Here is a 138,749-nt window from a genome sequence, read left to right on the forward strand (position 1 = left end):
CCGGAGCCTTCCTGGTCACAAGATGAGTTTGTCCCTTCTCCCTGCCCACGTCCTGGCTATCCCAGGTCACCTCTGGCACCTGCCTTTCCCCCAGGTCCCCGAGGAGGCCCCTTGGAGGCCCCCAACCACCCCATCTGCCCCAAGCCCCCTCCTCGCCGCTGCACCGGCCAGCAGCACCCATCACCCGTGCAGCCTCCACCTCCCTGCCTCCCCAGCCTTCTCAGGAGGAGGCAGCTGGATCAATAGCCTCCCTGGGGGTGAAAACAGGCAATTAAAACCTCCTGGAAACAGGGTCACCATCCCACCCACCCCATCCCGGACACAACACTGGGGAGACCAGGTTCCAGCGCTGCAGAGGCAGCCCAGCGCTGGCCTCTGGCTGGCCTCTTAAAGAGTTAACGCCAAGCACCAGCCATTAATATTCTCAGTGATAACCCCAAATACCAGCCCTGCAGGGCTGTCGCTTTCATTAGCGCTGAGAAAATGAGCCCTTCAAAATAGGACAGGCGGCTGGGGGGGGCGTGGGGAGGAGGGCTCTGGGGCCAAACATGCGATTTTCCATGTGATTGATGGATATTAAACCGCCTTCCAGTGACGTCAGGGGTCACTTGGGTGATGGCAAAGGATTCCCCAGCCCCTCTCAGCCCCCAGCCCCCCAGCCCTCCCCGGGTGGGTGCCCCCCACCCCAGTGCTGCCGAAAGCCCTGCTGCCACGGGTGCCCCGGCACTGGGGTGCCCGGCACTGGGGTGCTGCGCTGGCCATCGCCCCGAGCGGCCGTGTTCGGGGAGGTGTGCGGGGCAGCTGTCACATCGCATCAGCATCCCAGCCCCGGCGCGGTGACTCGATTAAGGTCCTTCGCCGCAGAACCGGTTAAAGAGTCAGCGATTCACTCAACCGGCTGGGCAGAGCCAGGGGTGGCACGGGGGACCTCCCAGGGATGGGGCGGAGGAGGGAAGATGAGGTGTGGGGTTTTTTCCTTTTGAAATGTGGAATGGAAAGAGAGATCCCGCTCAGTGTGTGGGAAAGTTCATCTTCCAAATAGCCCCTCGAGGTGGTGCTGAGCCTGCGGCACCTCAGATCTCCTAAATCTTGCTTTACCACGTGTATGCCCTGCAAAGCTGAGCCCTCGGGGCAGGGCTGGGGAAGGATGGCTCAGCCAGGGGCTGGATCCATCCCTCTCTCCATCACAGCCTCTGACAGGATTCGGGGGAAGTCGCCAGAGTCTGGATTATTTTTTCAGTTGTTGCACCTCCCAGTGTTTCAGCTGCGGTCTGCAGGATGCTGCTGAGGCTAGGGAAAGTGAGCTGATGTGATGGGGAAACTGAGGCAGGAGCCAGGTGTTTGTGCACACGTGCCATCCAAAGACATGACGGATGGATTTTAGGACTGTCATGAAGCTGTTGGCATTTTTTGTACCAGAGGAGCCACAGAAGGAGCTGCTATAGCAATGGGGAGACAGGCCGTGGCTGGACACACACTGCTGTGACAGGCTAGAAGGACTATACCAGTTTGTGACACTGTGTCCCCATCCCACTCCCATGGTCCATGGTGAGGAGCAAGTAGTGCAAGATGCAGAGTGTGCGCCATGACCCTTCTCCCACATTGCACCTGGGAGGCTCAGCTGGTGAAGACTGGGGAAAGAGGGACTGTTCTGGTGACAAAGCAGCCTCCTCACAGACATGGTCTGGTGTATCACCCTGTTGAGCCTACCCCCTCCCTGGTCCTTAGGGTGTTCTCCAGAGCTTGTCCCCTACTGCCCATGCAGTAGCTGAGCCCTGGCAGCCCGGGGGCTAACGCGGGACCTCCCTGGCAGCAGTGTGCTGAGGGCGACAGAGATGTTCACACCAGGCTGCAACGCAGCGGCAGGATGGCTAGTGGAGAAGTGGCACCCAGACCAAAGTGAATAGCAAGGTGACATGTGTCCCCCCAGAAGACACTGCCAGGGGAAGAGGGAGTCTGCAGCTCGCTCCCTGCCTCTAATTCTTTCAGGCTGATGTCCCTAGTGCCAGGAATGACCAAACCTGGGGACCAGGAACCCAGATCCCGCTCTCCAGCATGCGTGGGGCTGGGGCAAGCTCTGCCCGTGGATCCAGCACTGTGCTCAGCCCTCGCTGCGGAGCAGCCGGCAGCCTGTGTGACAAGCCAGACCAGCATGGTGGATGGCAGTAATTATCGTGCCGCCCACAGCTGAAGGGAAGCATATGGTAAGGAAAAGGAAACTAACTTGTATTTTTCCGCACCCCCAGGCTCAGCCTTTCTGGGGCTGTCACAGTCGATTTGTGCTGCCTGAGCTGTTTCGCCCCAGCCGCCTCTGCATCCGGCAGCTCCCTCCCAGGCAGCGGCGAGGCTAGGCTGGCACTCGGCACTCGCTGCTCCCACAGCCCCTCGTGCCGGGGAACCGGGGTGTGACCAGCCACAGTCCTGCTCCCTGTCCCTGGTGGGACACGGCCAGCATGGTGCTGGGGCGGTGGGTGGGGAGCTGGGCCACACATGAGGCAGGTGCCTGGGGTGGTGGGATGGATGCGTTTGGAGCCACCTGGTTAAAAGGGCACCTTGGGGTGTAGAGGACCCCTGGCTGGAGCGTGACACCCACCCTGGCAGATGGCTGGGTGGGTGCAGGATCTCTCCTGCAGACCCTGGGGTACCCGTCAGCTCTGAGCTGTCTCTGCCTTCCAGCCACGCCAGACCCTCCAGCAGGTGGGCTGCCCCCCACTGGAGCTCCCCTGCAGCCCCTAAAAGCCACCACCAGCCCCGGGCAGAGCCTTCCCTGCACAGCTGCACCGTGCCATGGGCAGTGATCCGTCAGGGTCCCTCCACTGCACTGACACCCCGCTGTGATGGGGCACCTCAGGTGGCCCCAAGGAGGCCTGGATCTGGCTGAGAGGGAAGGCTGCCGTCTTAATCCAGAGCTCTCCTCAGTCATCTGTCCAAATACTCTTGCCAAAAGCAAGCTAGAAAGCGGTAGATGTAGCAGGCAGCTTTCCTTGTTATAAGCATGGTGTTTTTCATGCCAGCTTGCTACCAGTGGGGACTTTTCAGGTATGGGGAGAAGTGCGGTACCTCTCTGAAGCTTGGGGTGGCTGCCGTGGCTCCTGGCGAGGGCAAGTTCATGGTGAGGTTGGCTATGTCGGGGACCGATGCTGTGGCAGAGTTGCTTCAAGGGTCATGAGCCGTTGCGTGTCGTGGTGCGGGGAGCCACCTGGGCATCCTTGACAGCATAACCAGAGACTGGTTGTGTCTGCCAGCTGGGCACAGATTCATCCCTGGAAAGCAAACTTACATTAGAAAGGGGAATCGGGAGTTCCCAGTTTCTTTCCAGACTTGGTGCTACTGCCAAGGGGCTCCTGGAAGAGGCTGGACCGAGCCACTGTTTCTCTGCAGCATGATATAAAACGGGTTTTCTCGACTATTGCTTTCGGAGCCTGGTGCCTCACCTTTACAGGGCAGCATCTCGGGGGTCCAGTTTGGGAACAGAATGTCTGAAAATGGAGCTGAATCTTGGGGGAAGTCAGGGCCACACAGTCTGGCTGGGTTGAGACCTTTGCAGGATACAACAGCCCAGAACTCTTCAGGGCGCTGCCTGATGCGAAATACCAGACCCGGTCACCCAGGCACCCTGTCTGGCCCCAAAAGGGAGGGTTTTGGGGGTGCCTGATACAGGAGGGTGGGTGCTGGCCACAGGGTGCAACACCAGTGGCTGGGTGGGGTTATGTCTTTAGGTGTAAACCCAATGAGCAGGGAGAGCTCAACCCCCAGTGAAACCCTCAGCAAACGTCAGTAGAAAGAGGGGAAATGTGTGCTGTGGAGTTGCCCTTCCCAAAGTGCTGGTCACCTTCCTGGCTTCATTTCCAGCCCCTGGCAGCCGTTCAGTCAGAAGACCATGGCTGGAAAGAGCAGCCACCAAGCTTCTTCCCGTCCTCCCAGGAGTGTGGTCAGGAGATGCCCATGTTTGTCCGGCTCCGTCATGGGCTAACTCGCTGCAGTCCCCATAGTCCCTGGACATCAGAGGGTGGCACAAGCAGAGGCTGCTGGTTTTTAGCACGCACCCCTCCACCGCCTGAGAGCTGCTGACCTCCTGGGCACGGCGCGAGGTCCATCTGGCGCGTGAGCCTCTAGCCCGGGGACAGATTGCACGACATGGTCCTGAGCATTGCTCAACGCTGGGGCCATGTCTCACGGGCCCTGCCTGCTACAGACGCTCCCTGCTGCTGCCACAATGCCCAGCCGGTGCCTCCAGCCCCCCAGGCAGCGGTGTGCCCCCCCAACCCCTGCAGATTAACATCCCAATTATGCAGATCGAGAAATAAAAGGGGGCCATGGAGCCCCTTGGCTCATCAATAACCTGGGGTGGAGGGACGGTGTGCGCAGATAACGTGAGCATCAATTAGTTTCTCTCTAATGGCAGGGGGAGGATGGGGGCAATTTGGAGCGGGTGTCATCCTGCAAAAGTAGATCTGGAGTCCCAGGAGTGACCTGCCTCGGGAGAGGATGCGGCCATGGTGCGGAGAGCGCTCTCCATGCCCATGTCCCCTCCTTGTGCTGGCCCCCTGCAGCTGTGCACCTCGGGTTTGCCTGCAGGACCCCAAAAGTGTAACCCCCACCCCCAAGTTCCCATTTTCTTACCTAGAACAGGAGCCTTTTTTGGGGAAAAAAATTGATTCAGGGAAAAAAACCCCAAACCCAAGCTAAACTCCTCCAGCCAGGGATGAGCAGGCAGGAGCGGCGGGGTGGGCTAGGACGGAGAAGACCCCCGGGAAGCTGCGGCTCGGTGCCTCCTCCCCCTGCGGGTCCCTGACCTCCCGTTTGCCTGTCAAGAGCGAGCTCCGCCACCGAAACACCCCCTGTCAAATTAGTGAGTCAGAAGACGTAAGAGAGACCACCGCTGCTAATTTGTACATTAACTGGTTCTGACAGAAATATTTCACAAGTGAAAAAACAGAAAATGTGCCTCAAGACAATGTGCAACTTCCGTACCAGCAAACTTCTGCTTAACTGTGCGGTGCCCGAGGAGGGGGGACCCCCGGCCCCGATGCGCCCCGGCGGGAGCACCACGATGGTTTTAGCCTCAGGACCTCCCGGAGCAGCTGGACGAAGCCTTGAACTGGGGGGCTGTGGGCAGGCAGCCGCAGCCCCACCGAAATGGGGGGGTGTGGGGCTGGCAGGTCCCAGCACCGCTCCCCGTCAGCGGGAAAGGGGCTGTCACGGTGGAAGGGGCTTGGTGACAGCCCCCTCCTTGCCGCGGGGGCTGGACCCTTTGCAGCACCCCTCCATCGCCCACCCTGCCTGCGGTGGCTCCCCAGGCTGGGGTCTGCTCCTTCTTGCCCCCCACCCCAGGGTATGACCTGCTGGGGCTGTCACCATTGTCACCACATGGGACAAGCAATGGGCCATGGGCTTCAACCACCCTGTCGGGAAAAGCCACCAGTGCAGGCAGCTCCCATGCCCCACTGTGCCCCAAGGGAGAGCACCAGGGTGCTGAGCCCTCCCCAGGACCCATGGAAACACTGCTGAGCCATCCCATCCTGCTGCGTGGCGCTGCCACTGCCTCGTCACAACAAGCATGTGGCGATCACGACAGTGGCCAAAGCTGGTGGCCAAAGCTGGTGGTCAAATCCCTCTGTGGAGCCCCCCGGGCAGCAGGACCCCATCCAAGATGCACTAAGAGCAAGCAGCTGCCTCTGGGGCTGCCGTGTGCCCCTCACCATGGCCTCTTGCCTGCCCTGCGTGGGTGCTGGCCGGGGCTGGCACCGGTGCGTGTCGGGGCATGGGTGGGAGCAGGCGCGGGGCTGAGCCGGGTCCTCGGGCCAGCAGCATCGAGCACATGATCTGTTGTGGCAGCTTCCCTGCAGCCTGGAGCCAGCCCCGAGCGAGCGCTGATGATGGCTTTAATTGCTTTCAGATTCAATAGCCCAGCCCGTGACAGCCTGGCCGAGGCAGCCCCAGCTGTGCCAGCCGGCCCCGGACCCCGGCGCAGCCCCTCGCCCAGCCGCCTTCACATGGAGAGGGCGGGCAGGAGGAGGAGAGGAGCTGCCCTGGCTTGGGGCTTTCCTTTTCATCCCGGCAAAGTCTTCTCCATTGCAGCCCTGCTGTGAAGCCGCCCGGCCATGTGCCACCATGACCCCCAGGTGAGGACCCCACAGCAGCTCCCTCCCACCCAGGGTGCAGCTGTGCCGTATCCCCTTTCAGGATGGGGGGAGATGTCAGAGGGCTGCGGTCACCCATCAGTGATGGGTACAGGGCAGAGCTGGGGACACAGGCCCAGGCTGGCCCATGCTGGTGGCTGCGTGCGTGTCTTCTGCTGCCTGCATGGTCATGCTGGGGGGCTGGGGGCTGCCCCTGGTGCAGTGTGGGGTGCCCAGGGTTGACCTAGACCTCGGGGGGGTTCTTCCCCATCTGAAGGTCCAACTGTCCCCAACCATCAGGTCCTTATCCTGTTGGGTTGTGGCTGTGTGGGGAGCTGGGGGGCTGTGGGGTGGAGGGGGCAAAGGGCTGCCAGCACCCACAGTGGCACCTGTGGGCTGGCCCTGACCCACTGCTGCCTGCGCCTACATTGTCCTCCTCATCATCCCCCTCATCCTCCTCCTCCCCGCTGCCGCTGGGCTCCCAACTGCCTCCCCCGGCTCCAGCCCAGCTCGAGTCGGTGCAGGCAGCTGCCGGCAATCCCCGTAATGGCTCCCTGCCCGCCAGGCAGTGCGGCACGCTCGAGGGGAGCTGGGCAAGCACCCCGATGCCCAGAGCTCGCCCGTGCAGACACGGCACTGGCGTCCCAGCCCTAGCCACCGTCCTGCCGCGTGGTGCCGGTGCCCGCCAGGCCATGTGCCCTTGCTGAGCGGGACCAGGCAGGAGCCCTGGCCCCAGCAGCACCTGCTCCCCCTGGGGGTGCCGGGGTAGGCATGGGGTCTCCATGCAGACAGCCCCCTGCAACCCCCATCCTGGTGTCTGCAAGGTGGGCAGCAGCAGGCAGCGCCTGCCGCATGCAGAGGTGAAGGCTCCTCCATCGCTCGCCGGGAGCACCAGCCTCAGCCGAGCATGAGGAGGGGGCCGGGGGTGGGTGGGAGGGTGCAGAGCCTCCCGTTGGGCTGGGCAGGGGTGGTTGCTCGCATCCCCGATGCATTATCGTGGGCAGCGCCAGCGGGCAGTCCCGGGCACTGGCTGCATTATTGACGAAGAGGAGCCGGGTGCAGGCAGCGGCGGGCGGGCAGGGCCCCCTCCCGCAGCGTCAGCCCCGGGCAAAGCACTTTGCGGGCTCCACAGAGCCGCAGAGCAGGCAGGCCTGGCCCGGGGCAGCCAGCCCCGCCGCCGCAGCCACCGCGAGCGCTCGGGCAGCGGCCCGATCCTGCGCCTGCTGAGCACCCTGCCTGCCCGAGGTGCTGCTGGGCGCAGGGCACCTGGGGGAGAGTGGCACGGGTGGGCAGCGGTGCAAACCCCGCTCTGGCACCAGCACTGCGGCTCTGCCCCCTTCCAGCCCGGCACAGCGCTGGTGCTGCTCTTTTTTAAGCCTCCTTCTTGTCTCTAGGCGGAGATTTGTGGCGTAAAATGCACAATATGTTCTATCTACCCTGTGGGAGCCATAAAATATTCACCAGCAGCTCCCATTATAGTCAGAGTGAATCATGGAGAGCGCTCGAGCCCTCGCTCCCCAACGTGCCCCCTCCCCATGCAGCCCCGGCGCAGCCCCGGCGGTGCCGGTGCTGTCTGCCAGCGCCTGACGAGCGGCCAGGGCCTGCCTGGATCCCGCAGCAAGGACCCACTTTTCCACCTCCCAGCCCTGGGGGAGACACCCCTGGGCTCGGCGGGCCGAGGGGGGTGACGGCACCGATGGGCTGGCAAAGGCCTTCGGCTGCTCGAGCATCCTCATGCCCACCCAGGGAGCATCAGCACGCACTGTGATGCCTGAGCACCGACCCTGGGTGTGGAGGGGACCAGTGCGATGGGCAGCAGGAGCAGCGGGCAGCGTGGTGGGCTCACGCTCCCACAGCAGCCTGCCCCGCTTGTCTTGTCACACCAAGCATGACCCAGCATTCCTGGGGTGACTTGTGCCAGCACTTGGCTTTTTGTAGCCACAGCCCCTGCCTGCTGCTTTCGTTATCCCACATGCGCTTCAGCCTCTGATGCTCCTGAGGGTCAGTACCACAGCAGTCATCCTCCATCTCCCCCTATGTCCTGCTGTCCATCCCCTGTCTGTCCTTCCCCCAGACCCACCGTGACTGCTGCCTATCCCTCCTCCCACCTCAGACCTCAGGCTTCAGACACGCCAGAGTCAAGGGGTGACAAATTTACTGATGAAGCAACACCACTCTGAAGCTGAGGTGTCAAACACAATTTCATCTTTTGACACACAATTATATGTAATTATAAAGCTGTTAATGCTGGCTCAACCCTGGTGAATCATGCACAATTACGGTTTAATTTCACCTCCAGCCCTGCCACGACCACACGGCTGCTCTCAGCCCAGTCGGCGACCCTGGGGGTGTCCTAAGGGCTCCTCACAGTGTCCCAGGGCCACAGGCAGCATTGCTGCCATCCACTGCCATCCATGCACCTGCTCCCAGAGATGCTGACCCTTCCACACCCCGGCCCAGCTGGTGCATGGTGCCTGAGCCCCCAGCGGGGCAGGATTTGACCCCAGCATGCTGGCTGGCATGGGGCCCACCAGGACATGGCCCCAGGGAACTATGACCCGTGGGGAAAGTGGAGCGGTTGCCCAGCTGGGCTGGCCGTGTGGCCACCATTGCGGCAAGGGCCACTGCCGGGTCACTGGGCTGAGATGTCTGAGCGTGTCCTTGGCTTGGAGCAGCACAGAGCCAGGTGGGGGGACCCCGCTCACGTTTAGTGGTGGTCGGCAGCAGGTTTAGCCACACAGCCCAGCCGGCACCCCGGGAGGGAGCGGGCAGGGGGCAGGGGCGAGGGGCTGCGCGGGTTAAAGCCGGCTCTGCCAGCAGGGCTGGAGGAGGCCGAGGGAAAGGAGGGAGGCTGCGGTGCCCTCCCCGCCAAAATTAACTCTCCATCTGTTTCTCCCCGGCTGAGGCTGATGGCTTGTGACAGGGCCTCCTGAATGCAAAGATGTTTCGCCCGAAAAAATCTATTACAAGTTGCTGTAAGAAAAACCGAAATCCTCTCCTTCTGTCTCCCCGTGCTGGTCTCAAGGTGCCCACCGCGGGCGAGAGCGGGCTGGCAGCCGGCCGCCTCCGCTCAGCCGGAAAGCTCCGCAGCGCCAGCCTGCCTCGCCGCCGGCCCCACGGGGGGGGCAGGACGGGTGCTGCCCTGGGTGATGGGGAGGATGGTGGAGCTGCTCCTTCATCCCCAGCCTGGGCACGGTGCGGGTGATGCGGCGGGCATGGTCCCGGCCCCGTCAGAGCCCGCAGCCCGCAGGTGGGGAAACTGAGGCAGGAGGGGCCCTACGCGCGGCCGATGCTCAGCCCGGGGTGGGAGCCCCACAGCGGCCCCGGTTGCGGCGCGCCCGGGGGCCGGGGCCGCGCAGTGGCCGCGCAGGTGTCGCGCAGTGGCCGCGCTATGGGCGCGCAGCGGCTGCCCTCTCCCGGCTGCAGCGCAGCCCTGCTCGGCCCCGGGACGGGGCGGCTGCCGCCCGGTCTGCGGGACTCGCCGCATTTCGCGTCCTTCTCGCCCCCTGCCGCTCCCCCGCGCCCCGAACCGCGGCTAAAGGCTCGCGAAGCCTCAGCTCACCCTCCTGCCGTTTTCGGGGCGCCGGCGGGTGCCACCGCTCCGCAGAAACACCTTCAGCGCTCTTGGCTTGGACCCCCAAAGCCCAGAGCCCGGCAGCAGCCGCCCCTGCTTCCCCGCTGTCCCGCAGCCCAGCACGGCGAAACCAGGCAGCTTCAGTAAAAAACAAAACTTTATTTGGTCCGTCAGAACCTGAGTTTGAAAACCACCCATGGATAATTCATATCATACAGGGATTACTGATCTGATTTACAATTGATAAAATATCCTATGTTTCTTAAGAGCTGGCCAGTATTTACAGGGTTAAAAATATTCACAGCTCAGAAAGACAGAAAGTGGGGGGGGGGAAGTAAGGAAGAAAAAAGGAGGAAGGAGCAGGGAAGAGAGAAAACAGAACAACAAAAACAAGGACAGAGCTTGGCTCAGCAGCCCCGGCCAGGGGGGCTGGCAAGGTGCCAGGGCAGCCCACCCCCCTGGGACACACAGAGGGCCATGCAGGCCAAAGCCCCCAGCCCACACATCCCCCTGCCCAGCCCCACAGCAGGGATCGGGGCACAGGCTGCCCGCTGGCACAGTCCCAACCAGAACAGGGCCCAGCATGTCCCACTGCTCCCCCAGAGCTGCAGGTCCCACAGCTTAGGAAGGAGAGGGTGACACCGGGGGACCCCTGAAACACCCCCACACACACACCAAGCCAGAGAGCCACAATGCCCTGAAACGGTGGGGGTCAGCCCCCAGCACCTGCCGGGGCCAGCGGCACCCCGGGGCCCTCACAAGCCTTCGCCTCATGCTCACTACCTTCCGCAGGACTCGGCTCATGGAGGATGGGGCTCTGTGGTCCCCCACAACGAAATCATACACCCCCCCACCCCTCCCCGGCACATGGCAACACAGTAAAGCCATGAAAAAACACAGACACTGCTCCCCAAAGCCCACGTCTGTACCTGCTGCCCTTCACCCCTCGCCTCCGCAGGGCACGGGGAGGGGAGCGGCCCCCACAGCGGGGGCTGAGCCCAGCTCAGGACCCATGGCTTCTCTCCAGGCACTGCTTCCACCGCCTGCCTTTGCATAGTAACACTTGTGTGACGAGTTGAGGGGGTTCCCTGCTGCCACAGCCCTCCCGAGCATCACCCCATGGCCTCGCTCCCCAGCCTGCAGTGGCGGCGCTGGGCACCTCTGGTTTCATTCCCAGGTGCGGTGAAAACCCCTCAGCAGCAGCTTTCTAAAACAGCCCAGCACCCCCTCCTCCCCAGCCCCGGCACCAGTGAGGTGGATGGGGGTGGTCCAGGCACCATGCTAGACCCCCACCATGAGCAGCCAGGACAGGTGGCACCACGGCAGGGTGACCCCAGCACCCCCTGGCCCAGCTGTGGGACGTCGGTCCCGGCAGCGGACAAAGGGGGGAACAAGACAGCAGGAAGGGCCCAGGGACAGACGGAGGGTCACACAGACGGACAGACATCAGAGGTATATTCTTTTTTTCGCAGCGCCAGGGCCCTGGCGCTGCGGGAGGGGGCAGAGTCCTGAGCGTGGTGCCGAGGAAGGGCCTTGACAGCAACCTCCAGCCCCCCCCCTCTCCCGCAGCCCCCCCGCTGCATGCCAGGGCAGGGCGAGGGCACCGGGCCCCAGCGCAGGTACAGGGCAGGTGGGATCCTGAGATGGCCCCGTGCCCCCAGCCGCTCCTCATAAAGTGCATGGGGGGACGGCAGTGCCAGGGCGGGGGGCAGCAGGCAGAGCTGGTCCTGGCCCTGAGAGCTCGCCCCGGCCCCACGGCGTGGGGCAAAGTGCTGGGTGTCACGCTCTGGTTCTGCCCCACGGCTCAGCGCTGACAGCTCGGGGGGCGACCCCAGGCCAGAGGCTCGGTGAAAATAAGGGGGGAGAAGAGCGGGGAGGGGGAGGCGCTTCGTCATAGGGGCCGTGGGCCGTGGAGCCCGGCGACCTCAGGCGTGAGCAGCGGGTTATGGGTGCCCTTTGTTGACATCCAGTCATTGAGGAAGGCCTGGGTGGCTTTGCGGTGCGCCAGACGGTGGGTGATGGAGAAGCCGGCGTTACCCTCCAGTTGGGAAAGGATCACCAACACCTGCCTGTGAAGAGAGCGACGGGCTCAGGGCCAGGCAGCTGCCTCTGCCCCTGCGATGCCACCCCTCCCTGTCACCCACCCTCTGCCCACCCCTCCCTGCCAACCCCAGGCCCTGCCTTGCTCCAGGCCTCCTGCCTGCCCTGGCTGGGCAGCCCCCCAGTGACCCACCCCTGCCTACCCCGGACCTGTGCAGGGGGGGGACGCTGTCCTGCGTTTTGAGGCTGCCGCGCGTGGAGACGACGTTGAAGCTGTCGGTGCAGTCGCACTGGACATGCAGGTAGGACTTGGGGTGCCGGTTCTCCACCACCACAATGAGCCCTGCCCAGCCGTGCGTCAAGTAGTAGCATGTCATCCCCTCTCGGCCCTGGAGCAAACAGCAGGGTCAGGGGTGTGAAGCCTCTGGGCACCTCTGCCCCCGAATCTCAGCCCCCGGACCAGCATCCCCCACCTCCAGCCAAGGGCCGCCCATCCGCCGGGGTACCCCACGCTCCCCCAGGGAGCAAAGAGGGTGGGCATCCATGGGGTAGGAGGGGATGAGGTGGCAGCCAGAGCTGGCACAGTCCCGCCCGACTCAGGACACAGCAGAGACAGGGTCCAGGCTCCTGCCGGCAGCATCATCCCCTCCCCATGGCAGCGACCGGGAGGCCAGCCCCTGCCCTGCGCCATCTGCACCCACCTCATGGCGCTCGCCCTTGTTCTCGGTCAGCAGGATGATGGCGTCCGCCAGCGTGGTGGGCTGCGCCTCCACCTGCTCCACCATCACCAGGCGGGAGCTGTAGATGGCCAGGATATAGCTGGAATAGTCAGTGGCTGGTCGGCTGCTGGTGGGACTGGATGCTGCGGAGACACATGAGGAGGACCAGTGAGACTTCCTACCACCCCCACAGTCCCTGGAGCAGGGTGCTGCTGGGCTGCAGCTCATGCAGGCAACCTCCACCCCGAGGAAGGTCCCCACGGTGCAGATCACGGGCTCTGCCACCTCTGCCTCCCCCACGGTCTCCGCCAGCACCGCAGTGGGGAGGGTGGCCCAGCCCCTTACCCTGGGCGGCAGCGGGGCCTGCCAGGGCAGCGCTCCAGTGGTTGAAGGCACAGCACACGACGGCGTACTCGCCCGGCTCCAGCATGACGTCGCAGTTGACGAACTTCTTGACAGCTCGTTTGCTGTGAGCCATCAGCCGGCCCAGGCTCAGCTTGTTCCCGCTGGTGAAGGTGGCCCGGAAAACCATGATGCACAGATCCAGCAAGTGGCTGTCCACCGTGTCTGACCGCCTGTGCCGGGAGGGGGAGAAGGGTCACGCGTCACCCGAGCGCTGCCCCGCAGAGCACATGGAGGCCGCGGCAGATCCAGGGGATGAGTCCTCCCGCTGCCCCAAGCATCCAGCCCCAGGAGCCAGCCTGCGATCAGGGACTGGGTTTGGCTGAAACTTGAGCAGCCCCTGAGAACTGGAGAAATGGTGATGGGGGCCCATCCCTCAGCTCTGCAACCCGTCGGGATGGCACGGGGCAAGAGGGCAATGGGTTTGGGATTTCTCCTGGGTCCAGGTCACAGCTTGCAGCCCAAGCACTGCCCAGCTCACCTGCTGCCCTCCTGGAAGAGCGCAAACTCCAGGGCAGCACGCTCCAACACCGTCAGCGATGTCACCGTCACCGGCCCGTTGGCCTTGTTGGGGAACATGCCCTGCACACGCACCTCGTGCCAGTCTGAATGGAGTTTGCAGATATCCACGGAGTCAAAATACCTGTGGGGAAGCTGGGCTCAGCCCCGGCAGGCTCCTCCGCAGGTACACTGCTCTGCCCCCACACCCCAGCATGCTGCAGCTCACGCAGTCAGGAGCAGCAGGCACCTGCAGGTCACCTGCACCCCCCTGGGGAGGCCCAGTCCTGCCTACCCCATCCTGACCCCCACGTCCCATTTTCTGTCCCCTGTCTGGCTCCCTGCCCCATAGCCTCTGCCTTCTGGGTGCTACCGTACTTAATGAAATCGCTGTACTCCATCCAGAAGACGCCCTCGCTGCTGCCATGGGGCATTAGGTCATGACGCAAGGGAGCCGGCCAGTGCGGCCACTCGTCAGACCAGCTGCCGTTCCAGGAAAAGCGGCCCCAGGGGTTTCGGAGCCGCAGTAACCTGGCACAAGGGGAGAAACAGTGTCAGAATCCCAGGAGGATGGAGAGTGCAAGGAAGATCACCTCGAGATACTCTCCCAGGTCTGCAGACCCAGCCAGCCCCCGGCAGAGAGCATCACGCTACTTCTGCCCCTGCCTTTCAAAGCCCTCAGAGCATCCTCCATGTAACTTGCCATCCCCCCCATGGACCCAGATGCTCTTGTCTGGCAGCTCCGGACCTGCTGCAGCTCCCTTTGCCCTTCCATGCCGAGAGGGCCTCCGGCTAGGTGCTGCGGGGATGAGGCTCAGCCGGGGAGAGGCTGCCGAGCATGACACGGCTGAAAACGGGGCTTTGTACAGCGGGCAGGCTGTCGGAGGCAGCACCCGCTTCTGTGCCCCCACCCTCCAAAAGTGAGAAGGATGCCCTGACTGCCTCATTGAGTGGGAAGAGCTCAACTCAGTCCTCTGCATCTTGTGAGACCAGGTGAACCATTCCGCACCACAGGGCGCTCTGGACAGCTCACATGACAACAGCGTTTATGTGACACCTTGGGACGGAGAAACAGCCCTTGCTGGCCATGATGGGATGCCGAAGAGCCCCTGAGGTTTTGTGTAGCAGGTACCCAATTACCCACCCCCCAGGTTTCTGCTGGGGCTGTTGGCAGGAACATCAGCTGTACCACACCAGCCTCCACCCCGAACTCACCTGAAGCCTTGGACGTCCCGCACATCCAGGATGGAGTAGGCGTGCCGTGGACGGAGACCCATACTCTCGTAGGCCACATCGTCCACCTTCATGTTGCCTCCTCCACAGGACGCACCCATGAGGAACCTGCACAGGGGACAGCAAAACCTTCAGTGTCCTGCCGGGCCTGATACAGGGGGGAAGCTCAACCCTGCTGCTCGAGGCACGGGACAGGCTCCCTCCAGGAGGTTCCTGGATATTCCCTCTCTGCAACCACACTGTAAACCTCCCCAGTGCAGTGCCCCAGCACCACTGGCCAGAGCTCTGGGCAGCAGCGAGCTCCCTCCACCCGCTCACATGCATGCTTGAGCCCCGGCTCCGTGGCAAGCTTCTCTGAGCAGTGCCTTCACCTGCAGGGCTGAAAGCTCCTTCCGCGCACAGCAGAGCTTTACCCAGACCTCACCCGTTCTCCGCCAGGCCCTGGGATCCTGCCTGTCTCTGACGGCTGGCAGGGCTCAGCCACACAGAAAGGTGAGCGGTACCTTCACGGGCAGGTGGCCCGTTCCGTGGGGCTGAGGACAGGCTATTCGGGGTGGGAGGTCTGCACCAGCCAGCCCTGGGGGCACACCATGGGATGGGACCCATCAGCCTCCCATGTGGTCCTGTACTGTAGGCTGGCAGGGGCAACCCTGCCTTCAGCCAACCTAACTGTGCTCCTGCTCCTCCTGCCACAGCGATGAACAAGAGGTCTTTGCTTTCATTTTGTTGCCTATAGACTGCCTATAGTCATGCCCAGCTATGGCCAGCAAAGATGCCACATATGGGTGGGAAAGACGTGCAGGGTCAGGTACTTAATACAAAAAATCAAAAGCAAAGCAAGCAGGCTCAACGCCGGCCACTTCAAAACTCCTGCCAGTCAGCAGTAAACATGCACAGGTAAGTTCACCAGGATTTTAATCTCACGTGAAAACGAAATAAAGGAGAAATAGTTTCTCAGAGCTTAGAGGGGGAGCTCCACCAATGCTCCAGACGAGTACCATGGGTGGTGAACTCCCCGCTAGGTAATGCACTAGCCCCTCTCCTCAGAGCCTCTACAAACAAGAGTGGGCCCCCCTCACCCCCCTCTCCAAGTGTCCATGCTCCTGCCGCGGCACCCTCCTGCCTCGTCTTACCCAGCCTCCTTAGAACTCAGCATTTTGGCCCAGATGAGGTCAGTGTCAATGGGCTCCTCGCGAGGGTTAGTGGAGCTGACCTGCAGCATCAGGCTCTCGCAGGGGGCACCCGTTAGTGTAGCCAGGCCTTCAATAGCACGCCCCGCCTGGAGGGCAAAGTACGAACCATGCAGCTTGGCCAGGGCCTTCTCAATGAGGGCGACCCACAACTGCTTCCTCTGGGCCTGCAGAAAGAGGAAAAAACGCATCATGAGATGGGAAAGCAAAGGCAGCATGTGTGGACAATGCAAAGCCCCTCTCACCCACGCCTGCCAGCCCTTCTGCTGTGATGGGAGACGCAGAGGCAGGAGCAGCAAGGCCAAGTCATCAGGAGCTAGTCCGGATGGGGACAAGGGTGAGCCTGTTCGCCACCTGCTCGGTGTTTTGTTTGCACCGTTTAATTCCCCTTGGAAAAACATCCTGGAGTGAATGTCCAAGAGGCCCTGGTGCTGACAGAGCTGCACCCTGGGGTGCCCCGGCAGTCAGGCTGGCAGGGGTGGGTGTCCACCTTGCAAGCTAACAGTCTCTTACTCCTGCTTCAACCTGGACTTGAAAAGGTTTAACAATGGAAGAGGATATTGAGCACATCTGGAACAGCTGCCTTTCACCCACACACTGTTGCAAACCAAAGCCAACACACCTTTGGCGAAGGAGGCTGCCTAGAGCACACACAGCCAGGGGACTGACTAGATTTCATCCACGGAACAGAAACACAGTTTCAAGGACAAGCTCCACAAACTCCCTGGCAGACTGGCAAAGTCCTCTACTCCAGCACAGGGACAGTGGCAAGACGTAATTCCAAGATGCAAGTTTTGCAGGGGGAAAACTCTCCCTGGAGTCACTTTGCTCTGGTGCCAGACTATTGCTCTTGGCATCACTAAGCTGATTACGGATTCAGAAAGAAATGCAGAAGCTGCACTAATGCACCCCGAGGTTTGCAAAGCCTCCATCAGCCACGGCAACGTGGGCTCAAGGCACAGCCTTTACCACTCTGTCCAAGTCATTGTTGCAGGTCCTGAGCGTGCCACAGGTGCAGTCACCAGCTGTGCTTTACCTCTCGTCCTGGGTATGTTGAGGCTGGGGGGAGATGCCTCCGCTCCAGCCCCTGCCTGCAGCGAGGACGCAAAGAGGAAGATGTATGAGGACTGAAGACAAGGAGACATTTGCTGGCTTCTGTGTCCCCAGCAAGTCGGGTTCGGTACCCAGTGCTTGGAGGGCAGCAAGGGAAAAGCACTGGTACGCTGTGACTGTGTGCGACTCACAGGTGGCAGCCAAGAGCTGGGAGAGGAAAGGAGGGCATGAAGATTTCTTTCTGATGGATAAAGAAAGCTTACAAGTGCTTTCCACCGGTTTTTGAGCCCACAAATCCATTTTGTTTATTTTTGCCTGAGATGCAGCCACAGAGCTCAGATAAGAGCCTGATTTTCCTTCCTTTGGAAAACTCTCTGCTCTCTCCCTCATCTATCTCACACAGCTAAACACTCAGCGGAAAAATGTCATCATGATTCAGATGACCCTGGAAACAAAGGTAAGGCAAGCCCAGCCCACGCGACAGCCTTCAATCTTAAAAAAACCAAACTTGAAATGTGTACGAGAGGAAAGATGGATGGATAAGAAAAAACCAAGACGGGCAAATCTTATACTGAAAATAAATGCACGCATCTGGACCCTCTCTGTCTACTGAAAGGCAAAATGTAGACATAGACTCCTTCTTCTTCCCCTCTCCAAAGTTTCTCCTTAACAGGACCGGCTTCCAGCAGCACTGGCAATCACTGTGCCCCACTCAGTGTCCCTGGTGGGATCACCCGCTCCGCTATGACAGTGGCCAGGCAGCCCAGGCTTGGCAGCGCTGTGCCTGAGCCTGCACGGCGTGAAGACCCTGCCACTCTGCCCAGGGCTGGGGTAAAGGCTCAGGAGCCAGAGCTGCCAGCCGTGCCAGGACCACTGCCTCACAAGGCCCATTAGCTCCAGTGCAATTAGCAGTTGGCCCAGGACTGGGCCATATCCATGCTGCAGAGGGCACGGGCTACCGAGTCTGCTCAAGCTGTGCCAACATTAAGGTTCCCCAAATACAGAATTCTCTTCAGGCCTCATTTCCCCAGCTGAAGCCCTGTCCCGACACCTACACATGATGCCGCCTCGGGCTGTGTGTATTTTAAAACAGGGATTTGCAGAATAAAGTCCAACCCAACAGTCCTGGGTCCCTGCCTCCTCTTGACAGCGGCACTTTGTTTTGTTTGGCAGTTTTTGCCGCCTGAGTTTCAATAAAGACATTCTCAGTCTCCTTCATGGCCATGATCCCAGCAAGCATCCCTGGGCCTGGCAGGCAGGGCAGGACATAATGCGCAGGGATGTCCTGAAGTGGCTGAGGGAGCTCGTTAATCCTACAGATCCCACTGAGTGTGCTCAAAGCAACCGGGCACCGGCTGGAAACAGGCTGATTTGTCGAGCGATCCCCTCCCTCTCCACGGTCCCTCGGTGGCAAAGCCAAGCTGCCAGACCTCCCCGCAGAGGGAAGAAACAGCTTTCCCTCAGCCCCTTACCGTGCAAAACACACGGGTTAAAATATTTTCCTTTTGCTGTGAAGAGTAAGGATGGTTTCCCCCACAAGTGAAGTGGCTGTGCTACAGGGAGGAGCAAGGGAAAAGCAACTGCAACTTCTCCATTGCAGCCTGGAAAATGCCAAAAGGGGCCTAAACAGATTTATATTATGGTCTCAAAGAATTCAGCTGACTTGAGGATGCAGCAAAAAGCAGGGTCGCGAGCTGCAAATTCCCCATGCAGCACCGAGTAGGGGCCTCACTTGAGCCACAGCAGTATTTCTTTTCCACCTCCTCCATCAGTCCTCTCACAAGCCTCCTCCTGCCCCTGGAGCACTGCCCACCCCCTCCCAGCACCCCTTTTCCCCCCAGGGCTGCTCACCTGCGAGAAGAGAAGGTATCCGCACTCATCGCACGGCAGCATGTCATCCACCAGCACCGTGGTCCATGTGCCATCCTTGCACAGCCGCACCTGGTAGGCACCCTCGGGGCACAACGTCCTTGTGATCATCACCCTCTCCACCAGCTCCGGCCGCTCAGCCAGCACGGCCAGGGCGCTCAGGAACCTGCCGGTGGGACGGGACGTGGGACGGTCTCAGCGGTGCACAGGCAGGCAGCATGCAGCTGCCCAGCCACGCAGCGCCGGGGACTGCGGTCTGCAGCCACTTGGTAAGGGGTGAGGCAGAGGATGGGGTACACGCCTGGGGGTTATAAATGGGTGTGAGTAGGGCTGAGGGGTCTGATCTGGAGCTGGATGAAGGGGGGGGCAAGGAGGAAGGGGCAGGAGGGTATCAGCCCGGCTCACTTCCCCTTACCAGCAGTTCCCCAGCAGTCCCTGCAGGATATCCGAGGGCCTGGGTGTCCGAAACACCGACCACTTCACTGATCGGTCCTTGAAGATGCTACAGTTGATTTCATGGGGTCGCAGCCACTGTTTCACCCTCTGCTGCACGCTGTCACCTTCTGGGAATCCCACAGACTTAGGCCCAGGGTGGAAACTGTCATCTACAAAATTGACTTTGTTCTGCGAGAGCAAAAGGCAAGGAGAGCATCAGTGCGCAGCTGTGCGGCGCACAGCTCCCCGGGGCCTCCTGGGACAGGGGGCTGGCCTGGAAAGCTTCCCACTGCACCCCCAGGAGTGAGCACAGCCCCCAGCCCTCCTGCCTGGCCCGGGCAGCCCCTTCGGATGCCGGGCAGGGGAGCATGCCCGGGGCCGGGTGTCTGCTGGCAATGGCATAGACGCATTTTACACATCGAGCCCAGCGTTCAGCCCCACCACGAGTCAGCTCTCCTCTCCGGCCCCCAGGCTCTGGGCTGTGACTCCAATTTGCCTTTCCTTATTTCACAGGAACCTCCCTGGGCAGCGACTGTCTCTCGCTTTGTGCTGGTGCTAAAAGCTGGACCGTGGGGGACCTTGGCTGACTCTAAAAGTGGCAAAGCACACAAACAGCAAGCCTGCGAGGAGCCACTTGGCAAGCAAACCGTTCTCAGCCTGAGCCCTGTGCTAAGGGCTGAGCTGCCCCAGCCCCAGAGGGGAGGTGCTGGGCTTGGCAGTCCTGTGCCACCCCCAAGGTGGATGTTAGGGGCAGCTTTCGCAATTGGATTCAGCCAGACCACAAACAGGCAAGCAATTCCGGAAGGAGGGTGTCCCATGTCCGAACCCACCTGCAATAGCTGTTGCGTATTAAATAAAATAGGATGGACTGAAGGGCAGATAATCCCTCAGGCACTAGCCACAGAGGCAGGACGGAAGCACAGAACTTCACCAAGTGGGGAACAGCGGCTTTTTCAGACAGCTTAACACAGGGTGAAATAAGAACCAGGATTTCTTTATTGTTGTTAATTAAATTATTTCAGCAAAAGCCGGCTCTCATTTAAATTAGCTTTTATGCACACCAAACTAGTAGTTGTCCTTCCTCTTTTGTTGCAATCCTACACGAACGCTTTATACGTGGTGCCTCAATTAGCACTTGCAGCTCCTCTTTTGCAGAAAGGTGTTTTTCAGCTAATAGATTTCACTGTTCAAACACTGATGTGGGCCAAAAAGGACACGTCCCAGGGCTTGCTGGCTTTCTCAAAGGAAGCCTCTACCCTGTGCAGCTGACAAGCAGCCACCCATCTCATCTTGCCACACTCTGGCCTCGCACACTCACCTCTCAGGGTGCAGCCGGGGCTCCTCAGGAGCCCACTGTGCAAGGCAGCAGTCCTGGAGTCACAGCCTGTGGGCATCGCAAGCTTTCTGTCCCCTGTGGAGTCACTGCGGTACTTTTCCAAGCAGCAGAGGTGGAAGAAGCCTTCAGCCTCCCCAGTACCACGGCCAGGGTCTCATCAGGGCCAGGACAGCATGCAACAGGGCTGCAGGAGCCTGGACATGAGCCCACAGAGCTCACCAGCATCGTGACGGAGGCAATGCGAGAGCTGCAGCAGTGCAGTGCCCTAGCAGCATCAGGAAAGCCTGCCTAACAAGCTAATTACCTTTATATCATGATGTCTCCCTTCACATACTTGTAAATGCTTTAGAGAAGTTTTCACTACCAATATCCCTGTGAGACGGAGGGAAAGAGAGGCACAAGAGCTGCAGGAGCAGCATCAGAGCAGAGGGGAGAGGAGCAGGTAACTCCTCTCACGCCCAAGCAGCGACAAGCCTGCTCACAGATGGTACCAGATGAGTAGCCCTGCTCATTTCTCCTGCAAGGTGATCAAACTGGGCATCGGATCTCCTTCACTCCTCCTGCTCTGCCAACAACCCCCTTCACACCGTTCTGGACCAGAAACATGACCTCTGCTGCCACCCCTCTGGGACTTCACAGGCCAAGGAAGGCTGCTGCCTTGCCCCGCACGGCCTTGCTGCCAGTAGCGAGTGGAGAGCAGAGATGGATGGACAAAAACAGAAAACAGAGATGGAGCCTCCCCTGGCACACAGAAAGGCTCCGCAGGCGGAGGTGCCAGAGCATGGCACAGACAGCAAGAGTCCGGGGCTGTCCTTCTAGCTCTGCAGGACACACCGATGTGTGTTGTTACTGGGAAAGGGGGAAGGATGGTTAATCAGAGGAGCAAGTAAGCGTGATACAGTGGGATAAGCAAGAGTGGGGGCAGCACGAGACAGGGAAGCAGATGTGTGGTGCAGAGGCAGCTAGTGGAGAGGTCAGCTCTGCTCTCCTCCCAGACGGAAGAGAAAGGGTAAAGCTAGAAGCAGGGGCCACGTACCAGAGAGTGTTGGAAAAGGCCCCCCTGGAATAGCAGAAGAGGGAGCACCCACAGCAGGAGCAGCGCTGCAAGGCAGGCAGCTCCACGCGACTTGGAGCAGGGGGGACAACAGGCGGAGGGGAACTTGGCCAGCCTGGCACTCTCCTCCAGGGGAAGGCTAAACAGCCTGTGAAACACCACGGACAGAAGGAAAGCTTGGAGGCTGCCTTACGTGCCAGCCCAACCAGGAGCAGGGGTGGGAGGCTGCAGGCACGCTGAGAGCAGAGAGCATGAGTATGGGAGCAGCACTGCCCCACACCGCAACCAGTCCTTCCCTCGGACCTGCAGAGCCCTTGACCTACCACAAACACTATCAGAACATAGCAGTGGTTTAGGTTTAGGGGGATTTTCAGGAGATGGCCCACGCTGATCTAATAGCCCGTTACTGCCAGCTTAGCGAGCTGAATGGGCTCAGCCAAAGCTCTGACCAAGAGCTGTGCTGGATCAGGCAAGGCAGACTCCCCTCCTCAGCAGCAGCAAGCTGCTAATTCAACTTGGCTGTCTCACAATTCATCCTTCAGGCCTGATTCTACTGGATATAAGATACTCCCTGCCTACAAGAAAAGCTACTCACTTGCTTTAAAGAGGGGGATAAGGAGAATCAGGGTGTGTCTGCTATAAAGGCACCCACATCTGTTAGGATGGACATGTAGCAATTGAAAAAAAAACAACCCACAACCCCAAACCAGGATCATTCTCAACAGCTTCTCTTCCAAACCAAACATCTCTGTGGTCCCCAGTCTGTGCAGCGGAGGCCCAGGCATGGATGCACTCCTCAGACCAGGCAGAGAAAGCCTTCTCTGTATGTCAAAATGGGACTGCAACTCCCTTTCCATCTGGTCCCAAAGAGCTGGAGGCTTCCCCCAGAAGGAAAGCAGGGAAAGAGCAGTGTTCACAGGAGCGTCTTATGCCACTCAGGGCAAAAAATGTGGCCATCAGAGCGGTGTTTGAGACTGAAACCCGATAGATTGAGCCAGATACTTCACAGTGGGAATGGAAGGCACTAGCATGCACTCCTGAGACACTCACGTGGAGCCAGGGTACAGCTAAACCTCAGCTGTCTTTCCCAAACCAGGGGTGAGCCATTTGCAGCTGCAGCTGTGCATTCACAAGCACCAAACCCAAAAGCTCGCCTTGAACACTTGCAGTTGCTAGCAGTGGCAGCAGTTCCTCTGCCTGCACCCCTGCCAGTGCTTTGAGCCTCTGCCTGCTGCATCCCCAGACTTCCCGCACCCATGCACGTCGCAGCTGCTGCCCACAGACAGCAGTGCCACCAGCAAACCTGGACACACTCTTTCCCAGCCTTCCCGACCCTTGGACAGGGAAGGAGCTGTATTGACCACCTAAGAACGTCCCCTTCAAGCCAGATTTTCTCTCTTACTGATTTAAATGATCACTCAGTTTCAGAGTTAACACTCGGGCTACCTCACTTCAGACCAGGAGTGAACTGTATGGGTTGCCTTCAGCCCAGAGACTATCTTGCACCAATTTAAAATATTAAATTTCAGTGTTAACAACCAGCATCCCGCTGTTATGTGAAGATCTTCTCTGGGCCCTAAGACACAGAAGGCAGCCTGCCTGTGCCAAGCAACGCCCCAGACCCACGGGGGAGGCAGGAAGGAGTCCCCCTCCAAGTGAAGCCAGGAACAAGCCCAGTTCAGCAAGCACTCACCTCCCGGCAGAAGGTCACGATGTTTTCCCACAGGGCTTTGGCCTCTCCCTCATCTGTCTGCCGCCTCTTCTCCACGTGCATGCTCTCCCGTCTCTTCAGGGGCTTGAGGCCCTTGCGCTGGGCCACGTACTGCTGTGGGGTATGGCAGGCAACGCAGTGCTTGGCCTTGAGCTCGTTGAGTAAGGTGCAAGCAGGACAAGCCCACTGGCCTGGCCTCTCCTGGCTGGTGGGTAGCTGGGATGGGAAGAGGCGGGCGACCTTGCGGGCGGACGGGGCCCTGCCACCACAGGAGGAGCAGCCGCCCTTGTCGCAAGCCCCGCAGTCGGGGCAGCGAGGGGACGGCTCGCCCTGTGTCCCATGCTCCTGGAAGCCGTGCAGCTTGGAGGAGCCGCAGGCTTTGCACTTCTGGGCCAGGGTGGGGTTCTTCAGGGTGCACTTGGAACAGGACCAGGTGGTGAAGTCAGGGCTGGAGGGGCTGCACGGGGTAAATCTCACCGAGTCTCCCACCAGATTGATGGTGTCACTGCCTTTCTGGGCACTGCAAGCCTCGCATTTGCCAGCCCCAGCCGAGTTAAGCAGGGAGCAGGAGCTGCACTTCCAGTGGGATGGACTGACCTCCATCTCCTCCTCCAGCACGCTCAGCCGCTTGTTGGACAGCAGCTCCTGGAAGCGGGCAGCCGGGGCAGCCCTGGCCTGACCCTGCGGAGAGCCCTTCTGCCCTGCTGCACTCTGAGCCGCAGGCTGGGAGGCTTCGGGGCCCGGCATCTGCAGCTGGGGGGGCACCTCCCGGCGGCTTCGGGGCACAGGGTTGTTTTGGAGCCCCGGGGAGAAGGGACTGAAGGCTGGTAGCTTCTGGGCCTCTTGTTCCATAGCCACTGGGCCCTGGGTGGCCACGGTGTCACCATCAGAGATGTCTGCGGAGACTAAAGGCTGTGGGGTAGAGGGGGCCATGTGAAATCCGGCAGGGGTGATGACTTCAGGGACGACCAGCGCCTCTGGTGGGATCTTGGGCAGGGAGAGCTTGCGTGGGCCGCCGCAAGCAGAGCAGGAATTGGCCATCGGCGTGTTGTGCAGTGTGCAGCGCTGGCAAGCCCAGCCACTCTCCAGCTCTGCTTCATCGGGGCTCTTCCCCTCCGAGTCCTCACTGCTGCTTTCTGCCTTGGCAGCCTCCTCCTTGGACGTGCCCTTGGGCTCCGCAAGCACAGTGGGCTTAGGCAAGATGCCGTTGATGACGGGCAAGGGGGAGCTGCTGGGCCCTGGCTCTGGGGTGAAGCCACAAACCTCACAGGTTTCCTTGCCCAGAAAGTTCCTGAAGGTGCAGCGGGCACAAGCCCATTTCTGTTCCTCCACGCTGAGCCGCAGGATGTGGTTGAGGTCGGGCTTCTGGCGGGGGGCTTCGCATATGGAGCACTGCCGCTGGCCGACAGGGTTCAGAAAGGTGCAGCGGGTGCAGGACCACTCGCGGACGGCAGCCATGGAGCCAGGAGAGTGGGAGTGGCTGCAAGAAAAAAAGACAATAGCGTGAGGGCAAGGCCACCTGGTGCACGGGGGTGCCATGTGTTTCCCTGAGCTGGCATGGTCAGGACCTTGCTTCCAGGAAGGGCACAACCATCAATCCAGTCATTTCTCTGCAGACACTTGTTCCTCTGGCACTGACAATTTCTCCAAGAGCATGGCAATGCACTGGCTTCCACCCAAAACACTTTGGAAAGGGCACAAGAAACAGCCCCACAACGCTACCAACCCCGCTCTCACAGTAGGGATGCACGCCGGTGAGCAAGCACACCGCCTCGGTGCCCAACCTTGACAATTCTGTATGTCTGCAACTTGTTTGTACTCTCTGGAGGAGACCTCTGCCTTCCGGCTGCCTCTAGGGTCAATTCTTTCCTCCTTTGTCATCACTTGAGCCCACCTCTATTTCACTTTCTGTTTCTGTCTCTCTCCTCTCCTTTTGGCTCACCACCAGGGCTACACCACAGCTGTGTTATCCCACACCAGACACCAGCCAAGCAAAGAAAAGCAGGTTGTGGTGTGTGGTGGTGCTTTTACCTGGCTATAGGCTTCGGGGCCAGAAGCCTGGCCCAGCCAGCCTGTGAGCAGCAGCTCCGGCAGAAACAGGTCATGATGCAAAGCCATCAGGACAGCTCCCAGCATGTTCTGAGCTCAGGAGAGGGGAACACAGCGTCCCAGCTCCAGCTCCTGTCCCTCTTACCTGGGAAGCAGAGAGGCCACAGAGCCCTGCCGTCAGCACCAGCCCTCGGCTTCAACCTCCAGTGTTGCCCAGGAATGCCTGAAACCCTGATGGGGGAAACAGGTCCAACGCACACCAGAGCCACCTTGTTCAAGGGCAGAAAGTCGTAATGATGTTTTCTAGGCAGGTTCAACTTTCAGAAAGCGAAATGCAGCAGCACCACCAGCTCCACAGGTCACGACAACCTCTGGGCTCGCACAGGGAGCAGCTCTCCCTCACTGCAGCCCTCCTGGTGCTTTCAGGAAGGTGATGCTGTGCTTGCACGCATGCTGACAAACAGCAGAAGGAATCCCAGCCCTGCACGGTGCTCTTTGTCCCCTGCTCGGGGTCATTTCCTGGAGCTTCGAGCGAAGGTGGGGCTGAAACAGAGCTTTCTGCTTCCTTCTCCTTCACACAAGGACAAAACAGTTCTCCTTCAGGTAAACGTGCAGCACGAGCCCAGAGCCCTCCCCCTGCACCCTCCTGTTCCCAGATAATGCGGCCAAGTCTGAAGCCCCAACCTTGAACCCAAGCTCCAGGCCAGCTGCGCTTCTCTCTGCCTGAACTGGTCCCCTTCCAAACCCTTCCACTCTGCCCTGCTTGCCCAAGACCAGGCAGGGCCAACTCTGCAGGTGAAGCCTCTGCGCCCGTCCCATGCCCTCAGCACTTCTTGGGAACAGCAAATTCCGGACGCTGCAGACCAAGGAACATGGCAGGCTAAATCATGGGAGTTGCACCTCAGTGGGCTCACCACTGGCTCCCTCTCTAGAGTCTCCTCAACAACCAGGTTCAACCACAACACCAGCTGGGACAGAGAAGGGAAGGAAGACATTTTATGCCACAGAGGGCAGGTGCAGAAAGCTATGAGACAGTGGTGCAGTCCACAGAGGGAACCGCGTCCTGGCTGGTCTCCAGAATCCCAAGCAGCAGCACCTGCACAACCAGCTTCCCAAGGCAGCCGAGCAGACTGCATTGCAGCAGCAGGGTCTTGAGGAGACAGAAGATGCAGCAAGAACCACCCTGGGGAGGAGAAGAGTGACCCTCCGTTTGGCTGGGTACGTGAGAAACTCTCCTGGGAATACTCCAGCAGCAGCAGCAATCCAACATTTCCAGACCATGCTCCACAGCCACTGGAAGCAGCAGCTCACCCCCACAAAGGGATCAGATACAACCTTCAACTCCCTTCTTCAATCAAATGTTTCTCTAAATAAAGCCTGAACTCAAGAAATCCATTTTATTGCAAGAGAGAGCTTGAAAATTCATTCTGGTTCATATACCATGCCTTCATGGTTTGAACTTTACAAGGTATTTATTTACTGGAGTTATTTAAGGAATCTTTCTCAGCTAAGAGAAATATAAACATTGATTTTTCTGCCTGAAGTCCTACAGCTGTGAGCCACTGTACAGTCCTCTCCCCTGCGGCAGCACCAGGTCCACAGCCGTCTGAAAGGGAGATCATTCCTCAAACAGAGAAAGGCAAGGAGCTGCGTGCCCGGCTCCATTAGAGGCAGGGAAGCAAATGGGGCCATGAAGGGCACCGTGATCCTGTCACATCCATTTGTCTTACTGGATGAGGTTCATCAAACCACAGGCATCAGCAGAAGGGAAGCAAAGGCTGTCAGCAACCTGTGCCATCCACATCCGTCCTGCAGCGTCCCATGCTGTTACCCACCGTACACTGTGCTGGAGAGCACTGGCTCCAAAAAAATCCACCCCCAAATGCAGATGCCACACTGCTTACTGCAGATTCAGGACCCTCCAGCCACCAGTCTTCCTGCTGCACACATCACTCTCACACCCATGGTCCCATCCAGCAGGCAAAGGCTTCTAGCCATGCAACCACACAAAAAGAAATCACCTTGCCCTTTCCCAAACCGAACAGACAGAAGTACCACATGAGGGGATAGTGGGGTGAGCCCCATCACCAGACCTGCTTGATGCTGCATCAGTGATGAGCTGTGGGCTCAGGGAAGGCAGCACCATTTCACTGGGCCAGGCAGGAGATCCAGGCTCCAGGAAGCAAGAGAGGAGAAGGAAGGCAGGACACCGCAGTGCTCTACTCCAAGCTCTGATACCGACCCTGGGGAGGTGATGCTCCCTGGTGGCAATGTCCCCCTCCTGGTCCCTGCGTCTCCCCCATGCCAGAGTCGGCTCCCAACACCATCTGTTTGAGGGACACCATCCTGCCTGCTGCTGGGATTTTCACCTACTTAACTTTCTCCACTGACAGGCTCTCAGGAGAACCAAAAAGCCTCCCAGAACGGTCATCAGCTCTTCCCTCACAGGTCTGTGGCTCCCCTTGCTGTAGCAGGGCCACCAGCATGGCAAGCTCTGGCAGGAGACTTCCCTGCCTGGTTCTCCCCGGGACAGCCGTCGTACCATGTCGTGGTGCCCAGCAGCCACACAACTTCCCCTGCAAGTTAGTGGGAGACACGGAAATGGGAGAGGACACGGGACACACATCTTTGGCTGTCCCACACACGCCACTGGCTCCCCAGCCTTGACAACTGGCAGCGCAGCAGACTGCTCCCACCAGACTCCTGCTGAGGACTGATGGACAATTCACGTCCCTGCCCGGAGCACCAGACTTAATTTAAGGGTCCAAAGATCACCGAGGGCACAAGGCTGGAACCTGTCTCTGCATGGTTCAAACGCTACCAGCACATGGTGGATCATAGCAGCAGCCTCTGCCCCACAGCAACACGTACCTCTCAAAAATGAACCGGCTGAAGGAAAAGCCCAACCGCAGCCTGTCCAAGCTTTATACTTCTCCCTACAAAGCCTCACTGGCTCCTTTCCCGGCAGGCAACAAGCCTGTGTAAGGAAATACAGTTGTCTCCACCACCTATTCACCAGGCCATCTGCTGTATGATAACACACATGCTCTCCAGCCCCAAAAAACGCAACTGAGATAAACATCGCCTGCCGCCTTCCCAGACGCCTGCGCAGGAGAGGAGCTCCTCTCAAAACCAGCTGCTCCACAGTGACCTGGCAAAGTCACCCACCCACAGAAGGGCTTTTCTTGGGAAAGGGACACTTTACAGGGATCATGATGACGCAAGCTCTCAGCAGCCCAGCAGGCTGGCAGCAGGGTTCTGCTGCAGGCTCTCTTTGGGTACACAGAGCAAGGGACGGGCAACAGCCGTACAGCCCCTGCCTCCAGCAGCACAGCCCGGGCTGGCCATGCTTCCCCCTGCAGCAGCTCTAGCCAACCAAGACAGGGTGCACATCAGCTGGCAGGAGACACCACGTTGGCAGGACTGCCAAGTCCCTTGGCAATCACAACGGTGTAATTAGAATACTTTAAAAAGAATATAGAAGGTACTGAACCAAGTAGGCAGCTTTCAGCATGCTGATCAGGTCCCAGGGAAGCTCACTGCTCGCCCTGCCTTGCAAAGTGAGGAGTGCCAAAGGCAGCCCGCTGCCGAGGTGACAGCCTCTGGAGAGGGATGCTAGCTGGTATGCCCAGGCAGCCTTCGCAGGCAAGATCCAGCAGCAGAGCTGCCTGAAAGGCCGTCGCTGTTTCCCTCTGGACACCGTTTCAGAGTGCCTGGAGGTGGCAGGAGAAGGCTGTCACTAGAAAGGAAAGGGGAGTCACTGAAGGGATATCACTGGCCCTTTGCTTCCTTCCGGTGTGCAGGAACTTTTAACCAAAGCAGGGCAGAATTGTTAGGACAAGATGGGGAAGGGATGAAGGTGGCACCAGCTGGTCACCTTCCAAACCCACTGCAGGACAGTGATATCCCCCTCCTCGGGCTCTGCTGAGCATGCTTGTCCCGTTGCTACAGAGCCCTAGCTCCTACACAGCTGTCAAAAAAACCTGGGGTCTCCACCACCTTTGGGTGTCATCTGGGACCAAAGGCTTTTCTGGAGCCTCACCAGAGCTGGGCAAGACAAGAAGGAACAGGGCAGGATGAGAGACTGGGAAGTGCCCAAAACCCGGCAGTTTGTGTCTTTCCTCCTGGCAGGAGCTGGTCGTGTGCCAAGCCTGTGTGATGTGCCGCCGAGCTCCAGGGCAAAAGATGGCAACCAGCCCTGGACAGAAGCATCTTGGACTGCCAGAGCGAACGGCTTGAGGTGACCTGGGCACCGGAGCGAGAGATCCCAGGGCTCCTCTGCAGAGCCCACACTGGCACCAGCATTACATGAGCTTTTGTCAATTGCACACAGCAACAGAATCAGGCTGTTTCTCTAAATCAAACTGCTCCAGAACAGCTAAAGCCTGAAAACTTATTGCTTCAGTTCTCTCCTGCAGTAAATAAATAAATAAAAATCAATTGTTCTAGTCAGCAACGTACAAATCCCCAAGTCCTCCGAAAATAAACACATTGTAGCAAAATCCTCATTTGATAAATACAAGAACAAGCAATAGAACTTTGTGAAAGAAAAACAAAAAACACAAAAAACCCGAACAAAATCCTGCCTCAACTGTCTGTAAGCTGCAAATCACTTCCCCTCCTCCCCATCCAGCTGTTTCCTATTTAACTCCTTCTTTCCATGGCACTGAGTGCTCTGACCTAAGAGGAGTGCTGAGCCATCTCCCGTGTGGACCTACCACATCTCCAGAGCCAGCCAGAGCAGAAGATATCTGTGCCTGTGCAAGAAGCAGGTGCAGGAGGTCAGGAACCACGCAGCATCGCTCTAGCAGCTGAACTCTTAGAAGGGCACGTGGGCTGGGATCATGGCCTGCACATTATGAAGCCGGGGCGAGGAGATGCTGTTGGCTGAGCTGACTCACTCTTGCAGAGCCAGGCAAGGGCTGGGAGGCTGGACCAGGGGAAGGTTGCAGCAGATATACTGGCAGAGCAACACAGGAACGTTACAAATGGGACTTTCCACTTTCTACAAATTTCTATAGGAGCATCAGTGGAGAAAAACAGTCTCTGATTCACACTTCTCAACCCCCAAGGCTACAGAAGTAAGTGTCACCAGCTGTGTGCTAGCATCATACAAGCAGGGCAAGTTGCATAAGTATTTCCAAATCCTGCCTCTCCCACTCCTCCAGAGGGAGACAAGAAAATAAAACAGGCTTCAATACCAGTGACCTTCACCCAGTCTCAGAGGGGCTCGGGCAAAAACAAAGCACCAGAAGGGTTCTGTCCCTTTGCCCTCTTCTCCCACTTTGCACCAGTACAGATCTGCTGAGCCTGGGCAGACAGAGCAAAGAACCGCCCCCCCGATGTCCACCCATGGTCTCTTGGAGGATCATAACAAAGCAAGTCAGTCAGGCAGTCCCAGGCAGGCCTGCTGCAATGGCATACACGTGCCCACGAAACAGGCCCCCCACTGGACCCCTCTGTGAGCAAAAGCAGCACCCCACTTCCACAAGAGCAAGCAGGGAGGATCCCAGGGTAACTCTGTGGGAAGGGACCTCGGGGGTCTCCAGACCAAACTCCTGCTCCAAGCTGCATCTCTTAGGTCACAGCAGGTTGTTCAGGTTTATAGTCTGGTCTTGAAAACCTCCAAGCACAGAGACTACATAACCTCTCTGGGCAGTGAACTCTGCTGACTGTCCGTCCTTGGGGCAAAAATGTCTGATCTTCTCCTTGTCTCACCCGACACTTCTTGTTTTCTGTCCTCCCACCACACGCTGCCTGGCTCCATCTTCTGGATGATGCCCCTGTGGGTATTGGCAGACCTACTCGAGAGCCTTCTCCAGCCTGAACGAGCTCAGCTCCCTCACCCTCTCCTTGCAGGACACATGCTCCAGCACCATGACCATCTTTCTGCCCCTCCAGTGGAGACTATTGCTACTAGTAGTCTCACAACTACACCTTTCTGGGTTGTGCTCCCGCTCCCCTTGCACAGCACTGGGGAAACGTTTGGTACCGTAGGGGTCTGAGCAACCCTGCCGAACAGGGCTGGTGGCTCACACCCTCCCCAGGGGAGCTGCGAAAGCGCTATGGGAGCCCTGGTTGAAAAGCTGCTACAAAACACAGCTTCACCCTAGCAGGAACCTGCTAACTTCAAAAGCACCAACAGTTCAGCCTTCTGAAGACTACAAAGAGACCAAACTGATTTAAGAAACTCTCGCTAGAATAGCTTGGCTTTATCACCACATCTGCCACCTCATGCTGTACCAGGCACCACCAGTGCAAGTGGCTGTCCAGCCCAGGACAGAGATCGGCATCCCAGCAGACCTGGTCTATAACATGCAGGACCTGCAGCCCCCTGTATGACACAGCACTGGGATCTAATCACCTCGAGATCAGAGGAGGAAAGAAAAAACAACTCCAAAAAGGACACCACCTTCTTCATGCAACCTCTGTTTCACACCAGGCAATTCCTTCAGCCAGGACTGGAGCTGGGGTCTGGCACTGAGCCCCCTGCTGCATGGCACTTTTTGGTCCTTCAGGATGGTGGAAGGGAACCACAATGGCTACGAACTACACAAATTCCTCCTTTTATTGAAGCAGGTAATAAAATAAAGACGTCTTGATCATGAAATATTAATTTTTGAGTGCTCCAGAGCTGTATCACATATTTATATCAGCTCTTACTCTTTAGAGTCAGTCCAGGACAAACTGTCAACTGGTTCTGAGAAACACAGCTTAGGGGAAGAAAAAACAGCCGAGGGACCAGCCCGCTCCATGTCTGCTTCCATGCCAAACTCACTTCTGGCCAGGACAACCCTTCTTTCTGGAGGTTACCTCCTCCCAGCACAGCGTGCGTGCTCCAGACCATTCATTCACTGGGGCAGGACAATTACATTTATGCAGAAAATAACATTTTCCACTGGTAATAACTTGTAATGAATTGAAGCACGACAACTGCATTTGTTCTGTTTAATAAAGCAATGGAGGCAGAGGAAAATCACTCATCCAGGGGAGGGGGGGGAAGTCTAATTCTGCAGCAGGAGACTACGTAAGGGTGATGGTGAACGGGACCATTAAAGACCCATCGACACCCGATAACCCTCCCCCAGAAGCTGCCAAAAGGCTCAGATAGACACTACAAGCCTTCCAAGCTGAAGACGCACTCCAGTTCCTGGGAATTTCTTGATCCCATTGCACCACAACTCAAGAGGGTTCTTGCACAGTTTCCACTTTTCCCAAACTGGACACAGCATACCAGCCAGGGAGAGAAGAGGCTGTGAGTTCTAATGAGAAGATCCTAGGGGAAAACTGAACTCTGCTAATGAGAAATCTGAGAGAAAACACACTGGCCCCAGAAGTATGGGGTTCATTTTGCAGTATGTTTTTCCCCAGAGCCAACAAAACCACAGAACATGCTGGAAAACTGCAGCTTTCCCTACAATTTACTTTGTTGTCACCTCCCCAAAAAGAGGGCTTGCCTGTCTTAAGACAGACAGATGTTAAGGGTGGGAGGAGACATTTTGACGTAGGATAGGGAAGAAAAGACTTCCAAGGCAATGCTCTGTAACTACAACAGCCTGCAAAGTATGCAAATGGGACAAAAAGCATGCTCCTCTACCCTTTGCCAGCCATGAACAGGCCCAGAGGAGCTTGTCAAGAGTGAGGTGGGAAACGGGAGGAAGGCAGTGGCACAGCTGGGACAGGAGCAGATGAAAGCTCCTGTAACATGCACCAAAGTCTGGCTCTGATGAAGGAAGTAAGCAGAGGAGACTGTCACCACTTGGAGAATTCTCTTCACGGCTGAAATCCCTGGCTGGCTTTAGCCCAGGAAAAAGCAGAGAAGGTGCAGAGTCTTTTTGAAGGGATATGCCCATCTGAAGATGTGGTCACCGGACTTGCAAGCCCAATGCTGCTGCAAGAATGCAAAGTGACACACGTCTGGAAGGAGCATTCTTCACACTGGCTTTTCTCCAAGGCTAAGGATATACAGGCAGCATTATTCTAAACTGATGGACTGGAGACAAGACTTTTATCATTCCTCATGCAAAATCCTCAAAGCATATTCAGAATTTGGAAGGCTTGCCTTGTGAGAAAAACAGGACGTGCATCATTAGCCTTTAATATACTTTAATAATATACCTTAATTGCTTCAGTGTTGTAAGATACTAGCTTTCAGAAGAAAACCAGTTTGGCTAGCAGAGCACTGTGCAGTACAGGCACGCCGAGACAAGACCATTCTCAAAGGCTCTTTTGCTAATGAACAGGTTACCCAAACCTCTGCCAGGGCAACAAGAAGAATCCCTGGGGATATGAAAGGAAGAGGCAGACCCAGTATTTCAAGGAGGCCAGTGAAGTCCTAGTTCTAGCATTACTCAAATATTGTGCGGTTTCACAAGCTCTGGATGCACAAAGTTTTGATGAGGGACCAGAGGTATCACCCTATAGAACCACCTCCTGCACCTGTCCAGGGTTATTGGGATGCAGGGCCCAGACAAGATGGCCAACAGTAACGTGACCTCTTCAAAACTCAGGCTAGAAGTACAGGAAATGTGCTACACCGGCACTGGGTCACCCAGGATCCTCATGGGACAGGCTTTGCCTCAGCAAGGCTGGCAGGAGAACAGACCACAAAGGTCTCACTGGAGCCCCAGCCCTGGGGACAGCTACCAGCACAGCCTCAGCTTCTCTCAAGCTATGCTGTTTCTCATTAAGATAAATTCCAGCCTGTTGTTATAATTAATAACCTCATCTTGCCTCCCTGCATGCAAGCATGGGATATTTCTGCAGTTGCAATCACAGTTCAAAGAAACCAATTTAGCACAGCGCTACTGCTGCCATCATTCCTGCGCTCAACTACTTTATTTACCTTCCCTGTTCCTAGTTTCCCTGGTCTTTTGGGTATCTGGGGAAATTAAGAGCAAACAATACCAATGTCCAATTACACCCAAGTATTATACTGGGTGAGGAAAATTTGTGTCATTAACTCAGGCCAGCACCATACTATGTATATGCTTAAACAGGTTCGATAATGTCTTAATACTTTGATTTGGCTCAAGGTGGTAATGAACTGAGTGGCCTCAATCCATATCTCGCCTTACTTTGACTACATAACACTGACTTTGACTAAAATACAGTGGATATTTGAACCCATTTAAGAGCAAATACACAAAGGAGGTACACCAGTTTTGCAAGTTTCTGTCACAGTTGCGTGAAATTGGTGTAATCTGGGTGTAAAAAGCACCAAGGATCTCTGCAGGTACCCTGGTTCTGCTGAAACATTTGGGAGCGCCTCAGCATGCCTGCAGCTCCCTCAAAAGCTGCTGTTTCAGGGGAAAAATCCCACCATCCTCCAACAAATACAACATAAGCATTCAAGAATTTAATTTTTTTTGTTAAAAGCCAACAGACCAGAAAAGGCTTGAACCCTGAAAGACTGACAGACCCAAGTTACATTGGATACTTGTAGCTTCAGCGTCTGACACACTTGGAGCAAGAAAGCACTTACAGAACAGTAGTTCTGTTCTTCAGAGCGCCTGGCAAAAATTGGTTTAACTACCTTGTATGGTTTTTTGATAATTACACTCCATCTGAATAGCGTTTCCCACTTTCCCAGAAAGTTTCCCAATAAAGTTGTCCAGCAAAATTAATGAGTACCTAAAACTGAGGAAGATTCAGACTCCATTGAAATCAATGCCACAGACCAGGATGACAGATCTCACAGATCTCCTGCTGAATAAAACCTGTTTGCAAGATGGCTCGTACAGGAATGCTCAAAACCCCCCAAGACTTTCACACCCAGCCATCAGAGGCCTCTGCACTGAAAAACTCAAAGACAATGAGATCCGCAACCCAAACAGGGTAAGAGTCTTGCCAACGTTACGTGGAAACACAAGGATTATGAGAGGTGCCGGAACTCAGCTTTTGGCCCTTCAGACTCACACTTTAAGCAATGCCAGGGGAAAGTTTTTCTGGAAGCAGTAAAAGGGAATTTGGGAATTATATTTTCTTGAGAGGTTTTCATGAGAATGACCTGCTGCCAACCCAAGCCCCACAGCGATCTCCAGCCAGCATCCAGTGGGTGGCAATGCCCACAAACACCAAACAAACCTCCTGGACGTTTCACTCTCCATGCTGAGATGACAGGACAAAACCCCAACCTCAACCACCAAGGAAAAGGGCTGATCCCACACCCCGGCAGTCAGGGACAAGCGCCAGGGTTGCTCCTCACTGCGCGAGGCACTCGCTGCATACACACGCCAGTGGGTGCCCCGGAGCCCCGCTCGCCTGCGGATGCTGAGAACAGGTTTAGTACAAACGTCCACTGCGGTTTCACTTCAACGGCCCCAGCAGGAGGGAGCTGGCAATTATTCAGACATTGAGAAGCCTGAATGCTTCTGTGGAAAAGAATGAAACATTTCAAACTCTGAAAACATCCCCATGGTTAGGGAAAACGACTTGGAAGGAAGGGCAGGGGCTCCAAAACTTAGGCAATCATTCCCTGCCAGGCCCATAAACCTTCCCTGCCTTGAGGCAGCTCAGAAAACTCCTCAAAAGCCTATAAAGGGTCAGTCTTGGCAGACACCTTCCCTCGTCAGTATTACAGGTGAAGTGAGAAAAGGTGAATCAGGGTGCGGGACGAGAGGTTCAGCTGCCAGGCAGCGAGGCAGGCTATAGTCAACAGCCAAACAGCTTCAGATCTGGCAGAAGTGATGCCTTCTGACCTGGCTGCAGCGTTCAGCCTCCAGTCTCAGCACAAAAAACTCTGGCCCTTTGGACACAGCAGGAGAAGAGATTATTACAGAGCGAACACAGCCCTGGCAACATCAGCACATCAAGGACTGATGGGGTACCATCGATCCGACCACATACCCAGCACCAAATCCTCTGGGGTGAGCTGTAGCACAACCCCTCCATGAAGCAAAGTCCTTTAAACCTCAAGGTGTGCCAGGAAGAGGATGGGAGATATCAGGAGCACCTTATGGCCTCCTGTGCCTGCAGGAGCCCAGGGAAAAACACACCTGGAGCAATACGAAACCAAATCAGACCCCAGAGGCAGCCTCTCCTCTTGTAGTCAGGAGCCTCCCTGCTGATGTGGACAAACTGGTGAGCAGTTTAACCCTGAGTGTGTGAGCGCAACACATCACGCGGTGCCACTCCCATCAGGGGTGCAGACTTCCAAGCCTCCACTGAAGTTTGCCTAGCACAAGATGTATAGAAAATCAGGGCACATCAAGAACAACAGGGAGAGGATTTATGACCAATATGCCAGATCCAGGAGGACTGGCAAGATGCTGGGGAGAAACAGCTGGGAAGATTATATTCTTTACTACTACTATTACACCAATTCATTTCAAATCATGGCAGGTTTTAATTTAAAACGCCAACAGAAATCGTGCTCTTTGAAAAGGGCACAGAAGTCGGTAATAGCAACGAACCAGAAGATCGCAGGGAAGAGCAGCACAGGGTTAATGCCTCCCTCCGAGCATTAACGGTAGCCAATAAACACAGCCAGGGAGGCCACGAACAGCCCCTTGACTGCCCCTTCACCGAGTCTTTTGCCGAGAGCAGAAGCAGCCCAAGATTTTGCTGTCTTCAATGCATTACTAAGACCTAAATGAGGCTGACATACCAAGGACAGATGTCCTTTTTTGCTCCACCAAGAAGGTGGGCCACTCCCTCAGATCCAGCGTCAAGGGGGTCTTCTTCCAAGTGACCTCCCCTGTTACTGCCTCTTAATCGTCCCCATTGCAGAACTGCTGGGCTGGCTCTACCACCGACCCTCCTCACCAGGTCCGGGGGGCATGTCTGCTACCCACACCTGGAGAGTGGCCACAGGACCATCTGCCTACCCACATGGTGCCTGCCTAGAGACAATGGGATGGGGACAGCTTCATATCAATGATCATCTGTGATGCCTGTGTCAGGAAAAGTGGGAGGGATATCCAAGAAGAGCTCAAAGTGGAAGGATTTCAGATGAAATGTGGGAGGGAATGGATTAGAGCACATCTCTTAAGATGTCTGATATCTAGAAAGCATGGCATGGGACAGGATTGAGGATCTGCGGGTGATGCTATGTGAGCAACTCCACACCCCCACCTCACTCACACAGCCAGCGCCACCTGCTCAGCTCCAAAACACCACCCTGTACTTTCAGAGAATAAATTAAATCCCTTCTTCCCAGGATGAAAAGGAAATTCAAAGCTATTTGCTGCCTTTGAGGCCTGAAAGGCAAAATAATGCTGTTGGAGAACACCATGCAAGTGTGGAGAGGGCTGGCTGCCCACTCGCATGGCCCTGCAGGGGTTGTGGGGCACTGAGAGCTATCACAACGCAGGCACAACCGGGGGGAAGGAGGTGGGAGGACCCTGCCGAGCCCCTCTCTACTTTTGTCTCACCAGTTCTCAACCCTGCACATAATCAGCTGCGTGGGGCAGACTGCTATTTACTTGAGAAACAGCCATCTTTTTCCCTAAATTCCCCCTGAAAAAATAAATCAAGACATAGCTCCAAGGTGGAATTAAGACAAAAACCAACAGCGATCAAGAGCTCTGTACAATTTGGGGTACAGGGAGTGCGAAAGACTCATGTTTTCTTGAGGACTGAGACTAAGGAGAATGGGGCTGCAGCCTGGCAGGGGTGAGAAGCAGAGCCCCCAGCCTCCTCCTCTCCCGGGGCTTTAACTTGGCCATCATCCCAGCTCCTGGCGGAGCTGCTGCAGAGCACCCTTCCTGCAAATGAGGAAATTTCCTGGGGCCCAAGGCCACGCTGCCACACTGTCCCATGCCAGACCACGCAGCGCCCTTCCCACCGCTGCCAGCCACACTCGGGGCACGGTAAGCGGGACCGCACAGCTCCTGGCGAGACGGAAGGCAGCAGGGCACTGTGGTCCATCGCCAGCGGCTGTCAGGCTCTCTTCAGGATGATTAACAGGCCTTAATGAAAAGCTAAGCCAGTCCTGTGCCTCAGGAAAGCAGCTCACGCTTAATAACCAAGCCAACAAGCTTTGCACTGATCTGAAGAAAGAAAGGAAGATTGCCAAGGGACAGAGGAAGAGAGAGGAACTCTGGCAACTCCCGGCATCCCTGGAGTTCAGCCTGTGGTCAGATCAGGGCATGGTAATCAAGCCACCACAGCTACACTATTAATGTCACCTGGCAGCAAGGGGAAAGGCAAGGATGGAGGTTCCTCCCAGAGCCAATGCCACCAACTAGCTAGCCCTGCTATCTCTCTGCATGCTTGAGCAGCTCCTTTGGCAACAGGAGATCAGAAGACAGAGGGCAAACCTTAATGTCCTCTCTTCTGCCTCAGGTACCACATCTGCAACCCCTCCAACGAACACTGATCCCAGAGGAGGATCTCAATGCACAGAGCAGAAGCCCAGGGCAATGTCTCAGATGAACCGGGCATTCGAATTTGCACACACATGCACACACTCTTTCCACTGAGTCCATGGCTCCACAGGCAACTTTCAAGCACACTCACATTCATTGTCAGGTGCTGGAAAAAAACATGCACAAAGGCTTAGTGCAGCCTGCTGCACTGCAGCCACGTCCCTCCATGCTTTACTGACCTGGGGTGAAGCAGGGCCAAGGGCTTGCTTGGTCAGCTTGGCCAGTCCATGGTCCAGCATGGAGAGCAGAGGCTTCGGACAGCAAACTCCACCAATCTCACAGATGGCTCCAGCCTTCCCTGCTCCTAGATCATCCGCACCTTCTCCAGCTCTGTTCCCCTTCCTAGGTTATGCCAGGTCAAGCACATGAATGCAACACTGCACAAAATTTGCTGCTGCATCAGCTGTGGTTTTGGAAGCCTGTTGCCATGCTGCAGCCAGCAGGCTCTGCTCTCCTTGCAGGCTCAGGGGGAGGAAGAACAAGCAGGGAGAAGCCGCCTCAGGTGCTGTTCAGACTCAGGGCAAATGAACCAGCATCTCCTCCACGCCACAGGAGGAAGCAATTTATTCTGACAAACAGTGAAAGCCTGCAGCGGGGTTGGCCCTTTCTGTCAAAGCTGGTGTACCATACAGAGGCTTACGTGCTGGAGCAGGGAGGGGAGGGTACTGGCAGTCAAGTGATATACGCATCACTCACGGAGAGAGATGATCAGCAACTCAGAAGAACCAGGCTGCAAAAGATAACTGCCTACCCACCAGGGATCCCAGTGCAGGCAAGCACTGTGCCTGCTAGCCAGCCATCACTGCTTGTCCTCCACACCTGGGGCTGCCAGCAAGCAGCAGGAGCTCAGCACAGCCCTTGGACACACACCACAGCACCTCTCAGTGCACCCCTCTCTAGAGGGTTCATGTCGCAAGTCTTCAGCCTTGAAAGGGGTTGAACGCTTGGGCACAAGTACCTCTGGGATCAGACACAGTGTTAAGGAGCACCCAGCAATGTGGCACAGGTGGGATGTTCATATTTGCATCTTGAGCTTGTAAGTGAAGTTCAAGTTGGCCGTGGAGAGCTCACAGGCAGGGAGGCCAGGAAATATAAGCTCTTAACTTGTAGAGAACCTGTAACACGAAGGATCTGAGATGCCAGGTATCTGCATAAGCCAAGAGAGAACAGGCAGCAGCACAGAAACTCCCTCTTGAAGCAAAGTAATTCCAGTGTCCATTTGGTCTCCAGCAAATGCACAGATATGGCTGTATCCTCTTTAACTTGCAACACCTGCCTGGCTGCCAGATCCCCTCCTTCCACAAAGCAACTGGAGAGGTTCTGGACAGAACTGGGAATGACTTCCCCACTGCAGCCTCAGAAACACCATCAGTGCCTGAAAAAACTAAGAGTTCACACCTGTACACACTTCTCTGTATGTATCTGTGCAGCCCTGTGCCTGCAGTAGGCAGCAGTATCTCAGAGAGCCTTGGATTCTCCTTCCATGGGGCCTGTTGCCTAGATATCTAGACACCTGTTAGCTAGACATCTAGACAGCAACCAAGGCACTGACAGACCACTAAGTCTAAGATAAGTCCAGAAACCAAATGTGAATTTCTCAAGTCCTGGCAACGCTCCTTTACCATACTCTGTACTTGATAGCATAATGATTTCCAAACATTTGGGTCAACCCAGACCTCCTCTTGGCGAGCAGCGATAACCACGTGTGGGAGCACACACTTGCTTGCATCCCACAATAGGAAGCAGCTGGAGTCACGTCTGAGCACTGCCAATGGCAAGATGAAAGACTTTCAGACACTTCTCTTTTTCTGCTGACAACATCTTCATGGGCTCTTCTCCCCACTCTCCACTACAGATATGGCTCCTTTAACTGCTGATTTCCCACAGGTGAAGTTCCAGATGTCCCTGGGAGGCTTTTCCAACTTTATTTATTCTATTTAAATAACGAGGGCATATGGTTTATTACAGCTATTCAGGGGTTTGTCTATGTATATGGGGGTAAACTTAAGAGAACAAAACATGAATCTGAGCCTGGAATTTGCAGAGCTACCAGGACCTCTGAGCACCTAGACACCAGCACCTGGCCACAGAAGAGCAGAGAACCACCTCTGTCTGCAAACAACAGACCAAGGGCTGTGAATGAGTTTCTAGCTCCTCACCTACATCACACCAGGTCCTTCAGTGCTAGCAAGGAGATTTATACCAGCCCAGGAGACCATCAGGACTCCTGTTCCCCTTCTAGAACAGCTGCCACCCCCTGAGCAGGATGAAGGTCCAATCTCCGGGACAAGGCCAGAGCCAGAGGATCTAACGAGGAGCAGAGGCAGCTATACAAAGCCCTTGGAAGCAGGGAATTCATGCTGAATCAAGCTGTGCCTGCTCGCTCTACAACCAGGGGAGCTCTGGCTAAGACAGACTCAGCACGCCCAGCACTGCCAGCATGCAAGCACAGAGGCAGGCGGGCAGCGAGCTCCGTGCCCCAGGATACCTAGGAAGCCCCTCAGGGGTTTGTGCAACAGCGTTTATAGAAAGGGGCTCTGTTACCCCCCACACTAACACGTCATGGCAGGCTCTGGGCATGAGCTGGGCTAGCCCAACTGAAAAAAGATATCCTGCAACACATCAGCCCAGCTTCTCTTGGGGGAGGAAAGGATCCCAACAGGGAAAGCTGTCCCAGAAGCCTGCTGGCATGTCCTTCACCCCAGCTACAGAAGCAGCAGCTGTGGTACCGCTGGAGGACCTCAGAGACCTGGGAGATCCTTCAGTAAGTCTTGGTCACCTCTCTCCAGGTCCCATTTGAAACAGGCCCTGGAGAAGGGGAGCACGGGCTGCTCTTTGAAGGAGGATCTAAGCATGGAGACACAGCAAGATAAGGAGCCTTTCAGCACTACGAACCTGAGACAGCGGGAAGGAAAGAAAGCACTGATGGGGCTGATTTCTACAGTTACATTTGACAATAAAGACTTACCTGCTCTCAGCAGGGAGGGGAGGAGGCCAGGCAAGGAACAAGAAACAGAACTCATTAAGCTGCTCTCTCATCTGAGAAGCAGGGACAGCTTCAGCAAGGAGGGTGGACTCTTGGGAGCAAAGGACACTTGATTCCCCTCCATTTAGCTACCCACGCCTGAGGTATGCTTGAACAATCACTTCAAAAGCAACGCTTGCAGAGGAAAGCAAGCTGGATGAAGAGGAAGCTCTACTTGGTTTTGTTTCTCTGTCTTTAAGCCAATTAAGGAATTTGTTTTTAAGTGAGGGTCTGTAGTCTGCCTCAAAAGAGCCTGCGCTCCCTGGAGAACACAGCAGGGCAAGGGCGAGGCGGCCATCTGGAGTCAGAGCCCTGCATTCCCTAGACGCCACAGGCACCGCTGGCCTCGCTCTTCTCCTCTGCAAAAATCCCAGCTACTCCAACCCCCCAGAACCTCCCTGCTTCTAACACACCTCTGCAGCAGATGCCTTTCCCCTTTGCACCTTGGTTTTCTCACTAGTACGTCACACACAAAGCCAGTCTTGTTGACATCAGGCAGCCCTATCCTTGCATCTCTCAACACTTGTCCAGTGTTTCAGGAGCCCAGCACGGAAAATGCCTTTGAAGCTCTACAGCCGGCCAAGAAGAGGCTAAGACAAAGACATGGTCTGTACTTTTAGTCTGGTCTCATAGTACCTGGCCTCGGCGCAGGGTGGTCAAGCTCCAGCATGGTGGGGAGGGGGCTACAAACACAGGTGGAGCACACATCCAAGGGGACAGTACAGGCAGCTGGGAGACATGTTTGCCGGGACAAACGGCTCCTGGTGTGGGACTGTGTAGATAGATCCCTTGCACGAACTACATGGCAAAGGTTTTGCCCTGTACATACCAAAGGCTATTTTCTGCCATTCTTCCCAGCACAGCCAGTACAGGATACATGCATCCTGCATCAGAAAACAAAAGCACCTCGTGTGCAGGGTAGTTTGGAAGTACAGGTACATTTGCCTGGATGAAGACCACCCTCCACTACCTTTAAGAACAGGGAACAACTTTAGATGTCACACACCCAAACGATGGCAGTTGCAATTTATGCTAGCATCGCCCCTATCCCATGCGTGAGGCTGTCTCACACCACTTTCCAACGCACCGGGTGTTAGTACTGGAGGCTGGGGTGAGAGAAATCCTGTTTCCCAGGACCAGAGAGATGTGGGACTAAGGCCTAACATGCTATGGGCTGGAAAGAGCCAGGAAAACCCAATGGGACTATATACCAGGCACACTTTGGATTCACCCATAGCCCCTTACTCCCAGTGCAACTCCCCTCTCACGTGGGGAGGCTGGAAGAGGAGACTTACTGGTGGCTGCCAACCCGAATTGCTGCTCAGCTAAGTTTTATGTTGCAATTTGTAGTGCTGTTAAAATAAAATTGGTAGAGTAGTGGGGGAGGAGAAAGAGAGAACAAAAAAGAGGGGAAGGAGGGAGAATGGATCAGGAGCAACAGCACAGCTCCAAAGTGGTCTGCTCCCATCTCTCACATCTCCACTGAACAAATCACCCTGCATTTCCAGCTGCTGTGCTCCAGCCTTCAGCTCTTGCAATGCTAATGCCTGGGCTCAGTTCACTGGGGGGCACACGCAGGATACAGTTAATAGCAATCTGTCCATCTCCACAGCAGCTGAAGTGTCAGACTCAAATACAGCAGGCAGAGAATACCAAGAGAGGTCCAGGGCATCTACAGGCTGGTGGCTGCTTGTAGCACTTCCACACTGCAGCCACCAAGGCTCCAGAGGCCAGAAGGGATACCCCCACCCCAAATTCACCCCCTGCCTTCTATCTTCTCATTCCAGCACTGGTTAAATACCATTCGTACCCACTGAGGTCACAGGTGAGCTAAATTACCCCCTGTACCTCCAGAGGCTTGCCAGCTCTGCACACTAGATCTGCAGGACAAAGGCTGAAGTCATGGATCGATATCCCTGCATGTGCCAAGAGCCACAGGATTCCCCCACTGAGACCCACGCTGACGCCTCCTCTGAGGAGAAGGCGAGGAAAGGTCAGAGCGCCTTACAGCTCTCAAGGAATCCTGGCTCTGCTCTGCAAGGCTGGATACTGACACATGACCTTCAAAAAATCAAAAGCAAAATCTCTTCAGTGAACTTTAACAGAACAGTTTCCTCTTGACATCACGGAAACTCACCCCACCCTAAGCCAGTCCCGTACTGCTGAAACCATGGAGGAAACTCAGAATTACATCCAAGGAGACTTTGGCCTTTCACCACGTCAGCATTCCTGCTCTTCACAGAAAGAGCCAGGCCAGTCTCGAGAATTCACACCTCATTGCAGAAACCACCACAAGCCAATTTAACAAGAGGCCAAAATATCAATCCTACACTGACCAGACAGGCATCGGTGAGCTCTTGAGCCCCGTTACTGAAGTACCTTTTTGTGGTGCTCCAGCCAGCAACTGAGTGCAGGTCCTTCTTGCAAGGGAGATGGGAGTAGATGGGATCCTGTGCACAGGCTGAGGCCCACCAACAACGATGGACATGTCTGCACATGTGCAGCTCACCTATAAAGGCCACTTGCTTCTCTTTCTCATGTGCCTGAACTTTAGAGTAGGCAATTATCAGCAGTTACCAAGAAGCTCAGTGGGATAAAACACGCTGATCTTACTGTGGCTTGGCTGTGAATGCTTCCTCTTGCACAGCCTACTTGTCATTTTCATTTCCTTGCGTTGATGGCTTCTAGGACAGTCCCGGGCCAACCTTCAGTACCAGCGCGCACAAACAAAATACCCCTGGATGGGCAGCACAGACCCGCACCTGTGCCCTCTGTGGCACAGCACCCAGTGCAGACGGTAAGATGGGCTCCTTCAGCACGTTGTGACCCCCACCAGCCCACAGCCCTCCCCTGCACCTTCCTGCCCACCGGCACAGAGGGAAATGTGGCAGCCAACAGTGCCTTCAGGTCACCTAGGGCAGTTGCCATGTCACAGGAGATCACCCACCAGGATACCATCAACAAACCAAGGAGCTCCAGAAGGACCCAAGAGCATTGCACCACATCAGAAGCCCACCACCCCATCAAAAAATGGATCAACGCAGGAACCCACACTTGGCCTCAGATTCATTTTGGCATCGCTGTGCACTTTGAAAACAGTGGCCGTTTGGTTTCTCTGGCTTCTCAGAGACAGCAAGGAGGGTTGGGTGGGTTATGTGGAGCTGGAAGGGCCAGGAGTAGAGCAGAATGCTGTGCTGGGGCAGGCTGAGCCACACGACCACCCAGCACCCCAACCTGCTCCTTCTGTTCATGCCCCATGCTCTAGAGCTACTGCCACCTTAAGTGAGCCAGCAACACATCTGGCCAACTCCTCAAGCAGTCAGGCAAGCAGTAATTACCAGGGAAGCCCTTAGAAGTTATACTGTACCCTGGAGGCCTCAGGACTCGGTAATTCAGACTGTGGTACTGTTTACTGCCTTGTAAAAATGACACATACTTAAGTTAGTGCTTTGACAGCTGGAATCTAGAAGATGCTCCTGAGTGGAGCACGTGCAATTAACTGTCGCGTGTCCATGCCACAGAGAAGCACAGTGCCATCACAGCAGTCCAGCAGAGACCATGCTGAGGCTCCTGTAACAGCTCAGCATCCCTTCCCTGCAGCAGCACACAGCGCTTCCTACCACGGAGGCAACTCCCGCTCTCATTTAAAGCTCCTGACCATCTTCAAGTCACACACACACTCACAAACAGCTCTTGGGTAACCTCAGCACACACGTTCCTCAAGGACAACCTGAAGGACATCACTGTCATCCTACAGACATGGGACAGAAAGGAGAGAAAGAGCGCGCGTGCCCTGCCTGCGGCAGACAAATGCTGCACAAGACAGATGGGCCTTGTCAGCTGCTGTGCCCTCCCCACCACGTCACCACCAACAGCAGTCCCTCCAACAGCCATCACACACACACACACCGATCCAGCCAGGGGCTGCAGTGCCCACACCAGCATGCCCAGAAGACACAAAGCATATAAACATTTGCTGTAGGAAAACATAACCCAAGGAAAATAGGCCATTGTGCCAAGCTTTGCTGGGAGATTCTCTAGAGGATCTGTAAAGCAATGATGTGCCTGACACACGTCACTGTGCGTGCCGTGGAGGCTGCTGGGCAGGACAGCAGCAGCATCAGTGATCAGTCCATTCTGTGCCACAGCCTGCAACCAGGCAGCTCCTGCAAAAATTTTTTTCCCACATTTCAGAAGCACCAAGTTCCCATTTGTCCCTCCCCACAGACAGACACAACTGCTGTGGGGTAAGGCGGCAGAAGCCTCAGCTCCTCAGCAGGGAAGGTTAAAGAGGAACCATTTGCTGCAGTTGGTGGCACAGGTCTGCTGGGATGTCCCAGTGCTGCATGGGGCACATGCCAGCCAGCACCAGGGCTCCAAACAAAAGGAGGAGACCCTTCCTGGTGTAGCCAAGGAATCAGGGGGAAAAATACACATACATAGTTAAAATCAGGTTTTCAAGAAGACAAAAGATCCTGCTTGTGCCAACCTTCTCTCCAAGTCACAGCTGGGAACGCTACTGAAAAAGCCAGGGGTACGGACACCCTGTCCTCTCCCTGCCAAAAGGTGGCAAGAGCCAGCGTCCCAGCACCTCCTTCTGCTCTAGAGAATCTGCCACGCTCCAAATGCAGGAGCCCAGTTCCATGTAACTACAAGCCCCAGCATGCAATACCACCCTGAGCACTGGGAGCGGCAGGGCTTGAACCCAGGTGTCTGGAGACAAAGCTGAGCTCTGTACTGCTCTGGGCAAGGGCAGGCGAGGCCCCTCCAGCTCCCAGCAAGCTGCCAACTTGGCAGCCTTCAAGCACCTGCAGCCCAAACTCTCATCCTCACCCCATGCACCGCCCTGACTCTCCTGCTGATTGTCCCACTGCCATCCAGAAGGGCTGCGGGCTGCCTTCACACTTCACTTCAAGTTTCCTTCTGGTTTGAATGTCCTGCTGCAGCCTCATAAATGCCATCTGTAACACAGAAGCAGCTTCTTTCTCTTCAGATCAGTTCTTCACACCTCCTCACAGTGACCTTCAGCTCCTACCCCTCGCAGGGATTCAGTGATGCTTGTGGGCATGGATGCTGTGAGATGCTCTGGCTGGCACAGGCTGTCGGCTGCAATACTGGTGCCTTGCCAGCACCAGGCAGAGCGAGACGCATGGGAAGGGACCCAATCCAAATAAAAGCCCAGGGCACTTCGTTAAGGAGTGCAGCTGATAAGGCACAGCTACCTGGGCGGGTTGTGGATCCCTGGGCAGGAACAGGCAGATGCAGCCCCAGCTTGCCAAAAGCAAACAGCATCCAACCACAGCTTATCTTTCCTCTCCGTGTGCCCTGAACAACTGCCCTTGTTTGCTGTAGCCCCACACCGGGGAGGGGGGGGCCTGTTTCATCCGAGGGAACAAAGGCCTGCAGAGGGTTTGCTCTGTACACACTCCCCTCCATCTCCTCCACGCACAAGCATCAGTCTCCAGCCAAGATGGGATCAACGCAGCCTTTCAGTGCCAGGGCCAGCCTGAGGCCAGACGCTTGTGCTGGGGGGTGGAGGTGGGTGAAGGGAGGCTACAGCTCTGTGTGTCTTTCCATTTCTGAATCACATTAGCCAAGAGACCTGAGCCCAGAGCCACCGGTGTCAAAACTGATTAAGTTACTAGTTTGAGAAATCTAGCATGTGCCTTTTGCAGCAACAAGTACCTGCTTTTTGGATAATTTTGGAGGAAAGCAATGAGCTCTGGAATGAACCCAGGGAAGAGCTGGCCGCTTGGCAGCACTAAACAGCTCAGAGGGGAAGGGAGCTCCCTGTCCACCCCACAGGCAGGAAGCAGGAGGCTGCTCTTCCCTTCACGCCCCCTCTCACAAGCCCAAGACAGCAGGAACATGAAGTTAATGCAGGCCCATCTCCCACCAGGACAGATGCCACAGCATTAGGTGGATGTGGTTTCCACCCTAGCTCTTTTGCATGACTTTGGGAGAAGAAGAAATAACCTTCCCACATACCCTTTCCTACATTTTCTCCTTCCTCGCAGCAGCTCAGCCAAGCTCCTGAGCTTCCTGCTGTCATTGCATCCATCCATCAGCTCCTTCTGGAAGACTGAGACTGCTTCACGGCTCTGGGCTACATGCGTGACACCTCTCAGGGGGGCAAACAATTTGCCATGAAACACTAGACCAAGCTCCTGCCTCTGCAGCCAAAAAAAGCCAAGTGAGCAATGCAGCAAGGTTATTCTGGAAAAAAAAAATAATCCCTGCTCTGGCTCCTTTTACTATTCCCTATTCTTAAAAAATAAGACACCTCAAAAAAGTCACCACCTACCAATCCCTCTCCCACCCTAACCCCAACATACCTGCATATGGAAACACACCTGCTCCAAACAGATTACCAAAGGGCTCTTCCAGGCCCTCTGACCACACACTGCCGCAGCACAGAGTACAAGAAGCCACTTCCTTCACAGCACAATCGACAACCGCACCTCCAGGATCTCTTCCCAAAAGAGATGAAGAGGGCAGGACAGTACATCTACGCACAACCAAAGCTGGCTGCTAACCTCCTTCCTGCAGTGCAGGATCCTGACTGTGCCAAGGCAAAATTACTCCAACACCTGCACTTGGAAAAGGACCTGAACCTACTTCCCTGGAGCATGAGTGCTCAGCTACCACAGTCTGGAGCGCCCCAAAACCAGATAAAGGTGCTGCTTCCCCTTCTTAAGGTTGGCACTATCAAAGGGACAGGTCCACTGTGCTCATCATGCTGTGACAGCAACACTCAGGCAAGGGGTTCAGGCATTCCTGCTCAGATTTTAACCAACCCTGCTGCCTAAGATGAGGACATGTGCCCCAAATGACCCTCTGCCCCAGCTTTTGCCCTCTCTGCAGAGAGGGTAAGCGGGCAGGATAGCTCTCATACCTGCACTTGTGGGAAATGGAGATGGGGAAGGTTGGGAGGCAGATGGGGAGCAAAGGGAGAGTTTGTTTTTTTATTAAGAACTTCAGTCTCCGCAATTCTGCGCCATCCTCCAAGTTCTTTATGGCTCCAGAGCTATAAATAACCTCATTTTAAACAACTAAGAGGCGCTGTGAGTGAGCAGACTGCTGGAGCAGCCAGCATGGAAAGCGGATCGGCAGGACTGGAAGCCTCAGGCAGATGAAACAGCATATCACAAAGCCAACTCCTTGGCACTGCACACTTTCTTGAGCAAGACACTATTCCAGCTGCCACGTGGTGCTTTGGTGAGAACTGGCAAGCAAACAGTTACAAGCCCAATGTTCCCAACAAGCAGGTACCCACAACAACCTGCAGCATCATTACTCTACCAAATCCCAGCTAAGCTTCGATGCCACAACTTCCAGAGGGAGCACAGCAGCACAGGGATGCACCCACCTCACTGCAACACCTGGGGAACACAAGCTCCACTCAAGTGTGATGAACAGGCATCTCCTGAATATCAAAGCTGATGTTAGTACCCTTGCGGTTTGGAAGAGTCTCTTTTTCCCTCCTCATCCCTCCTCTGTGGCTATAGTCAGAGCAGATTTTGGTTATCCCCAGCTACACATGTCTCTTGTCCTTTGCACAGAGGCTTGGCAGGGGAGTTGGACCAGGTGGACCCCAGAGGTACCTTCCAGTCTCAACCAGTCTGTGATTCTTGCAAGGTGCAAAACTAACTCTCCAAGCACACCTGAATCCAAAAAGGTTGCTGATAAATATCAGGGACTTGTGCCTGCCCCAGCCCTGTTGGGGTAACTGTACTCCAAAGAGCACGGACGCTGGCCTGCTGAAGCTGACAGACCTCCTGAGGCTGCTGCCTGACCTGAAGTCCAATGACAGAGAACAAAATCAGGGAAAACCTGCAGAGTCACCTTTATCAGTAGCTTTACCAGTACTTTTCTTCCCAGACATCTCACCTCTCCTCTGGGCCTTGGTTTCCTCAACAAGAAACACATCCTCCAGACGCTGGTTCTGTTTATGCTGCACTGGGAGGTGAGGTGCCACCACACAGGAGGGTGGGAAGGAGCTGCACACAACCGCATTCCCCCGCCATAAGGCTCCCTGCCACTTGTCAGTATGCCAGTGACCCTTTATTCATCTCCAGCAGCCTCAAGATGGCTCAGAGCCTCTGAAACAGGACTGTGTGATGCTATCCCAGCAGTTCTGACTTGCTGATTTTCATGTATTTAAGCCACGGGGTTCACAAACACCAAGGTCACAGATGCCTTGCTCTGGGTTCCTCTCCAGAAGTAAGTAGTGCTTCTGGGGAGCAGGGAGGGTGGTACAGGGAGAGTGGTACAGCAAGTGCCCTCCCACTAGCTGCCAACAACATAAGCAGGTCTTCTCACTTCCCTCTAAAAGCAGAGGAATTCATATATTTTTAGCAATTACAAAAAAAATAAATAAAAAAAAAAAAGTCTGTTCCTCCCTCCACAGTCACTGAGGCCCAGAGGTATTCCATTCTGAAGGGGCTTTTATAGACAAATACAAAGCCTTTGCAGAATGCTGGGGGAACCCCCAGAAAATGCATATGGTCTGGAAAATGAAGGAGCTCAGAGAGCTTCAGCCAAAGCAAGTGGTGGGCAGAGACACTTAGATTCAACTGCACAGATCCTGCAACACTTTTCCCAAATGCCCCTCCTGGGCAGAGCAAACTTGAGCAGTTCTCAGTTCTCAACAGGACACTGTTGTCCCTCTTTACGAATCCTGGGGAACAATGACTAGGTGAACAGAAACACTCTTTTAAATCTCATCTGGGAGACAGTTCATGCCCTAATTCCCTCTCAATACCTTACAGATGTGGAAGGATGCACGGTGGCGAGGTGCCACCAGCAGCAGCAGAAGCCACCACAAGCCCGTGGCTCCCAAACCGTTCAACAGTAGGCACAGTAACGGAGCTATGTCCCACTGCCAGCACCCAGCCTTGTGGCACTGCACCACGCTGCTCCCAGCTTCATGAAGGGTTTGGCCATGATGGGTCTGCAGGTTCAGCTGAACGCCCTCGCCCAACAACAGCCCAGGCCAAACACCTTTAAGTATATGAGCAGGGGGAAACCCAAGGGGACTTTTAACTAAGCCAGAATTTGCCTGGCTACACACAGCTACCACGGATGTATTTAAAAACATCATCTTTGCCCTAAGCAGAGATTTCAGCAATAAGACTCCTCTAACTAACACGTATATAACACTTGGCACCTCTAGTCTTTAAGTAATTATGTCCCCCTGGCATGCTGGTGAAGGCAGGGACATGCCCCCTGTTTACAAGGTGGGAAGTTGACACATAGAAAGAGACTGCACAGTCTGGTCCAGAAGAGACCAGGGACTCAAATTTGGATGTCACAAGTCTATTCTTTCTACCATTAAGGCACTTTTTTCCTCCCTCCTGTCTTCAGCAGACAGGGAACTCCCGACCACCAGCCTCATTCAGCCAACAGGAGACAACACAGACTCCTCCCAGCTTCTAAAATCTTGAAAGCCAAACAGCACTGATTTATTCCCTTATTTCCACCCCACCATGACAGAAGCCTCCCCTAACTCCCCCACCAAGTACCGACCAAAGTCACTCATGAAGTACTTGTTTTCCTGCCAAGGAAGGTCTGCGTTCATCCCAGAGACAGACCCGAGCAGGTTTGGCTTGGCTCTGTGCTGCTCTACAGCAGCCAAAGCATTATCAGCTCTGAAGGTGGCCACAGGCCCGGACAGAACATCAGCAGGAAAAGCGAAGTCTATCCCAGAACTCCTGTCCAGCCTCAAATTGACTCCCCAGTACACCACCTCCTTCCTGTGCTAGAGGTCTCCAGGGATGCAGACACTCAGAGGCAGGTCTACCTACCCTGACTGGTTCTATTGACTGACTTATTTCTTTAAAAAATTGTATTTATCTGTTCCTCTCTGGAAAACAATCATCCACTGCTGCTTCACCCTGTTGTCGCACCCGTCTCGCCATGGGAACTGCGGGCACTTTGATGCCTGACAGCCCGGCTGAACTCAGCAGGTCTTTTGAACCCACTTCCATAATCACTGCCTACAGCAAGTTCTTCCCACGCAATTCACTGCTCAGTGGATCACGGCCAGTGATTTTCCTGTCTCCAGGAACCGTGCGGCACTTAACCGGGATGAGTTCTCTTCCCCCTTTAGCAGCGGAAATACATAATTATCAGAAGAACCACTCCTGTCCTAACAGGACACCGGCCTTCTCTGCACCCAGACCGGCAGTTCCTGTTCTTGCCAACATCCGTTCCACCATGAAGGTTGGTTGTTCAGGAAATTTATTTCCACGTGTCAAGATTCCACTTCGTTTCTCGAGCTCCTCCAAGCTACAGGCTTTGAATCATGAGCAGTCTCAGCTGGCACACACAAGGCCACAGCAACACCACCTCTTCAGTGCCCAGTGCCAGCTTTGCAATGAAAGCTCCTCAATCTCGGTGCTGGCTGTGCATGGGCATACTGGCGCAATTCATCTGTGAGCTGTCGACACCTTCCCCAGCGCTTCAAGGCAACAGAGGAAAAAGAAAAAACAGCAGTCCTGAAGGAATAATCCTGCCGGAGGGACCCAGCTCTGTTTGCAGGATTGCTCTAAATTAGAGGGAACAAACCTACACAGCACAGATCGCCGAGCAGAACTGTGGGCCAGCCACAAAGGTTGGTGTGCACAGCAATAGGTGCTGGGAACCACACAAAACAGCCTTTTTAAAGGCCTCTTGGGCATTTCTAGGAACTCAAGTCCATGATTGAGAGCAAAGACAAGAGCTAATTGGTTTCACGCTGTTACCAGCTCAACAAGGAAACCCAAGACAGGGCTACAAAGGAGCAAAGCATGATGTCGCTTGCCTCGGAGCCTCCTGGAGTCACGCACCAGACCCCAGGAAGCACATTCCAGGACTGGCAGCAGAAGAAAGGCAAGAAAACCAGGGCTACACAACAGATACTACATGACCATCACAGCACACGCCTCCAGTGGAAAGCCACAACAGCTTGGGGACACTCAGAAGCAAGCAGCTATTCCTAAAAGACTGGCAGCTCCAGACAGACTCAAGCAAGTACGAACACCCAACCAGGCTGGAGTCTACGCAAAGCAGGCATTAGGCAAAGGCTCAAATGCTATTAGCACAAAACACGGCAGCCTCTGCAGCCAAGCCCCCAGGCAGAGGATTTTTAGATGCTTTTGACATACCTCTCAACCTGTCAAGAGACTGAATGCAGGACACCAGCCTTCCAACGTAAAGAAAAATTCCTCACTGCAAGTGGCTGACAGGGAAGGGGCAGAGGCAAGGACTCTGCTACACATTTGAGGTGCTGATTTCATCGAGGAGGGGCAGAAATTGAGGGTCAGAAACATGAGCTCCTTTTTAGAGTAATCTTGTTCTGGAATGGTTTGTTACCCTGGATCTGGTATTCAAAAGCATTTCACTGCTTTTGCAGGAAAACAGCTTCTCTTGCTCTTTTGAGCTCAAACTCTTGCTCCTTATTGCCACTCAGTCACAATCCTCCCTCTGTGATACCTACAGTGTAGCTGAGAGGTCAAAACAGAAGAGAGGCCACATGAACATGGCAAACTTGTTAAAGGAACTGAGATCCCATTCCCAGGCAGCCACCTTCACAATTTAGGTGAGTGACGGAGAGCTGGGACAAGTCCTGCAGTCTATTCTGCAGGAGACATCAGCAGCTCTGTAGAAAGGACATGGCTTGGCATCGCTCAAATCTGTGGAAATTTGGCTCTTGCTTTCACAAGGAATCAAACTGAGCCTCCGAATGAGAGGACCAGACACCCAACAGGATGCAAAGCAACTTATCTCCCAAATGCACCACCCCAGATTCAAGCTGAGAGGTAAGCAGGTAAGCAGGCTCCTTCCCCTCCTCCTTACCTTCGCACCCGGTGGTGTAAATGCTGGTGCTGCCGCGTTATAAGGGCACTTTCCCAAACAGGGCCATTGTGACTACTCCTATACCAGCTCACGGCTGGGTGCCCCGGGTAGGGTGCACTAGTGAAGCCATGGTCCGACTCCGTCTCTGCAGCCAGCGATGAGGCAGAGCTCCCCATGGTTCCCCCCTACCCAGGCCACGCCGAGATTTATCCTAGGTTAGGTCCAAGCCAGTGGCGTGGGCAGTTCGGGTGGAATAGGCGAGGCGCTGTGGCATGGGCTGCTGCAAAGATCCCAACACACTGGAGAAAGGAAGGTCGCTTCTGATCAAGAGTTGGGAGGAAAAAAAAAAAAAAAAAAAAAAGAGAAAGGAGAAAAAAAGAGGAAAGAAAAAGAGAGAAAGATAAGGTATGATTTGAGCAACAACCCTTCAGTTTTAGAAGCCTTAGAAGCCTATTAATGCATGCCCTGCCCAGGCTCCCCATCCCAGCACTCACTGGGATTGGAAGGGCTGTTTCACTGAATCCCCCTTTTGCTGCCTGGGAGTGGGGAGTACAGGGGCTCTAAAATAGGCTGCCCCCAGTTAAGTGCCAGGAGTTCCCAGGCACAGGGAAGCAGCCCGACTAGCAGAGGAAAGCACACTAGAGCCCTTGCCACCACGGTAAAGCAGCAGAAAAGGGAACAAGCAAGCCTCACTTAGAGCCCTTGGGATTCACAGGCACAAAAAAGGTTATTTGCAAAGCTCTGGGCTCTAGCTGGCACGCAAGGTTTGTAGTTACCTCAGCTACAAGGAGTACAACTTGACAGCTCATACGCAGTGAAGATATTTTATTTTTCTTGCATGTAAAATAAAACATCCTGCTTTTCCTGTTGCCCACTAACACCACAGTAAGGCTGAAAACAGACTTGGGTATCCGCACAAGCATGTCTTCTGTGACTATTTCACACACTGCAATGAAATACTTCCAGCTCAAGCCAATTTTTAGCTGATACTGAGCATGCCCCTACCCACAGAAGCAGACTGGGGGCTTTGACTGGTTTTCCTTTTCTCACCCTCCCTTTCCTACTTTTTCAAATGTGGATGCTCAAAGAATAAAAATAGGGAAACATTTTGTGTCCTCTAGTATTCAAAGAATTTTAAACGTACACATCTCTCCTTAAAGGAAAAAGGCACGGCAATCTGGATGCGTGTCAGGAGCAACAGATCAAGGGAACATTTAACAGAGCAAAATAGAAGAAACGAGGAAGAAGAAAAAATTAGCACAGCTGAGCTTATTCAATTACCCACCAGAATTTATAGAGATGAATGAACTATAGAAAGACCTTTGCGAAGAAACTACTCTGTGACATAAAAAGGCCAAAATGAAGACTCCTAAAATACAGTTTTTCAATCCCAGAATTGATCTAAAGGATCAAGAAAGGCCTTGATACAGACTCTCAAATGTGGCAACTCAAGGAGCAGGTGCAGTTTTGCTACAAGCTTAATACCAGAACGTGCCTGCGTTAGACCATTAGCTGGAGAACGTTAACTGCTCTGCCACGGTCTCTTCTCTGTAACCTGCAAAGTCTGGACTAACAAAATAAAACTGAAATAACCTGCAAGAACCCAGCTTTCCCTATCTCAATTTCCTTGTTTTAATTGGTCTGCCTAACTGTTAAGCATCAGCCAACACATCTCCATGCTTTGCTTCTCGCTACTACCTGCCTAACAGCAAGATTTCACTGATTTTTGCAGATCCAGCCAAAGTGGATCCCTGGCGCTTCCCCTCTCATTTCCTGCTATTCAAGCAGTTAATTTGTAACAAATCTGATTTTCTGGCTAAATGAAAGCCATGTGATGTGAGGGGAAGAGTATTTCCAAGTATCATCAGCTGAAGTGTAGCTGGAGACATCCGTTGTCCCACACCTGCAGCGTCTCCGGCTTTTCTGCCGCAGTCCTCAGCGGCTGCCCCATCCCAAGCACCCTACGTGCTCCGGCAGCAGCACAGGCGCAGGGGATGACACTAAGAGACGTGCTAGAAGAACAAACTGTCACTCACCTCAAGACATGGGTTCTACCACAACAAAGTAAATAAATAAAGGCAGGATGGGTAGAAACACAGCCCTACACAGTTCACCGCAGGCTGAGCAAAACAGAAGGCAGGATGCTCAGTCAATTGATAGCCTTTCCCCCTGCCTCAAACAGAGCTAAACTGCCAAATAAAGCAAATCCACAGGCTAGTTTGAGACCACTTCCTTAGCTGACTCTCAAGCTTGAAAAGCAGAACCCTTTGCTTCTTCCTCCTACACACAGAAACACCAGTTTTGGCTCACCACAACAGGCGAGAGACATGCCTGCTGCCCGCATCGCTGCTGCCTCCCAACGTGTTGCTGGTGTCTTGGCCCATCCTCCTCTGCCAGGTCTGCACCGGGGAGCGGGAGCAGGCAGCTCAACACAAGCGTTCCGCACGGAGAGGAGAGGCTGGGAGTCCTGCTTTAAAGTGGTGTGGTAAAAACCCATGGAGGGTGGAGCTGGGGAGAGGAAGGGATCTATAAATAGGTGGAGGATAACCTAGCTAAGTCGTGGTGATCTCCAAGACTGTCTGGTCTAAGTGGGCTGCTAGGCTGCAAGTGCTGCATGAAATCGGATTTCTCCAGGCAAAGCAGTAAATCCTTTTCTTCAGGGTCACCCCTCAGGCCAGGTAAGAGCAGCCAATGAAGAACATTTAGGGGGGAACATCAGCCCAAGGAGGGGAGAGGGCAAACCTGTTCAAAACCAGGAGTGGCAGCATTACAGCGCAATGCAAAGCATGTACGTGCTCGCCACACTGAGCCAGAAAACGCCTTTGGCCAACACTAAGCAAATGAAGAGCCTGCAAGAAGTACAGGTGAGAATGAAAACTACACTCTAGCAAGGGAAAGGGTCAATTAAAGAAGCCTACAAAGAAGAAAGCCTCTCTGGAAGCACTCACATTATTTTTGAGGAACTTCTCCCACTGGGCAGGGAGATGCCCCAAGAGATGCTCTGCAGGCACACTGAACAGGGAGTCTTCAGCCGTGGAAGGGAAGCAAACTGCCAAGAGCTCCTCTGCCTTGGCAGGAGGGAGTAGGATTTTCCTTCTAATTAATAAAGCACTGCTTCCACCTATCTAATCAGGAGAGGAAGCAACAATGTGAACAGATTGAAGTGTCCTGGGAAGAGTGGGTCTCACCCATGAAAATTAACAGTTAAGCACCTTAACAAGATGCTGAGTTTGGATTTTGGGGTTTTGTCCCTTGCAGCTGCAATAATTGCCAGGTTTCAACTGATGCTGTTTAACTACTCCCAAAATACTGCTTCCAAAATAAAACTAGATTTGATCTTCCCACCCTCAAGCCACTCGCTCCTACTTACCCTGATCTGTTGCACGTGGTGCAGACCCTTTATCAAATTGCCCCACCAGCACCCAGAAGCAGCAGGCACTTACAGTGAATTCAGGACAGCAAAGCTTTCCCATGGAGGTTCCTCCTGCTGCTGGGACAGCAGAGCAGTCGCCTGGATGCTTCCAGATAAATCCTATTCCTCAACACCAGTCAGCGGTGCTGACCCTTTGGGCCCCAGCTCTTCTGTCACACCACCCAAAGCAAAGCAGGCAGGAAGGGTGGGGATCTGGGTCTGCCCAACCCCCTTTCCTTCCCTCCAGCTTCAAAGTAGGTTTTGGCTCTGAAGAGAGCAAAAAAAAAAAAAAAAAAAAAAAAAAATAGAAAAAGGGAACTAGCTCACGTGTTTTAACGTATCTGGGAAGTTGCAGGATCAGCTTTTCCTAGGATCTTCCTAGGATCAGCCCCAGGCTCTTCCCTTTGGCACGCAGCAGGAAGAAGAGACAGAGGCCCCCGGAGCTGCTGCAGCCCACTGGGGAACAAGTGAGGCAGACACATCCCGGTTGGTCCCATGTGCAGAAGCCCCCTAATTGTGACAGGATACCCCACACACTCCTTTTCTTATTTATTCACCCACAGAGCACAAGCCAGCTCAGCTCCTGCCTGAATTCCCCAACCTCTCTTGGTTCTCAGCCTCCCAGCCTCACGGATAAGACTTTGTCACTTCATTAATTCCTCTGCTCCCCCACTCTGTAAGTAAAGTCACCTCTCAGCTACTCCCTTGCTCCAGAGAAGATCCAGCAGTGAAAACACAGCCACCCTGCACACCAGACAGCTTGTTCGAGGCGGTGGGCCAGCAGCTGGCCCAGGAGAAGGCAGACTATGTACCTGGAGGAAAAACATCCCTCAGAGCTGTGCCCAGAGGAAGCAGCAGAGCAGGAAGCTTTCTTCTAGGACTGAAGCTGTGTGAACCTTCTCCTTCTGCTGCATGAACTCTCCTGTCTAGGGGCTGACTAAGACGGTCTGGGACCTGGTACCACCCTCAAAAGCAAAGGAGGAGCTCTCTGCTGTCACATGCAACCTGCTGCTTGCAAGGAGAAATAAGGGTTCCTGAAGAGATTTGAATGCCAGTCCCCACACACAGCCCTGGCAGAAGCAGCCTTTTCGCTGGGGTCTGCAGGATCTGACTCACACATCCTTAAACACAAAGTAGTTCAGGGGCAGATGAGTGCCGCTGGAGGAGCTGTGGCTGACTTGGGCATCAAGCTGGAGGAGACTACTTCATATACATCATGAAGACATGGCCAACCCTTGGCCCTCTACCAATCTTTGCCACCATGCACAGCAGATCTCCCCACCAACCACCAAAGGAGGTACATGCTTATGGGGTCTGGGGTAAGCAGGGAACAGTGTGTAGGGATGGGTAAGGTGCACAGCAGAAGATATGTCAGTGTAAGGAGGTTATAAAGTCATACAGGAGGTCAGGCATGGGATAACTGAAGAAGGATGCAGAGTGGAGATCTGATGGCATGTCATGCCAACCAAGCAAGGAAAAGAAGCCCAAGCATTTGTGCGCATAGCAAGTGATGCACAGCTGGGCTCCCAGCCCCACAAGGCGGGGTGGCAGAACATGAGGACATGCAAAATGAGGTACCAGCACCAAGCAGAGTATGGCTTGTATTCACCAAGCTGAGACGACCCTGATAAAAGAAGTGAACCCAGGGGAGGAAGGGTGAACAGTCTCTTCTTCCACAAGGCTGGGGGGGAATGAGCAGGCAAGCAACTAGACACCCACCTCAGACAGATGCAGTATGGACTGAAATCCAAGATGCTAAACATGAACCCAATGAGAACTATACAGCTCAAGTCCAACAAGAGCTCCCGTGATCACCTACAGGACCCCTGTTGCAAAGCAGCCAAGCAAGCTGGAATGCTCCAAGCTGAACAGGTGTCTTGCTGACGAGAAACAAAGTTTTGGTGCTCTTTCTTCCGGCTCCCACCTGCCAAACCAGCACTACAATGCAAACCTGAGTGCTGCAGTCTTGGCAGGAAATTAAGGTGTCAGCCAGTTCCAGTTCCTTGCAAATCTTCTGGCAGGGAGGGGTGGGAAGGTACCTCCAAGGACAGACTGAAGCATAGGTATAACAGGAAGGACAGGCCAGCAGTTGGCATGCTTGACTAGGACGTGGGAGGCTTTTTCAGCCCTCATGCTCTACCACAGAGCCTCCTGTGTGACTCGGGGCATAGTCCTGTGACTCAGAGAGCACTGCCTTACCTCCCAGGGCCAAGAAGTCTTCAGGTTCGCAGGCACTACGATGACAGGCAGTACACAAGCACTGCAAATGGGAGGCGGGGGAAACTGGAGAGAGGGTGAAACTTACCCACCCAAATGTTTGTTACAGGGCAGCAGGGCTGAGAGAAGAGAGGAGAGTCAGATGTTCTGACCTTAGAGGAAGTCTAGGGGACTGGAAACTGCAAATAAGCTATTTTCCAGATCATGGTGAGAAACAAGACTGGTATGCTACTTGCGGAGATATCATTAGATGAAATTAGCTGCCTGCAAACAGATTTCCAGATGGACCATTCATGTCTAGTTAAGATAATTTAACCTGGAGTCCTAGATCAGAACAGGATCTCACACTTCATGCTACGCTTTAGCAAAGTCCAGAACAGCAGCATATCTTTCTGGCCACAGACATCAACATGCAAAGGCAAGCTCGAGGATCTTTACCTTCTTTCAGCTGCCTTGAAACTGGTTCTGGCCCAGCTTTAACACAGAAGAAACTCATGCACAGCAGCCGAGTTGGGCTGAGCTGCATTTAACACCCAGCACTGACTCTTCACAAGCATGCAGGCAGAGGAAGAGGTGTCCAAAGCCTGAAGTGAGAGATTGATAGGAAAAGCAGATTTATTGTAGAGCCAGCTTAGCCACAAAGCAACTAGCATCAAAGTCTGAAAAATGTTTCCTCTTTTCCCTTGCATGGGACACTGTAAACCAGTGACAGATCATCCAGTGAGCTACTGGAAATCTATCACGGTCACTCTGAGAGAGGGGATTATACAGATTTGAAAGGGCTATCAACATCTTAATTACAAGTTATAGGGAGAAAAAGAGGGAGAAGCATTGGGTAGGAAGGTTTCTTCAAAGTAAGGGTTAACTTCAAAACCCATTTCCATTGACAACTGAAGAGCAGGAAGGTCCTTTTCTGAATAAGTATGAAAATGGCAACAAAGGCACTGCTGAAGAGTCTGAATGTACATACATGTTAAAAAAAACCCAAACAAACAACCCACAACCAAATCTCTAAAACCCTAGTACTCCATTAAGTCAATTAACATTGCTTCAATGAAGTGGAACTAGACGCTTGTATCCTCCGGTTTACTCGCCAATTGTGGCTGACTTTTGAGTGCAGTGTTAACAAAAGCATGTGTGGGCTGGCATGGTTTGTCTCATTAGCAACATCGTGGTAATGCCACAGAAAGAAAGACAAGGGGAAGAAACAACAACAAGACAAGCCACAGCATCTAATCTTGGGAAGCTTTACCAGCAGATCTGATTTCCAGATCTTTTCCTCCCCGTATTTATAATCCTTGTAGCAGAGTTCTGTCATCTTACTCAGCCCACAGCCTGCCCCAACTACAAAACACACCAGGCTGAAAAATCACCTCGACAGACTGCCTGCTGAGACCAGTTGCATTATAAAAACAGGAAGCTTTTACTTGCCTGCTACCAATATGCTATAGATTTAATGGGAAGTAGCATAAGCAGGGATGCTTTGCAGGAAGAACACACACGGGACTCTTGCCAGCAAAAATGCATCTTGAGTAACACATGTGCTTTTAGTTTCCTCTTTTTTTCAGAAAGGTTTAACTACACTCTGGGTTACCCAGCAGCAATAAAACATTTTTCTTCCCCCTTTCTCACTTACAGCAGAGTGTTGATTGGTAAACAGCAGATCTTCCTGTCTGAGGCTGTGCCAGCCTGTGCAGAACAGAACTGTTGTTATTGCACATTCACAGCTAGAGATAAACATGAATAAGAGCCACAAGTAAGAGCCAGGCACTGGCTTTTCAATATATTGCTTTATCAGATTCACCTTGATTCAACTGTTTCTGACAACATCTCTCCCTCCTGAAGGGGCAAGACGGCACAAGTAGCAAGGACAAACATTAAAAAAAGAAGACAGAAGTGACAGTAGCGCAAAAAGTGCTCTTCTGTACTAACATTCACCAACTGTGCAGCTCTGAACTCCACCTGCACTTAGAATGCTCAAAAGCACAACGTGGAAATAAATGTGCTCAGCAAAACCAACCTCTCAAAAAGAAGCAATGGAAAAACAAAGTAGCTTTCAACACATTTCTCAGGACAAATCTGCATCAAGAGCCATGAATGCTGCAGGACATAAAGGTTACAGCAAACCAGGGAAGGAAAAAAATTTGCAAGTCATCTCTCATCTGCAAGATGACACTCTGCAATGGCACAAGTACCAGCCCAGGAAAACTGGATACTGGAAGTCAGAGGAGGGTTTCTAACCTTTCAAAGAGCAGAATCTCTGGACCAGCTGCTCCAGAAGCACTGGGGAAAAAAGCACAGAGTGAGTTCCAACAATTAGTTCCTGGACAAGTTCATAACCTGTACAAGATGACTGTCTTCACCAGTATGGAACTGGAGTCTACGACCCATGAAGTTCCTCCCAGTCACTCAGCAAGCTGAATCCATAGATGGCCATAGGTGCCCAGCCACAGGACAAACATGAGGTCACACTCAAAAGGACATCAGGGATTGTATCTTCAGATCATGCTAAGCTGACAGATAAGCAGGTGAAGAGCTGGCCACTGCAGAAGGGAGGGGAAGAGAGTTGCACAAGAAGTGGAGTCTCACAGCCAGTGAAAACCCAGGGCAGGGACTTGGAAAGCACAGTCCCAGAGACAGGAGGTAGAGGAGATGTCCCCTGAGCACACTGTCCCCAGACACTCCATCCACAGTTTTAATTCTAACACAGATTAGACAGACAGCAAATATGTAATTTGTCCAGTCCACATCCAGCTGCATCCCTTGCTACAGACAGCTCCCAGTCTTCACTGCACTGCACTGTCTGGAGCCGCCCAGGCTCTTCACTCAAGGGCAGCGGTACCTGAGTGTCTCATTCTGCCATTTTTATGTAATTTGGCCTTTCCTGGCTTTAATCAAGCACCACGTCCCAGTTTTCAACCAGCTGGCCTAGATTTAAACCACCACATCTCTGGCTGCGCCTCAGGCAAACACAGAGGTAGGATAAGCCTGACAGACAACAGTGGCATTTGGTATTTCCATCACAAACAACCAGGGGATAAAAATCACTGCACAAGAACTGCACAAGAGGCTGCCGCCTTCCCTGTGAGTACAGGGAACCAGGAGAGCACAGGGGAGGTGGGACAGCGAGAGTGAAACCCAGAGAGAGCAAGAAAATAGCTCCTCTTCTGACACAGCTCAGTGTGATAACCTAATGGAGAAGCATCACATTACTGCTTACCCCTCTCCACCTCCAGATTACACCTGCACTTTGTCCTGGGCCATCCTCAGAAACACACAAATCTTTCTGCACACCAATGTCATAGCCATGCCATTATTTCTGTTAGGAGATGATACTGTAACTGAAATTATATGACTGGAATAAATCTATATCACTTCAGTTGTACCAGGTGTTAACAGTGCCTGACACCACTACACTGCTCCCCTTTCCTCACCAGAGTAGCTATACTGGCTTACTGTCTCCGTCACAAATAGCTCCTCTTCAGCTACACCAATACAGCTGAAACTGTAGGATGTATATTCTGTTACACAACGCCTTAAGCAATATTTGCCCATGAGAGCAGTTATTTGAACAAATATAATGATCACATAAGGAAAATGCTGTACTCTCAGATGAGAGGGCTGAAACATAATGCAGATGCTCTGAGTAAGAAGCTGCCTTTGCTACAGCAAAGCCAGCCCTACCAGGCCATCCAGCATACCTCCCAGCACAGTGACGGAGCTGGCCTCTTAACCAAGACCAGCTGGCTGCCTTTGAACCCATGCTAACCCAAACAGGCAGATGGAGAAGAGATCATGTTACAAGAGTCACTATCAAATGCCTTGCAAGACATATCCAGCTGCCTTAGTCTCATGTGGTGCTACAGACCCCCAACCTTCCCTCCACCAAGCTCTGCTTGCTAAAGCACCTTGCATGGCAAGGCCAGGCAATGGGAACGAGGGCTCTGCACACCTGCAGTAGCATTCACAAGACACTCCAAGGTTGCATCAAAACTGATCCAAGAGCAGGACATCCCCCCTCCAGTTAAGAACTAGCCATGTCACAGATCTCGGCCAACACCGGCCTGGTGACAGTCACCACTCAAAGACCAGAGTGCTCATGCACTTCATTGTTTCTCAAACCGTAGGAGATTCCTGCAGACCTTCTGCTGAGGCCGGACACTAAAGTCACATGCAGACTCCAGCTAGCCCATAAGCATCCAGGCAGACCAGACTGGCCAACACACAGCACACTGGTGTCCATTCGATTGATCCAAAGCCTTGGTCTGGATGAGGCCACATCAGCCTGGCTCATCTGAACGCAAAGGCAACACCATCGGACGCTCTCCTGCAGCAGACACTGCAAGTGTATCCTGAAGGTACAAGCTCAGACTGGCTTCCCACCACCCTGTCCTGTCTGCAGAGCAGGCTCTGAACCAGCAGGCTGAAAGCAGCCCAACCATGTAAAGTACAACACAGTCATCTCTCTGTCCCAGTCCTGGGCTGGGAACTGCCAGGGCACTGCACTTACTGCAGGCAAAGCAATGCAGAGTTTCTTAAATTAATTTAATTCCCTGCCTTTGTACTGCCTCAAACACACCCTGCGACAGTCACGCAGTTTCTATGGCTTAAGATTGCAAGGTCCTAGAAGACTCCACAATTTCTCTTCCACTCTTACGGCCTCTCCTTTCCCACGAGAAAACCTGGGGACGCCAGTATCCCCAGCCATAAGAGCACCTGGCCTTCGCACAGACAGGAAGGAGAGGGGAACACTCGAAGAAGGCATCAAAGCAAGGAAGACAGACAAGAACGAGAGGAGCAGGAGACAAGAAGCGGGGTAACCGTGCTTACAAACCAGAGGAGAAAAGGTCTTTTTCCCTTGAGCCCCTCCCAGCCCAGCACAACAGAAAAGCCTCTCACCCAACACGGTTTCTGCTCTGCAGGTCCGATGCCCAGCTGGTGTGAAGTCAGCCTGGTGTCCCTGGAATCAAACGGCTGCTGTTGGCACCAGCTGAGCGGCCCAGTTGGAGGAGCATGCTAGATGGTCTCTGCACAGAGCTGCTGGTACCTCACCAAGCCTGCTAGGAGCAGCTGCTGCACCAAGCTGGCGAACAGAGAGGAAAGGCATGCACGTAAGAATAAATGGCTGCCGAGACTCCAGGCTGATCAGCATCACACCAGCACGTGTAACCAACCTCACATTTTAGGTCACTCGGTCAGCATCCACTCAAACTGTAGCTCTTGGAAGGCTATGTGCTTCCCACACCATTCGGCTGGTGACGGGCTGGAGCTGGGTCCTGCCTGGAGACTGGAACTAGTCTGCTTGTGCGTCGACTCAGATTCTTCACTCGTGGTTTCAAAACTTTTTGTGGTGACTGTATAGTTCTGTGCCCACTGCTGGCCTTACTCTCCCTGACGGTGGCTGCTGCTTAGCATTCTGGTGAGAGCTGTTGTTGTACCAGGTAACACAACACCTCAGGAGCACAGCAGGATCTTAACAATAAGGATTCTGGACAGCTCTTGACAATTAGCAGCAGGGCAGGATCTCCCAAGGGGTCTGGATGTGAACGCAGGGATGTCTGGAGGGCCACACCGCCTGAATGTTCAAACACAGAAACAGATGTTAATTACTCTGCATGGCCAGGACATCGTTAGCAGTTACATCCACTGAAAATTCAAAAGTACAAATTCCTCTGATTATGTCAAACGTGACCATCCCACCCCAGAAGGCATGATGTTTGAATACCTGCCTCAGCAAACCTCCCTCCCCCAAGACATCTCCTTTTCCCCCTTCATATTCTCTGCTCTCGAAACAAACTGTTTTAATGAATTTCATACTTTGTGAAAGTGCTGTCTCCTTTGGGATGGACTTTTATCAGCTGGAGGCAACAAGAACCCTTGTCCATAACTGTTTGGCTCACCAGCACACTCTCAGACTGGGGAAGGAGTGAAAAAGCAAACAAGGATTCAGCCAGAATAATGTGATCACTGAGCCTCTTCGGGGGCACGACAGAAGCACACAAGAGCAACAGACCCAGCTGTGCCCCCACCACCTTGCCCACTCTCCCCACAGCAGCACTGTCAGGTGCAGCATGATGTCCCTGGGGTACGTTAGCGTGAATTCACAAAGAGCTTTTCTCTTCCAGTGCTCTGCACCACTGAGGCCTCCAGGCAGCGAGGAAAAGACAACCTGTGGTGAAACACCTGGACACGCACTGCCAAAGGAATCAAACCAGCAAATGGAGAACGTTACAGAGCGGGCAAGTGACACCACTCAGGGATTACTAAAAAGTAAATAAGGAACTGATTAAGGTTTAAAAGGACCAGCCTGATCCTTTTAGGAGAAGGGTCTGTACGTCACTGGCTACATAAGGAACTCCAGGCCCACAGCATCCCCAAGGCACTCAGACAGCTGAGCCGCTCCTGCTCACTGGAAAGGCTTAAGGCTTATGAGAGCTACAGAGCGAGCAAGACAAACACCAGAGGATGGAGTACCCCACAAATGCCTACATCAGTCTGCGTGACACCATGTCATTTTTCTTGCAGGAGACGTGTTTGCATACGCATGGGCTAGGAAGAGAAACCGCTTAACACCCAGCAGCTTAAAATAAAGCCTTTTGGCTATGCTGAAATTCCAAAGACTGCCCAAGCCCTGCCCGCTGGCCTGAGTCTTGCAGGCAGGTGACAGATACGGACAAGCTGGAGAGCAAGACCTTGACCACACCAGTGCTGCAACCTCTCCAGAGAGCAGAGCTGCCATGGCAGGGAGGACACAGCCCAGCACACAAGGACGCCTGCGCCATGTTCCCACTTCCACAGACCAGCACAAATACAGGGGAGTTAACTTCTTACTTAGCCAAGCTGTCTGAGAGCTAGCTTCTCTGCAAACCTTTTTATTACAGGAGCAGAAGGACCTTTTGCTGCCAGAGGAACACAACACAAGTTGGGAAGCTGCCAGAGATACCCTCAGTCAAGCAAAATCATCTGGGCTGGGGCTGGGAACAAGACGCTGGAGGGGAAACTTTGATGCCACAGGAAGCACCAAGTTAGAAACGCAGCTGGGTGGTATCACCGGAGGGGGGTGACAGCTTTTTGTAAGGTCTCAGTCTCTATTTTACTCAAGTGAATGTGCATTGATAACACTGCAGCTTCCGTAAGGACTGCTAATCCCAGGACTGGGGTGAGACGCCAGCTTAGCCTCCCTGACACGGTGCAATCGCCACCCTCCTCTAATGCTGACGCTGTTCAGGCCCAGAGCATTTAGTTAGCGCCCTGGCTTGCTACAAAAGGGGCTGCATTGCAGGAACAGAAGAGCTATTTCTGGTTTTTAAGAACACACATTAGAGTCTACACCACTGGCAAAGTGCAGAGGCATGCATTTGTAGGGGAACAGAGATATGGTTCCAATACCATTTTTAATGTGCAAGCCTAAAGACTCAGCTTCAGTTTTTAGAAATCAGACTTGATCATCTCAAGCCGGCAAAAATAGCCCCGTGTTCCCTCAAGTTATTTTCTTTTCAACTAGGCAGGGTACAGCACAATAGGAAATATCAGCAGTTATGTACTCAACCTCCAGAAACCCAAAGGGCCAATTCTAGCAACCCACGGCAGCTTTCCAATCCTCCCTGATCTATTTGCCGGAGTTAGCCTGAAAAGCATGCTGCCCCCAAGCCATTCAGCAAACTCCACGTCCCACTAATTACATCAATATAAACGTATTATCTTGGCTGTCAAACATCGGCTGCTTGAACAGGACGTCGCTCTGCAATGTAAATGCAGGAAAACAATTGCTCTTTCTGCTGGTGACACATTTCTTTGGATCTTATTTCCTTTCCAGGCCTCCCCCTTCTCCCTCCTGCCCAGGCACCAAGGCAGCAGCCGATTTTTTCAGAGCAAGAGGAAATGGCACACAAAACCCCTCAGCATCTTTCAAGCAATGGAACACGAGCAAATTTTGGGAACATCGTTGGTATTTCCTATCAGCTAACCTGAGAGCTGCCAACGCACAGGGAAGGGAGCTGTGAAGGCAAGAGTTAAATGAGTTAAATGTTTCTTGGCTGCAGGCAACAGCCCTTCTGCCTCTCTTGCCTTCTTCAGCTGCCATTACTAAATACAAGGCAAGCATCAACACTCCAAAGAGCAATAAGAGCATGACAAAAACTTGGTAGCAGCCTGCTCCTCTCTGCCCAGCTCAGTGACAGCAGCCTGGAAAGGGCTGCATACTCAGGCAGGGTCCAACAGCAACCAGCAAGGTGGAGGCAAATGCAGGCAGGTCCAGGAGGCTCGTGAGGAGACAGCAGACAGCACTTCTCGCTCTGAGGAGTGGGATTATGATGGAAAATGAGGAGGAAGCCACTGACTCACCTGTCCCACCTGCATAAGCGGCTTTCCCAAGGCTGCACTGGATATGACCTTTCTCAGAGCCCCAGGTTCCACAAATCGGTTTCCTCCCAGCATTGCATGCTAGGAGAAAGCCATCATGACAGGACACCGGGCTCCAACACACGTTTTCCAAACCAGCCTCCTCTTTCCCTTCCCCTGGGTCTGACCGCAGGCAGCCACAGCCCTTCACTCCAGCCTCCCCGGCTTTAAAAAGACCCTCACTTGCGGAAATGCCACAGGATCCGTTTCTTTCTAGGCCCTTCTGCTCGCAGAAAGGGCCAGGACAAACCCAGACACAGGGAGGGGAAAAAAAAAGGGAAAAAAAAAAAAAAAAAAAAAGCCTGGCTTTAGACAAAGCGGGAAAGTGGGAGGAAAAAAGCATTTCTCCTACTTGCATCTCACCTGTGAGCAGATGACATCCCCACCAGCGGAGATCAGCACAGCCACGTCCGCACACACCAGCCTGGAAACTGGCTGGGTCTCTCTCTAGGTCTCACGTGCAACCACTGCAAACTTGGCAAGCTCCCACAAAACCTCCAGGACGGATGAAAGCAGCATATTTTCCACAAGATAAAGCCAATCATGCTCAGCTGGCTGAGGGAACATTAGGGCCCAGGTCATTCCCCTCCGCAAAGCCAGCGGTATTTAGAGAAAAGGTAAAGGGTGCCCAGAAGAAAGGTAAAGGTACCCTGCAGGCAGCCCCCGAGAGCGCCGGGGTAATCGGTGCATCTCATGGGGGCATCCAGGGCCCTCCACGGGGCCACCCAGCCCTTCCACTACTATGAGACAGCTCCAAGTCTGGGCAGGACACTTGACCTTTTTCATGTGCAACTTTAGCAGTTTCAGTTTGGTTTTCAGTATTTATTCTGATTCAAAAGACACCCATGCCTCAGGTTCCCTCACGACCAAGTCATCAGGCTCAAGGAAGCCGTTTTCTTTCCTGCCAAAGCAATATGGCTTAGCAAACACAGCAAGTCACATCAAACCTTCAAAGGCCTCTCCAGCCCTCCAACTCCACCCGGGGAAGGGAGCAATGTTGGGTCTTGCCTTCTGCCTTCAACTGTTAAAGCCTTGAACACAAACAGAAGCTGATGCAACTTTAAACTAGTTCATATGCCCACATACATAAAATCACAGTAATTTGAATCATGCCTCTCTGACACATGTTCTGCTACTGCAACTCGTTCCTCAGGCAGAGCTCAGTCCTGCCCTGTTCACTCACGGGCACAAGCCAGTCTGTTCAGCAGTGGGTCTCGAGAAATGGCCAGGGAAAAGCCACCAGCAAACTCGCAGGAGGCCAGTCTGCCATGGGGCCGTTCTACCACTATGGGTCTGCTCCAGTTTAGGAAAGGTGGCACCTCACACAGAGTACTGCCCCGAAGGTCAAGTCCCTACGGACAATGCACAAAGTATGGCAAGAGCTCTGTGTTGAGATCACAAGGGCTACAGTCCGGGACCTGCAGCCTATTTCCGTGAGCCAGCGGCTGGGATCTGCGCTGCCCGTCTCCACCTTGGCTCCCTCTAAACGCATCTCCTGGCTTCCATTACCTCCCAACTGACCCGCAGCTGTGCACCACTGTCCATGCACGATCGCCCCAAGCCATGTACAGTAAGCACTTCTCACATAACCTTCTGTCTGACCATGAAAAACCACCCATCCGCATCCCAGGCCCGAAGGCCTACAGAGTGCTGAGCACCAGCTGAGATTTTGATCTGAAAAAACACTTGGAGGAAACAACATGACATTTCAAACACAACGTACACATTCTTCGATCTCTCCCAACAGTTCACCAGGCGACCACTCTAAAGCATTTGTTCCTCGATGCTTGGGAGGGATGTACCCAGAAAGAAGCACAGGGAAGGGAAAGAAGAGCTGCTCAGAAAATGGAGAGGCTGGCCAGCAGACAGAGCCTTTCCATCCGTTTTAAGAGACTTCTGCATCCAGGGTCTGGAGGCTGACGTGCTTACAACTGCAGCTGAGCCGACACGAGTAAAATCCAGGAGTCTGAATGAGGCATCGCGGCCCGAACAGCCTTAGGATGCTTGAGACCCAAGCAGAAGAGCCAGCCGGCCGATTCTAAAGGCCAAACTCACAAATGCTTTGGGAACTCTGCACAAAACCCTGCTCAGCCCCCCGCAGGCGGGTTTCTAACCTGGAGGGTAGCGTGGCAGACCTGAAGGACAGGGGTCCCCGGCCATCTCGGGGGCTGCGCCGTGGTCCAGCCCAGCAGCCGACGCTCAGCAGCACCGTGCCCGTTACCGGCCGTACACGAGGCTCCCGAGAGGGGAACCGGGCGGGCTGACCCCCCGGCACCCAGCGGAGCGGGGGCGCGGCGCAGGCAGGGAAGGGGGCGCAGCGCGGGGGTGCACGAAGCCCCCCCACCCCCCCAGTCTCCCCACGACTCTCAAGTTCATCAAAACCCCGTCTGGGCGCGCAGCCGGACTGAGGTACGACGCGAGGAACCGCAACCCTCGGGCCACCCCCAACCCCCGGGCGAGGCCCCCTCAGGAGCCGCACAGCCCCCGGGGGGCTCCCGGTTGCCCCCAGCCGCGGGACCCCCTCCGCCCCGGCCTCCAGGCCCGGCTCCCAGCCCGCCGGGCTCGGGCCCACCGGCAACAGGTGGTGCGGGGCGGCCCCGGGCCCAGCCGGGGGCTCCGGCCGGGAGAGCTCCGACCCACCGGCGCTGGCGGGAGCCGCGGCCCGCGGTGCTGCGGCGGGAGGCCCCAGGCGGCCCGTGCCCGCCTCCCCCGCGCTCCCGCCGCCGCTTACCTGGGGATGGAGGCGGCCGCGCTGCTGCTCGCGTCCCCCCCGGCTCCGCACTTTCCCCCGGGCAGAGCAACTTCCACCCCCTCCCGCCCGCCCGCCGCGGCGCCCGGCCGCTCTGCCGGCGCCTTCCTCCCGCTCCGCCGCCGGCCCGGCCTGCCCCGGAGTCCCCGAGCCCGCCCTTACGCCGCCGCCGTGGCGTAGCGCCCCATCCCGGCCCCCGGGCGCTACGGCGCGGAAAGAGCGCAGGGGCCGTCGTGAATCGCGCGGGGGGACTACAAGCCCCGGGGGGCGCGGCGCGGAGGAAGCGGAAGGCGGCGGCCGAGCGGGGCGCACCGGGAGCGGTGGTTCGGGGCCGCCGGCGGCGGGCGCGGCGCGGCCTTCAGGGGCAGGACTACAACTCCCAGCGTGCCTTGCGGCCGCAGCGCACAGCGCCGCCCCAGGCCGGGAGGTCTGTGGCCCCGCGGGCCCCGGCCGCACGGCGCTCTGGGACCCCCATTGCCCGCGGGCCCGGGCAGGGCCCCGGCGTGAGGAGGCGGCGGGCCGGGCCCCGGGCGTGTCCCGGCCTTCCCGCTGCGCGGCCGGCCCAGCCGCCCGGGAGGCGAACGCTGGCTAATTACAGATCTTAATGACCTGGCGGCACATGAAGCGAAGCCGCGAGCGGCACGGAGTTGCCTCAGCCCTCCGGGCGGCGTGCAGCCCTGCTTCAGCCCCGCAGCGCAGGAGCCGTGCCGGGGCCATGCGTGGCCAGGTGGGTGCAGCTGGGGCCAGGGCTGCCACCACCCCCACACCTACACACCCCGCTGCCAGCCCCGGCCACCCCAAGCCAGCCCAGGTTGCCCCGGCCCAGCCCCAGCCCAGCCCGGCCACCCCAAGCCAGCCCCCTGCCCCGCTCGCCCGCTCCAGAAGACCCTGGGAGCCTCCCGCTGCAGGGAGAGGAGCAGGAGCACCTGCCGAGGCCGGGGTGCGGGGGTGCCCCCTCTCAGAGTCACAAGTGCCAACGGGGAGGGGGGTCCCAGACGCGAACTGGCCCAGCCGGCCTGGCACACACAGTGTGCAATAAAGGGCCGTTGTTCCAGCAAAAGCAGTGTCGTGCATGCCACCGCACTCGAAGGGGGGATTAATGGTTGCTCAGTGAAGGACAGCTGCTCAACAGGGGACACGTTATCATCCGGCTGTTGGACCCTCCCCAGCGGGGACCCGAGGTGTTCTGTGCGGGCAGCTGAGGGGAGCCGGTGGCAACGCATCGGGGAGACCTGTCAGCCTTCTGTAAGGCAACACAGAGAGCAAAACCCAAGTCGGTAGCTTCTGCTTCTGCTCACCTCTGTAAGATGTAACTGCTAGTCATATCGATGCGTTTATTTGGAGCCAGATCTTTTCTAGGGGAGGCAGTAGCAGCCCTGCCTTTGTTCTTCAGGGTGGACCCAGGGAAGTGCAGCCCCCACTGCCGTCACCCACAGGCAGGTCTCCCAGACTGGGGAAATGGCAGGACACGGTGGTGCCCGGCCTGTGCCCAAGGAAAGCACAGGGCGGGTATCCCAGCACACAGCCCTGCATGGGCCTGTGTGGTCAGCACCCCAGAATGGCCAGTGGGGTTCCCCTGCCCATCGTAGGGCAAAACCTGTTGGGATCACCTGAGGAAAAGGTGAAGTTGGGCTTAGAAAGAAACTGCTGGCTACACCATGACGGCCATTTCAAGTAAGACCTATCACCATCTACACTACTGAGTGTTAACTCTAATGAGAACTCAGCTCATGGCGACACATTTGGACGCCATTCAGTGCCTGCACATTGGCATCTGGGGCCACATGAGGTACCCTGGGGTGTCTGAGATGTCCACACAAGTCTGTCACATGAGACCTATCGGATGGATGTCTTCATCCTTGCTCTCTTCAGCTTTACAGAATAGCAGCTGGAGACAAGGAAGAATCCTCAAAGCACCTAAAATGTCTGTGCATGCTTATGTGTGGGCAATTAATTAAGCCACTTTTGTTATGCATATGGTTATTAATTGAGACACGAGAACTATAACTGCATAGTACTGAGTGAAGAAAGCAGGGGCAGAATCACTCCATACTCGGTGTGGGTTTCAACATCATACCTACCCAGCACGAAAAAAACAGCTGCTGACACCCAGCTCTTCTGGTGTGATGGGGGAGTTCCTGGCTGAAATTACATTATCTGTTTGGCTCTCTGTACTTGGAGAATAAATGTATAAAACTGACTTTGCCGAGTTACAAAGCAATTTTAGGTAGTGGATGAACATCAGCATGTTCTGTTAGGAAGTCACACGAACTGGGATTTGCATCGCCTAATTTTAGATGTATAAACCAATGCATGTAAATTGTACTGGCCATCACATCTTCATCTATGAGCAACAGAGAAAGACGGAGGGTTCCAATTATTCCAGGTAAGTTCCTATTTCTGTCATTGATTGTAAACAGAATCAAACATCAGCTGACACAGAAAAGGCATCAGTATTTTGGTGAACTGCGTTTCTGGAGGAAAGCGAATGCCTTGGTCACACTGAAAGCCTTGCTGTGGGCAAGGGGAATGTTATCCACTGCTCTGCCCTGATCAAACCTCATCATCTTATCACAGAAAGCAATCACATTTTTCAGGCACTGTAACTGCATGCTAACTGTTCCCCATCTTCTCCTCCACCTGCCATGCCTTCTGAAAGGACTCATTCAGTGTTTTTTCCTGGGGACTGAAGCAAAGCTGGGTGGCCTGCAGCTGCCCAGGTCATCCCGAGCCTTTTTTGACAATGGTGCCAAACTTGCTTTCCTCCAGTTGCAAAGGCTCTTCCCCAGCCACCACGACTTTGCAATGCTGACAGAAAGCATCTCTGCAAAAGCACCAGCCAGCACTCCCAGCGCCCCAGGCTGCAGCCTGTCCAGCCCCACAGACTTCCACAGTAGAGATCCAACAAGCAAATGCTGTACAAATCCTCATGGATTCCACCATTTGTCAGTGCAGACGCAGGTTCTGATGAGATGGCTCCGTATCCTCGGTGCCTCCTCCAGTAGATGAGTTTGCCTGGTGCTGCCCGTGAGCTAGCGCACAATGGGGTGCTCTAGGGGGTGTGAGAAATCGGGAGCTAACCCAGAGCAGACCCAGCTAGGCAGGCACGAAGGATGGCATGCTCGGGGTTGGCAAGGAGCAGAGGCTGCACAGGGAGGCTTCCTGGCCAAGTTCCTGCAGCCAGTGCTGGAACCAGCAGCTCCTATTTGAGGTGCATAAGGTAAGAGGGAGAGCTAATGTGTTCAGCCACACAAGGATCTTCCAGTCCTTGTTTCCCAAGACACCAAGCTTTCACTGAGCGCTTCCCTCCATCCTTGCCTCCTCTCTGCCTCCAGTCTACCCTAGCTCGGGACTGTCCAGGAGCTCTTTTCTGGTACCTGCCCTCAACCCTCTCATTTACAGCCTAAGGAACAAGGAGGTCCTGATGGCTCTCTGAAGGGCTGGATGGAAGGTCATGCTCAGAGCATGTGGTCCATCACCTCTTGGAGAGGAAGTCTTCCTCTGCATGTCCTTGAGTTGTTGTAACAGAAGGCTTTTTGCAACAGGACAGGTGCAAAGAACTGTAACTGTTGACTAAATATATATATTTATTATGTATGTGTATCTGTCACTGATCAGAGTGAGATTTTTTTACCTAGTAGGGATCACAAAAGAAAGTTTTGTAGATGGTACTCCTGCTTGTCCACGTGTGTATGGTGTATGCATGCGTGTAAGAGCAGGACATTTAAGGGAACAATATTGTACAAACCCAGAAGAGTTTTGATTTGTCGAGATAACACATCACCCACGTGTAGCGCAAGGAGGAAATAAGACTCAAAGAACGTGAGAGGTATTGCTGAGGCCCAGAGTCCCCAGGGGAAGAGCCACACTGTATTTGTTGAAAGGCACGGGTCCAACATGCTGTTGGCAGTACGGTGCCTTACAGCGGGTGGGTAGCCCTCCTGCCTGCCAAGTGCCACGTGCTGTGTTCTTCAGTGGACAGATGAGGCGGTGGTGATGAATGCTTCTGCCATAACTGCGCCAGGATGTGTTCCATGCCCTGTATTGTCTTTTTCAGTGGGGTTGTGACACTCAAACCCCTCCCTGTTTGAGAAAAAGGTATTCATTCCCTCTACTCGGGGAGGGTTGTCTGTTCTGAAGTGCCCAGATGATCCCAGGACCCCACATTGGGGCTCTGTAAGCTGACCCACACCAGCCTCTGAGACCTGGGACTGAGTCTGTGGCCTAGAACAGCCACCTGGGCCCCACATCCCAGGGACTTGTGGCACAGGGCGAGGCTCTAGAGCTGTGGGGATGTCCACGGGACTCTGGAGTACTATGAATTCCCTGCAGTCCTTTCTCACTAGAGAAGAAGAGGCATCGGGGCTTCCTCAAGGGAATGTGGGAGCCCTGGGGAAATTGGGCATCCCCGTGGGTGTGGTGTGTCCTCAGGAGACATCACAGTCCCCAGTTCCTCACAAGCATTGCAGAAGCGTGCAGGGGCACCTTGGAGATGTGAGGCATCCCAACCAGGCTCTCATTAGTGAGGTGGGGGTGTCAGGGGACCCCAGGGAGGTGGGGCACCTGCAGCGGTTACTCACCAGTGGGACAGTGGGCTCTGTTATCCTTGGGGCACAGCGTGCGTTGACAGGGGCCAGGGGAAGCCTCCCCATCTGTGGCGTCATCAGGGTCAGCCAGGCTGAGCAGCACCAAGTTGGTGCAGGCATAGGTTCGCTTCAGGCTGCAGCAGTTTGGGGGAGAAGCACTCCTGGGGGGCTCTGTGCTGCGAGGGCAGAGGTAGTGATGGGGACCCCCATGGCCACAGGGCAGCAACCTCTGTGGCCACAGGAAGGAAGCACAGGCCCCAACCCCCCTGCAGCCCCCACAACCCTTCTGTTAACCCCAGTGCCCCCCTATTGCCAGATAACCCTCAATAGCCCCCACCAACTCCCCAGTCTCCCCCTTGACTCTCCACCTGCCCCAGTGCCTGCCAACAACTCCCGCTGATTCTCCAGCTCCGCCAGGGACCCTCGAGCTTCCCCAGCACCGCACCTCCCTCTAGAGCCCCCCAGTGACAACCCGCAGGATCCTACTGCCCTCTCACAACCCATGACTGCCCCTCCACTTGATTCCCTACTTGCTGTCCCACCCTGAGCTGCCTTTTACCGGAGGAAAGAGACCGCTGTGGGCTTTGTGAGGGCCTGGGGGACACCCAGGCCCAGCAGGGGCCTGGGGGCTGCAGGCTGAGCATAGATGCCTGATGTGGAATGCATGGCCTCTCTGATCTCCTTTGACTGCAGGAGAGTTTTCAGCCCTGCGCTGGCCATGTCCCTGTTGGTGCGATGGTTAGGAGGGGTCTGAGGGGTCTGGCTTCCCCCACCCCTGGCACAGCAGGGGGCTCCTGCCTGTCACTCTGACCTCACAAAGACTGGCAATACAGGTCACAGGCTTCTGTCCCAGCCCCTCCCCTTACTACCTCAGTTACCCTTTGGATTGCTGGTTTAACCATTTCTATCCCCAAAGGACTTAGAACCACAGAGTTGGAAGGGATCCATAAGGATCATCAACTCCCTGCACATCATGAAGTTGGTGCTACCCAGTACAAAGTGCCCCGTAAGTGGGGCCAACATGGGCAGGGAGACTCCAACTCAGGAAGGGCTGAAGACAGAGAAGGAAGTGCTAAAGGGTAAAGAATTTTTGGCAGCAGTGCCACTTCTGCTGTCCCCTCTTGGCAGAGAAGCGGGTGACAGGTGGAAGCTTAATTTTCACTGGAAGTCTCTGTCAGAACAGGTTGGTAGAAATGGGCTGGCAAGACTGGAAGTGGATGGCTGCTGTGTGTGCGCGCGTGCGCAGGAGCTCACCATAACACACTTCCCTTCACCAGACTACTCCACATTTCCCTGGGACCTACAGCATCCCTCCTGTTACTGTTAGGCCCACATCCCCCTGCTGCCAGATCTTGTCAGGTGACATAAAAAGTGGAGGAAGGTGGGGGGCAGAGATCACCAGGGCTTAACAATAAAACTCACCGAAGGCAAAAGAAACTGCCGTATGAGTAGCACCTGGAATAATGTGGACTAGGGAGAAAGTAAATGACAGAAAAACTGAGGCAATGCAGAATAAAGACTCTTTTATAGAAGAGATAATGCAGTTGCAGTTCTCATGTTGTTCACTGAAGGAGGAAATCAGCTTTTTGCCATCAGTGGTGCTCACTGGGTTCTTCTTTCAGGGGTGGAATAATTTCTCCCGTCTCTAAAATTCTGTCCCCCTAATGGAGTGAGAGAGCACAGTGAGCATTTCCTCCTGCACCCAGTCTCTCCCTTCACACAGTGCAGCCTTTCAATTAAGCTACAGTCATCCCCACTTCCAGACAAAAAAAAATCTTACCGCAGCTTACTCAGAACACTCTCATTCACTCAACATTTCCCAGGATGCTGAAATATCACCGTAGCCAAACGATATGAAATCTGTACTTCACCCCTTCTTTTCAGCTACAGAACAGCAGCCAAAACATTTTGAGATTACCTTGTTTTAAAAATGAGTATTGGACTTACAGCACTGCATAACCGCCTTCAACACAGCACAGCTTTAAAGGTTCAGTCTCCAAGCCCAAGGCCTGTAGCCCACGAAGAGCTACGTAATCCCTCAAAAATCAATCTGGTGCCCAACTGCTGTTTGTTACAGCTCCAGGTGCTATCTTGGCTGACTGAGCTGACCTAACTCGAGTGGGTAATCAGGCTGAAGTCAGAGGCCCACAGCTTGACCTTCAGTATGTTGCTATGTCGTTGTTAGGGATGGAACTTTTTATAATTTTATTTTAGATAAAGCACAATTAGGAGGCTGTTATGCAAAAAAAATGCAACTGTTAAGAAACATGGACTGTCTGCTCTGAGGACAAGATGAAAACTTTTCAAAAATACAGTAACTGTGCTGCTCCTGCGCAGCCTGCCCACAGCATCAAGCACATCCCTCTAGAAATTCTCCCTGCACAAACCTGCACTTGTCCCCAAGTCACCCCCTTCCTGCTCGGAAAGTTAAAGAAGTATTAACAGACTTACTGGGAATATCCGTGGATTTGACACAACAACACCATGCGGCACTTTCTGAAAGCAGGAGGGAGAGGGAAGGAGTAAAGAAAAAAGGAGCGTTACCCAGAGAGAGTACACAGGATTTCCAAACTAGGGAAAACAACGCTTCTTAAACACAGGCTTTACTGAGTACAAGGCTCATCAAGCCAGGTTCTTTCCGCTAGTCAGAGAAACACCCGAGGCTAATAAAGTTACACCTCCCAAGCAAGACGAGATGGCATTAGTGGAAGGTCTGTCCCATGGTCAGTGTCGGCCACCCCCCTCACCACAGCAGCGCCAGCTATCCCCAGGCTCGCAGATCCTCCAGGAAAGCCACGACTAAGGCACAGCTCCCTGGCTCGCGGGGGGCAGCGCGACCACTGCTGCCCAGGGCCGCAGCAGGCCACAAACCTGCATTCGTACCACCCAGCGCCGAAAGGCAAGCGGCGAAGAGCCGGCGGGGCTGCCGTGAGCTGCAGCAGGCACTCTGCCCGGCCGTCCCGCAGCGCCCCCCGCGGCCACTTCTGCTTCTGCCCCGCCGTGAGGGGGCTCCTCCCAGGGCCTGGCCCCGGCCCCCCCCGCCCCGCTCCCCTCGGGCAGGGACGCACCATGACGTGGTACTTCAAGCAGTAGAGGATGATCCAGGCGGGGACGAGGACCCGCGTCAGGACGAAGGTGCCGCTCTCGAAGGCCTTGAACACCTGCGGGGCAGCGGGAGGCGCGTCAGGCCCGGTCCGGTGGGGCCCGGCCGGGTGGGCCCCGCTCCCCCGCCGCGCTCACCTGGTGCCGCCAGAACCCGCCGGGCTGCAGGAACCGCTCCCAGAAGGCGGCCACCGGCCCCAGCTGCCGCCGCGGCAGGACGGGCTCCCGCTCGCTCAGCTCCTGGTCCCGCAGCCAGCGGCGCCGCAGGGCGCGCAGCTGCTGCAGCCGCAGCTTCTCGTCCTCGGTGTAGCCGCTCATGGCGCCGCCGGCCCCGGTCTCGGCCCCGGTGCGGCAGGCGGGCACCGTGTCCTTCCCCACGACGCGCGGCGATGACGCCCTCCGGCCGCAGTGCAAGACGTCATCAGGGTGCGCGGGGGTGGGGCGGGGCGGCTGGAGGCGAGCTGGCGCGGGCCTGGATAGCTCAGCCGGGAGAGCATCAGACTTTTAATATGAGGGTGTAGGGTTCGAGCCCCTGTTCAGGCGGGAGGCCCCACTCCCTTTCTTAGCGCCGCCTCTGCCGGGGAGGCGCTCGGGCGAGCCTGGGGTCCCAGGGCCCGCAGGCCATGGCTGGGCCGCGTCTGGGCCCCCGCTTCCAGCGGCCTTTCCTGGCGGCCCGGCAGCTCTGCACCTTCCCCTGGCCGGTACGGCGGGCGCGGGCGGCCGGCCCCGGGCGCGGGCGGTCCCAGGCCTCGGCTTTATTTTTTTATCCTGTTCTAGGAACTTGAGCAGAACCTACGGACCTCGGCGGATTCCTCCCTGCTCCGGGACATCCTGCACGCGGTAAGGTGCGGGAGCTGGGCGGCCCCGCCCCCAAAGCGATCGCGGACGCTGCGCTGGTTTTTGCCCGTAATCACAGAAATAAGCGCCCTGGGCCCGGCAGAGGCGCGGGCTCCTACTCCGGCCAGCGACCTGCGCTCGGCACCGCCGCTGCCGCCCGTGTGCCCGGGCACCGGCACCACCCGGCGCCGACCCAGCCCACGGGGGTCCCGTCCCGTCCCGTTCCCCCCCGGCGCCAGCCCCAGCGATCTCCGTTCCCCCAGCCCGCGGGGTCCCCATCCCCCCAGCACCAGCCTCACACCACTCGGCCATGGCGCCCGGGTGGGCAATCACAAACGAGGCAGCAAACCAAAACAGGAGAGAGAAGAGGAAAGCGAAAGATGGAGGAGAGCACGCAGGACTTTCTTTGCACTCAGTTTTGCTATTTATTTTTTGGCAAACACATTTGCTGCCACGCTAACACACCCATCAGAGATCATCAAATCTCGCTTTCTGCCTCAGCATTGCTTCTTCCAGCTACACCCCAAACCGCAGCTCACTTTGTGACACACAGCACCGATTGAGAGCTCCCCGGCCCCTGCCACCGCTCATAAAATCTTCACCTGGTACCCGGTTTCAATGGCTGTTCTCGTTTTAGACCGTTCTCCACCCTTTGTGTGTGAAATATCCTCCTTCAGCTAAGTACAGAAGATGCTTCCTAACTGAACTCATCAAAAAGGTAGGGCTTACTTTTCATGCTGCTTGTAACTTTTTTTTTTTTTTTCCCCCCCCAGTTTTACACTATGTAATAACAAAACATAGCACTCTGTGTAAAGTATTTTGGCCAATGGTATATTAAAATGGGACTGAACCTGTGGACGTTTTCTGATCCATGACAACTTGACACCCAAAACCACCCTGTTCTCTTCCGTGCAGCACGAATCCACGGCAGCTGAGCCCCTGGATGAATTATACGATACACTAGCAGATGTTTTAAATGAGGAAGAATCTACTCACTGTTACAAAAACTACTTACTGGTAAGAACTAATGCTGCATTGTTATCGATCACTTTTAATCACCTGAACTGAACAGTAATTGGCTTTAAAAAGAACCCCCCAAGAAATCCATAGTGCTTCCTACCTTTTTCCAGGCACTAATACTGATTGTAAACTGTAAAACCTGTTATCTGCTGATCCACCTTTGCCTTCTTGTGTGTCCTCCAGCCCACAGGAGATTGCGTTACCCTTTCTGAGAGTGTGGCAATTATCTCTGGAGGGACCACAGGGCTCGTCACGTGGGATGCCGCTCTTTATCTTGCTGAATGGGCAATAGAGAACTCTGCAGTTTTTAGTAACAGGTAACAACAGCAGACTGAAAGATGGGGAAAGATACTCGCATTGTGAGCTATACAGCTGTAATTCAATAATATACAGTATTTACCCCCAAAATAACAGAAATGACTACACCCTTTGGCTACTGGGTAACTGCTGCTCTCATCTGTTCTGCAACAGTCAAACTTTAATCCAGGAGAGTAGTTCTTTTCAGACAGGTTTTAAAAGCAAAACCATCACACCATGCAGTCTGGCCAGCTCTGTAAAGCAGGCTGTTAAACTGCAGCTACCGCACTGCCTAGCCAGGAACTTTAACTAGGGCACTTCACTCCGTGATGGGATTCATCTCATCTAACTTCAGATGGTCGATGTGCAGGCGTGCGCGTCTGATCGCATCGTCTTGACTTTGTTTATAAGCAGTTGAGAGGAACAAGCACTTCTGAGGAAAGAGTCAGATAAGTTAATATAAAGTATTGACCTCACAAGGAAAGGAACAGTGCTACTAAAGCATCTCTTTCTCTCGACTGACTATGAAAAGAACTGGACAACCCATTCATATGAGATGACCATGCTGCAGAAGTCTAAAAACAGGTGGGACTGGATCTCATCCACACGGTGGAAATGTTTTGTAGCATACACAGAAGCGGTATTTCAAGTAACTAATTTCTATGCTTACGACTGCATCTTCAGCGTTTACCAATTCCCCCAGTTATCTGAGACACAGACTGGATTGCAGGTGATTTACTTAAAAATTAGTGAAAAAAATCTGGAACTGATTTTACCTTTAGAGGTACTTAGAATATTTTGATGTCCTAAAATTTGGAGTCCTAATAAGTAATTTTGCTCCATTACCTTTCAGGACAGTCTTGGAATTAGGAAGTGGGATTGGCTTCACTGGAATTGCCATCTGTAAAACCTGCAATCCCAAGACATACATATTTAGTGACTACCACCACTGTGTTCTCAAACAGCTGACAGAAAATATCCTTTTGAATGGCTTTGTCTTGGAGCCTGAAACTACCCAGCACGTCCAAACACAGACCCGAGGCCAGGAGGCAGAAGCAACAAATTCCCAAAAACCCAAATTAATTGTTGCAGAACTTGACTGGGGCTCAGTTACAGAAAAGCAGCTGTTGGACCTTCAACCCGACGTCATCATTGCAGCAGGTACTTCACGCTTCTGGCTGTGCCTTGCTGCGTGCTATCGTGCGGGAACAAGCAGGTTAGAGAGAGAAACACAAAGATATTTGTGTCCAGGACTGACTTAGCCCTTTCTGGAAGTGTGTGACAGATCTGTTCCCAGCTCCTTTCACCATTTTTTCTTCTTCAGATATTCAGCAGTTGCATACTTAATGCCAAAAAGCAAATTATTTTTCCCTTCTGTATTTTTTTTTTTAAACTAGAAACAGATGATAAATCTGTCACTCTTAAGAGCCTCATCAATAATAACAACAGGCAATCTTGACATTCTCTTGAGGGATAACATGTTAAAAAAAAGAAAAAAACCCTTTTTTTAACTCTGCTATGTATAAATCTGGAGGGAGTTTATAAAAAAAATAATCTAATAACAGAAAATCTAGCAGTAGTGAAATTTCCTAGCTGTAGCTACAGGATTTTACTCCCTGCAAAGCAAAAACTACCTAAGAATTCAGGTGAAAAAATGACAGAATATAGTGCCTTCGTCATCCAAGGTATCACATGGTGCATTGAACATGTGAATTCTATAAAAGGAAGTGACTTTACATACGTTACCTAATGGCAACTATAGTGTTCAGAGAATGTACAAACCAGCCCAGGCTGGGCTCATGAAGGCAACACAGAACTGAAGGTGATTTATATGTATCTACTACTTGCTGTTACACAGTCACGTGCCTCAACATTTCTGTGTAGTCAACAACCACCTCTTGAACATCAGTCTTGCACATAACACTGACACATTTCAGAGCCACAGTGCTAACTGGTATGGCTGAAATTTTGTACCCCTTAGCGATCAGTCTTACCTTTCATCACTCTTTCTGCTCTCAAGGAAGTTATTCAAGATTAAAACTGCTGCAGCTCAGAGTCCTTTGCAATCAGCCTCTAAAATACCAATTTTTAACAATGCAGTTTTGTTCTGCTACAGACAGTCGCAACAGAACACCAACACTCACATGTTTTTGCTGTCTCCCTTAAGATGGGCTGAAATGCAGTATCTGACAATCCGTTCACAAAAGGGAGCACCGATTTTTAGTGATTTAGAGATGAGGGCAGCTTGACATAGCATGTAATACAGAGGCATTTTCTAAGATCTCTTGGGGATTTTTAACCCCTGAATACAAAAATCCTGTTCTGCAAGGCGAGTATTTTATATTTTTGTTTTGTAGCTTTCATTCTGCTTTTTCCTCAAGTCTTAATAAATACTGAATGTTTTCCTTCTTGTGCAGATGTGGTATATGATCCAGAGATAATTTTAGCCCTTATTGGTATGCTACAAAAACTCTCCACTTTGAGAGCAGATAGAAAACCTCCCGAGGTCTACGTTGCTTTCACAATTCGTAATCCAGACACGTATCACCTGTTCCAGGCTGAACTTGGTAGGTGCCTTTTTCATGAAGTGTATCGATAATTTTGGCTTCTTTCCCCGTTATTTACCCTGTAGCAGAGACAAACAGGAGCGTTTTTAGGTGAGGGGTATTGTCTGATAGTGAGATTCTTATCTTAGAGCTCGAATTAAGAGCAGTCTGCCTACGAGCAGTAACTTCTCCAGATGGATTTGATCAGGAGATTGGAGCTTAGCTTTTTGCTGTATCCTGTCTGTCACAGCTCACATCTGTTAGTGACAACTTGAGATTAATTGCAAGCATGGTGGCAACAGGAAACTAAAAAAGGGTTAAGCTTAGAGGAGGAAAGCCATCTGTGCTGCACTGTCACACTGATAACAGATAAGATAAAGGTTTTAGGCTGCATCTCAACTTGTTCTTTAAGGGTTAAAAAAACAACTAGAGATTAAATCAAATAGGGAGAGATTTGGGATTTTTCATTCATATACTCTTCAAAAGCCTGTCTTTTGCAGTCTACTAGCTGTACAGCTGGTCTACAGCAATCTGTTAATTCACAAAATTATGCTGTGCATGGCAGAAGCATTACTGTGAATTTTTTAAAATACATACTCATAAGCATTTGCCTGTAGCTTGCTTTAACAGCACACTGAAGAGCTTTTCTTACATGACTTGACATGCAACTTTTGCTCTTCGTTTTATTAAACAGAAATATGATTCCCAGTGTTTCTCTTTACAGCTAAAGTTGGCATTGGATGGCAGATTATTCCAGCCCACAGCAACAGTATTTTTCTCTGTGATGTGCAGCCAAACGTAACTATTCTACAGCTATTTATATAGACTTGGAAAATACGACATAACTAAATTTTCAGACCAACAGGAGCCATCCCATCCTTGTAACAAGATTATCTTGAAGTCTGGAAACGTACGTGAGAGGCACTGAGGATGTAACTATGAACAGACTGTTGTCAAAGTGAGTTATGTTTCTTCCTGTAATTGTCAGCATGTGTGCAAGCAAGCTGCCACCGCTGAAAAGTATCTGTGAACCTTAACACAAGAGAAAAAAACCCAACCCTAATCATACTGCACTTTGATTCTGTAGAAGACAACAGAATTGAACTATTTTTTTAAAATGGTTTGATTTGTAAATAACAGAGGCACATCTGCAGGACCACAGGATGTATATCTTACACCAACAAGGGAGGAAAACAATGTTTCATAGTAATAAATATTTTTTAATATTAAAACCAGCTTTAATTGTCTACTTTTTTATATTTATCTTTATCTACTCACAGTATGGGTCATCTTAAAATTAAGTAATACCTACAGTGAATGTAGTAGGTGCTGCCCCAAGCTTACATGATGCTGTAAGAGGAGACAGATAGTAAGACTGCTGTAAATCAGGTGCATCTTTACTCTGCAGTGATGACAAAAATCAGAGCTTGATTTACATATCTCTCACAGAAGGACTGTCACTTTCACAACTAGCTATTGGGAAGCCATCCTCAGAACAGCCAGAAAATAAAAAGAACCCTACTCTGTAGCAATGCTCCACATATACTGCAAGAAGGAAGAATTGAGCTCACCTTCTTTGAAGGTTTCCATAATTCATTAATCACTGTTGGGACAGTATTGGTCCTCAAGCAGAAAATCACATCTGCTCCCCTTTCTCCTCTTTGGACTTTTCTGTACTTTGTTTTAAAAGCTGCTTCAAAGGAAATGGACAAATACTTTAGCCTCCTCCTTCTGTAATCATGGAGGGAAAATGGACAATAGGTAACTTGAAGAATCATCTTATTCCATGACTGCTAGTATGAAGTTGGATATGCAGAAGTAACCTCATCCCAAATTTTAGCTACCTCCCCCTCCAAAAGGAAGAATTCAAAGGTATGACTTACAGACTAAACGCATGCTAGTGACCCAGACAGGTGCCCCTTTATCTCCCCTTACACAAAATTCTTCAAGTCACTCAGAAGTTCTGTACATACGGCTCGTTTTGGATCTACAGTTTTATTATAGGAAGATGAAACCTCTAAAGCTTTCGGTATTACTGTTTAATTAGAGAAGTGCCTAATTTACCTCCATATGCACATCAATAGCTAAAGGGGAATGGCCAAACCACCCAACAGGATTTTGCTTGAAAGCAGCAGAAAGAAAAAATAGAAAAAAACCCCAGAAATCTGCTATAAATTCTTTATGGAGCATTCTTCAATCAATAAACTAATTAAATTGCCAAAATCCTTCAGTAAGCAACTTGGACTCTCTTATTTTCACCTTCTCACCAGTGGGACCAAATCACTGTCTACAATCTTTTTTCACGAGACAGTGGCTACTGTAACCATGGTGCAGAAGAGGCAAGGCAAGGTGAGGAAGTGGCTGCCTAGCTTGACAAAAGTAGATATGAAATGATTACTCAGTAAGCACGTTTAAAACTGCTGGTGCAGAACCCACTGTGATCATCTGCCACCACTGAAGGAAGAACTCTGAAAAGCAGTAACCACATAATAAAGCCAAGCAGATTTATTCCTTAGATGACTGACACCTATTTTACAATCAAAAAGGTGATGAAAAACCTCTTGTAAGCAATTAGGTCTGCATATGAACACTGCTATCAACAATAAAAAGATGAATGGTCTACCTGAGGGAGCACTCAAAATGAAGTGCCCTTTTATTAAGTTACACATACTTTAATAATATGTTTTGCTTTCATTTTTTCCTTTTCTATTCATCTGTTCAACAAAGAATGCACTTGATGTTCTTTCTCAGGGCAAATGGGCACATTCACTTCAGTGTACAAGGACAACACTCACTGAAATGTCTGTTTCACTCTGAGCGTTCAGTAAAGCCGTCACATACCATTGGCTGTGCTTTCACATTCTTGCACACACTGTAAAGAGGAAAACGAACTTTGAAATAAAATGGTTCTGTCTCATTGAAATCATACAAGAGGATATTCAGCACTTGTCTAGGGAAGACTAGCCAAGAATATTGTACTGGTTGAAAAAATACCCCCTCCCCCCACTACCCTGAAGTTCCAATAAGACAATTAAAATAAAAGGCATCTGCACTCGCAAGAAAACACACCCAAATCATCTGCTACAGCACTTACTGTACACTAGGTAAAACTGGTAATGGTTTATCTATGTATTCAAACATCTTCACCAAAAAGTGACCTTTAAGCAGCACAGGTAACAGATTTTGCACATAGGAGCTCCTAGAGTAACTAAACCTCCCTCCCACTTTCTGAAGATTCATCCCAAGTGGTAAGGAACAGCAGTCCAGATGGCAAGGCTCAAGCTCTTCAGCACGGGAACCATGTTTTCCCTCAACATTTAGACAGCACGTAAGAAATCACCTCAGCTGCACCTTCAGCACTATACTTACTCACATGAGAAGCTCAAATTTTAAAGAAGTTTGTCCAAACCCTTGTTCCAAGATGAATTAATTAAAAACTGAACTATAGACAATACAAAGTGTTTATTAACAATTTATCAAACCTATACAGCTCCAGGAATGTATTAGCTTTTTTGACACCCTCCCCCCCCACAAACAGTCATTCATTCTGCCCAAGCAAAGGAAGAACAGTCTGGTCCCAGCTCTCATCCCAGCGCAGCTGCTTGGATGCACGGAGGTTTTTTCTGAAGTTGTGAAGTTTGCCTTCCAGTGTAGGAAATTCCAAGAAAAGCATCTGTAAGTCAAAAACGGAAAACCACAGAAAAATATCATCACATTACATCTGAGGCTCATTCTAGATGAGCTAACCCTCAACCACAATGCTGCAGTAAAAGAGCGCTCTTAGGTCTGGCCCTATAAATGGTGACCAATGACAATATTTAACACGTTCTTGCCAGCTTCAGATTCATTCACCAGGCAAAGCAGTTTCTTCTGAGAATGCAAAATGCACAGATAGTCAGATATGGAAGGCGGCTCACATGGTAGCACCTTTGCAGTTATAGCTAGTTGGAAAGAAAAATCAGCCAAGTCTTTACCTTTAGCTGTTCTGCAAGTTCACTCGAGTCCCTGAATATCAGACCATTTTCATTGTGTTTCACAAGTTCATGTAAACTGTGAACAAAAGTCATAGAAGAAAACATGAGGCAAAAAGCAGCAAGTGGAACATACAGATTTTTTAAAAGTCGCAGTCACAGATACCCTAGCACAGTCTCTTCAGATGTGACATTATGATCCTGCACGTTTAGATACAAGCTTCCTACCCAACAAAATGGAATGAAGGTGGCAGTTTTAAACTTCCAGATTTAAAGACTGTTTCTCCCTTCTATGTCAGACTATTTAAATCTGTGATTACAGTACAAAAGGGCCCTCACTCTGTCTTTTTGTCACACATCTGGACATACATTAAAAATCAGGGCAATAATCTAAAATCAACCCACAACGAAAACCTGTTCCAGTTCATAAGATCTTCCCAGAGAATTTCTCTTTCTTTATAAAAGCTGCCGTTTCCCCAAAGGACCATAAATTCTGACTAGGCATAAACTCACCCCTTCACAGAACAGACATATTATGCAAAGGAAGTTTTTTTTTTTTACATTAAGTATACGGAACCAAAGGATTAAAGGGTAGTTATTTCTTAAGGCAAGTGGTTGCATTAAATGCTCCCAACTTCATAGAAGCTACTGTTAATTTTTTGAACTGAAAATAAAACCACCTTGATTTCTAACTTAGCTTATCGAATGAAAAAAATTACAGCATAATACTGGAATCTCATTTGATACATGCAGTAGCTGCTGAACTCTTGCTTCGTAAGAATACTGTTTTATAGGATCCACTTAAACTGTATCAGAATGAGCAAGCTCTTACCATTCAAAATGTATTGCACACACAGGTAAACAACAGCCAAACATATCTACCACCTTCATGGGTAAATCCAAACCACTAGATGATTTATGGAGACACACCCCCAGGTCTGCTGAGCCTGAAAAGCAAACAAACCAGACAGGAGTCTGAATTCTCTGAAAGCAGCTCTTCTAGTCTTACTCCAAACCTTTCTGTTTATGTACTACTTCGGGTGATGCAAGCTAAACATGAGCTACCTTCAACACCACCCAGACTGATTCAATTTCCAACACTCAGGGGGAAAAAAAAGCACACAATGTACTTTGTGACTAAAATCAGTCAGACTTTAGAAACAAACCAGGCAAGTGCATATTAAATTAAAGGGAATTTTAACATTTCACCCATCTTGTAACAGCTTTTCTGCCTCTAAATCTGCTAAAAATGGGTAAGCACAGAGGAAAACCCCATCAGTATTAGACAGGATAAGCTGCACGGCTCACTAGCGACCTCTTCCAGTTGATGTGATTTCAAAATAGAGAAATTACAGTGTGATTTTGTAGACATTATATTCATTAGTTAAGAAGAACCCAATAAACACAGTCTTTTACAGCCATATAAATTGGCAGGCTCTAACCCTGAAGAATGTAGATCAAGCTGAATATGTATTTTACTACTTTATTAAGCTTACTCACACTTCATGCTAATATAATGAAAGCGCTAAGGGAATACTATTCCAAGGACATGTTAATTTAGAATTTCAGCTACTTTTGGTTGCTCAGACAAACACTTTATGATTTCATTTACTGAAGTGACCCTGAAAGTGAACTGGAACGTGCACAGGCATGCTGTATTTCAGCACAGTTAGAAGAAACAAAGACTACAAAGAACAGGCTAAAATGGCCACACTGGCACTCCATCCACTTCTTAGGGTAACACTGGAAAACTGTAGTTGAGACAGATTCAGCAATTTTGCTGGTTAGTGACGGTAAATTTCTGGTTTTGACTCGTGCCACCAACTTCATTCGCTTACTGTGTTCTACCAGCATCTGTGCAAAATCTCTATCAGCTCTCTGCAACTGTGCTAAGTTGTTTTTCAAACATTCTCAAGCGTATTTCAAAATCCACTATTTACCAAGCAAGAGAGGGTAGTCCTCAGCTTCAAGCCATGGCGTACAGATCTGGATATGTTTAAAGTGCAGTTTATTTATTAGTCCATTGTAGTAGTCTTTTAGAGGTCCTTTACCTGTTTAAAACAGAAAAAACCCCATTGTTTTTTTATCAAGACGACTGAAAATAGTGTGGTCTGTGCATCCTACTGTATAGCAGACAACCTCCCGTTTTATTGAGTACATCAAAAAGGATACCACACACAATCCCCAGAAAGACATGTAAAAGACTAAGTCCCCTTGAAAACAATGTGAACTTAAGACTTCTCCCGTACTCACTATTTAGAAGAGTCTGCCATCAATATATAATCACAGAATCATTTAGGTTGGAAAAGACCTTTAAGATCACCAAGTCCAACCATTAACCCAGCACTGCCAAGCCCACCGCTAAACTGTGTCCCTGAGCGCCACATCTACACGTCTTTTAAAAACCTCCAGGTTTTTAACTCCACCACCTCCCTGGGCAGCCTGTTCCAGTGCAATCAGGTCCTGCCTAAGTCTCCTTATCTCCAGGCTAAACACCCCCAGTTCCCTCAGCCACTCCCCATCAGACTTGTGCTCCAGCCCCTTCCCCAGCTCTGTTGCCCATCTCTGGACACGCTCCAGCACCTCGATGTCCCTCTTGTAGTGAGGGGCCCAAAACTGTGCACAGGATTCAGGCTGCGGCCTCAACAGGGCGGAGCACAGGGGGACAATCACTGCGCTGGTCCTGCTGGCCACACTGTTTTGGATACAAGCCAGGATGCTGCTGGCTGCCTTGGCCACCTGAACACTCTGCTGGCTGATATTCAGCCGGCTGCTGACCAGCACCCCCAGGCCCTTTCCCACAACGTTACCCCAAGCTGCAGAGTTATGTGGGGTTGTTGTGTCTCCAGTGCAGGACCCGGCACTGAGCCTTGTGGACCCTCACACACTTGGCCTCAGCCCATGGATATCCCCTAGCCTTGACCTGCATTTTGCCTACAGCCTTAAGATAACCAAGTAAGTAATAACAAATTTCATCAGCATAACTGGCCCTTCGAAATCACACTAAGTTTTACTTGGCTGTGAATGAGAAGGTTAATCAAACAGCGTTCATTCTGTCTATACAGCTTTTTGGCAAAATCTCATTTGATGTTTCTCTTTTCGAGCATTAAATAGAAATCTTTCTGCCTAACACTTCAAACATCAGATTTTACAGTTCTTTTGCAGCAGTATCCCTATGTTGACTTAATTTTATTTGAACATTGAATAATGCGCAGCTGTACTAGATAGGGAGGCAGACAGCTTCTCTTCTTTAAAGATGTTCCATGATTATGTGGCTGTAACAGTCCAACTATAAATCACTACTCTTTAAATCAGACATAAAAGACAACAGTCCCTCCTCTCTCCAACATCAACAGAAGAGTCAGCATAGAACATAAGAAGAAAGATTATTTCTTCTGTATTAGCACTGAAAGAATTGTAACACAAATCAACTACTACCTGTTATCACACATACTAAAGACGGAAGCTTGACTCCCTCGTTGATATACTGCTCATAATCTGGAAAAGATAAAAGAAACTGTTTATAGTCAAAAACCCATGGATGCTTGGTTTAAAAATGGTCAGAGCATATTAATTGTTTAACTTTCTACAAGTAATTTCTTTACAAGCATATACCTAGTAAAACAGCAGTAAATTTAGCCATATTAAAACTGAAGAGCTTCAAGTGAAATCAACTATAGATTGTTTAAAATGCACTATTCATAAAGCATTGTTCCACTACAAGGTATCAGCTGTTTCAATGTATTATCAATTAGAAAATGCAGCTGCAAAGTCTACAGAATAAACCAATGTGTATTCCCTTCTCTCCTTTTGACAGATTCCTATTGAAAGTACACAAAAAATCTTAGGAAACAAAACTGCTATTTACAAGCTAGTAAGAAGCAGAATGGCAGACTGCAGCCTGTACTGGGCCCTGGTGAGGCCGCACCTCAAACCCTGTGTGAAGTTTTGGGCCTCTTGCTACAAGAGGGACATTAAGATGCCAGAGCGTGTCCAGAGATGGGCAACGGAGCCAGGGAAGGGGCTGGAGTGCCAGTCTGATGAGGAGCAGCTGAGGGAACTGGGGGGGTTCAGCCTGGAGAAAAGGACGCTCAGGGGGGACCTGATTGCTCTTTACAGCTGCCTGAAAGGAGGCTGTAGGCAAGTGCATGTTGGTCTCCTCTCCCAGATAACAAGCAACAGGATGAGAGGAAATGGCCTCAAGTTGCACCAGGGAAGGTTTAGATTGGGTATTAGGAAACATTTGTTCACAGAAAGGGTGGTCAAGCACTGAACAGGCTGCCCAGGGAGGTCGTGGAGTCACCATCCCTGGAGGTTTTTAAAAGACGTGTAGATGTGGTGCTCAGGGACACGGTTTAGTGGTGGGCTTGGCAGTGCTAGGTTAATGGTTGGACTTGGTCATCTTAAAGGTTTTTCCAGCCTAAACGATTCTACGAGAATTCTCCCTGACAACTACTCTAATTAAATCCAGATGTTGCATTTCTGTATTTCAACTACTACTCTTAACCACTGCTAATTAAAATACATCTGCATTGTCACTTGAGTATGGAAGCATTGTTCTTTAGCAAAACCCTTCACAACCGTCCGGAATACAAGCACTCCTCTTTGAATAGGTAAGATTAATTCCTTCATACCTACCTTCTAAGGCTTTTAAAAGGACTGAAAAGTCTTCATCCTCTGAAAGAGAAGCCTTTATTAGTAATAGTCATATTTCTCTCATTTACAATTATTGTCTTTAAATAACAACCATCAAGATTTTCCACACCTTTACGTAAGAATGGACCATGCTTTTCCTATTAAAAATCTGTTGTAACTATTTTCATAAATAAAAGTCTGTATTTGCTCCCCTTACTGGCAACACGGCAGACAAGCCACAAATACGGCACATCCTCAAAGCTACCAAGTTGGAATTTTCTACTTGCTAAAGCTAGAAAATTAGGAGTAGAAATTGCCCTGTTAATTCAAAGGTATAAACAATTCTGCCCATGGTTACTAGCGATGGATATGTTTCCACTCTGCTCCCCTTTTTCATGCAGAGTAAAAAAAAAAAAAAAAAAAAGGGCAAAAAGCAAGACAATTATGTAATACCACCATCAGAAATAAGAGTACATATTTTAGTTTCTTTATCTGTTCTACACCACCATGCAAGATAGTATGCCTAGAATGAAAGTTAAAAAAAGAAGTAGGAAATGTCTTTTAACCATTCTTGAAGCCGAGCCTCTAGACTGTAGCTCTAGAATTAAAATACAACTTTAAACAAATCACTGATTTTTAGCCACCAAGGTGTATCATATACAACATGTCTTCAAATTCTTCCAGCCAAATGAAGGAAAAACCTAACTTTGCCACTGATGATGTCAATGTGCCTCTATAGCGTGTCAAGCGTGAGGAAGTGAAGCAGCCCTAGTTTTACCTTTTGTTAAACAGTGGAATAAAACTATGTGTTTCCAAACCTGTCCAGCTTGTGCTGCTGATTAGAAGAGCTGGCCGTCCTCTGGTTTTCATCACATGTCCATTTCCTTCATCCATTTCTGTAAAGGCAGATCTCTCAGCACTCAAACTGACAGACTCTGTACTACAGAAACAGAATTTTCTGAGTATGGACTACACAAACACCGCCAACAAACGCAGAAGGAAAGACTATGCTTAACTTGCATGAATTTCCAAACAGTCTGTTTCGGATTTGCTGCTCAGCTTCTCTAGAAACACAGTCATCACAGTACTGAGCTGCAGAGAGGTACCTGATCACAAAGGGGACCGTTTTTTCATCTTTTCTATTGCTGCCAAGAGCCTAGTGACACTACGGCTATAGGCACGACTCCATCTTCTAACGAAGTGTTTTCCTTAACAAGCTGAGGAAACAGTCAGCCTCTCTCTCCAGCTCTGTCTCAAACAATCACAAGTTAAGTAAAACCATGGATGTAACAAATCATAGAGCACTGAGGCCAACATTACAGTTACTCAATTAAACTCAGAACCTATACATTCTGTGATGGACATTTCCAAAAAGAAAGCACTATACGCTACAGCTTTCACTTCTTTTTCAAACATTAGTTTGGTAAAGTAACTCCATGTTAAGTGTCTCTAGGAGACATCCGGCACATAGCCAGAGAGTTCAACACTTAGACCAAGAGCCTGGGGGCTCTCTAAAGTGAAAGGGAGGGATGCTATGAACAAAGCACACAATCAGTGTCATCTAGTTTAATGGGAACTAGACAACTGCTGAGTTCCACCCTAGAGATATTTGATTACAGATTGCCTCAGTACTCATGCCAACTTCTTTAAAAATAAAACACTATTATTTCACACACCAAGCACTGTGGTATCACAGTTCAATGATTTCACTTATTCTGGCCTCTCCTAGTGACAATTACACTAACTTGCACGGCATCAGCTGCTGGCTAAGAGCACACAGAGAGCACTCTGCCTGCTGACATGTTCAGTAACTTGTGACCTCACACAAAAGTATTTTTGGTATCTAAGTGCAATAACTTTACGTCATTTGGTTAAGGACTGTAACAGCATGCCTTACTTACACACACCGTGGTTTAAAAGGCTCATAGTCTTTGGCAAGTTTCATGTACAAATGATGCTGAATTTCTAATGGTGTTTCCTTAAAGTAAGAAGCTGGCTTGTCATAGAGCGTTACTGCCCTGTAATGAAATAAATTCACATGTTAAATAAAAAAACAGATGTCACAAAACATACATGCTACAGTGGCAGGCTACAGCAATGTTAGGTAAATCAATACAGCAAAGTAATTAATTTTTTGACTCTTACAAGTTTCTGTATTCCTGAAGTTAGCTGGAACACACCAAGGTGGACACATTAATCCTGTAACAAAGGATTGTGTGCATATTGTGTGCATATTCAAGGGGTGTAATGCAGACATCATTGTCCTGATTTTTAATCTTACTTCATAACTGTTCTTGAGCAACTTTGATCCTAAAGACCTCTGACTGCAAAAGAAAAATGTGCAAGACAGACTAACTATTAAAAACCGCAGTGATGTCTGCCTCATTCTGATTCCGTAGGCAGCTTGGCAGCAAACCTCTTTAACATCTGGACTGCCACCTTCTAGTCAAATTGTAATGAAGGCTCCTGAATGTCCACACTCCACTAGCTCGTTACAAAACTGAGCTAACATGCTTCAGGGGTGATGGATGGGCTCAGGAAACCTGTTTTTTCTTAAGATTCCCCTGAATCCAAAATCATTAGGGATACATTCCTTTGACTTCACATAAGCACACACTAGTTAGAGGTATGAGACTTACTTTATATTGCAATTCACCCACAGATCTTCTTTCATTGCATTAGTGACACACAAGTTATAGTCAGACAAACGCCCAAAGAGCTTTTCATACCTGACAAAAATTAAATCTTAGTTAGAAACCACAGGAAGGCAATCGCATTAGCCAAATAATAACCACCCATGAGTGCCCATGCTAATTAAAAGCCAAACAAAACCAAAAGAAACCCAACTGCCCCCAGTAACTAAAATTTAATTACCAATTATTGACTCGCTCCTTATACCGAAGCAGCATCAGTTTGAGAGGGGATACAGTATGACTCCCTTATCCTCTAAGCCCTAAGAACACTGCACTCAAAAGCCTTTAAAGCCTTTATCTGCATGCAACCAATTTGATTCAGCAAGAAACAGAGCTTTAAAGATGAGATGGAGTATAAGGCATCATTAGAGATTAACACACACTCAGTATATAAAGAAATTCTAATAACAAGATCAAAGCTTGCACATGCACGTAAAAGCAACCTGCCTTCAAAAGCAACCCGATTCATCAAATTGCCTTCCTACATGTTTAACAAAGGTGTTTTAGACCATGCTTTCTGAAATAGAAAGCAATTTAACATAGCAAAATCCAGAAACCCTTCACAGAAACAGCCCTTCACTAATTATATTCCCCCCATTGGTTTCCATTCTTCTGAATTCTGCAAAGGCATATAATTTATAGAGGAGAAGAAATTACTGTACAAACCATTTTGCAATTTGTACTAATGGGTGATTCCTTCCATGACTCAGGCTCATTATAGTATATCCATAGTTGTGCCAATCAATTATCAGTTTGCTTCTCCAGAAAAGGCATGCTACCCAGGCAACAGCTATAGCAGGTAAGCCTGGAGGATTCTGTTTAATAAAATATGTAAAATGTAAAATTTAATAATAGCATGTAAAAATAGCATAAGACTGTGGTCAAGTGACAAACACTAAGCAACTACCAGAAAAATAAAATTAAATCATCAAAATCACATCACTTTAAAGGGTATTAATGAACAGAGACAATTTTGTATTCACCAAATATAGAACTGCCAGTTTCTCCCATGAAGATTGGTAGGCACTTCAAATTTTATCATTGGATCAGGATCAAAATTCCCCTCCAAAACACATACAAACATTTCTATTAAGATTTATTCTTTCTACTATCCATGCCAATGAAGTTTGGAAGCTCAACAATTAACAGGAAGAACAGTTGTTGGAGTTGTTAACTAAGTATCAAAGTTTAGAGCCAAAAATGTAGTTTGATACAGGTTTACACCATTGATTGGGCCAGTTTCAGCTCTCGAATAGAACAATGGCTAAGACCACTAAAAATGTCCTGTAACACAGTACTATTTATTTATATTAGAATTAGTGCCAACACAAAACATACCTGAAGAAGAATATAGGCCGGCCGATCTATCGTTAGCATCGTGTACAGTAGCTGCGCTGCCTGCACAATGACCTTTATGCCATACTGGAAAAGCTTCGGACCAACTGCAAAAGGACAGAAAAAGGTGGTAAGAACATTACAGCTCTCCAGGCAGGAATGAGCACATCAGAGAGAGGTTTAAAATAAGGGTATGTGACAGTGGAAACGGGTTCGGACAAAAAACTCACAGATCCTATAAATGACTGTTCTGTGTTCTGTATAGGCAGTTAAGGTATGTATGGATAAAGAAACACATGAGGTAAAACAACAAAGAGAAAAAGGGAAAATAAAAAGGGAAAATAAACAAAGAGAAAAAGGGAAAATAAAAAAAAACGAGAAAAGGAGAAAAAAGAAAAAAAAGAAAGCAAAGAGCGAAACAGAAAAAAGAAAAAGAGGAAAAAAAAATAATACGAAAAAGAGAACGAGCGATGTTTCCCTGTGCGTGTGACTGCCGCGACGCGCCCCAGGCCCGCCGGGGCTCAGCACGGACGGGCTCCCCCGGCCCCCCGCGCGGTTCGACCCGCCCCTGCAGCTCCCGGCCCCGCCGCCTGCCCGCACCCCGGGCCGGGGGCACCCACCTCGCAGCCCCCGCAGCTCCCGCACGGGCACCAGCCGGATCCTGTCGCTGCGCAGCACGTCGCCGTGCGGCACGCTCTCTGCCGGGGGAGAGGCCGGTCAGAGCCGCGGCCCCGCGCACCGCCCGCCGCGGCCGCCTCAGCCGGGCTCAGCCCGGGCCCGCGGCCGCCGGCCCCTGAGGGGATGGGGGGGAGGGGGGGCAGGCCGCGGCCCGCCCGCACTCACGGAGGTAGCCCAGCAGCGAAACGTCGCGTCCGTGCCGGGCCAGCGACAGCGCGTGGTACTGCATCCGCGGGCTGCGGCCCAGGTCGCCCAGCACCGCCACGCACACCCACCCCGCCACCGCCACCGCCCGCCGCCGCCACAGCAGCACCGCCACCAGCGCCACCAGCGCCGCCAGCCCTAGGGCCAGCCCGAGCGCCACGCCGCCCACCGCCATCTTGGCGTGCCGGTGGCTGGAAGGGCGGGCGGCGGCGCCACCTGGTGGCGCAGCGCTCTGAGGGGACCGGCCCCAGCGGCGGCGCAGCGGGCGGCTGCCGCGTTACACCTCGGTTTTAAAAGAAAAAAAATGGTTGTAGAGGGGAATAGCGGTTACTAGAGGCGGCTCCAAAACTCTATGGTTTAAAATGAGTTTACGGTACGATGCAAAATGACTTTTCTTTCTGCGGGATACTTGAAAGGAGCCCCGGAAGAGCGGCCCTCACAACGTGAGTCACTGGCTCAGCGCGCCCCCGAGGTAAAGGCTTGGTGAAGGAATTGTCGTCTCTGACTGAAAAAAGTGGCACGTTCTCTAGTGCAGAATGGCCCTAAGTGCTTCAAAGGTAGAAAATAACTGGTACCTGCGGTGCTAAAAAATAGTTCTTGTTCAAGCTCAAGGTGTTTGTATTGCAGTGTTCTGCCGTTATGTTTTTGACCTCTGAAACAACAAAACTGCTAAAAGTAACGAGAACAGTTTACTTGAGAGCGAGGGCAACATCTGGCATGTGTCCTGAGTGAGCTTAGGCAGTAAGGGCTCTTCGGAGATAAAAATCTGCTGCTGATTGCTTGGATGGACTGGAGAAAGGCTCTGAGGGCAGATCAAAGGGCTATTTTATAGCATTTCTGTCAAATCTGACTGAAAATTGTGATTCAAAGGGTGCCTTTATATCTCCACTAGAAGAAGAGCAATCATTAGTGGTTTTCATATCCAAAATCCTTCACAAATACCACACCGTCTTCAGCACAAAGAATGTGGCTGGCTATATAGATGGCAAGTTTCCTCACCTGAAGTCTGTTTCATTAGCTGTGAGCTAAGGCCATCTCCTCTGCTTCAAGGAAGCCGAAACCTCTGAGACAGAGAGGTATTAATGGGAGTTTTGACTGGGAACGAAAGTGCCCTCAGCACTGTGGAGCAATAATCCATTTCCCCTTATTTCTTCTTCTTGTGCTCCAGATAAAAATTTTGAACACACCTCTGGACTAGCAGACCAAAAGCAGCTGTGGAGGAGAGGGAAGGGAAGGGAAAAGTTGTTTGCAGGAAAAATAATTTATGTATTTGAAGGAAGGCATATCTTTTAGAAAGCTTTGTTCCAGTTACTGCTGAACAACTGTGCACAAATTATTCAATAATATAAATCAAGACAGTTGTTTCCAAGGTAATCCTAACTTCCCTTTCTTACATGTAGGAGTAGTTTGCTTGTCTCCCTACGAATGTGTGCAGAAAGAAAGCACCACAAATGCTTGCATGAATAAGAGAAGTTATCCTGAAATATTCCCCAAGATTTTGGGGAATGATAAAATAAAATGATCAGCGATGGATCATTTTATTAAATGACAGTTTGGAGCCAGTTCTCACAGCATGAATGCAGAATGAGAACTCCAATCTGTACCTGTACTAAGCTAGTAACTATAATCAAGCCTGAAACAGGTTTGGAAAAAATACTCTGTAAAACAAAGGGAGCAGCAAGAGCCAGCTGTGTACTAAGAGAAGACAAGCCACGGCACGGGCCAGGCAGCAATGTCACCAGCAGGGCACAGTCCCACAGCAACCCCAGCAGGTGGTGACAGCAGCAGGTCCCATGGCCAGTCCATCTATTATCAGGCAAAAGCAAGGTAACAAGGCGAAGGTCAAGCTACTAAATTGAAACAGTTCAGGAACAGGACTAGCAAGAGGTACATTTGCAACATAGCTCAGGGAAGAATTATAGGCCAGGCCTGAGCTTAAATGAGGCTTCCAGGCCCATGGCAGAGGGTGTGGATGGAGGCCCAAGGTGAGTTTGGTCAGGGCCATTAGTGCCTGCTGCTGTACTCAGGGCCCTGTTGTAACTAGCACTTGGAAACACCACATCCATTTGCAGGTGGTGTGTGAGCAAAGGTGGTTAAATTTCATGTTCATCAGCCATATTCTCATATGTATCAATATAGGTAAAAAAAAAAAAAAATGCTCCTGAAAGACATGATAGATACAGCATTTATAAAATAAAACACTTGAACAAACGCTACATGTTATCTAAGGCAAGCTATTTAAAGTAGTCAGAGGGCTAATGTTTATTATCCATAAAATGAGTTAAATATCTTCCTCCCCAAGTTATGCTGCAGGTTGCCTAGCACTTGGAAATTCAGGAATCTTAAAATTTGTGCATTTTCATCTCAGGTAGAAACTCCAGTATTAATCTACCTGCCTGTCTGATCTTTGGAACTGTGGAAGTCCTGCACATACAGATATCAACTAAAGCTATTCATATGGAGATACAAATTTGTATCATGACATAAAATGTTTTCCATTATAAAAAGGACGGGTTTTTTGCCTTCAGTGGCTATCATAGTAAAGACTGGTAATATCCCCATTAGGTAAAAAAATAGGATTACACTTATTTCAGCAGCTGGGTATGGTAGAGCACATAGAGTATTTTATCCAAGCTCAAATGCTGAACCCAATGTCCCGCACAGACTGTGGAGCAGAGGTGGCTACAGAGTCCTACCGAAGTTCTAACTTGCAGTTCAGTTTTACCATTTGATCTTCCTGACTACTGTAGGCTTCCAAATGCACATGGTTTTAAAATCAGTACAGATCATCACCTATCCAAATCTTGTAACCTCGTTCCGTAACCAGGACAGTTGACAGTTGCAGACTATTGACAGGGAAAGCCACTTGCACAGAGAGGTGACTGGTCCTTGAGCAATACCAGCGCTCATTGCATAGTGAAATAGGATTAGACCTTTTAAATCACAATCTTGTCTTGCAAATCAAAAAGGAGCTCCACCTTGGGAGCTAGTTTTTAATTGTAGCAATACTGGACGGTCATTCACAATGTGGGTTTTCCCAGTAAGTTTTAGAGTATCCCAGAGAATCAGATGATTGCAGTGCAGCCCCATTACTATTGAATGCGTATGTTTTTCTTTAGCTAGATTCTACTAAATTCTAAAGAGACCTTCAGCTTCCCTGAATCTGAATTAATATCCTGGATATTTCTGTGATATCTCTCTGTTTGCTGCCTCAGGTCTTGATCCTACCAGGTACTAAATGGCTTCAACATCTGCATTCCACTGGGTACTAAATACATGTGTGTAATAAAGAATTTTCAGCTGTTTTCACTTTGCTGAACCCTGTTTTCTGGTGGAAATGGAGATGCCAAGAGCAAATAGAAGCCTCCTGACAGAAACATTTGCCACATTTTCTTGCCAAGGCTCTGTGGAAGTAATTGAACCCCATGGTGAAAAATCATTAAGTTAGAGCCTTGTACAAGAGTTTAAAACTAGGTTAGATGTCCTGACTAGGAATCAAATGTGTCACACAATGGAGAGAACAAATGGTCTTTCTTCACTACAAATAGGAATAAAGACACAGATAAAGGGTGCTCTTCTGCAGACCCTAATGGCCATCCAGTCTGAATGCTATGTTGATATCGTGGTTATGTTTCTTTTGTCCCTATGACAAAAACAGATGTTAGCTGTTATATTTCCATTGTAATTCTCCATATTGCCTACCAGCAAGTATGTGGTGACAATGAAACCATTGTTCCCTCTTAAAGAATATTGCTAATTACAACTGTGGGCAGTCTGTTTCAACAAGATAATAAAGCCTGGAATATTTGCTCAAAGAGCCTGTTCAGAATGGATCTTTTTCTGTGAAAGCAGTCAAGGTCACTTTGAGAAAAGCCTCGCTATCCCATGTCCCTCCCCTACTTTTACATGTAAACCCCTGGCATTGCAGTCACACATCTGTACCAACCTAGGAGATCTTTCGGGAATCTCACATTTCATTCTTGCCTAACTTGCCTGAGAGCTCCTTGCTGTGTATCACTTCAGTGTGAAACGCAAATTGCTTTTCATATTTACGTCCCTGAATAAAGTATAAATACCACGTCCTGTGATGAATGACTGACTGATTCCTGCAGGCTGTCAGGCATAACACCACAAATTCTGTATAGCTGTATTTTCTGGCAGGTTATCAAACTACTTAAAATTACTTACAAGTGTATTAGCTTTATAGGCACAGAGACTTGAGTTTATGAAGGTAGAGTTGCAATACATGTTCTTTTGGCCTATCTAATCTTCAGAGCACTTTGTCAGAGAATGATAAATATGGTGTAGTCATCACGTATCTGAGGTTCTGAAAATAGGAACAGAGATTAAGACATTTATGAGAAGTGCATTCTGAGAGAGAGCTGATTTCTGCTTGTAAAATTTTGCATGTTTATTGCATAGCAATTATATTTTAAAAAGGCTTTTTCCCTCTTCCTGTGATATTTCAGAAACTATGGAAATGCTGTTAGCAGTTTATTCTAGAAATGGTCTGCTTAAGCTCAGTGAGTCAAAAATCTAGACCCAGCACCAGTTTCTTAAGACTGTTTGGCTTAAATTTGCTCTCAGGAGCAGTGCTGAGTTAGCAGATTTTTGTTCCAAGTCACTTTTGGTTTTAATTCCTTTGTCATCCATACTAATATCTCAGGATGTTTGCCAAAACAGAATAACCAGTTAGTCACTATGTTATTTGTTGGGTTATGCCGCAGACCACTTATAAAATGAAAGCTGCTACAAAGCTTTTGAGTCATGTCTGTTCCTGTGAACATCACCTAACTTGTTCTCCCTGACAGATACACACTACATACACGTGTAAGCACTTAGGATCCATCTCTAGTCAGACTGCTGCAAGTGCAGTTAAAGTAGAGACAGAAGCCTAAATCCTTCAGACTAGTGGAACTTCACTAATCCCAGAAGTCACCAACTCAAATGTCTCAAACTAACCTCACAAAAACCTGCTGCTACCTTGGCTACTTTTATTGCCACATAATACATGTAGCACAAACTTCTTTAAAATTGCATTGTGGACTTTTTTTGTCTGCACTGAAAAAATTAACACAGAATACCTTGGTAATACTTTTTGCACCAATCACGCCTGCACCGTGGGAGTACGGATTAACCGTGGTCATAAACCCAACATGACTTCAAAGGGTTCAGACTACTGAAGCTGTGCTATATTGTCATATGGTAAATTATTGCCATTTTTAACAGCAAAGTTATTTGCTTCTTGTGCTTATTCTCCTGTTTGCTCAATTTCTACAGTAAAACCCCTGCTACAGTAGAGATGAAAGGATTTGGTCACAGAATAAGCTCAATTTGGAAGCAATTCTAGAGGTAGCCTGACATGCTACCACAGGTAGCCTTGTGCTGAGCCCACAGTCTGTTTTGATGCTGCTGAGAATCTCCTGTGCTTTGCTTGCTGCACTGAAGATGAGAAGACTATGGTGTTTCAAAGGTAGAACTTCCTGGCCCCAAGCTAAACGTTTCTCTAAAGACCACTGTGCTCTAAATTATGAAATTAATTTTATTCTGTTTAGTATGTGCTGTGATGTGAACTGTATGCCTGCCTAACCTCACCTAATGTGAGCTGTTATCCCATTTATGCTAAGACCACAGCTAGCACTAGATAGAGCCATAGCATGTAATTTTTTCACCAAGCGTTCCAACTTCAACCTTCCTTCCTGAAGGGAAAATGGCGTGGAAAGATCCTTTAAAAAATGCTCCTTTCTCCACCCATAGCACTCTCTGCCACTCCAGACTCTGTACCCTTCTTTCAGTTGCTGCCTTTTCATCTCACCAACTCCTTTTTATCTGCTTTAGTCATTTTCTTCCCACCCAAAAAATCCCTAAGGAAAGTGTGAAGGTAAAAAGAAGTCACCTAGTTAAAGGAAATTTTTACACAACTTCCCAAAGACAGTTTCTCCTGACCGATTAAGTGTTGGCTTAGACATATTTTCAGACAGGTACAGGTATTTATTATAGAAATAAATTTTTTACTTCCACTCAGTTCTACAGATACAAGCATAGAAGAGGAAGAAGGGGGATAAGTGAATCAGAAAGAGAAGAACCAGTATATATGGCTTGTAAGATTCTCGGTAAGTTCCCATAAGAAAATTCAAATTAGCAATTATTAGACATACTTTTGCACAACTGAAAAATTTCAAATTACAGGAAAAGGGTCAAATACTTTTTAATTGTGTTCATGCCCTATTTTTCAGGGCTGGGCTGAGCTTCAGATTCAAGGCAGAGGTGGAACTCATGTTAGATCTACACATCAGCATGCACGTTCCTTTCATGATATTCACTGTGATAACAGGGGGGAAAAAAAAAAAAAGGCAAGCTTGGCTGACCTCCACTGTGTGGGGAGAAAACAGAGGTATTCTGTTTAGAACCTGGCTTAGACTAAAACCTAATTTAGGTTTGGAGCTGCGGCTTTGTACCAAAGCCCAGGACAGCTTAGCTTCTGAGATTCATTTGGTCCAGTGCGGTCATAAGGTGGTTTGCCAGCACCTGCACATACATATACTATAGAACCTTTATTTTGGGGAAGTAGGTGTGTTTGTGACATGCTTGAAATTGAGACGTTATCTTTCACAACAGGTAATCATCTCTATTAATGAGGAAATCTTGTGTCACTGCAAACAAACACTGAAATTCTGACAACACCCACCCTTCCCTCTTCAAAATGTAGAAAAACAAGTTACTTATACTTCATGTGGTACTTAACGTTACTGCAGTGGGAGGGGCTGCTTTAACGAGGACAGTAAATTGCAAAGTAAATGCACTGTATGGAGAGGAAAGACTAATCAGTGTTCATATACTGGTTTGGTTTGTTTTTTTCATTCCAGTTTGCATAAGGTTTCTGTTCTCCATGGATTACCAGAGGCAGCTTTTAGCCTGTGGATTCTATACCCCACATTGTGACCCTGGCCTCTCTTATAAGCTGCGGAAAAGACAGGGTGAGTTTGGGAATTGGGTGGAAGCCTTCTAACAAAACCCTTAGTACAGGATGTTCCCCACAAAAAGTTTAAGATGTTTGAGTGAAAGACAAAGCCTGATCCTGAATGAATACCCAGAGTACGCTACTCGCTGCTTTAGGAAGAGCTGAGTTTAGGCCATTAAACCCATGTTAGTCCAGCCTGGAGTTTCAGCCAGACAGCCCTGTTTCCAGCTTGAAACACAAGCAGAACAAAAGCAGAGCACACCAGGCAAATGTAATGAACCTTCACAGTGAGAATGGGGCCTACCCAGTGCTTCCTCCTTGAATTCCCCTCTCCCTCACTCACCGAGGTGCTCAAGGAGGCTGTGTGTGCAATTCAGTTCAGCAGTAGGCTTGATTTTTTTGCAATAAAAATATAAACCTTATCTATCAAGCTACATTTGTGCACAGGGAAAGAAAGGAAAGAGCTTGACTGCACCCCGCATCCTAAGATGACAGGAGCATCTGCTGCCAGACGGCTGTAGGAGGCCTGCCCTCTGCATGCACAGATGTCAGGGTCCCTGCCCCAGCCGTGCCTCCAGGCATGATTTGAAGGCTTGGATTTGAAACCTGGGAGCAGGCTGCATGCCTAAAAGATGTATTTTATTCCCAATATAAATATTTTGAAATGTCATTTCCGACATAATGACAGACGGGCAGTATTTCCTTCCATGATGGGTATGGCTCCGAACAGAGCAATGAAATGCTGCAACAGTGCCCTGAAGTTAGCCTTTGCATCCCCCCAGCAACTAGCCCCTAAACCTTGGCGAAATCCCTCCAATTAATTCTTCCTGCTATTGAAACTGTTAGAATTTAGTAGAAACCTGAAGGGTGCCTGCTTTTATTGTTGCTCTTTGGGTGGTTATAGCTGTGCAGTCTCTTTTGGTTGGTCAGTGTGAGAGTGGAGATGCCAAGAAGACACCACTGAGCTCAAGAGAAAGAGATGAAAATCAACGAGTGTTCAGAGCAGTTGGCACGGCTGGAGGAGGCGGTTGGACTAAGCACCTGGTAAGGATGAAACACGGTGAGTAAAGTAGGTGCCTTTATCACGGTTAACAAAGTAGTTCTTTTATTCAAAATAGAGCTATGGAGAGTAAAACCATTTTTACTGAAAATGAGGGGTCTGGCATGTGGTTCCTGGTCAGAAAAAAGTGTTGCCTTTATAGGCAGATACAGGAGTGGGGGATTTGCTTTTTTAATCATGTATTTGAGTTGGCTATTTCTTGAATGAGAAAATTCCCAGACTTCTAAACTAAGGATCTCTGAGAGTTGTTGTCCTACCAGTTAGCCCAGGTGTACCACGGAACCCGAGCCACTGAGGGTACAGGTAGGAGAACCTAGAGCTGACTGAATCACCCCTCATCCCTCCAGTTTTGTTATTTTTCCCTTCTGGGAACTGGACAAACCCCCGATCCCCCAGAGGAGGAGGCTGGGGCTGTCGGTGGTTTGCGTGAGGCGGTGCCGGCCGCTGCGGGGAGACGGACACTCCCCGAGGCCGGAGCCAGCTCGGGCACTCCTGCATCCACCGCGCGGAGGCAGCCCACGGCTCTTTATTACAACAACAGGCTTTAAAAATATTTTATTTCCATCGTAAACCCGCCGTTCGCAGCCCAGCCCGGACGCACGGCATAGCCCGCGCCCCTCACAGCGGGACACGCGGGGGTGCTGCCGCCGCCCGGCAGGGGGCGCTACCGCCGCCCGCCCGCTGCCCGCCCGGCAAGATGGCGGCCTCCAGGGCGGCGGGGGCCGCGGGGTGGGGGCGGCCGGAGCCAGCGGTGGTGGTCGCCGCCGTGCTGGCGGCGCTCGGCTGGCTGCAGGCGACGTGCGGCGCCGGGTAAGTGTCCCTGTGGGTGTCCGGGGGAGTGGTAGCCCTGCCGTCCCGGTACGGGAGGGCCCCGGGGGGTCTCTTCCCGGCCGGTAGCGCCCGTTTTCGTCTGGGGGTCTGGCCGGTTGCCGCCGAGCCGGCGCCCCGTGGTCGGCTTGGTGGTGCGAGTACTGAGCGGGACAGCCCCCCCTTCAGCCGGGGTGGGTTACAGCGGTACCGGGGACTCTGTACTGCTGTAACCCACCCCTGCTCGGTGAGGCCACCCCGAGCCGCACAGCGCTTGTCCCACCACATAGGTTTGCAGGCGCACTCGGGCTGGGTAGCCTCGGGGCAACCAAATCTTCTCATTGCAGGACCCCCCCCAGCGACCTGCTGCTGCAACCCTATTTCCCCTCCCCGCACGGCCCTCGCCACAACCACAGGCACGTGAGAGACTGTCAGCCCCTCAAGTATGGCAACATAACACATGAAGCTTGGCCCAGTGACAACAGGACGGGTGGCCCTGTGGCTACCACCAGAACGTTTGTTTCTTACATCCCCTCTGAGGGCAAGGACCGCAAGGTGGTCTATGGCCACTTCACTTTCGTGAAGAACCCCCTGAAGACCTTCTCTGTGCTAGAGCCGGGCGGCACAGGAGGCTGCCAAGCTCACCGCAGAGCTCCTGTGGAAGAGACTGCAAGGCTTGGGAAGTGTCTGGTGGCCCAGAACGGTGGGTACTTTGACATGGGAACTGGAGAGTGTTTTGGAAACGTTGTGAGTGATGGAAAGCTGGTGAGAAACTCTGGAGGGCTGCAAAATGCTCAGTTTGGCATCCGGAAAGATGGCACCATGGTGTTTGGGTAAGAATCTGGGGGTTGTTTGGTGTGGGCTCTTTCCTCCCTGAAGACCAGTAGGCCTCATTGAGGCAGGAAGCAGTGCCCCAGCACTGCCTCTTTGGCCTCTCCCAGTTCAAGAAGAAGCATGCTTTGAATGGTGAAGTTAGGGATGTCCTAACTGTACCCCACTGAGCTATCTGGCCATTGGTTTTTCTTTCCTAGGTTGAGGAGAAGGTTGATGTTAGTCTGATGATCTTTAGCTGCTTAGCTTCCTGTGTCTGCTCACCCAACATGGGACAGTTACACTTGATTATGGTAGAAGGGGGAAGAGGTCTCTGTCCTCCCCACAGGGAAGAGGCAGAGTGGACTATGTAGCTGCTCTGGCTGCAGTACAGAAATGTTGGGTTTGGAAGAAACCTTTGGAGGTGCCTCATCCAGCACGCTTCTCTCACAGAGTTAGCTTGAGCAGGTTGCTCAGGGCCATGTCCAGTCAAATTTTGAGTATCTCTTGAGTATGGAGACTGTGAGGAAGTGAAGAAATTTTTCCTAATACTCAATCCAGACTTCCCCTGGTGCAGCTTGAGGCCGTTTGCTCTTGTCCTGTGTTTGTTACTTGGGGGAGGAGGCTGACCCTGCCTCACTACAGCCTCCTTTCAGGCAGCTGTAAAGAGCAATCAGGTCCCCCCCGAGCCTCCTTTTCTCCAGGCTAAACACCCCCAGTTCCCTTAGGTGCTCCTCACCAGACTTGTGCTCCAGCCCCTTCCCCAGCTCTGTTGCCCATCTCTGGACACGCTCCAGCACCTCGATGTCCCTCTTGTAGTGAGGGGCCCAAAACTATGCACAGGATTCAGGCTGCGGCCTCAACAGGGCGGAGCACAGGGGGACAAATCACTACCCTGGTCCTGCTGGCCAGACTGTTTTGGATGCAAGCCAGGATGCTGTTGGCCTTCATGGCCACCTGAGCACTCTGCTGGCTGATATTCAGCCGGCTGCTGACCAGCACCCCCAGGCCCTTTTCCAGCTGCTCTGCCCCAAGCTGCAGCGTTATGTGGGGTTGTTGTGACCCCAGTGCAGAACCCAGTGCTGAGCCTTGTGGAACCTCATACGCCTGGCCTCGGCCCATTGGTCCGACCTGTCCAGATCCCTCTGTAGAACCTTCCTACCCTCAAGTAGATCAACATTCCTGCCTGGCTTGGTGCTGTTGGCAAACTTACTAAGGGTGCACTTGATCCCCTCATCCAGATCATTCATAAAGCTATTAAACAGAACTGGCCCCAATACTGAGCCCTGGGGAACACCACTTGTGACTGGCTGCCAGCTAGGTGTAACTCCATTCACGGCAGCTCTTTGGGCCCAGCCATCCAGCCAGCTTTTTACCCAGTGTCCAGTTTTTTAGACCTGTCCAAGCCATGAGCAGCCAGTTTCTCCAGGAGAATGCTGTGGGAAACAGTGTCAAAGGCTTTACTAAGGTCCAGGTAGACACCATCCACAGCCTTTCCCTGCTGCTGCTGGGTTCAGGCTCAGCTGCACAGATCTTTTGTTTCACATAGCTCCCAGCCCCTTGCCCCATGCCAAGGCACTGAACCTGGGTGGAAGAAGAGCTCCCTTCTGGTGCCAGAGCTCACAGTCTTCCAGCCTTCATCATCAGGATTTGCCACCCCAGTCAGGAGATCCTGGGTGCTTCTTCTGGGCATTGTGGGGTTCAGGGTTTTGTTTCCACAGGCTATTAGGCAAGATCTGTCCATCTCTTTCTCATCGTCCCTGCTGCTGTGCAGTGTGCAGACTTCCTCCTGTTGCTGGTTGTCCCAGCAGCATAGCTCCTCAGCCAGCATGCACCAGGACACCATTTCCTTGGCCCCAGCTTCAGCAAGGCGCAGGTATCCCTGCAGCGTGAGAGCTGGAGCACTGCCTTCTCCCGCCACAGTTTCAGCTGAATCAAGGTGGCTGCACTCTGTGGTGTGTCACTCTGGCTGACCACAGACACTGTCTTCTGCAGAATTTCCAGCTCCCCACCCTGAGCTGCAGCATCTCTTGTCTCCTAAGAGCTGTGGTCTCAGCCTGGCACTTACACAGCCCTCTTCCTGGCACCAGCTGAAAAGGAGTGTGACACTCCCTAGTCAGCTGGAGACAAAAGCTCAAAGCACCCTTTGATGAGGTACAGCTGACAGAGGGTCTGTTTGTGCTCACTGTAAGTAAAAATCCCCAGTAGCTACCTTCCCCAGCAGCAGCAGCAGGCACTCTAAAAGTTCTAGAAGCATTCCCAGAGGTTCTTCTGATGGTCTCAGATGTTTGGGAAGCAGTCTGGAAGCTGCTGTATTCTCCACACTTCTGTTAGCCTGCTCCCACGTGCCCTCAGACCTCAGCAAGGGTCTCTGCAAAGGCAAACTGACTGTACCGAGCTGGGGCTTTAGCGTGCAGCTGTTCTCTGTCAGCCCTAAGAACCATGGCCTTAAATTACTTGGTGATGGGGTTGGTGACATGTCCCTTTTAGTGAGGGGGCTTCTGCTGAGGGGACCAACTGCAACTGCAGAATCGCTGTTGAGTCCTTAATCTCAGGTCTGCCCTGCCTCTCCCCTACTCTGGCAGGATTTCCTGCATTAAATGAAGCTGTGGCACTGTGTGTGAGTTATCTGCTCTGTGTCTTTGCAGCTTCTGAAATGTGACACTGGAAATAGTTTTGGTGTAAATCATTTGGTCTGTCAGGGCAGTGGGGAAAGTAATTTGCACTTGACTCTTTCACACCATGATTGTGATCAGCAGGATGGGGACGTTGTTACCCTGCACCCAACAAAGATGTTGCCTCTGCCACCTGGACTGATGGTGGATAATTATTTGCAGGCTTTAAAAGCTGACAGTTGGTTGATTAGTCTGTGCTCAAGCTGTTGTGTAGTTCGATCCATTTACAGCTGTGTTCATTTTGTCATCCTGTTCCCTTCCCATGGGTAAAGGGATTTCTTTTTGCATGTTTTTCATTCAGGTATTTTCAATTACATTTTTCTACAAAGCATGAACCTTTGTTCAGCTGCAGTCGGGGATAATAAAAAACTAGAAGCTGAGCATCCAGCTCCCACAAGACGTGCCTGGAGCATGCAGAGCAGTTTTAAACGAAAAATCCCTGGCAGAACCTAACGGCAAAAGCACGGCTGTTCAGCCCCAACCTTTGCTGCTGCCCTCTCCTGTCACTTGCAAGCATGACCTAGCATCAGGTTCTGAGAAGACAGATGTTACTCAGCACCTTAATTCTTGAGAGAGGAATATCCCTTGGGAAGCACTGCACAGTGACACACAACGCCCAATCATGGAAAAGGTAGCTGGACAGTCTTTTTGCTGCCTGACTGTTCAGTGAAAGGTTTTGCTGTCTGGAAAAGTAGAGGAAGCTCTTTCCCAGATGGAGGGGAGCAGGTAGCTTCCAGCAGTGCCTTCCCCTCAGTGCAGCTGTTGGAAGACTGGATGCTGTTCCTTAAAACCCTCTCAAAAGCTGTTTGGTGTCACTGTTTTGCAGAATGGAAAGTGACAGACAGTAAGATGTTACAGCTGCTTCCACAGATCTCTTAAGTATTTGGCAATGGCTCTGCCCTCATGTTCTGCCAGATGTTTTCTGCCCTTATTATCCTGGCTCGGGTCCACTGACCACGTTGTTGGCAGGAGTTGTTCCATGCACAGTGGCCTGGGACCATCATTAACAGTGGCTTTGTGCAGAATAGCAGGGAACAGGGTCCACTGGCTGCTAAAGTGATGTCTCACACTGCTTGGCCTCTAGGTTTGGATGGAGCTAGCCTTCACTCAGCCACCTTCTCCCTACTTCTTTTACATGAGGCTTTTACATGACGCTGCTGTGACTGTGGGTAACGTCTCCTGCTCTCTCTTTCCTAGTTACCTGTCTGAGGAAGATGTCTTGGATCAAGCAAACGCTTTTGTGCAGCTTGTGAGTGGGGTAGTTTGGCTCCTAAGAAATGGAGAAGTGTACGTCAGTCAGAGTCAGATGGCTGAGTGTGGTGAAACTCAAACCACAGGTAAATGCTGTAAAGCCTAGGTATAGATTGTCCTTCTGATGAGGCTCTTGGAAGGAGGGGGTAGCAGTGGAAACTATGTTGTCTAGTTGCAGTTTGCTACTCACTTAAGAGGTCCAAATTCCTTCTGTGCTACTTTACGCTGAGTCTGCAGCAAGTGCAGCGCAAGAAATAGGCTGCCTGCAAGATAAAGCTGCACTCGCCTGTTCAGGGTTGTGGAGCAGAATTTGCTGAGGACTGTAAATAGTGGTGGCATGACTGATAATAATACTTGTCCAGAGAAACTCAAAGCATGTGCCTCTTAACAGGATTTTAAAACTGAGAGCTTGTGAATCCCCTTTTTGGTCCCCATGCCAGACAAAAACTTAACAAGAGTGCTTCTGGAAATGTTATTTGTAGGTGGGCTTGGATGAACAAGCGGAACCTGGGCTGTTCTTGTGGTGTTACAGTTTAGATGAGCTCCTTGCTGGGAGCTGTTTTGCAGACAGATATTTCTGTAAACAGCCAGTTCGGTCACCCAGCTGGTGTGTGAATTAGTCCTTCTCCTGCACAGGAACCTTCGAGAAGTTCATCAACGTGATATCGGCCAGGACTGCGGTTGGACACGACAGTCAGGGGCACCTGGTCTTGGTTCATGTGGATGGACAGACGGAATCCAGAGGGTAAGGCGGGGTTGTGGTAAGGTGCAAGTCTCTTATCTTTTTAGATAGAAGTCTCTAATCGGTCTCTATTATATATAAGAACATTATATATATATATATATATAAAAGAACAATCTGTCTCTAAGTTCTGTCACTGCGGCAACTCTGCAGCTGCCAGTGATGTGTTTTAAGGCAGAGACCTGCAGAGCTCGGGGTCATCTGAAGACACTGCTGTTGGGTGTCTTTCTGAGAAAAGGCTAATGCAGCCCCTAGGCAGTGAGTCAGCACACCTGGGGTGGGAGAACTTCCCTGCTTCTGCTGAGGAGAGGGACAAAGCTTCTAGCATAGCAGTTTTGTTGAAGTCAAATAGCATGTATGAGCAACAAACAACTGCGTTATTTTGCAGGGTCAACCTCTGGGAAATGGCTGAATTTCTGAAGCAGCAGGGAATCATCAATGCTATCAACCTGGATGGTGGGGGGTCTGCCACACTGGTCTTAAATGGGACCCTCGCAAGCTACCCGTCTGAGCACTGGTAGGTGCTGGCGGCACGTGCCCAGGGCTGCACCGGTAACCGGGCAGCTCCCGTTAGTGTGCAGAGCTCCGTCCTACCCCACTCCGCAAGGGAGTCAGCTGGCATTGCTGGGAGATCACAATGTAAAGGCAAGTGACAGGTTTTGAGGGAGAGAATGGCTGTAAAATTTAAAGCGATTTAGTGACTATGTATTTTTTCCACTTAGTCATCCAGGATTAAAGTTTAGCTGTTTTCAGACATGCAGCGAAGCTGTTGCCTAGACTGAGTGGCCTGATGTGGGAATCAGATAAGGAAGCAGTTCTCAGACTGGGACATTCAGAGCTGTACATTCACAGGAATTAGCAGAGATCTGTCAGCAGCTTATTATTATGGAAGAAAACACTGACTTGAAGGCCCTGTCCTGCCTCATGTGAGGCAACCTAAAGAATATTTTACTTCAAATTTAGCTTTTTAGTTATTTCTGACTGTAAACACAAAGGGGTTTAAAATTCAGTTTGCAATCTGACAGTTGAAACCCAAGTTGCTATAACTGCAATGATGTCACTTATATCAAAGTAAATAATATTCAAGAAAAGGTGTGTTGAACGCTGAAGTTTAGGGAAGCTGGGAATGCTTAAAGGGAGGCTTTGCATGTTGCTTTCTGTAAATCTGTGTTTGAAATTACTCCTGTCCACTAGGATTAAACACTTAGTTAAAATATTGACTCAAATCTAGGTTTATGTTTTCCCATTATTAATGTTTTTGTTTGCCAGTGTGAGTCAGGATGAAAATCTGTGGGTTATATCAACTGGTTTCACCTAGGGCTGGGAGCAGCACAGTGCTTGCCTGCCTTATGGGACCTGTCTTCTGTCCCCAGCTCCTTTGACAACATGTGGCGTTGCCCTCGGAGCATCTCGACCATCATGTGCATCCATGAGCCTGCCTGCGAGCCTGCTGACTGCAGCGGTCATGGGGACTGTGTGGAAGGGGAGTGCCACTGCACTGGGGACTTCTGGAGAGGTCCAGCCTGTGACATCTTAGACTGTGGCCCTTCCAACTGCAGCCTGCATGGCACCTGCACCGACTGTGAGTCACTGTGGTGTGCAAAGGCTTCTAACGTGGAGATTTTGGTGGGTGCTGGTGGGTAGCTCCAGGGGAAGCATGGACCTGGGCAGTGTGTACGTGGGGAATATCGCAGACTTGCCTGTGAGGTCCCACGGCGAGGCCCAGTGCACCACTGTGTGCAGTCCTGGCTGGTTCACAGAGTCCTTTCCCGCTCTAGTGGGAAGGTGCACAGCGCGTGTGACCTGGCACCGGCAGTAGCCGCTTCCGTCAGTGCGGAGCAACACCCTGGAAAGGCTTCCCAGCCTTTTGGTGCCACAGGTGCTGGCTGGCTGGCCAGCCCATGCCCTGAGTCCGGGAGCCAGCTGGTGCTGTGTGCCTCAGCGCTCGTCGTACCTTCTGGGTGTACGAGCTGCTCTCCCCCTCCCCTCCTGCAGCTGAAGCAGCAGTAGAGGCAGTCAGAACCCTCTGCCTTTAGGAGATAGCAGCAGGGCTAGGCTGGGCTTCCCACCTGGGAACTGGACCTGTGGCAGGGCTTGACTGCAGACTCTGTGTCTCAAGTTTCCCTTTCTGTCACTGGCGTTGTGCTTCTGGTTTGTAAATCCATTGATGGAAAGGGCAGCGTATTATGCTGTATGACAGAGCAGCTGAGTTCTGCCCCCTCCCCTTGTTGTTCCTTCTTTACTTGAATCCCCTGCTCCATGATTTTTACAAGTGTGCAGTTGCTACTCTTCCATAAACTCCTTGGAATCTCGGGACTGCTGTAGCGTACACCCCCCAGCTCCTGCTCTTCCATGCCTGCTCAGTCCTGTTTTCCTGTTTCTGTGCTGCCTCCCTGATTCAATTCACAGCCACATTTGCACTGGTGAAGTGGCTGGGCAGAGCTCAGTGGGTGCAGTTGTTGCTAGTAGCTGACCCAGAGTTAATCTCTCAAAATCCAATCAGTGAGAGTTCTGCTGTGTTTGGCAGCTCTAGTTGGGTGCCTGTTCGAACCCCACCTGTGCGAGTGACTCCAGGATTCCTCTTCTGTGGGTTGCCTGGCAGGGAGAGTTAAGGGGGCACCCCAAGAAGCAGAGTGGCTCCTAATTTTGAGTTCCTGCTATTTCTCAGACTTTCCCTGTTGTCATTAATGCCTGTTTGTGTGTGTTTGCACAGCTGGATGCCTGTGTGATGCCGGCTGGACTGGCAGCAACTGCAGCGAAGGTAATGCTGACTTCCACTCTGCTCCACTTCTTCAATAGCCAGCAAGGGGACAGTGAGAACCCGTCCCTCCAGGCGGTGGTGGGCGGCTCCCCGGGAGGGAGCTGGCAAAGGAAAGGAAACACAGCATGCTGCTCTGTTTTTTTGTCGCTGTGAGTTTAATTGCTGAGGTGAACTCCTTAAGATCAGCGTGCTGCAAAGCACTTTAAGCCCTTGCTCCTTGTTCAAGGCACAGACTTGGCTTCTGTTCTCTGAGCAGCCATCAGTGCCCTGTGTCAGCGGCTGCTCCGTGGGTGGGACCACGGGGGTGGGGTCGCCTTCCTTGTAGCGAGGCCCCTGATGAGATCTCTGCTTGTCTCCTGCAGCTTGTGCTAGCGGTTTTTATGGGGATGCTTGCACCCAGAAATGCCAGTGCTACAACGGTGGCTCGTGTGACCCCCTGCATGGAGCCTGTTCCTGCCCGGCTGGGTACTATGGCACCAGCTGTGAGCGAGGTAAGGGCTGCAGCCTGGGCTAGGGGGAGGATTTGTGTCACCTTTGAGCCGCCTCTCATAAGTTAGCAAGCACAAGGTCTGCCCAGCAGGCTCAGGCTTGAACTTTACGGCTAGAGCATAACCTGCCAGCTTCCAGCTCTTAAGGACTTGCCTGTCCTACCCAAACTGGCTAAAAAGAAAAGGAGGGAGCAGAGAGGAAAGAGGAATTTTCTTCATCACTAGAAAATTACAGATTCCTGTTTAGTCTGTGCCCCAAAGAACTGCGTTGCATTCCCAGAGCTTGTGAATGTAGCATGTGCAGACTTGAACATCCGTCGCTCGAGGGTGTCACACCAGGCCCTGCCTGTAGCCTGGGCTTCAGGTGAGGCAGGTCAGTGAGTGGGAAGCGCTCCAGGGGGCCGTTCCGGCTTATAACCTTCAGATTCTGGCTGTACAGATGGAGCTAGTGCTGTGCACAATTGTGTAACCACTCCGGCTTTTCCGAGGGACTCGAGGCCCCCTGGTATCTGACTGAACAGCCTGCTCTGTTGACAGGACAAGTTAATTACAGCGTGGGTGTAAACTTCTTGTGTGCATGGTGACGTTAGCGATGCTTTGTTCCCAGCCTAGGAACGCTTAGCCAGCCCGATCCCTGTTTTACAAAAACTTCTCCTTGACATAAAATAACAGCAGTTAACTCACAGCGTGGTGCTTTCAGGCTGCCAGAGGAAGCAGGGTGGGCAGGCAGAACGGCTTTGTCAGGCTGCAGGAAACCTGGGGCTCTGACAGCTCGGCACAACGGCAGAGCCCACTGCGCGCTTGTTCTCAAACTCAAGTGCTTTGCAGTGGCACCGATGCCCGCCTCTGCTTGCGAGCCAAACAGCAGGGCCATAGTGCAGATCCGGCAGGGAGAAAAACATTGGAAGCAGCAAAGCCAGAGCCTGCTGTGGTGACAGAAGCAACACTGATATCTCAGTGGGGTGTAGGTGAGGGCTGAGCCTCCTAAAGCTCTTAAGTGTCCCATCCGTCCTGGCACTGAGCCGGTGCAGCTGGGGAAGGGGCACAGCCGAGCTGGGGGGCTGCAGTGGCAGACAGGATGGCTGCACAGCAGGGGGGGCTTGGACAGTGACCGACTGCCTTGTCATCACCTCCCCAGAGTGTCCCATGGGCTGGTACGGGCCAAACTGCCAGCAGCAGTGTGCATGTGAGCACATGTGTCCCTGCGACCGGGAGACGGGCAGCTGCAACATCACCTATGCAGTGGCAGTGCAGGACCAGTTGAACAAAGGTACCTCTGGCTGCAGGGGTTGGCTTGTGCTCTTTTGTTTTTTTAAAAAAAAAGTTGGGAGAGCAGCTTTAGAGCATCATGTTCTGCTTGCTTCGCTGCTGGCTTTGACTGGCTGGCATCTTAAGCTTGCTCTTTTTTAGTGGAATTTTACACCCTCTCTCCAACGCTGCATTTCTTCCCTCTATTCTGTTTTCCAGCTGGGCAGTGTTTGGCTTTCCAGAATAAGGGAAGGAGCCAAGAAAAATTCTCTCTGTCAGAGTAAGTGTGTGATACTTATCATATACGTGTATACATACACAGCGAGTCTGTGCCATCAGTGCTCCCTGCAAGATGAGTAGTTCATGCCACCTCCCGGGTGCCAGTGTGTCAGTCACTGCCCAAACCATCTGTGTTCTGATCTCGTTGTATCTCCTGCAGCTCTCAGTGGGGAAGGTGAGGAGGGGGACCACAAGGTGCTAAAAACTTAATTGTAAGACAAAGTGCTGAGCTGGAGCCCTCCTCAGTGACAGTCAATGCTCCGAGCGTGGTGTTCTGTAGCTTATGGTTAGCCAAGAGCCACCTTTCCTCTCCCGCTGTATGTGCAGCAGGGACAAGGACAGCTGTGACACCGGAGCACAGCTGCTGCAGTGCGGGGGAAGCTGCAGTGGCTCTGCGGGCACAGCTGGGCACGTGTTAACAGAGCAGAACGCTAAAAACATCCATTTGCTCTGGCCACCAGAGCAGCCTTTCAAAGGCTTTTGCAGAGCACGTTCGTGCCCGCCCGAGAGCAGAACCACAACCTTGGGGTGCCGGGGAAGTGGGGACCAGCCTTGAGAGATCATTTACACAGTGGGAACATGTGGGAGATGTGGGTTACATGGATTTTTCTCATCTGACAGAAAAACCTGGATCTCCATGACCTCTGTCTTGACTCTGCTTCTCGTGATTAGCACCGTGGGAAACATAGGGCTTTTCCTCAAGAGCAGGCCGGAGCGGCAGGGTGAAAGCAGTGACTATCTCTACCACCGCCTGAGGGAGGTGAACGGGGAAGCCAGTCACAGCCCCACAGCTGCTGCCTGGGAGACAGAAGACAGCCAGGACCAGAGCCAAGCGCTCCTTTAGAGCCCTGGCTGAGAGCAGGTAGGGTACTGGCTACCCTGCCCCTTGCCGTGCCGCTTGGCGCTCAGGCCTCGAGTGTGGAGCTGCTGACTGACCCGCATGCGGCAGTGAGGGACCAGTCCCAGCCTGGGAGGCACAGCCGGCTCCCCCTCTTCCTCCGCTGCTCTGCCTGCCCGAGCAAGCAGGACTGTGCCTTTAGTGGCCATGAGGGGATACAGGGCACAAGCCACCAGGCTGGCTTCTGCACACAGAATTCCACAGCTGCAGCAGGAAAGGGAACATGCTGGTTCCCCCCAGAGGGAAGCAGGTGAGGAATGTGAGCCATGGGCAGTTCAGCGAGGCCTTTTCTCACCTGAGCCGTGGCTAGTATTTGTGAGATGCAAGATAAATTGCCTCTAGCACAAAGCCAGGCTTAAGGTTGTTGTAGTCTGTAACTGTCTGCCCTTCCCTGGTAAGCTCAGATTTTTATCAAAAAACTGGGGGAAAAAAAGTTGTTTTAAAATGCTGCAGGAGGTGCAGCACATAGTAAAGCCACAACGTTCCTCCTGCTGGCTGCAGAGGCGGGCTTGCAGGCTGGCACACAGCATCGGGGCGTTCTTGCACCCCACTTCCTTCACCTGGCTGCGCTGACTTCAGGGCCAGTGTTTTCTTATCAGATCCTTAGTCCTAGAAGTAGCCATTTTCAGTAGGTTTTTGTAGTACAGCAACATGAAAAGGCCTGTCAGCTCAAACACGCTGCTCTTGCATTCTCTCATAGCTCCCCGAAGCCGGCGCACGCTGCCCAGCTGCACGGGCTGCTGCTGAGGGACCCCAGCGTGGAGCTCTGCCACTGGGGAAGAGTGGCAGCCGCCCAGCCTGGTGGGCACAGCCCAGCAGAGCTGCAGGCCAGGGCCCACATGCCCTTGCCCACTGCTGCCAGCTCTGCCCTCTTCCCTCTGAGGGAGCCGCCACCAGCTGGGACTGGGATCAGCAGGTACCCCAAGTGACCCGAGATCCTGAACATCTCCAGTGGAAATCAGACATTTTACTAAATACATCATTGCACAATGCATTTTAAAAAAATAATAATTTTTGAGTTTGCTTCCATGTGAGGAAAAACTAGCCTTTAATGTGCTACTTTAATGCTGCAAAGGGGCGGGGCGGGGCGTTACAGCCTCTCTGAGCCTAAATATTAACATTTTTATGCACTGTTTTTAAGTCTCCAAGTAAAGGTATGGAATTTTGTGCTGCCGTTGGCATCAAATCAGCCTGTAAACAGGAGATTCTATTTTTCTATTATTTACATAAGTCTATTTGAAACTTGAATAAATTCTATTAGTGGTAAGTGCCTGAAACTCAGCTTCTTCCTGCTTGGTTGCAGCAGGCAGGCGTGATCCCTTCCCCCTTCAGCTCAGCTGGCCGTTCGAACCCAGCAGACCCTTTTTATTTTAAAAACCCAACTAACACTGCAGGACGTGATGTGAAAAACAAAAAATGCTGGTTCTACAGGAAAAAATTAAAGAACATTTTAGTTACTAAGCAGGAGTAGCTGAATACAAGCTTTACCTCTGTTACTCTGTGGGTAAAGGGCACAGCATGTAGTTACATTTGCAGAGTTTACCACAGTTTGAACAGTTGTGTCAGACGTGTTTAGAGATGCTTTTTTATTTCCAACATACAGAGGTGTACAGCTCCTAGCAGAACCTACAGATACTGGAACTAAATACAGTTGTTGTCAAGTAACATGTTACAAAGCACTCCGTGTTCTGCTAGTGTGCTCTTAAAGAACACCAGGGATCTTTTGGCTGAGAAAATTCAGAATTTCAATTTATAAAAATGAAAACAGCTGCAAGGGAGAGAAAGTGCTTGCTAAAAAAAAATTAAATAAATTAATGCCCATTTAACTTATCTTTGTAACCAAGAGCTTGGAAGTGGATGCTGATGTCGTTAAAAGCCAATGCTTGCCGTGTGATTCCAGTTTAGCCTTCCAAGAGAGAAATAATCCAGTATAAGAATCATCACAAACATGCTGGCAGATTATTAAAGCCAACAGCATGCAGGAATTTTTGACAAGTGCTTGTCGATGTTGTCCTTAAGAGTCCAAGAGCTGTTTCTTGCATTATTTCCTCACAGTATAAGCATTTCCGATATTACAGGCATTTTGAACTAAGGGATTCCCATGGCTGGCCCTCACTGCTGTGCCAGCGCACGGCAGCCTTGTGCCCGAGCTGAGCAGACAGTTGGGCTCAGCGCTTCCTGCCAGGATTGCCAAGCTACAGTTAAGCGTTACAGATTCAGGATTATACATTTTTTATTAATAGTTCTTCTTTTCCTGTTACTGAAGGGGAATCGATGCAGCCAACTGGGCAGCCATAAGACTGAAGCGAACGAGCCAAGGGACTGCAGTCACCCAGAGCTGCCTCCCGTAATGAGTCGGGATTGCTCTTGCCCTGGCAGCAAGTACTGGCGGCCAGGAAACCCCCAGGCCAGGCTCGGTGCCTCCCTGCTGGCAGCGCAGCCATGCCCGAGTGCTACCTTACAGCTCGGCACGCGGCAGCAATAAAGCCCCCGGCGCTGCTGCTGTGGGCACCTTCCTGGGCCGGAGCCTCCCTCGGTCAGGTCTCGCCGTTCTGCCTACAGCAGTTAAAAAAGCCCCTTTCGAACCTGAAGGACAAAACACACAGCCAAAGCAGCTCAGTGCTGCCTTCCAGCTTTGCCCTGAATGACAAGACGAGTGTGACACCCCCTCCCCAGCACATGCCCACCAGTGATGCGCAAATGGCAGGATGGGGCAAACCCATAGAAAGTTACTAAGAACAAAGGTTTCACATACGGCCGTACTTCAGTGTAAACAGCAGCACTTTGTATCTGCAGCGCAGTGTCCCTCCTCGCGTTAAACATGGCAGTGGCTCTTTGAGGTAGCGGTTGTGTTTTGCATATGAAATATCTGACACAGGGGAAAGCCCCAAATCACTGAGGAGCTACTTTTTAAGTACCCAGCTCGTTACCTGAACACAGCCAAGCTCACCGGCTTCACTGAGGAGCAGCTGCCACTGCACAGGAGGGCCTCGCTGCATCGCAAGCTCTGCACCCGGAACCACAGCCCGGTTTTAAAGGTTCTGGCTTACAAGATCTTTGAGAGATGAGTGGCTCCCAGGGAACCAGGATCCAGAACACCTCCCAGCCTCAACTGACAAGAGGCTGCTGTTAAGAAAACAGCACGTTTTATTTTCTAAAGCACACAGATGTCATTTTATGGGGAGAAAGGTGCTTTAGAAGAATTCTGCTTCTCTTGTATCTACAGTTCACAAAGTCAGGTTTAAAAAGCACAGCACAGCACAGCACCGCACCAGCCACAACAGCCAGGCTGCTGCCCCCTTTCTCATTGTAACATTCAGGAAAAAAAGGCAGAAAAAGATCTATACTGAATTACTTAAATTGGTAGGTGGAATAACCCCGGCAGTTTTGCTTACAATCAACATGGGAGAGTTCACAAGCTGCTTCCCACACGGATGTGTGCAGCAGTCTCTCGTGGGGCCGGAGCGCGGTGCCACCGAGGAACAAGAAAAGCCACAGTGCGCCATCCCCGGCACGCTGTAGGACCAGCCCCTCATCTCTTCCCTGCTTGTTCAGAGACCTGCCAGAGGCTGCCAAGATCCCCACTGACAAGAGTCAAACACCCAAACCTTTTCCTGCTGGCAGGACAGCAGCACATGCCACATTTGACAATAATAATAAAAAAAATAAATTAAAAAAATCCAGTGCAATGGAGGAAATTCTTAACCAGAGCAAACCAAGGGAAACGGGAATGTTACCACCATGGGACATGACTGACCAAGCCACAGGAAACCGAAACCCTGAAACAGCGTGGGGAGGACAAGGCTGGGTTTGCTCCTGATGCTTTGGGAATCAGCTTGACTCTATTTCTAGCATCAGAATTAATTACAGGTAAAGGATTTTACATGAGGGATACACACATGCACTTTTAATTCCAGAACTCTTGATTTTCCGGAGCAAAGGCGGTACTTTTCCGTCTCTATCAGACTGCGATTACACTAACATGCCAGAGACAGAGAAATGGTGAAGTCACTGAACAACGGGGGAATCTGCTGAACTCGCAGCTTCCCCAAAGCCGGCACAACTAAGTCACCTGTTCCACTCTTACACCAGAGACATAAAGAGGGAGAGTAACTTCCTTGGCTCCAATCCTTTAAAAAAACAAATGACTTCTATAAACACATCTAGTTCTTCATCCTCCATAGTTCCAAACGTTGGGGCTCTTTTTTTCCGTTGGCAAAGCCTGGTACTTCAAAACCAGTAGCTACAAAGCAGGGTTAGAAGGAGCTACTTTATGTGTATGTTGTTCTTAGCTGCACAGATCCCATCAACCTTAACAAAAACCTGGTGAGAGGAAAAGGAAGCCCCCAAGTCTTTACCGAGAAAGATGGCTGTGGATTGCTGTGCTGGAGGAAGAAACCACCCCTCCACCCTCACCTGTGCCATGGCCAGAACGGCCTGTGCTGTTCCTCAGCTGGGGAACTGGAAACTCACCCATCTTAGACCATGTTTATGCATGGGACACAAACCACTTGGCTGGGGCAGCCTAAACAATCACAGGGGCAGTACACTGACAGTCATTCCGTGGGCAGCGGATCAGTGTGGAGGCAGCCTCCGTACGGCAGGGGTGAGGTCTTCACCCAGCACAGCTGGATCCAAAAGCAGACATCTGTCCACAAGTCCCACGTGCGTGCCAGCTGCAAATACCACCTAAGGGCAACTGAGTATTTGATGCACATTCTCATTTCCTTGCCACCTAGACAAGAACAGGCACAACCTTGCTGCCCAACCTGATAAATGGATCACTGGCACCTTTGCTACACATCCACTCTAGAGTCATCGATGGAGATTATGGACAAACATGGTATTTTTGGTGTGTCATGAAGATGCACTGTCTTCTTACAAATCCTGAACTCAATTCTTAATCCTAAAAAAACATCCCCTAAGTCCAAAAAGCGCTGGACTCTAAGCTTACCCTGTGGGAAAAGACGCCGCACAGCGCTTACCCCAAGTGCTATGTACGATACAGCCCTTAATGCAGAAACATCCAGCGATCGTGGAGATTAGAACGTGTGTAGAAAGTTCTCTTGGGATTGAAGACAATCAGTTATTCCCTGCTAAAACAAAGTTCATCCCATTAAAAAAAAGGTGACTGGGTTTAATAAATAGTCATTTCTGAAATTATAAATAAGTTAAAAATTAATTTAAAATAAGCTAGTATTTGAATAGATACATTTCAGTAGTGCTTAAATACATACATGCCTTTTTCTATTTTAAAAAGTTTTCAAGTTGGCTCATGTTTTAAAGAAGCAAGTTCTATAATACTGCCATAAAATTTTGTGCCTTCAGGAAATAAAATATTGCTTTTCTTAGCCCTTTATAATTTGATTCAGTTCCCATCCACTTTGATGAGATGGGTCAGATCTACTCATTATTGCTCGTAAACCTGAGGAAAAAGGAACAATAGTCTGTCCTTCAGAAAGATGCTGCTTTCTGGAGGCAGGTTCTCTGCCTGTACTTTCTAGAAAACTGTTTTGACTTTTGTGTCTCAGTGGGTTAAAAAAAATCCAACACATTTCCTAATAGCATCCCGTCAGATCAGAAGAGGTTTTAGGTTTGACCTGGAACTGATTTCTGAAACATCCTACCTCTATCAAGGTATTTACAGTTTGCTTCAAGTCCCTGCACCTGAAATGCCCACTTTACTTTCTCATGTGTAATTGGTACCCTGGGCACCCCAAAAACTAGATTAGTTTTGCTACTCGTCAACAATCTAGTCCTACAGATCAAACAGGTAAGGCATCATCAGTCTCCTCTACCACACGTAGGAAAAGGACTGATTGGAAAGAGCCCTTTAAAGTCGAGTAATACATGGATTCATGCAAATTGACATTCATCCAAAACCCACAATTTGTGAAAAAGACTACTGAGGAGTAGGCATCTGATATAAAATGTCTAAATCTGCCATTTGAATTCTAAGTTTTTATCGTTAAAGCAGCTCCCAGAAGCCTCTCTGTGCCCAAAGGGCTGCCACCTGCGGTCACACGAGCGATGGCCTCCAGGCTCGGCCCCTGCAGGCTCTTTGGTTTGGTGCACAGAGCAGCGCGGGGGGCAGCAGGAAGCCCCAAGTGATTTTTCCTCGCCGCTGTGGCCTTGGCCCTGCTATCTAGAAAGATGGGAGCTGCTCTGGGACTGGCTGGAAGATGTCGTGGCTCCACTCAGCTGCGAAAAGCCGCTGTTGCAAGATTCCAGGCTTGACATGGATCCCCTAGGATGGGACAAACCAGAGAGATTTGTTAGGAAGGCAGCTATTAATAGATAACTCCATACATCTGACACATCAACTTACACTCTACAATGCTTGCAAAAGTATTTATTTTTTTTTGTGCCATCATTTTCAACTTGGTCTCTTAAGAATCTCTGTGTCACGACTAAAAATTAATTTGTCAGAGACATCTTTTCTCCTAGCTACAGGTATTATACCTTGTCTCTTGCAGCTGTTCTGGGAGCGGGACACAGCTGGAGCCTCCCTGGGGCTGCAGCCACTGCCCCAAGTGTCCCAAACGCAGCGCAGCTCAGCAAATACAGCTGCCACTGCTCACCCGAGAACTCCAGCCTGCTAAGCATAACAGCCCCAGTTTCAACATGTCCAGCCACAGCCTTCAGCACCTTCTGCCAAGAGCAGATGGGGTTCCCTATAGGTGCGAGTGCCGACTGTTCCCGACACATTTTATACAGGCAGAGCAACAGGGAACAGGTCTGAGTGACGGGGGTGAGGAATCTGCTGCTGCTCCAATGCCACAGGATCTGGCCAGATCACACTCCCCAAGTCACCACCTGCAGGTCTGTTCTACCCAACGCTTCCTCCAGCTCCCAGTGAAAGGTCAAGTACTTGCAAAGAATTCAAGTTACTGGGTGATATGAAAAGTACTTTTAGCATGAAAGGAGGCTAGGCAAATCCTGCCAAGCGTGGTGTATTCAGGTATTCAGGAAGCGCTCTCCAAGCCACGACCGACATCCTTCTCGAGTGCCAAACGAACCATGTATGAAACAACCCATCTGATATTTGTTGTTACTCAAAAAAACTTCTCAAAATGCTCCCAACTAAGATAAAACTCCTCAGCCAAAAACCTCCCCCTCTTCAGTAAGCAAGAACTGAGGCACAAATTCCACTGGTGGACATACAGCCAAGGGGCCCCCTTACTACCTACAGCACTAAAGGAGACTGTGCAAAACTCCACCAAGCTTGTGTCCATCTAACTTGCCATCAATGAAACACACACGCTGCGGAGGTCACTGCTATCTGAATGTTTAACTTGCACTCTGCCCTCTCATTTGGCTTCTCTGTTGCAAGCCATAGAGTAAATCCCTCAGGAAGCCTCCTACCTGAAGTCCTTGGATGCAAGCACCTCGTAGTAGTATATAAGCTTGCACTTGTGACTGGAAACTTGCAGAGAGGCGAGAACATCATCCACCCGAGGGAGACTAGTGCCAGAACAGGGCAGAGGGCCATGCATTTTCCACTGGAGAATGTAAAAGCCAGGCCAGCGAGTCACGTGAGATCCCTGGGAGAGAAAGAGAGTGCCATCAAGTGACAACCAGGTGTCTTAAGAAATAGCTGAAGGACTTGGCAAAATCAAAAGAAACTATCGAGCTGACTACTTATAGGAGCATACATCATTCACTTATTTTATGTGCCTGAGCAACACCCCTGTAATGCTAGTGAAGAAAGGTTATTTTCAATTAGCTTTTTATCGTGGATTAAGGAGTCTCCTTCCAATGTCTCACTCTAAATTAGGACTGCAATAGCAGCCACTTTCACGGGGAGTCCAGAGAATGAGCACCACCACAACTATTTGTAAGCAATACGGGATTTCCCATCCATCAATTCCTTCCCCTCCCCACCACCAGTCCATTTTGGAGCTTGCTAGGACTGTACGATCCATGCCAGGACCCAAACACATCTGACCTGGATGCTCTCTCCTTCCCGGCAAACCAGTGGAGATTCCATACGGCTGTAATCTACCCCAAGGACCCATGTCTTATCAATTAGCTGCACATTGTCCCCAGCAGCAGAGGTACTTGGTAATGTGGCTTCTTTATGACTTGTTTCAGGAGCTCGTTTGGAGTGGAAGAGGCTGAACACCACATCTCCCTTCAGGATATCAAAGTCCCAGGTGATGACAGATTCCCCTTCCAGAATCTCCACGACTATCTGAGAACAGAACACACACATCGTAAGGAGGCAGGTCCTCAGGTGGCAGCCAGCGTATTCCTCCTTACCCTGAAAACATGCTTTTCTCTACAGCCTTCAGTTAAGCTATTGGTCTTGATTCCTAAGGAGGATACAGACCAGTTCCCATTGCCAGTCTTCTGCCAGGGTGCAACTGCTCGGGCATTTTTGCCCCATCTCTCCCCTGTATCAGAGTTGTTTGTAAATCATTTATTAGTTCTAGGAAAAACTCAACAGAACTGAAGCAAAGTGGTTGGGACACAAAGAGCACCTTCCGAGCAGCTGTGCACTCCAAAAGGCTCTGTTGCTTGTTAAGGAATCGAAACAGGCCAAATCAGAGTCACTCATCATCAGTGAAGCTAGTGGACAAGTGATCTTTTTTTGGACATTCTTTTTTCTGATAAGCCCCAGCAGGATGTTTCCAGCACACACCTTCTCATGTTACCACCATTACTGTCCTAGCTATGCCACTGAGAAGGGAAGCTGTACTATCAGAAGGGAAACTGAGGGAGCTTTGTTTCCATGAGGAGGAGGAGGAAGAGACTGTATCTTACAAAAAATTACACCACAGTAGAGTTAAGAGACACTGCTGCTCAAATTACTGTTCTTCCACACTTTCAGCTGTTAGCTACCATTAGCCTTCCCAAGAAAGGCACGCTGCTGCTGAACCACCTGGTGCTCACACTTCGGGAGCCCTTCGTTATTCCAGTCAGCCTTCACAAAAGGAACACATCACTGGCAGCAGTTCGGCACCACCCTTCAGCCTTACGAAGCTCTGGTGTGTACCTCATGTGGAGCTCCTCTGAGGACACTTGCAGAGTGATAAATAGTTTCTGTCCATAACCGGATGTGATCAGAGTTCTCTGGCTCTTCTTCTGTCTGATAAAGTGACTTGGGAACAAGCCCACCTTCTGGGACAGTACACTGGAAGAATCAGACAAACAAACAGAAGGGTTCAAACTAGTGTAAAGTGTCAAGTCAGTTGTACCATCAACACCTGCCAGCTGTCAGGCAGGATGACACCTTCAGCTGCTATAAGATTTCACAGCAGGACTAAGTTTACCTGAACTATAATGGTTTATCTAAGCTCCCTTCAGAGAGCTAACCTCCAACCCCCTTCTCCAGGGCAGCATCACCACTTCAGGTGAAGTCTCCCGCACACAAATCAGCCGCACCCCATGCGCAGGGTAGGGGCACCCCAGCCAGAACAGAGGTTTAACCACCTTTCAGAAGGGAGTGGAAGGCCAGGGAGTTGAGGAGGGAATCAAGGGAGCTTGCACATTGCAGATTCCACCTGCAAAACAGGAAAGTGAACTCACCATGCAGTCTCCTCCCAGGAAGTCTGGGATCACGTCTTTGTCCACGTAGTCTACCAACCCTCCTGGACCCTGATAGTTATTCCCACTGTAAATGAGGAACTTCTGCCTTGTGTTTTCATTGATAAAGGGACTGACCTGAAATAAAGTGAACAGAAGACATCACCGTCACTGAGTGACATTAGAGACAATTTTTATACCATCCTACATGGATGCTTTAGGCTCTAGACTGGAAGGTCTCAGCTGCAGGAACGCAGACAAGCAGTAGTGCAGAGCTTCCCAACCCTGAAGCAAATGGAAAGCGCACTATATCGTTGTCTCACAACATTTTCTACTTCATATAGAATAAGTCTGCAGTCACTGCACCACATATAAACCTCACTAGAAATTTAACAAGCATGTTCTTATATTGCCAGAACAGTCAGCAGGCACTAGGCAGAACCGTATCGGTTATTTATTATTACTCTTCTCTTCAGCATCATCCAACATGAGATAAAAAAATAGATATTTGTCTTTTCCCATCAATACAAAAACCCACCAAGTGTTGGCTACCACTGCTGCACGGGGAATTGCAATTTAGGTTTGACACCCTGTCCTGCCCTGGTTGACAACCACCACTAGAATCACATGAGCTACAGGCACACTATGACTTGCTCTGTAGCAATGCTGTGGCCTCTTCAGGGACTCAGCCACAAGTTACCTGGAAGCTTTCTCCTCCCTATCTCTTCAGACAAGCACAATTTACACTGACTGAATGATTTAGCTATTTGTACATGCACGAGTACTTATGATCCTGCAGTCCAGATTTCACCCACCAGCGTCCAGAGCACAGGAAAAACCCTGGGTGCTCGCACTATCAGTAGTCTCCCCAGAGTTTCAGGGTAGTTGTCCTCTACGACTTCAATTATCCGAAGCAGGGCCTTAACTCCAGGCCGCCAGAGATGCCGCATATTTAGCCCTTCCAAGTCCACGAGACATGTCCAGGATCTAAAATAAACACACAGAAAAAGACCTGTCAGAACTTCATTGCACGGTGGCTGCTCAGTTTATGATCCACAAAATATTTCAGTAACACTGTAGCCCCTACAGGATCTAGTGTAGCCAAAAAGGGACACCGGCAGTTCCAATAAAAAGCAGATCTCCACTCAGGCAGCAGACAGCCTGAACCCAGTTGAGCTTTCAGGTAAAACAGACACCCACCCCCGAAGACAAAAATATATGCTGTCAGTGTGGGAGAGGGTGAAGGTATGCAGGCCTGTTGCTAAAAATATTTCAAAAATGCATTTTAAATGAAAGTGGAATCTGGCAGTTTCCTGTATGAAAAAAAATATGTATTTTCAAGGATCTGGATTAAAATCACTAAGATAGCAAGATTAAATTCATCTGAAATGGGACATAAAAAGATGTAATGAAGGACCAATACTTGCTTTCATATGAGGCTGTAGAATTTATGTGCATTTAAGTCCACTATATATGGTACCCCAAGCCCAGAAACGTCCCGTAACAGAGACATACTGCTGTCTGCATTTTAAGCCTAAGGACATCATCTAAAACCTTCACAGAAGCATTCTTGTCACCGTGTCAGCTCAAACTCCATAAGAATACAAGAAGAACTAACTGTACTAACGTGATGGGGCGGCCAAAGACATTGGTATTTTCCTCACATCTCTTTTGTCCTTCCTCGTTAATTGACAGAACCTGAAATCAAAGACAGTACAGACTAGTATTAGCCTGAGGAACTAGGAGAGCCCAGAGATCTCATTTCAAAAAATACAGAACCCAAAAGTATACCAGTTTGAGAACTTGCAGTGTGCAAAACAGAGAATAAGAGTCTATGTTAAAAAAGGAAAAAAAAAAAAGGCTTCTCTACTGAAAAGTTCTGCTGAGCATACAAGGTACAGATACAGAAAACCTAAGATGAAAGTATCAAGATCACATGTTTTTAGCTGAGCCTGAAAGAGCCATGGAAAGCTTACAGCTAAACTGCAAATTATCAGAAAACATCTTTCTGGCCCACTCATACCATTGCAAAAGCTTCACTTCTGTCTCTGCAGGAAGACAGAGAAGCTGTGCCATGCTAAAGTCACTAAGCCAACTTTGAGTTGCCACCACAAAACACGGGAATTATTTGGGTCAGGCAGGTAGATTCCTGCTGCACTATAATAAGACTTTGAAACACCCCGAGGGAAAGAGAGTTCCTCAGGTGAGAAAGGAAAGTACAACTTACATGTCGCAGCAGTGATTCCTCTCCCAGAGCTTTCACCAAACCTTTCGTGTCCATCTGGCCAAGACGAAGAATGTAGAGTGGTCGCCCATCTTCAAAAACAAACAGAGGTTTAAAGAGGTCAGTACTCCAGTCTCCCAGTCTATCACTCTAGCACCTTTTATAAAAGCCACATAAAATATTTGAAAAGGATAACATTCGTATCCAAACATAACCTTATCAAAAAGAGGCTGCTTCGCACTTACTTTAGCCTGCCTCATCTGCAGAGAAAGTAACAAAATCGCATCAGAACAGAGCAGCTATTTATAGACATTGAACTGCTTTGTTAATATTTAAAGTGTCAGTACCACTTTCTCCAAAAATCCCAGGTTACTGATGAGGTCCAATAACACAAACTGTGCTGTAGTGTCAGTGTAAGGGGGCAGCTTCTAACCTTTGTCTTGATAATGCCATCCTCCAGTGTAATATTCATCTAAGAGGGCTGGGGGTCTCCATGACTGCAGGATGTAATCCACCTGGTACTGCTTTCGCCAAGACAGCGACTGACAAAGCATTTCTCGAGCTTTGTCAATGTTGAAGTCACGAGCCCGCAGAAACCGAAGGATATGCTCATCTTTGGGGATCTGAGAGAAAAAAAAGTCAGACATTCACGACTGTTACATTACCTGTACCTCCATTCCACGAAGCCTGCAGAGCAGGCACCATTTTTTAACCTCTTAAAACTAAGATAACCAATATTAAACCTACATTCCTTCTCCCTTCCTCCTTAACTAATCCAGCTGAATGCAGCAGATGGTGCAAAGAGCACAAAAGAAGGGACCAGTTCACAGCCTGTGAGAAGCCTTTCACTGATCCAACTGCCAGAAGCCTCAGCAAACTCTGGGCTGGCTGAAGCTTCCCTCAGCTAGTTATCCACAAGGACAAACAAAATACTATGTGGAACTATGAGCTGCAAGCTCACCTCCCTGTAGGGCAAGCTAACAAAGGATGGAAACCATCTATAGGTAACACGTTAACCCAGTAAAGCACACACTGTTTGGAGGGGGATCACGACTGTACAGTCTTCCATGGTTACCCACTAGCGCCAGTTCCAGCTCTTGTGCAGGCCCCTCTTCTGCTTTGCTGTTGGCCGTGAACAGTAAAGCTTTTGAGTTCTTCCACAGGCTTCCTGCCCCATCATATCATACTAACTCTTGCCAACACAAGCAAATCAACCAAAACTACTATACCCTCTTCTCTGTCACTCAGCCCAACACTTTCTATCAGTAATTCTAGCATCACAGGCACAAAAGCTTTCCCACACCACGTCTGTAGAATGGCCTATTTCAACCTCCTTCCAAACCTCTCATATTTGCTTTAGCTGAGAAATCAAAGAAAATTTCCCAGAATACTAAGCAGCGGGAATGAACAATAAACGTGACGGATTCCACAGCAGTGCCAAATTTGACTAACAGCCTGTCAGTTGCAGAAACAACTGGATTATAGCTGCACATGCTGCCGATTTCTCTTCTCGGTCTCTTCACCCCAACTCCCCCAGAAGCCTTTGGCCTCATTCGCTACATCAAGCTTCCATTAAGAATTCAAGTTCTGTTGAGCAGGGATAGTCTCCTTCGGAGTATCTGTACTGCACTTAGCACAATGCAAGCAATCTGAGCTCTGCTGTAAGAAAAAAACCCACGCATTCAGGAGTCAAAGCTCTTTTGTTTGTTCGCTGACATGCTCACGAAAACAGAAAGCAGGGAAGAAAGCAAAGCTGCCAGCAGTGTCAGGCTGGGAACAATCTCAATTTCACAAGCTGGTATGAAGCTGCAAGACAGATTAAGAATTGATTCCACCTAGAGAAAGGGGTAGAGTTCAGGCAGCCTAAAGCCAAGCCTAGAAGCACCTAGAGAGGAGGTGGGAGATTGATGCTGTTCAGCACATTCTAACACTGCAAACACTGCATTTGTATGTCATGGAAAGAAAGGAAAAGGGCAGCCTTCCCAAATAGGATCTCGGATGTACTTAGAAGAATGCCACCAAAATTTTCTACATCATAGCAAGATTAAAGGCAGTAGAATTTTCCTCAGATGATTTACATTTGCATTTCTGCTGATCAGAGGAAGCGGTTATTCACAAGACAACAGACAAAAAAACCCCAAACATCTACAACAGCCCCTGGAACTCCTGTGGGGTCCAGGAGAGGGGATGGCTGTTAGAAGGGTTTATTACTTTCCATGGTTCAAACATACACCGTACATAGCTTCAGGTAAGAGGCAAATTCAGTGCTTCTGTCTGGACCAAAGGCAGGAAGCTCTGAGGGGACTTACTCCATAGTGGAATTAGTCTCTTATCTTTGTCCAACCAAAGCAGTAACTCCCATATGCAGGAAAATGAAGTACCTGCAATTTTAACACCATTTGAAGTTGTTTATTCAACTACTCAGATTTTTAAAGCAACGATAAATCTGATTCTAAAAGATAAGGTCTGCTTTAGAAGGAACAAGGAATGGATAGTGAAATAGGATGAAGACGACAAAAATAAGAAGGGACATTTTCCAAGAAACAGGAAATGCACAAATATTTTTTTTACGGAGGAATAATAAGGACATCCCTGCTCTGAATTAAAAGAACAGATTGTCACAGCAAGGTAGCAGCCTCTCCAGAGAAAACTCGAGTCATGTAGGGTAAGTTCCTGATTTTGTATTATTCTGATAGGCAATCAAGAGAAGCAAACGGGTCAGAAGTAAGGTGGTTTAGGATGAAGTTTCAATAGCCAGCACCATCCTTCCTACTTGTTCAACACCACACAGGGAACAGAGCTCACAGAGCCTACACAAAGGGTACAAGGCAGCTCCCAGGTGTCACTAAGAGTACTCAGCAATTAGCTGTACCTTCCCAAGGTACCTAACACAACAAGCAGCTGTCAGGAAGAACAAGGGCTTGCACACACTCGTAGAGCTCCAAGCACCTCAAGAGGCAGTTGTTTCACTTTTTGCTCATGTGCTGTCACTTTGAGCTTCTCCAGCTTCCATTCCCCAGCCTCTGACTAGGATGGGGGAAAAAATACAGCAACCCACAGAATAAAACAGGCAAACATTTAGATTGTGCTTCTTCCACCTGAAACCAAGATCCTTGCAGGTCACATACATGGATAAAGTCTCACTGTCTTATTCTCATCTAGGGCTCGTTTTCAGCTGGATACCCAATAGCTGAGATATCTCCTACCACACAGAAGTTCACACCGTTCTACAGGACAGGTCACTGTAGACCTGAAAAGCCTTATGCCCTGTATTTCAGAGGATAACTGTACCTGGGGATTGATCCTTGCCCTTTGTTTTGTGTCTGCTTGTTGTTGAGCACCTTTTATCCGACAGGAGGTTGAATCAGGGAAGACAGATCACAACCAGTATTTAATAGAGCCCGTTTTATTAGCTAAGCTGTTATTATTAGCAGTTATTCACATAGTTCACTCACAATCACCTAGTTAGTTGGGAGACCAACCCCAGCTGTGTACTCAGAGGCAGAGCATCATAGTGACATGACAGCAGCTTGCAGGTAGTGTTCAGACAGTCCTTCAATGATCTTTTGCCCCACTGGGTGTAGATATATTCCCGTAGTCTCTACCTGTATCTAGCAGCTACCACGCTCTTGGACATGATCCAAGTTATACTACCTGTTGTTGATGCTACTGTATATCAGTGTCCTTGGACAGATTTGACAGATGCTTGGTGTTCTGAATTTATCAGCTCTTACACATTCAACAGCATTGCTAGTCTCTGGAGCTTATCGGCTGCTGGGAGATTTTCACACACACATCAACACATTCTGTTCTTCTCTGCAGCCTGTGGTTTTCTGGTAACTTTTCCCATCCACCTTCATACGTACCAACAAAACCCATGCATACATTCACACAGAAGGGGACTTCTTCATGAGCTCAATACAGAACTACAGCACTAAATCTTTGTTACACTTCAGTTCTGCATGGGTGACAGACTAGTTCTCCCAAGAAAAAACAGGGTTTTATAAATCATGTTTAAACCCTTTATATTCAGATGAGGCATGCTCTCCCTCAGCTCTGAGAAAAACACAGCAAGGCGTGCAGAAAGCTCTGGCAAAACTCCTTGCAAACAGCAGCCTCTTTTAGAAAGGCCATTTAAAAGAAAAAAAAAATATCTTCCAAAGCCCATGAATGCAGAGTACCTCCTAACCCATTCTGTGTGACTGACTGAGCAGTTACCTTCTAAGTCAGGAAGCTGTTAATATTGAATCCTTACATAGCTCTACTCTGTTTTCAAGGGGGATCACTTGCTCCATCTTTCTCCTGTTTTCCCCTCTTCCTAAGCTCTATTTATCTACTCAGCCGACCCAGCTGCTGCTATCTGTTGCTATCCTTGGTCCTTCCTTCCCACCCAATCTCTCTCCACCAATAAGTCTTGAGTTAGAACCCTCCTGGGGCATTCAAGCTGCCCTATATCTTTTATCAGCCACATACCAGTTACCCTCTTGGCCTGATACACAGACTCCCCTTCAGCCAGAAGAAGCCCAGGCAGCTGCTGAACATGACAGCAGAGCAGAGATACATCTAGCCCACCGTACTCTTGCTGCTTTTCAGGGAAAAGTATTTCTATCTATACTATCTGGCCAACTCCAGCTGTACTTGCCCCAATCTAGTGCCGTCAGCACCTCTATTTTAGACGCTTACACAATGTAGCTCACACCATAAGGTGAGACTGTCTCTACTTCCTGAATCTTGTGTAGTTTTGAAATAGTACATTTTGATAAAGGAGATTAAACCAAGAACAGAATGAATTCTCCTCAGAAGAACTCAGCCCTTGGCTGTACAAGCTTACACAACCTGCCTGGCGCACACAGCATCCTGCTGACGCACAGCAGCCGAGAGCTCGGAGCTACCGACTGCCTCTCTGCTGAGCAGCACGGCCCGGAGACAGGCAATGCACCACCAGCATGGCTAACCACTTCTCCCACCCCATCCCGCATCTCTTGGGAAACAGCCCATCCAGACAGGCCGGTCTGGGCAACCAAGCCCCGGTCAATGCCTACTCTAAATACACAGCAACAGCCCCACGCTTGGGACCACAGAGTGGCCTTTTCAATACCGACAGCACTGCCCTGGGCAATGCAGGTGCAGCCTGTGACACTGCTGGGTCCCACCACAAGGTCACACAGCCCTTTCCCCATTCCACAGCCTTTTACCTAAACTTGCCAAAACAGATGATTCGAGATACAAATTGTCTGCGACTCTTGAGTTTTATTGGAGCATTGAAGGCACACAGGCTAGGAGAACAGCTGTGTTCAGCCCTGCAGATGGGCGGCCTCTGCCTCATCCACCCACCTTGCCTTTGTGCGTCTCTTGAAGCCACTGGCGAAGGCGGATCAGGCAGCTCTCCTGCATCGGAGTCAGCTGGCCCAGATAGCGCTCAATGTAATCAGCATCCAATTTGTCAGCTGGAGGGAAAAAAAAGAACAATTCAGAGGAGACTTGACATAGCCAGAAAGGACATGTGCAGTTATTTCTACGCATCAGGTTACTTACGATTTACACTGGAAGAGCTGAGAAGCCCTCATTTTAGCTGCCTGAGGGAAGCAAGTGAGTGATATTCTCATGGCGATCAGGGCATGAGGACACAGACAGCACTTAAGGCATCAAAGCCAGATCGCTCCGCCTGTCTCTTAGAACACTAATATTACATTCAACCCTGAACTGCTCCAGCAGAAGCTTTAAAAGAAATATCATAAGCTCTGGCACTCATCTCATTAACAACTCCAAGACCTGGGCACTTAAATCCCCTGGTGTCCTAAAGATCTCATGCACAACACCAATGAGGAGAGAGTAAAAAGCAGCTAGCTGAAAACTGAAAATATTATTATGCTTAGGGACACCAGAAAAAAAGGGAGAATAACATTACCGTTTCTGACAGCAAGGGAGATTTTTTGGTATGAAAAGTCCCGTGCATACAGCAGCTCAAACTCGCTCCAGATCAGAGACAAAGGACAAGGGGTATAAGACTGCCAGCATTCAGAGATGGGAGCAGATGTGCCATCCGAGGCTTGCGTGTACAGATGCCAGCACGGAGAATGTGGCACCCAAAGGGGAGCAGCACAGGCCAGTAGCTGTGCTGGGGGCATGTAGGCACATGAGGAGTGCTGGGACCAGTTCTGAGCTAGCTCTTCATCAGGCAGGATTTTTTTTTTTCAGCAGATACCATTAACTACAGAACAAGGCCTGGACACCCACAGGATATGCTGTCACTGACTGATAATACAGAAATTCTATTTGATAAGTATTACGCCCCCACCAAATCCACAGAGCTAGCACAGGAGCAGTCCCAGGGAAGCTAATCACTTCCTAAACATGAATATAAGCAGAAAAATAAGAGCTATGCTCTTCTGCTAGATGGGATCTGCCACTCTTAAATGAACTTTAATCTCAAAGCACACAAACTTTTCTTAAAGTCAGCTCCTCTGTGGATTTTGAAGTTTGTTCCAGATGGATTCCAACAAAGCAAAGCTACCAGAGAAGGTTTGGTGAGACCAGAACCATTGATAGTTCCGAATTCCAAGCTTTTTCCCTAGTTACAGCCAGCAAAACAAGTGCTGCCTTTCCTTCTGAGGAATGACAACTCCTATTTCTAATACCACAGCTCTAAATTAAAAAGCCTCTTCTATTCCTTTTTGTCAGAGAAGGATTTCATTTAGTCTAGAAGGTATCATCAGGTCAATACACAGAAAGACAAAATCCAATTCAGGCACTTTGTGTGAGAGATGCATCAGGCAATGTTCTGCAAGTTTGTCTTGGCCTGATGCAGGGGCAAAAAACATCCAACTCAATTCCCAAGAACATTAATTTTGTAACAGCCAAAATATTTCATTATAATCCAATAGCATATTCAAGACAACTTTAAGTTTCTTCAATTTAAGGTATAAAATACCTTAAAGGTCAGATCAAAACCAAGAGCTTTTTTTAAGCTCAAACCAAAACATACTGCCTGCACAGTTTTTCTTGGCTTTTCAGTTTTGGGGGAAAAAAGTTCCATTGTTTGTGTTTTTCTTGAAGAGACAAAATAACTTTCCCTTCTCTCCACCCACAATCCAGAAGAAAAACTTCATGCCAAAAAAATAAAAATAAACTCATTAGTCAGTGCTACTCAAGGCATTTAGATTGCCAGCAGCTGCTACTGCCTGGACATTGCATACCATCAGGGCTGACAGCTTCTGCTGGAGGGCAGGAGCTGCCGGTTTGCTCTTTGGTAGTTCCACGAGCCCCAGACTCAGGTGGTGCATCATCAGCATCCTGTCCAACAGCGGGGGTTTGCTCATCCTTCTGTCCACACACTGGGGGAGGTGTCCAGCGGGGGATGAATGTGACCCCTTGGGAGATCAACTCCTTCAGATAGTGCTCAATCACTTCCTTGCCCTGAAGGGGAAAACTCTCATTAGGACAGAATCCCATCTCCCCGGAACCAGCGAGGTGCAGAAGAGTTTTCCTCAGGACAGATGACTAAAGCTATTAAAGATAAACAGAAGGGAAATAGTTGTCTCCTATCTGCATGACCCTGTTGGAAAAACTGCAGTATGGAAACATCATACAAATGGTGAATTACAACGATGGCCAGGCAAATTCCAATGTTATGGATGCAGCTACCTTTATAACACTTTTATCCCTTTCCTGTGCTCCAAAACCATCAATTAGCTGCCCTGTTCCTCTGCAGCCCAGGAGAAAAGGCTACCAAAAGGAAGTGCCTCTGCCCAAGCTACTGGAGAGACAGGGTGCTGATTTTTACCCAGAACTTTCTCCTCCCGCATAAGAACAGTGTCCTCAGTGTCTGAGGAGCCTGGCACCCGCAGCATCCACTGCAATCCTCCTCTGGCACAGCCTGCTCCCTCCCCTGCACAGACACATTCCAGCAAGCAGATTGTATTTTTGATCATTGCACACTGGCTTTTTCTCCATTGGCTTTACTGAGTGGTTTCAGAGACATAAGCAAGGGTATAAAACTATACTGCATCTGTTTTACAGAAAAGAAAATAGCACACAGAGAGCAGGCATTTGATTTTAAGGCACAAAGGCAAGCCCCTCTTACCCGCTTGATGTTGGAAGTGTACTGCTTCATGGCAATTTTTTCCACTGTGCTTTCAAAGCCAAAAAATGACTTGATGTCGAGAGATGCAGACTGTTCAAAGCACGTCCACTCTTCGTTCTCAGGGTGAACCTAAGCCCAAAGATACACGTAGGGTCGAATGGTAGCAGACAACTCACGATATAGCAGGGCCCTTGGCCCTGATACCAAACTGGCTATTTGATCTCCAGAGCTACAGTGAAGGGGCAGAAGAAGCTTCCTATGAGGCACTGACAGACCCATATTTAACAGTCAGATTAATTCTCCCAGTGTAATAGAAAAAGATCACGAACTGGACATACGGACATTTGTGGCTTACGCAGCATTCTTCACATGCACAAGGAAATCACGATTAAACCCCATCTCTGCCCTGGCAGACCTGAACAGTAATATTGATAGGAAAAGTCGCACTAAAATAGTAGTGAGTCTGCCCACTGGAAACCATCGCGTCAAGATCTTCTTATGGAAAGACACAGATGGCCTCTCAGAACATGCAATTAAAAACCCCTACATCTGCAAAGGAAGAAAAAAGCAAAACACATTTGTGGGTTTTTTTTTTCTAGTTTTGGATGGGAAACGCAGCCACTATTGTCAGTCTTCCCCGCAAAACATGAGACATGGCAGAGTGGGGAGTTTTCCCACTGACAGTTTAATATACACCTTTCCTTTCTAGCCATTTCCCCTCACTTACTCTATGCATGGTAAAAACCCTATATAATCTCTTCCTCTTTTAACTTAACCCTTTTCTGAAGGCTCAGCCTTTTCTCTGTAGGTGCTGCTGTTCACAAGCTGACATGAAAGAAAAAAAATTCCAGCCCCCACACAAAGCTACCAGCTCTATAAAGGACACAAATTCCCCCAGGGGAGATATTAAGTAACTGCAAGAGCAGGATCGCATTTCTCCAAGTTGCTTCAGAGAACACTGCAGAAAAGGAAAGATGAGAATAAACCCGTTTCCGGTGCACTCTGGCAGGGAAAAGGGAACTGGTAAAAATAGAGCAGGGAACCATCTTGAGGATGCAGACAGCTAGCTCCCACCCTGTTCCAGGAAGAGCGCTCCCCTCAAAGCCCAGCTGCTGACATTTCCTTCCGAAGGACATGAGCAGGAGGCAACACAGTGAAAATCAGCAAGTGCAACATCTGAGTGATTCCAGAGTTGGCCTGGGAGCGTTTCACAACTGTCAGCACCTTTCACAATGATGCAGGTTTGATTTACTGAAGTTTTTAGGAAGCCCCACGTAGCCACCAAGTGATCTCTGGCTCAGGAAACCCCCCTCACCATCCAAAATGTTAATAGCTTTTCAACTCTGTCTTGCTTGAACCAGAAGCTACTTACAGTTTGCTTACTCCCAAGAAGCTGAGTTGTTGTCCAGTTGCCAAAAGGGCAGGTAAGTAACAGGATCTGGACGTTTGTTCAGGGAACAAAAAGCGGTATCTGATTGCTTTCAGAAACAGATGAAGCTATTTAATGGTGACTGAGCCCTAATAGCACAATTACAATGAAACACACACTGCTGCTGAAGGTACAGACACAAAGTGCAACACCCCAGGCCACAAATAAGGCTCAAGACCTTTCTCCAAATATTTAGAGCATGAATATCATGGCAAGGTGCTAAAACTTTCACTTATTTGTGGGCAAAATTAATGGCCAGACTTTCCTCTGGCCCTCATCATAATAAGGGTTTCCTCCTAAATATCCAGGTCTAAATACATGCCCAAGCTCCAGACATTTTCCTTGACTTGAATTTCAACCACAAAGAAACTCAGGGAACACCAGCAGCACTGGAGCACCTTCCGTGTTTTCTGCTCTCACCCTAGGGCCTAACACTCCAACCAGAGAATCATAACCAACCTAAAAAAGTTTCTCGAGCCCTACAGAAGCACTGGAAAAAGCATGCACCCTAAGACCCATGGCCTTTCCAGTACAAGAATATCTAATCATTCATTCAAGCAAATTCACCCTATATATTAGTGCATGACTTTCAGCACTTCTTTCACAGACAAACAGAAACAAAGCACTTACTGAGTAGCTACATGTCTCAAGGACGACAACACGGTTGGCAAAAGTCTCATTGTGGGCTTCAATGCGGAGAGTTCGCTCTCTCCAGTTCACTGTGTTTTTCTGGATGAAGAAAACATACTCTACCCCTGCAATCTGAGAAGAATGAAGAACCAAAAGGAGGGGGAAGGGAGAAAGAAAGAGTAACTTTAGGAGCATTTATCTGAGTCAGCCAACAAAATCAGGACTTTTTGTCACCTAGGTTCCACTTGCCTTCTTTAGCAGCCTAGGAGCATCTACATTCAGTTTGCAGCTCCGTTCAATGATATGTATCGCTCCATCATCACTCCTGGATTCATGCAGAATTTCACTCCCCAAGAAGACTGGGATCTCTGGACATGTAGGAAAGCGCTTCTCATATGCCTGGAAGTAAAAACAAAGCAAGTTTCAGCTTCTGGCTAGATCAACTTCAACTTTCTGAATTAATTAATTCCCCTTACAGTAAAAGTCCAACAAAACAGAGGCCCTTCACCTCTCAGAAAAGGGGAACCAACACAGGGGTTGAAGTTAAAGCAAAACAGTTATGAACAGAGCCAGCACCCACTTCATGTCAAGCAGCTCATACTTAGCCATCAAGCTAAGTATGTCTTAACGTAACTTTTCTTTCACACATGAAGTAGAAACTAGGAAAGGACTCAT

The 138,749-nt window shown here is 50.9% G+C and overlaps 6 protein-coding genes and 1 non-coding gene across 34 annotated transcripts in view; 3 read left to right on the plus strand and 4 right to left on the minus strand.

Moving 5' to 3' along the window:
- Nucleotides 1-9,835: 9,835 nt before the first annotated feature.
- CAPN15 (calpain 15) lies at nucleotides 9,836-70,642 on the minus strand. 17 transcript variants are annotated; one of them, XM_055710447.1, is made up of 18 exons: nucleotides 70,459-70,640; nucleotides 64,327-64,722; nucleotides 64,047-64,230; nucleotides 61,389-61,430; nucleotides 60,784-60,836; nucleotides 59,586-59,731; nucleotides 53,519-53,838; nucleotides 23,219-24,716; nucleotides 19,116-19,324; nucleotides 18,683-18,866; nucleotides 15,722-15,945; nucleotides 14,571-14,696; nucleotides 13,734-13,886; nucleotides 13,339-13,500; nucleotides 12,801-13,030; nucleotides 12,438-12,598; nucleotides 11,947-12,125; nucleotides 9,836-11,765 (listed from the first exon to the last, which is right to left on the minus strand). In XM_055710447.1, exons 7-18 carry the CDS (start codon nucleotides 53,692-53,694, stop codon nucleotides 11,588-11,590), a joined length of 3,480 nt encoding a protein of 1,159 aa, XP_055566422.1. In that variant the 5' UTR covers nucleotides 53,695-53,838; nucleotides 59,586-59,731; nucleotides 60,784-60,836; nucleotides 61,389-61,430; nucleotides 64,047-64,230; nucleotides 64,327-64,722; nucleotides 70,459-70,640; the 3' UTR covers nucleotides 9,836-11,587. The 17 variants fall into 17 exon arrangements, with proteins under 17 accessions (XP_055566422.1, XP_055566414.1, XP_055566418.1 ...); XM_055710439.1 differs by having other exon boundaries at nucleotides 64,322-64,722; XM_055710443.1 differs by lacking the exon at nucleotides 70,459-70,640 and adding an exon at nucleotides 70,279-70,399 and having other exon boundaries at nucleotides 64,322-64,722.
- Nucleotides 70,643-76,388: 5,746 nt separating this feature from the next.
- Nucleotides 76,389-78,391, minus strand: NDUFB6 (NADH:ubiquinone oxidoreductase subunit B6). The gene is made up of 4 exons (XM_055710458.1): nucleotides 78,123-78,391; nucleotides 77,951-78,043; nucleotides 77,334-77,378; nucleotides 76,389-76,543 (listed from the first exon to the last, which is right to left on the minus strand). Exons 1-4 carry the CDS (start codon nucleotides 78,300-78,302, stop codon nucleotides 76,475-76,477), a joined length of 387 nt encoding a protein of 128 aa, XP_055566433.1. The 5' UTR covers nucleotides 78,303-78,391; the 3' UTR covers nucleotides 76,389-76,474.
- Nucleotides 78,392-78,454: 63 nt separating this feature from the next.
- TRNAK-UUU (transfer RNA lysine (anticodon UUU)) lies at nucleotides 78,455-78,527 on the plus strand. Its single transcript has one exon. It is a non-coding gene; the product is annotated as a tRNA-Lys (tRNA).
- Nucleotides 78,455-83,919, plus strand: EEF2KMT (eukaryotic elongation factor 2 lysine methyltransferase). 2 transcript variants are annotated; one of them, XM_055710457.1, is made up of 8 exons: nucleotides 78,455-78,685; nucleotides 78,762-78,824; nucleotides 79,459-79,539; nucleotides 79,737-79,838; nucleotides 80,025-80,158; nucleotides 80,992-81,299; nucleotides 82,556-82,705; nucleotides 83,542-83,919. In XM_055710457.1, exons 1-8 carry the CDS (start codon nucleotides 78,608-78,610, stop codon nucleotides 83,610-83,612), a joined length of 987 nt encoding a protein of 328 aa, XP_055566432.1. In that variant the 5' UTR covers nucleotides 78,455-78,607; the 3' UTR covers nucleotides 83,613-83,919. The 2 variants fall into 2 exon arrangements, with proteins under 2 accessions (XP_055566432.1, XP_055566431.1); XM_055710456.1 differs by having other exon boundaries at nucleotides 78,457-78,685; nucleotides 83,409-83,919.
- A 2,208-nt stretch (nucleotides 83,920-86,127) lies between these two features.
- ALG1 (ALG1 chitobiosyldiphosphodolichol beta-mannosyltransferase) lies at nucleotides 86,128-96,388 on the minus strand. Of its 2 annotated transcripts, none has more exons than XM_055710454.1 (13): nucleotides 96,162-96,388; nucleotides 95,939-96,016; nucleotides 95,322-95,425; nucleotides 94,650-94,798; nucleotides 93,930-94,019; nucleotides 93,198-93,308; nucleotides 92,109-92,230; nucleotides 91,294-91,332; nucleotides 90,094-90,153; nucleotides 88,596-88,706; nucleotides 87,488-87,602; nucleotides 86,659-86,734; nucleotides 86,128-86,357 (listed from the first exon to the last, which is right to left on the minus strand). In XM_055710454.1, exons 1-13 carry the CDS (start codon nucleotides 96,373-96,375, stop codon nucleotides 86,223-86,225), a joined length of 1,404 nt encoding a protein of 467 aa, XP_055566429.1. In that variant the 5' UTR covers nucleotides 96,376-96,388; the 3' UTR covers nucleotides 86,128-86,222. The 2 variants fall into 2 exon arrangements, with proteins under 2 accessions (XP_055566429.1, XP_055566428.1); XM_055710453.1 differs by having other exon boundaries at nucleotides 93,192-93,308.
- An 8,486-nt stretch (nucleotides 96,389-104,874) lies between these two features.
- Nucleotides 104,875-120,293, plus strand: NAGPA (N-acetylglucosamine-1-phosphodiester alpha-N-acetylglucosaminidase). Of its 3 annotated transcripts, none has more exons than XM_055707043.1 (12): nucleotides 104,875-105,031; nucleotides 105,376-105,861; nucleotides 109,711-109,850; nucleotides 110,401-110,509; nucleotides 110,895-111,023; nucleotides 111,880-112,088; nucleotides 113,220-113,267; nucleotides 113,630-113,758; nucleotides 114,894-115,025; nucleotides 115,223-115,283; nucleotides 115,904-116,144; nucleotides 118,447-120,293. In XM_055707043.1, exons 1-11 carry the CDS (start codon nucleotides 104,919-104,921, stop codon nucleotides 116,124-116,126), a joined length of 1,779 nt encoding a protein of 592 aa, XP_055563018.1. In that variant the 5' UTR covers nucleotides 104,875-104,918; the 3' UTR covers nucleotides 116,127-116,144; nucleotides 118,447-120,293. The 3 variants fall into 3 exon arrangements, with proteins under 3 accessions (XP_055563018.1, XP_055563017.1, XP_055563016.1); XM_055707042.1 differs by lacking the exon at nucleotides 118,447-120,293 and adding an exon at nucleotides 116,881-117,457; XM_055707041.1 differs by lacking the exon at nucleotides 118,447-120,293 and having other exon boundaries at nucleotides 115,904-117,457.
- Nucleotides 120,294-121,296: 1,003 nt separating this feature from the next.
- The window catches only part of SEC14L5 (SEC14 like lipid binding 5), a 38,855-nt gene continuing 21,402 nt past the window's right edge, over nucleotides 121,297-138,749 (minus strand). For all 8 annotated transcript variants that reach the window (XM_055707035.1, XM_055707037.1, XM_055707038.1 and 5 more), the window contains 14 exons: nucleotides 138,324-138,473; nucleotides 138,075-138,206; nucleotides 136,016-136,144; nucleotides 135,129-135,348; nucleotides 133,267-133,379; nucleotides 128,366-128,555; nucleotides 127,936-128,024; nucleotides 127,336-127,406; nucleotides 126,524-126,695; nucleotides 125,712-125,846; nucleotides 125,179-125,316; nucleotides 124,129-124,374; nucleotides 123,546-123,724; nucleotides 121,297-122,427 (listed from right to left, as the gene is read on the minus strand). In XM_055707035.1, the coding sequence (XP_055563010.1) occupies nucleotides 122,322-122,427; nucleotides 123,546-123,724; nucleotides 124,129-124,374; nucleotides 125,179-125,316; nucleotides 125,712-125,846; nucleotides 126,524-126,695; nucleotides 127,336-127,406; nucleotides 127,936-128,024; nucleotides 128,366-128,555; nucleotides 133,267-133,379; nucleotides 135,129-135,348; nucleotides 136,016-136,144; nucleotides 138,075-138,206; nucleotides 138,324-138,473 (2,070 nt within the window). In that variant the 3' untranslated portion in view covers nucleotides 121,297-122,321. The remainder of the gene's footprint in view (nucleotides 122,428-123,545; nucleotides 123,725-124,128; nucleotides 124,375-125,178; nucleotides 125,317-125,711; nucleotides 125,847-126,523; nucleotides 126,696-127,335; nucleotides 127,407-127,935; nucleotides 128,025-128,365; nucleotides 128,556-133,266; nucleotides 133,380-135,128; nucleotides 135,349-136,015; nucleotides 136,145-138,074; nucleotides 138,207-138,323; nucleotides 138,474-138,749) is intronic.

Source organism: Falco cherrug, chromosome 4 (assembly GCF_023634085.1).
Source record: "Falco cherrug isolate bFalChe1 chromosome 4, bFalChe1.pri, whole genome shotgun sequence".
Taxonomy (NCBI): domain Eukaryota; kingdom Metazoa; phylum Chordata; class Aves; order Falconiformes; family Falconidae; genus Falco; species Falco cherrug.

Bases quoted from the DNA above. Each gene is read 5' to 3' on its own strand.
- NAGPA (XM_055707043.1), top strand. From the start codon at position 104,919: ATGGCGGCCTCCAGGGCGGCGGGGGCCGCGGGGTGGGGGCGGCCGGAG. The intron at 105,032-105,375 runs GTAAGTGTCCCT...TTCTCATTGCAG, and splicing joins CAGGCGACGTGCGGCGCCGG to GACCCCCCCCAGCGACCTGC. The intron at 111,024-111,879 runs GTAGGTGCTGGC...TTCTGTCCCCAG, and splicing joins AGCTACCCGTCTGAGCACTG to CTCCTTTGACAACATGTGGC.
- EEF2KMT (XM_055710456.1), top strand. From the start codon at position 78,608: ATGGCTGGGCCGCGTCTGGGCCCCCGCTTCCAGCGGCCTTTCCTGGCG. The intron at 80,159-80,991 runs GTAACAACAGCA...ATTACCTTTCAG, and splicing joins TCTGCAGTTTTTAGTAACAG to GACAGTCTTGGAATTAGGAA. The intron at 82,706-83,408 runs GTAGGTGCCTTT...TTCTCTTTACAG, and splicing joins CCTGTTCCAGGCTGAACTTG to CTAAAGTTGGCATTGGATGG.
- ALG1 (XM_055710453.1), bottom strand. From the start codon at position 96,375: ATGGCGGTGGGCGGCGTGGCGCTCGGGCTGGCCCTAGGGCTGGCGGCG. The intron at 92,231-93,191 runs GTAAGTAAGGCA...CTGTTTCTGTAG, and splicing joins CCTTTTAAACCACGGTGTGT to TACAGAGTCTGTCAGTTTGA. The intron at 90,154-91,293 runs GTAGGTATGAAG...TATCTTTTCCAG, and splicing joins CCTTTTAAAAGCCTTAGAAG to ATTATGAGCAGTATATCAAC.
- CAPN15 (XM_055710447.1), bottom strand. From the start codon at position 53,694: ATGGGGAGCTCTGCCTCATCGCTGGCTGCAGAGACGGAGTCGGACCAT. The intron at 24,717-53,518 runs GTAAGGAGGAGG...TTTTTCTTGCAG, and splicing joins TTACACCACCGGGTGCGAAG to CCACTCCCACTCTCCTGGCT. The intron at 12,126-12,437 runs GTGGGTGCAGAT...TGTTTGCTCCAG, and splicing joins ACAAGGGCGAGCGCCATGAG to GGCCGAGAGGGGATGACATG.
- NDUFB6 (XM_055710458.1), bottom strand. From the start codon at position 78,302: ATGAGCGGCTACACCGAGGACGAGAAGCTGCGGCTGCAGCAGCTGCGC. The intron at 78,044-78,122 runs GTGAGCGCGGCG...GCTGCCCCGCAG, and splicing joins GCGGGTTCTGGCGGCACCAG to GTGTTCAAGGCCTTCGAGAG. The intron at 76,544-77,333 runs GTAAGTCTGTTA...TCACTCCATTAG, and splicing joins CAAATCCACGGATATTCCCA to GGGGACAGAATTTTAGAGAC.